The sequence below is a fragment of the Odontesthes bonariensis genome, chromosome 2 (genome assembly GCF_027942865.1).
Source record: "Odontesthes bonariensis isolate fOdoBon6 chromosome 2, fOdoBon6.hap1, whole genome shotgun sequence".
Classification (NCBI taxonomy): Eukaryota; Metazoa; Chordata; class Actinopteri; order Atheriniformes; family Atherinopsidae; genus Odontesthes; species Odontesthes bonariensis.
Window position 1 is genome coordinate 44,790,169 of NC_134507.1, and position 144,179 is coordinate 44,934,347.

The 144,179-nt window shown below is 43.2% G+C and overlaps 3 protein-coding genes across 5 annotated transcripts in view; all 3 read right to left on the minus strand.

The window, feature by feature from the left end:
- The window catches only part of cdk1 (cyclin dependent kinase 1), a 15,021-nt gene extending 3,913 nt beyond the window's left edge, over positions 1 to 11,108 (minus strand). Inside the window, exons 1-6 of the mRNA XM_075485974.1 lie at positions 11,025 to 11,108; positions 10,469 to 10,511; positions 8,650 to 8,806; positions 1,928 to 2,051; positions 1,489 to 1,659; positions 1,232 to 1,395 (exon numbers count right to left, since the gene is read on the minus strand). Coding sequence (XP_075342089.1) covers positions 1,232 to 1,395; positions 1,489 to 1,659; positions 1,928 to 2,051; positions 8,650 to 8,806; positions 10,469 to 10,508 — 656 coding nt within the window. The 5' untranslated portion in view covers positions 10,509 to 10,511; positions 11,025 to 11,108. The remainder of the gene's footprint in view (positions 1 to 1,231; positions 1,396 to 1,488; positions 1,660 to 1,927; positions 2,052 to 8,649; positions 8,807 to 10,468; positions 10,512 to 11,024) is intronic.
- Positions 11,109 to 20,573: 9,465 nt separating this feature from the next.
- On the minus strand, positions 20,574 to 104,769 carry LOC142398289 (heterogeneous nuclear ribonucleoprotein L-like). The gene is made up of 14 exons (XM_075482252.1): positions 104,221 to 104,769; positions 89,465 to 89,583; positions 71,512 to 71,612; positions 63,283 to 63,410; positions 57,024 to 57,109; positions 56,416 to 56,512; positions 47,736 to 47,808; positions 44,637 to 44,708; positions 31,822 to 32,033; positions 31,062 to 31,183; positions 30,200 to 30,401; positions 22,473 to 22,530; positions 22,255 to 22,353; positions 20,574 to 21,142 (listed from the first exon to the last, which is right to left on the minus strand). Exons 1-14 carry the CDS (start codon positions 104,440 to 104,442, stop codon positions 21,087 to 21,089), a joined length of 1,647 nt encoding a protein of 548 aa, XP_075338367.1. The 5' UTR covers positions 104,443 to 104,769; the 3' UTR covers positions 20,574 to 21,086.
- Positions 104,770 to 123,543: 18,774 nt separating this feature from the next.
- galm (galactose mutarotase) lies at positions 123,544 to 141,091 on the minus strand. Of its 3 annotated transcripts, none has more exons than XM_075482277.1 (10): positions 141,006 to 141,091; positions 139,548 to 139,741; positions 134,785 to 134,939; positions 133,110 to 133,223; positions 132,654 to 132,746; positions 131,940 to 132,021; positions 130,830 to 130,980; positions 130,530 to 130,704; positions 124,426 to 124,543; positions 123,544 to 124,309 (listed from the first exon to the last, which is right to left on the minus strand). In XM_075482277.1, exons 2-9 carry the CDS (start codon positions 139,732 to 139,734, stop codon positions 124,466 to 124,468), a joined length of 1,035 nt encoding a protein of 344 aa, XP_075338392.1. In that variant the 5' UTR covers positions 139,735 to 139,741; positions 141,006 to 141,091; the 3' UTR covers positions 123,544 to 124,309; positions 124,426 to 124,465. The 3 variants fall into 3 exon arrangements, with proteins under 3 accessions (XP_075338392.1, XP_075338377.1, XP_075338385.1); XM_075482262.1 differs by having other exon boundaries at positions 123,544 to 124,312; XM_075482270.1 differs by lacking the exon at positions 141,006 to 141,091 and adding an exon at positions 139,877 to 139,937 and having other exon boundaries at positions 123,544 to 124,312.
- Between the last annotated feature and the right edge of the window lie 3,088 nt (positions 141,092 to 144,179).

Consider the following 144,179-nt stretch of genomic DNA (forward strand, 5'->3'; position numbering starts at 1 on the left):
TGCAGCCAGAGTTTTGATGAGAACTAACAGCAGAGATCATATTTCTCCAGTTTTAGCTTCTCTTCATTGGCTCCCTGTTAAATTCAGAATAGAATTTAAGATTCTTCTCCTTACATATAAAGCTCTTAATGACCGAGCTCCATCATATCTTAAAGATCTCATTGTAAGATATTTTCCTAACAGAGCACTTCGTTCCCAAACTGCAGGTTTACTTGAGGTTCCCAGAGTTTCTAAAAGTAGAATGGGAGGCAGAGCCTTCAGTTATCAGGCCCCTCTCTGTGGAACCAGCTGCCAGTTTGGGAGGCAGAGCCTTCAGTTATCAGGCCCCTCTCTACCTTTAAGACCAGGCTTAAAACTTTCCTTTCTGATAAAGCTTATAGTTAGGGATGGCTCAGCTGATCCTGAAACATCCCATAGTTAAGCTGCTATAGGCCCAGACTGCTGGGGGAGCTCCCATGATGCACCTCTCCTCCCTCGGCTCTCTTTACTCTCCATGTACATGTGACATTATTGTGGTCATTAACTCGTGTTTCCCTGTTCCAACAGGTATCCTTTGAATGGTGTTACAGTGTTTGTTGTCCCCTCTTTTCTGTCCTCTCAGCCCCCAGCTGGTGGAGGCGGATGGCCACCCTTCCTGGTTCTGCCAGAGGTTTCTTCCTGTTCAAAGAGAGTCGTTTCTCTCCACAGATTGGAGATCTGGACTGAAGACAAGTTTCGGTGCAATCTGTTGGTTTCCTTAGCTAGGAAATTGTTTTTGAATTGGCTCTGTATGAACGAATTGGATTAAATTAATTGGATTATGATTAAAATGAATTAAACTCCAACTGGCTTGAATTGGTCTGTATCACTGAAGTGCCTTGAGACGACATTTGTTGTAATTTGGTACTTTATAAATAAACTGAATTGAACATTTCATATGCAACAAAGCAGACCCAGGACCAGGACTGCTGAGCATCTAGAATCCTCTATCAGATGGGAACGGGACAACATTCCTCTCCCAAAGGTCCAGCAGCTGGTCTCGGTTCCAGATGTTTAAAAAAAAAGAAAAAGAAAAAAGGAGGGGATGCTACTCAGTGGGGAAACATGGACCAGTCCCATTTTTTTTAATGATATGTTGCCGTCATCAAATCTATGAAATTTGCTAATCATGGCATCTTATTTTAAAGTTGCAGTTTTTGGAGTCCCAGCCTTTTTGGCAGGGATATACAGTAGGTCTTTCTGGTGTCTCTACCTGAAAATCCTGAAGAGCTGGTCTATCTCAGAGTCTCCGTGGAATAGTGGCTTCTTCGTGGCGAGCTCAGCAAAGATTGTTCCAGTGCTCCAAACATCTACCGGGGTTGAATATCTGGGTGAACCCAGGAGCACTTCAGGAGCCCGATACCACAGAGTTACAACCTGAGAACACATGAGCAAGCATTTCAAAAGGCTGGTCATTATGCATCAAGTGCAAATCAATGCAGCATAAGTTTTGTGTGGAAAGAGCGCCACCTCATGAGTGTAGACCCTGACAGGAACGCCAAAAGCTCGAGCCAAGCCGAAGTCCGCCAGCTTGATTACTCCTTTGTTGTCAATGAGGAGGTTCTGGGGTTTCAAGTCGCGGTGGAGGACTCGACGACAGTGACAGAAATAGATTCCTTCCAAGATCTGGTAAAGGTAGCTCTACAATGTGGTTCAGGACGAAGGAGGGAGAATAAAATGGATGGGGTTTGATTAAAAAGGCAAAACAAGAGCAAAAAGGCACCGAGGTCTGAGGAACCAGGCGTCCCGAACCTTTTTACATCACAACACCATCTATATGACAAATGTATAGCTTACAAATCAACAACTAAAGTTCATGAGCAGAGTTAAACTGCAATCCCAAAAACCAACAATGGTCCGTCAAACAAACATGCACAGCAGCTCCAATACGAGCCGCTAACAGAATTACCTTGACGAGCATGGGGTCCATGTACTGTCCGGAGGGGATGGAGTCCAGGTACTTCTTCAGGTCCATGGACAGGAACTCAAAGATGAGGTAGAGACGAGACTCCTGCATCAGGACATCCAGGAGTCTGGCACATGAACACAGCAACAGGGGAAGTTCACAAACCATTTACCTACTCAGCGGCTTGGAATTAATATAAGCTCCAACACAAAGGCATCCCTGGGCCTGAGACAGTCCCCACCAAACTGTAGAATCCCAATGATCTGCCATCGTGACAATGCAGACTCTACATGCAGCCAGTTAACGCTCTGATGCAGTCGATTCCCTCTTAAATATCATCTGGTTGCACTGCTGTAGGCATGCCATATCGCCCACGTTCAATATTTTTGGGATAGAAAGCCCAAACAGAAATGAGAAAACCCTGCGTTTACATTTTTAAGATCTCCAAATATTTTTAGGCTTAAAAGTGGATGTGGCGTGATTATTTCCAGTCATTTACTTCTTCATTTTGAGTACCTTGAGATTAGTTTTGCACACTTTGTAACTCCAAATAGTTTGTACTCATTTTAGAACCGGGGGGGGGGGGGGGGGGGCTTTCTCTTTTCAAGAAACACCATGTTTTTGAGCATGACAACTCCTCAAATCCAGCCCCAACAAAGATTACATTCAGACTAGAGCTGTCCCAAACGATTATTTTTCAAACGATTAATCTAGAGATAATTTTTTCGATTAGTCGACTAATCTAACGACTAATTTTAACGATTGAGCAAATAGATAACACAGAAGAAACATGTCGGGACTGGTAGCGCTAACAGCTTTAAACTAGGCAAACACGGGACCTGTTCTAGTCGTAATTAAAAGACGTAAATTTTACGCCGGGTATATAACTAGACAACTCAACAGTCTAACATAGCGTTTATTCAGAGAGGATCTTTGGTTTAGCTAACTGCAACTACTGCTAGATAAATTAACATCTGACTGAGGTGTTTGGTGGTCGGTAGCTCCGCCCCTTGTCCTCAGCTGAAATGTTTCCTCAAAACACAGACACAACCGGCGGGTGTTTAATAAGTTAAACTTACACGTTGTCTCCTTGGTCTGCAACGCTCTGCTCTCCTTTCTTCCTTCATGAAATGAAAAAGTATCTCCTGACTCTCTCTGTGAGCTCTTCCAGCCTCCATGTTAGACGCCTGATGTGATCGTCCATGATTAATATCACCATCATGCAGACCATGAACACGGTGGCCTCCCCGCTCTCCATATTAGCTTCTTTGTGGTGTTTTTTCTTCTCTCCTTACTTTTACCGTTTTGTTTTGTTTTGTTGTTGAATGTGGCGCTAAACGGCTAACGTAACACGTCACTGAAGCAGACGGCTGGGCGCGGCACATCAGTCCCGACTCATGAGATTTCATCTAGTAGGTCGTTTTGGAACGGGGACTTCAACCAAAAAAAAAATAAATAAATAAATAAATAAATAATAATTTGCGACGCGAATTATTCATGTCGACGAATTTATGATGTCGAATACGTCGACTATTTGACCCAGCTCTAATTCAGACATACGCTCATTCCCTGCCACATTATGGGATGTCTTCTTACCATAAACCCATGTTAGTAGGTGCAGGTGTGGTCAAATGTTACCCGAGGCAGAAAGCATCTGCTCCAACAACCAGGACAGGGAACAATGCTAACACACAGTTTTTACCCATGGCTAGGCTGCTAACTGCTGTGCACAAAATCTTCTGATGTCAAAATGTGTGGATAACGTGCACAGTCTAGCTGGCGTGCACTTCCTGGTTAAAAAAAAAAAAAAAAAAAACATTCGAGACTACTGAATAAAACAAGATCCTTCTGCATAAAAATACTAAAACATGCACTTTTTTTTTTTTTTAAAGCTTCAGTTGATGTCTGAGGTGATGAGCCAAAAACACATTACTGACCCTTTAAGGCATTCTGCATCAAAGAGCCCAAACAAGTCAACAAGAACTCGGCTGCATGAAGCAACACCCGTTCAATCTTTCCTGAAGACATCCCAGATAGCAAATATGACTGAACCTAAAGTTTAAAACTCAGACAAAAGTATTAAATTCATGCCGATGCCCAACAGTGATTCTCCACGTGAAGAATCTTTACTGATACACCTGCTGTCAAGCAGCCATCTTTAAAAGGGCAATCAATCCCATCCCCACCAACCAGAACAGAGTCCACTGACCATTTACTCCTTAAAAGGGGCGCTAGGTAGCAATTTCACCTAAAATTATAGCCTTCAGGAGTTTACCAAAGGTTAAACAAGTCAATGGTAAGCGAATGAAGCCTGTCTCGCTCCTAACAGGGGTCTGTATGCTGAGAATCCCATATGTAACTTCGGCAGGAGCGACCCGCTTCTGAAGTGTCGTGATGCGTGAGAAGAGTCGTTTGTGTTTACGGCACTTAGCTAGGTACTGTATGCTAGTTGTAGTTTTTTTTGGATGGAAGATCGTGATTTAAAAAAAAAAAAAAAAAAAAAAAAAATCGAAATCGTGATTTTATGCAAAAAAATCGTGATAGAACATTTTTTCCATATCGCCCACCCCTAGTTGTAGTTGTAGGCTATGTGTTCGCTTGCGTTGAAGAGCCAACACCAAGCGTTTCATATTCTGCCTTTCATAGACTGAATATGAAACGTTCGATGTTGGCACTTCCCATCTTTGTGAAATTTCTCCAAGAGTGATCTTGTTTATCTACCATAGTGATCTGCGTTTTAGATCGTGAAGAGACAGGTTAGCCTGGCCCTTCTGATGACGGTGCTCTAATTCCTCCTGAGTTCAAGACGTAGCCTAGCTTCAGAAATACACGGACTGACCTGATTAGAATAAGAATAGCGTTTTGATCCGAACAAGAATTGTTATCTACACATGAAAATGGATTCATTTGTTCGGATTATGATTGTAATCGGAATAGTGTAGAGCTAGTCTGCGTTTATTGCGGCGTGTATGTTGGTAGTGCCTGCGCTCATCTGTCTAAGATGTAACTTTTGTAAGTGTCTGCTAATACAAAGGAATCACTCCACGAATACACCATGATGAGGGAAGAATCCCATTCAAGATCAGCAACAGTCCATCCATACATCCATTATCTTCCGCTTGTCCGGGGATCGGGTCGCGGGGGCAGCAGCCTGAGCAGAGAAACCCAGACGTCCCTGTCCCCGGCCACTTCCTCCAGCAACAGTATTATAGCATTTTATCTTGAGTTCCCTCTTCAGAAAATCTCTGATTACAGTATCTTACGTGGGCAGTCTACACTTGTGAATCAGATGACCTAACTGCACTGACTAAATAACACAACGGCAGCATTCGCCACGATGTTTAGTTAGTGGAAGTGTATAATACAAAGGTGGGCATTTTTACAACGGTGTAGAATTTCAGGTTGACCAATAGAGATCGCTATACTGCTGCTAAACTACCTTGTATCCCTTTAAATGCAGAGCTGCTGGTACATGGCTCAATAAACCCCCGGGTGTTATTTTAAGCTTTAAGAGGCCAACATAAATACCCGTTTTATTAGGATTATTCCAAAGTTAATTAAGAAAAACCTAACAGCAGAAAAACCTGACAAGGGCAAGAACTGGAGAAGCAATGACGAGTAGAGACCGACCGATCAGCCAGCCGATTTTTGCTATTTTTTTTTAAATCAATCGGCATCGGCCGATTTTCTTATTTGGCCGCGCCCATTTTAAGTCAGGCACATCTGCGGGCAGCTACTTGGAACGCAGCGCGAGGTTTCAAGAGTGAGCAAGACTGTCAACAGGTAAGGCATCAATGTTTACATTCTAAACTATAGTAACAATAATCTAAGTGGAAATATAACAAAAAAGAGGACACTAATCTAACATGTGAATGCTTTATAACATTGTCATCCCATGTCCATTTGTTTTCAACTGCATTGGAGTTGAAGAAGAAATGAAAGTTGCTTAGCGTTTTGGTTACGAGTGCGTTGGGAATGCGCCGACTATGCAAGCCCCCTCAACGCTGGCTCTAAATTAACACCAGCCAACCGGCCAAGTGCTGGTGAAAATTCAGTTTGGCTGGTAGAAAATAAAACTTACTAGCCACTTCGACCCATTAGTGAGTGCGTGTTTGGCTAGAAAGATTAATATCCACTAGCCATTTTGGCTAGAAGTGTAAAGAAAAAAAGTTAATTTAGAGCCCTGCTGGGGACTGCTATGTTACGATCTAAACTGAAGTAACGGACAATCTAAGTGAAATTTTAACAAAAAGAGCACGCACAAAGAACAAGTGAACGTTTTAAAACATTGTCATCCCATGTCAATTTGTTTTTCGCGATGTATATCGCTTGATTTGATTGTGAATTTGAGAGCGATCAAACGGATGTTCTCTAGTTCCTATTTCCGGTTTCCTGCACAGCATGCTGGGAGACGTTGTTTTAAATTGTTGAAACATAGGAAAGTGTATGTGCAAACATAGGAACGTTTAAGGCATGGAAGTTCCACAGTGAAACTGTATAACCTGCCGTTTTGAAGTAACTATCTGAAGTTGTCACATCATGGAAGTCTTCTTGCACTCTGTTAAACACATTAAAATGGATAATTAAAGGGGAACTCCGAGGCATTTGAAGCGCATTTCCATTGCTAGAGGTTGTCAAATAGTGATAGTAGGACACAGAGAGGTGCAAATCTGCGCTCCCTGTGTGGAGATCGCGCTGTTCGCACAGCCTGTCATGCGAGGCTAATACGTGGTGGCTAAGGGGCAAGCGCTAACCCTTCCACGTAAAACAACAACTTGCACACTGCAGAAACGTCACACCACTTTATAAACCATCCGACAATAAAGTCACAAGCCTTACCATCAAAACCATATGCATGGTTCTCACATTACTGGCATGGGGACGTTACAAAACAACTTTATAAACAGCATGTAACTCACCGGTTAGTTGTACGCTCGCGCATGTGAAAGCCCAAAAGAGTCGATGGACGATAATCACATATACAAAACAATTATTTTCTCTAGAAAAACTGCGTTCAAGTATTTAAAACATTACAACAATACATGCCCAGTAATAACTATATTATTATAGTTGGTATTTATTTATTTTATATTTAATTCATGTTGTTTTTTCAACAATAGTTGTTCAATTTTCAATAAATCGTGTGAAGTTTACAAGTGTTGTGCCTCCTCTTACTAGTTTGTTTTTTTGCATGCCAATTAAGGATAATACGATAGCATATCGGCCCTAAAAATCAGCCCCAACACACAAAAAAAAAATAAATAAATAAAATAAAAAAAAAAAATAAAAATCGGTAGGTCACATCGGCTAACTGACCGCTAAATATCGGTATCGGCTTTAGAAAAACTCATATCGGTCGGTCTCTAATGACGAGGACTGAAAAACTAAGGAGCTTAAATGCTGCGGGGATCTGATCTGTCAGTGACTGCAGCGGTGAGAGAGGGTGGAGGAAGGACCAGAAACACAAGAAACCAGAAGTACAACTAAAACCGTAGACGAATCAAGACCAGAGAAATAGAAAATCATTATTAAACCTGATGATTAATGAGAAACAAGAAAACAGAGTAGAAACTAAACCTAGAAGACCAAAGCCGCCTTCGGACAGAGCCGTTCTAAGAATGGTCCTCCTGGAATTTCGTTCTGATAACTGCCCTTCCCCAGCGGAACTGTTTCAGTCTGCATTCCCACATGAGTCGGACCAGGTCGGGACTGATGCACTGCAACCGTCTGCGACAGCGACGTGTTACTTTAGCGCCACATTCAACAACAAAACTAAAATGGTTCCAGGAACTGAGGGCGGTGGTCCCGAGTTCCTGTATGTCCGAATGCGGGAGAAAACGGGCCCGTTCCTGAAAAGGTTATAGGAACTGCCAAAGGTTCCTACAAAACAAATCCAAAGTCCAAAAGTCCACAGACCCTAACATGTTTCAGCAGTCTGTTGCTGTGCTGTGGTTGGCTGGGGCGCAGGCATCTTACAGAGGAATGCCAACAGACTGAAGAAGGTCCTTCAGAAGTCCGAGTCTGTCGTTAGCATGAAGCTAGCTACTCTGGAAAAACTGCCGGAAATCATTTTACTTCATTCTTTTTTATCTCCAATTATCTTAGATTTTTAATTTCATCCATCTTGATACTCCATCACTGTTGCTGCTGTGGATAAAATCTGATATGTTTGTACAAATATCTGTTGTTTTATTCAAACTTTTGAAAGTTCACCGGACTGTTTAAGAGACAGAAAATTCAAAGTCTCGAAATATTTCCTCTTCTAAAAGTCTCATTAGAGAGTTCTTCCACATCGTGTCACTACGCACGGCTGCAGTTATTTACAGCACCCAAAATGACTGTACAGAAGGGCATGTTGATGCGTATCATACCGAGTGATATCATCTGTTTCATGGTGATAGAAACCCGGGCACACGGATTACTAAACTGTGCTCTTGGTTCCGTAGTTATGTGATGATGTGATATGAGAGAAAAGTAAGAGCAACATTAATGATGAGAAAAAAACTCCAACGAATCAATGAAGGTTATGAACACGTTGGCGTTTCTGTAGTGAGTAATATCTAGTAAAGTCTTCTCTGGACCAACCTCTGTGGAGCATCACCAGCAACGTTTGACTTTCTGTGGCGTTACTTAGTTATTCTGCAGGCGTCTGCATCATGTTAATTAAAATCAAACCCTGGAACATCTGCAGCATCTGGAAACACCCTTCTGGCTCTTTAGCTTACCGTACAACATTGGGATGCTTTAACTCCTGCAGCAGAGAGACCTCCCTGACCGCAGTGCTGGGGACCCCCTCCTCCTCACTCTCCAGGCGGATCTTCTTCATGGCCACCACCTGCCCTGTGGCCTTGTGCCTGCCCTTATACACCACCCCATAGGTACCTGTGGACACAGAAAACACTACTCAGACACACAAGCCTACATTCAGACTGTTTGACTGTACTATCAGCGGGCAGAAACGGGACTGGCACCATTGTTCATGTCACAGTTGTGCGTGAAAGTCCTGATCTAGTTCCTTTTTCTTTCCGAGCAGCCAGACTTTCTTTAATCTTTTAAAGTGCTCTTGAGCAATAGTTCTCCAGGCTCCTGAGATTTGGAACAAACTGTTTTTTCTTTCTGTATTGTACATTTATGCTGGCACATTTGGATACGTTGCAGCGGGACCCATTTTCCTAGAAATATAAAAAGAAATGGGACTGGATCAAGACTTTTGTACAGTGCTGTAGAACATACATAATGCTTTTAAAATAAAATATATTCTAGAGACCTTGTGAAAATGTTTCTCTGCATAGCTCAGCTTGTTAGAAGGCCAGAGACGGAGTGTAGGATCAGCCAGGTTATAGATAAATCAGGACCAGTCCAGCCTGTCACTACCATAAATTATGCAGCTGACAATCATACATTTGATTCATAAGTGGGGATTGTTATCATGGGGCTGCAATGTGAGCCTCTCCTTGGCTGAAACTCTCTCCATCATGTTAGAAATGGACAAACTGAGGGAGTAAACTTTGGGAAGGAAATCCCACTGCGTCAGCCCTGAACTCAGCCGCATGCAGTCCCATTAGAAGCCCACCAAAGTACGGCTTCATCTGGAATAGCATCCTTTAAGAAGTATTCGACCGATCCCACACGACTCCGTTTCTCCCTGACCACTGACAGATGCAGCACCCGAGTTTGCTCACAGTGCCCGATCCAAACCAAGAGGGAAATCTGTTGTGCACCATGCGCTGGTGGGTTTAAAGTCATGCTGCAGCCTCTGTTCTGTGCGCCGCATACAGCAGGCGGCACCCATGTGTTCACTGAGCACTTTTATAGGCAGCAAAATATATCATTCAGTTAAAGAATGGACTGCCGGTATGAACAGAGGGATCGAGAGATCGAAATACCTGATATTTTCTGACGTGCTATACTTTAATATGCAGTCTGTTGAATAAAGATACCCGGGAGAGTTTACTCCCGTCTGTTAATTATGCCTGTTGTCATGGATCAAATCATTTACTTTATTGGGTTATTGATGAAAACTTGTTTACAGCCCATTGCGCAGGCCAATCAGACAGCTAGTTGAATCCTCAGTGAGGCAGGAGACATCAGCCGGAGACAAAGGTGTGCCGTGAAGTGTGTTCACATCAATTTATGGCTCTACAAGTTTCACATTTTTTGGGAAAGAGTACAGTTCCTTTTATTGTTCTCTTATTTTCTGGATGGTGATCAGTCACTGTGGGTAAAAATGTGGCAGTCGTATTAATATGAAGAAAAAAAAAGCCCACCTCTAAAGTGCCCGGGGCTCAGATGGTTAACCTCAAAAAGACCCATGTGTGACCCACATACCTCAGGGAAGACATCTCGTGTCCAACAGGTGCTCAAGTAAGTAAGTAACTAAGCAAGTAAGTAAGATGCTGGGTCCGGCAAGGCAGTGATATTACTGCAGAGGTACTTCTAAAGTTAATATTACACAATAGCAGGATGCTAATAGCCCCACTCTGGTAGCAGCACACTTGCAGGATGCATCTTACTCATCTAAATTAAGAACAGATTAGCACAAACCTTCTCCGATTTTCTCTATTTTCACGTAATCTTCCATCATTGCCTGAAAGAAAGGGGGACAGGGGTGAGACAAACAGGTCAGTCACTTCAGCTTTCACCAACAGGCGCTACTTTCTGTGGCTTCACCCCATATTTACCTTTTAACTCACTTCAACACAAAAACCAGCTGATCGTCAGAACAGGTTAAAGTACACCATTACCGGCGGAAGTGGGAAATGATCCATTCACACGCTCATTTAGGGCTGAACGACGTGATATTTCAGCTGCTAACTAGCTCTGTTACATAATGCTGCAACATGAAGTGACACAACCACTTTTACATCTACGATAGTGACATAAAAATAACTTTTACTTGTTAATCACCTGTCAAAGCTGCCATTTTCTTTAAGTTAACAAAGAACTTCGAACCACCAACGCCAGCTTACACAACGTTAAACCGTCGCAATAACAGGAATTTATCTTTTTCGAACATTCTAACCAGAATGAATCATATACATCTTCAGACAGCCAGATAAATGAATAAAGTGCATTTCAAAGTGTACAGGGAAAGAAATACCTTTCTTCGCTTCGCTTCTCAGCCTGTGTATTCTCCGTGGGCAGTCTGCTGTTAGAACGCTGACAATTTCTTTTGAATTGACCGCAGTACAGCTACAGTTCAAAATACACCAATGACCGAACTCGATCTTGTTCAAAAAAACCAATCAGGGAGAGGAAGGTTGGCATGTGAGCTGAGCGGGAGACAACGCGCCGACGTGTAGCGATTTGAACTCTCTGCTGTGTTCACTGGCAGTGAGACATTCGAACGTTTTCCACGTGTAAGAGCCCGTTTTGACTTTATTCATCCTGAGTACGCTTTTTATTAAAACGATTCCCGAAAGATAAACTCTATTAGAACACCAAATAAGCACACATTTACTGCACTAAATCGGTGGTGTTTGGAAAACGACACATTTGTAAGAGTAGAGCTGGAAATAGACATGCTTTTAATGACACTGCGGCGTATTTATCGTGGTTACTCGAATAGTCTGCTTTGTTTGGAGGGTTTTTGGTTTAGTTTTTTTTTTTTTGTTTGTTTCTGGTTTATTTTTTCATTATATTGAAGTGAGATAAAAAAAAAAGTATTGGGAAAAAAAACTCCCGTAAACTATACAATTCAACAGGAAAGACATCGCGAGAAAACATGAGAACTACAAAATCTTACACAGTGGCTTGTTGTTGAATGCGTGAAGAGAGAAGCTAAAGGGTCTAAACAGGACTGATAGTCATTTATTTCAACATGCATTATGGGTGCTGTTGTGTAAAACATATCCAGTTTCAACACTGGACTTCTACACAAACAGTTATCATAATGCCTCATTACAGTAATACTGGGAGCAAAAACAGAGTTCCTTTAAAGTTTGTTTCACTGGAGAGAGCGGGAGATCCAAAGCAATAGAGTTTATTCAGAAAAGGGAATAAACTCCAGTATTACCCAGAACAATATTCATTTTACAGTTGCTTCATACAGCTTTTATAATCTCAATTTCTGGTTCAGTATTGCTTCTCCTTATAAAAAAAAAAATCTGTTCTGCCCTGAAACAATTCCATCACACTCAAGACATTTTTCCTATTGTTTTGGCCAACATCTTAAAGAGATTCAAAATTCAAGATCTTTCTTGTCATTCAGCACGTCTCACATGAGGGAATAAAATTCCCCGTTAAATCCACTGCATCTGAAGTCAGGCGCAGATGGTTAAAGAACAAACTCCTCGTCCCCTCCCTGCTCCTCCCGCTGGGGGGTGCATCTGGGTTCCCAGAACTACTTTGCCTTGGAAAAAAAGACAAACTACGATGAGAACTTTGGCACTGTGGGCTTTGGCTTCGCTGATGCCTGTGTCTCTGAGTACAGCAAAATAAAATAAAAAGGGGGGATTGTGGTGGTTGTGTATTCGGACTGATCGGGCCTGTTGGTCAGAGTCCAGCACTCGGCTGCAGATGAATGGGCTCAGACCCAGTGTGAGCAGCTTGTTGATGAGAGTCTGTGGAATCATCGTGTTTAATGCTGCAGAGAAATCCGAAAAAGCAGCCTGACATATGAGGCTCTGTCCTCAGAGGGACTGAACAACACAGGCAGCAGTCCGCTGTAGGTGTACTGCTGAGGGTCTGCAGGGAAGTCAGTCATGTCCGATGTCCAAAGACTATCCGAGTGAGAGCCACGGGCCAGTTACTCATTCCTGGAACCGCTGAGGACTCTGGGATTATGGTGGCTGTCTTGAAGCCCTCTCCCACCTTGGCTTGGGAGAGGGATGTGTTAAAGAGGCGATTCACACCAATTTCACGACTTTTTAATATTCTTAACTACTTCACATTCTTGTGGGCCTACCTAAGTGTTCTATGTGAAAAAATTACATTACAAAATATTTCAGTTTGTAAATATTTTACTGTGAGTACTTTATTTTCAGTACATTTGGAACTGGACTGAAAAATGCAAAATGATGGAAAAAACTAAAAAAATATTTTAAAAAAATCAAAGTAGGCCTAATTGTCTTCTTCAGAGTGTTGGTGAGCCATGCCACATGAATCAGCTTCTGAAAACATTCCCATATATTGGCTGTCTAGTTGATACACTATAAATATTTTAACACGTGATAATGTAAATATTACAGGGAGTGAGAGGGCTCATATGAATACTTTTAGGGTGTCAGGAAAACGCGTGCTTACTTTACAAAGCATGCTCACATTTAAATCACAAGCTTACGGTCCTGTAGCCCACTAAAGCGGACATAGCAAGCGCGGGCAGGAGATGGAAACAAACGGAACGCAAGCTCCAGAAAGGCACCAACAGAAAGACCAAAATATATGGGATATTTGCAGACGTTTTGAAAACTGATTACCATAGGCTACTGGATGGCTTTCCCATTAGTAAAATTTAGTACCATTATTTCCAAATATTTTTTGTTAGGGTCTGAATAGGGGTGGATTTGAAAGCGTCAGTCGATGCAATTGGAAGCTGGCGCACGCCGGAGATCCTTTGACTATTTTAAGCAAGCCAAGCTGTTATCTTCATCGGAGCTGGTCAAAAATGACGTATTGTAAGCTTAGATAAGTTTTCTTCTTAAAAGGCGAGCGTTACTGCATTTTTTGTATTTTTTTGGTGTTTTTTTTTTTTTTTTTTAATTCAGCATAATAAACCCTCATCAAATCTTACCGGTGCGCCGCACCGCCCCGAAATCTTTTACAGGAACGCAGCACCGCCTCGCACCGGCTTACTTTCAAGGCTGACTTCTGGCCACACACTGATTGTCTTCTGCTGGCTTGATGGTTGTCATATGGCGCTTTTCCACTAGCTCTGCACGGCTCGGCATGGCTCGGTTTGGTTGTGTTTCCATTACACTTCGTGCCTCCTCGACGTGGGCGGGGTCGTCGTAACACGTGACGTTATTTACACGGCGCCGAGCAACGTACAAATCCGGAAGACCAGAACAACAGACCAGGGGGGTATTCCTAGAAAGTAGCTAAAGTAAGCCAGGCTATAGCCGGTAAGCGTCGCTTGAACTAGCGCCATCTCCAAATTAAGCCTCAAGTCGTTTCTCGAAGCCATTCCAGCTGCATCTCTGTGAGGCTAATCCAAGCGAGGCTTACATAGCCTAGCTTAGTGCGAGTGTACGAGGAACGTAAGAAGCCCTGACGAGTGGATGGTGGAAAAACGGAGATCTGTGTGAAAATGAGAGCGAGAAGCGCTGTTATTTTTTCGGCAGCTGAACAAATAATGCTGATGGAGCTGTATGAGGATTTTAAAAGTGTCATCACCAGAAATGGTAATACAGCTGCGATCAATAAAGCAAAGAAACGGCATGGCTAACAACTGCAGACAGACTAAACGCGTAAGTTATGAAAGTTTCATACCATTGTCAATTGTTAGACATTTATTTTACTGTCCTCATGTATTTATGCTCTCCTCTTTGTGTTATAATGTGTTTACATAAAGCATGCTGAATTCAATTCAATTCAATTAATTTTTATTTATATAGCGCCAAATACAACAAATGTCATCTCAAGGCACTTAGATAGTAAGTCCAATTCAAGCCAATTGGAATTCAATTAATTAATAATAATCATAATTCATAAAATAATCCAATTCGTTCATATAGAGCCAATTCAAAAGGGGGGAGGGCCGCAGCGGCGGCGGCACTGTAACACCATTCAAAGGATATCTGTTGGAACAGGGAAACACGAATTAATGACCACAATAATATCACATATTCAGAATCAGAATCAGAATCGCTTTTTATTGCCAGGTATGTGGACACACACGAGGAATTTGACTCCGGTTACACCTCACTCTCTTTAGTGCAACAATTACAAAAAAATAGACAAAAAAATAGACATAGAACATATTGTCTCTGTATGAGATGTACACCACAAATATACTGGCCCTGCTCAGTTTATTAATAACCCAATAATCGACACGCATCATCATACTGTAGTGACTATATTATCCTGTGTGTGACCCACATATTAATTTTTCACTGTTACATCTCAACAGGAGCAATCTTAACAGCCAAAAGCGTACCTGGCAGCAAGTGAAGGTAAAGTACAGGAACATATTTCAGTGTGGTAAGTAGCCTTTGAAGAAATGTGTTTGTCCAATAAAGAGAGCAGCAAATTAGATATGGAATACAAGAAACTGAAAATAAAAAAGATCAAGCTGGAGATTATGAAACTGGAGAGGGATGTTAGTATAAATTCAGATAAAGGAGAATTACGTGTTGTGAACTGTATTTAATTCTGTTTTCTCTCCACAGCTTGAGAAACATGTAATAATAATTAAACAATTCAACACAACTTGAACTCAAACCTGTCATTATTGTACGGTTCATGCAACGTGTTAGAAATGTGTTTTTTACATTTATATTCACAGTGGGGTGCCATGACCTAACGTGTGGAAAGTTATAAATCATCTCTGTCCATTTAGCGAGCATTAAAGAGAAACAAATAAAATCATTTAAATTAATTTAAAAACAAGCAACAGTCCAGATAAATTAAAAGATAGCGTGCAGATTTCATGCATAGACACATGAGAACAGAAATGTTTTTAACCTGGATTTAAAAATGTCTCCATTTGGTGAAAGTTTAATCTCCACTGGCAGGTTGTTCCACTTGTTTGCAGCATAACAGCTAAATGCTGCTTCTCCATGTTTAGTCTGGACTCTGGACTGGACCAGCTGACCTGAGTCCTTGGATCTCAGAGCTCTGCTGGCTTTATATTCTCTGAACATATCACAGATTGTAAACCATCAGCAGGCTTTTAAAATCTATTCTGTGACTGACTGGAAGCCAGAGTAAAGATTTTAAAGCTGCTGTGATGTGTTCAGATCTCTTAGTCCGGGTTAAAACTCCAGCAGCAGCGTTCTGGATGAGCTGCAGATGTTTAATGCTCTTTTTGGGGGACTCAACGAAGAAAAGACTTCAGCCTGAAAAGTTGTCCACAAGACAAAATGTATAAAATATGAAGTACACTATTAATTTAAGATGGCTCTGTCAGAAGTCAGCCATGGTGCCTGAGAACTTTAAGCAATGAACCTGTATTAAATTTGGCCAAAGGTCATTTCTATCCGTGCTCTCGTTGTAGCATGTGCATGGTGGAACGCCCTCTCCGCCCTTGTTCCTGGATCAGGATATGGCATGAGGAGGTACGGCCAGCATGCATAGCCTCTGTCCCCAAGCAGGACACCATTGAACTCTCCTGCAGAATAAGAGAAATGTTGGATGGATATACATGTGTTAAAACTTGGCAATTTGATGCAATATGTGCCTTATTTGGCTATCTATAATAAAGTATGACGAGCACTTTAAATTCCTTAAGATGACCTCAACACCTGACCTCTCCTTCAGGTAAGTAAAATTCTTGTGCCTTGTGCAAACCTCTGTGCCAGTGAGGATGCTCGGAAGATCCAAGAATCATGAACTGATCCCGGCCATTTAACCTCAATGTTGGAAATGAAATGAGCTCCATCACAGATCATCTGTATGCACGGAGGATAGGAGTCAGTGATGAGGTTTCACAGGGCATTAATGTAACATTGCTCAGCATTACTCAAAGGGGTTGATGTGGTATTTTTCAAAATGAGAAATCCAGTTCAGAGTCTATGGACAATTATCCCCAAGTGTACCTGAACATTTAGGATATGGAAAAATTTTCGGTTTACATAGTCAGCCTCCACGGGTCCAGCAGGGGCCTGGACAATGTGACAATGTTTAAATCCAGACTGAAAACAGTTCTATTTAGATGTGCATATGACTCCTGAAAGTATTTTATCTGCACTCTTCACTTTTAAATTAAATAATTAATGATTTTTTTGTTTTTTGGAATGATTTTATTGCCTTCTTGTGATTTTATGTAGCTGTAAAGCACTTTGAATTGCCTTGTCTACGAATTGTGCTCTACAAATTGCCTTGCCTTGGATGCGTACATGGGTACAGTAGCCCCCCACCCCCCCCCCCCGACATTCGCAATAATGACACTCTCCCTCTGTTCAAGTCTAAACTCAAAACCCATCCGTTTAACTTTGCTTACCTACAGTGATTGCTCCGTTCTGTGTATTTTTAATATGGTAAGATGTTTTAATTCCTGCGTTTTATCTAATATCTTGTTTGTACAGTGTCCTTGACTGTTTTGAAAGGAGCTTTCAATAATTTGTATCATTAACATTATTACCTGTCCCCCATTTTTCTGAGTCTGGTCCTACGTGGGTGTAGATCGGATGTTTGTTAGGTATTGATTAGTTTTAATGAATACCATGTTCTCTCTCATTTAATTTCATGTTCAATACGTGTGTATAGTTGCGTTTCTTTAGTTGCACTGGCACCGACTGATTGATTTTTTGAGACAGTGAAAGTGGTGATATGATACCCACATTTTTTGCTTCGTTTTTTAGACAAGACATGAGTTGCGGGAGCGCAGAATTCTAGGTGAACATTTCTTTCCGGAGTCCGTTTCAGCCGGTCGGACATTTTTTGAGTTGCAGCTAAGCTAAGCTTCAACTTTAGCCTGCCCGCGACCAGGCTAGTTCAGCAGCATAAGTTACCATAGTTACTCAGCGGGCGTTCAAATAAGCCACCTTTATGGAACGGAACTCTCGCTAACTTTAGCCAGAAGTAGCGAAATAAGCCAGGCTTTCCGCTAAGCCAGCTTCTAGTAATACCCCCCAGGAGTGGATTTCCTCTGCGAAGTCTTGTCTTGAGTCTTGTATTTATTTACATTCTAGTCGGTCGTTGCGCGGTTATGACGCTTTCAGTGACGACACTCATCGGCCAATCAGTGGAAGGCAGTCGGCTGACGTCACATTTTAGTAATGCTTCGGCCCGCTTAGAACCAGGACTGAGGTGATACCAAAAGTCTATCCGGTTGCAGGTACTGCGTGCTAGTGGAAACACGCAATAGCGCGCCGAGCCGAGCCGAAGCGAGCTGGTGGAAAAGGGCCAATAGTGGTGTAACGGTATTTTGTATATGATGATGTCAGAGACGGGTGAATGCTGCCGGCTGTAACGTGCCATCTGTACTGCATACAGGAAACGTTCAGAGACTGCAATATTGTGTGGTTATTTTGGAACAAAGAACTGACACGCAGACAACACAACATGCAGTAATATATAGTATTAGGGTATACCTTATACCCTAATACTATAAGGGTTGGGACGCAGAACCCACTGAAGCCATGTTAAGTGTCACTACAGGGACACGTTCCCAAATGTTTTTCCCATTTGGGAACGTGTCCGTGCTATCCAGATGGAAGAGTGACATAGGTGTTGGATTCTTTCCATTTTTTCCAACAGGTTGCTTCCCTACTGAATGGAAATGCAGTTATTTTGAAGTTGCACTCGACCTAAAGAAGAGAGACACTAAAGAAGAGAGACACTGACATTACAGAAAGAACGACTAAGAATACCAATTTTTTTCTTATTTTTTAGAAGACTGTTAAGCTGAAAATGAAGAAAATAGACAGTTGTGTGCATTACAGCCCTAATTATTTATTTATTCAATTTGAACATGTACAGTAGATGTTACAACCAAAATTTCTCAAATAAAGGAAACAAAGAGTATGTAGGACATAAGAAAATGTATTTGGACATAATAATATATATATATAACATACTAAAACTCTGGCCACCTGTTCGTTATCAGACCTTAAAAATTATGTAAATACGACCTCAGACTAAAAACAGAAAATACTATACCATATATTTATTGAACAAAAACTTAGCCAAAATACTGGAACAGTGTGTGAACAGCAGCAGTGAGCTGAAGTAACGGTTTCCTGTGGGACGATATCAGTCTCTCATGGTGGTGGAGGAATCTTGGCCCACTCTTCTTTACGTCTCTCCAGATTATTTAGTCTTGTAGGTAGTTATTTAGCCCTGTTTCCACTCTGCAGTCCGGTACGGGTCGGGTCAGAACGGTTCTCTTATTTCAGTGTTGCCACTCCCACCAAAGCGTACCGGTCCCATGGTACCCGTTCCCATGGAACCCGTTCCCATGGAACCCGTTCCCATGGAACCCGTTCCCATGTCTGTAACCCTTCTGCTTGGGGTACCTGGCACACAGGACTGGTTCCAGGCTCTGCTCTCCGGTGTTGGTGAGGAGGCTGTGCAGCGGGAGCTCGATGGCGCTGTGCCAAACCAAAAAGTTTGACCCCAAAGAGACCCGACCCGTACTGATACGAAGTGACCCGAGCCGTACTGACAGTGGAAACCAGGCTTTAGTTTGTTTTACTGTTCATCCCCATAGGTCTGGCCTCCAGGAAGCCCAGGATGTCCAATCAACTAATGGTGCTTTAAAAACTACTGTGTTGTTTGAGGTGTTTTACATCAGCAGTGAATACAAGTGTTCGTGTTTACCACTTGTCAATAGCGTCCTCATTTTTGAAGCTATGATGAAGATGGAACTGATCCAGTCTATTCTGATCCAATCCATTATGTAAGGTGACTGTTCGAATTCAAATCCAACCAAGGGGGCAGTTTCTTGGCTCTACTTGGACACACTGGTCTTATGGGGGCTACATTTAAAAGCAGAAGTATCTGTAACAGGTAAAGACCAGCTGAGGTCACACGGAAACTTTATACTGCTTTCACCTCTTTTAGAATTCGAAAAATGTCCACCACAATATCTCAACTGTAGTGACGTAAATGAAAGAAAATACCAGAAATTCTTTGACAGTCACATTCTTATTGAATTAGGATTAAGTCAGTTAGAGATGAATAGTCCCTCCTACACTCAGCATAGGACCACATGGTCCACGGAGGAAGTAATGTGCAAACAGGAGGCAGCTGACGAGGATCCTAAATAAAAAAAAAAAGTACCTCTATCATTGCAAATGTAATGTGAAAACTGCTGCTTAATCTGTTTTCAAAGAAATGATTCAGTCAGTTGATGCTGAAGCCTTGCAAGCAGCTCCTTAAGATAGTAAATTCATACATACACAAGCTGAAAAAATGGGCTGAAAACTCAAAGTTCTAATCAACTGGCCCCAACATACAAAGGTTGTGAAAACACCAAACATCTCCTTATTAATATAGATATCATAAAAAACATGTGGGACTAACATAAGTTAAATGAGAACTTGTGTTCAAGTCGTATCCACTTCCACTGAAGTCCTTCTAATGACACTTCAGAGCAACACAATGCATTCTTCTACCTTCTTAACAGTAAATCCTTACTTTAGGAACCAGATGCTTTGTGCATTGATATGTCGAAGTAGATTGTCAGTCATCCAGGACATGGTAAGAAGATTTACTTCTCTGATTCTGAAGACATTTCACCTCACAGCTGATTCTGTTTCAGGCTTAGAAGCTGTTGTTGAGTCATTGAGGTTGCATTTGTGTCACTTGCCCACACTGGGTGAAAGCCCCAGCATGAAATGTCCTCAAGAACCAAGAAGGAAGTCCAATTGTCTTCTATTCATGCACCGAGGATTAGGTGCACTGATAACTATAAAAGATTCTCACTGAGGCCAATTCTAGTGTGTTTAGTAGATTCTTAAAGCTGTTTTCACCCCTGAACACTGGCGATGTTCAGGAAAAGTTCCAGAAAAGTACATCCCATCAGGATGGGGGGGGGGGGGGGGGGGGGGGGGGGGGCAGAATAACAGGTGATGCAACAATGACTCGGTGGTAACGACAGTTTTCTTCAGAACTTGTTGAGAACAGCAGCTGAGGCTGAAGAAGTGCAGGCTCCACACCAGGGTCTCCTCTGCTGATGTTCCAGATGTTCCAGACTTTAGGGCTTGGTGAAACGTCTCTGCAAGAAGTCCCACTTGATGTTGTGTTTGTTGGTGTTCTCCCATGCCACCACTCCGGATCATCTCTGCAGCATTCCAGGACTCCACGGCCTGTGGAATCAGGACAAACCGGGACAAACGCCTCCTCCAGGTGGCCCACATGACAACACAAAAACCCCGGAAGTTTGTCTGTGTTCTGAGCTGGGACTGGATGGTGGGATCATGGCTGTACATTTTACGTTGGGTTTGAAGATTAAATGCGCTGCTCTCTGTGTTTCTAATGGGTCCTCCTCTTCTTTTAGGTCATAGGCCAGTCATCACCAGACTCAGAAGCCTCTTCCTGTTGGCTTGCTTTCTCTTTTTTACACATGAGATGAGGTGGAGAAACACAGTTTCAGGGTGTATGGGTTGGATCCATCTGAAATTGCACAAGCACACTTATTGGCTGACTGAAACACAAGATGTGCCCAGGCTGTTACAGAAATAAAGGTTCAGAAAATGCACATATTCATTTAGTGTAATAGAACACTGTGCCCGGAAGCAGAATGAGTAAAATGTTTTTATGCGCAGTAGTTTTCCCCGCAGTAAACATCACAAAGCTGTAAAGCTGAAAAGGGAAAATACACAGAACAGGAAACACTACTTGTCTTACTCCAACTTGCTTCCTGAAACATGGTTTTGAGTTTTGAACACCAAATAGCAGTTATTTCCACAGTAACACTCATCTGCCAATTGATTTTGAAAAAAGCAGAGCCATAGCAAATATTTTCAAAATGACAAAATGAAACAGCAACAATGTAACAGAACTACACCGTTTACAGTCTTGAAGCCTTGATTTCTTTGACATAAAAAGCTGATTCTTTGTTACTTTGCATAGATGCTAACTTTTCTGACAGTTAATGATCATCATCATCATCAGCATCCAACGACAGGCAGACCACCATGTGCCCACCACAGTGACTGACATGTACAATGGGAGTGTGACTTTCCTTCGCTGCTTAGAGTAGTAAAATTAAATTTACTTTCAACGGAAGCACAGCGAGTTAACATGAACTTGGATTCCCACTGCACATGGTGAAGCTCTGGAAGTGCACTCTAAGTTAGGACTTTAAGACTTTACGTTATGGCCAGCTGTAGCCACTCAAACATGTATTCCATGTCAGTCAAAAACATTCACTTTGGTTTAAATGCCAGCCATCAATGGTGATTCATTACTTTGCGTGACAACATTAATGTTGTTTCATTTGATTTTGCTATTCAGGACATCACAGGAAGTCTTGATAACTTTCAATCAGGCTTCCGACGTCATCACAGCACTGATTCATTTATGATTTACTGATTCACTAATGCTTCTTCCACTCCCTGCTGCAATGCTTTTATTTTCTGTGACGCACTTTGAATTGTTTTGTACATTAAATGTGCTATATAAATAAATTTGACTTTGACTTTGACAAAGAAACTGACATCCTGTTAGAAAGGAAAGGTGGATAGTGGCTGATAAGTTCTGCAGACTTTAGTGTATAAACTTACTGGGTATCCTAATCTGGTAGTGGTTGAGAACAGTAAGAACCTCCACCGCCTCCGTCTTACTGTTAAACTCCAACAAGCCAGAGATGGTCTTAGAGCAGGCTGAGAGGAAGATGATGGATAATTATCAAATTCATCAGTTAACTCAGAAAGTTAAAGACACTAACAAAGAAAACATTTACTTTAAAAATCAGAAAGGTATATGTGGCATTTCTACTTACGTTTGGCATCAAACATCTTGAATTTGACAAAGCCCGGCACGTCATGCTCTGTACACAACTACAAACACACACAGTCCCAGATGTATAAGAAGCGACAGCAACATCCATCTTCGTCTCTCTTAAGCAAGCAAGTACACATTAAAACTGAGTATTAGCTCTGTAGCTAATATTGGCTCGAAACTACAGTATATATAACTTAATATGGCAGATAATAATGTGTACGTTATAATAATTATTAAGGCATGAATCATTTTCAGATACACAAAACACATGTAGTATAAAAAGAGATAAGAAATATGCCAGTTCCTTACAGCACTGTATCACTAAGTGATTACCACTGTTACCTAACAATAAAATATTGCCTACTTTGAATTCTTATTCATTTTTAGAGCATTTCATTGCTTTTTTCAGGAACTATATTTTGCGCAGTATAAGACTATTGAGCACCCAGCGGTGGCTACATACTTGTTGCAGGAGGCTATGTACATTCCGAGCACCGCTTCTGATCTTATCAATGAGAAGCACGCACTGGTAACTGTGCGGCTGGCGGGGGCAAATGAGAAGGCTACCCACTCTAGCTGGGCAGTATTTCTGCCATCCAACGCTGCGATTCATTGGATCATCTTTGGTATGGTGGTTGCCTGCCTCTCAAAGCAATTGCTCAGCCTATCGTAACTTATAGCCAGCCGAGGCAGTGTCTATTAAAGCGGGTCACCCATTAAAGCATGCTAGTAGTCAGCCTCCTCAGTACTAATTCACATCCAGGACAGCACAGAAATACCACCCAGGTAGAGTGGGTACTTGCTATGTACATATGGCATTATTGTTGTCATTAACTTGTGAGCCTCTTTCTCAGCAGGTAAACCAAGTCCATCACCTGGATTGTTTCTGGTAATCACTGTGAATCACAGTTCCTTCTGCTCCCCGTCTCCAGCGTTCCTTTAATCCTTGGTTTTCCCTGGCTCACACTACATAACCCACAATCCTCTGGTCTGACCCCCGGATTGAGAGTTGGAGTCTCTTCTGTCTCTCAAACTGCTTCAAATCAACTCCCCAGTCTTCCTCTTCACTATTATCAGATACCTCAGTTTCCCCGGCTCCCTGGACCCTCCCTTTGGCTCCCAACACCACCTACCTGTGAAGAAACTTTGCCTTAAAGGGGAACTCCGAGGCATTTGAAGCACATTTCCATTGCTAGAGGTTGTCAAATACTGACAGTAGGACACAGACAGGTGCAAATCTGCGCTCCCTGTGTGGAGATCGCGCTGTTCGCACAGCGTGTCATGCGGGGCTAATACGTGGTGGCTAGGGGCAACTGCTAACCCTTCCACGTAAAACAACAACTTGCACACAGCAGAAACGTCACACCACTTTATAAACCATCCGACAATAAAGTCACAAGCCTTACCATCAAAACCATATGCATGGTTCTCACATTACTGGCATGGGGACGTTACAAAGCAACTTTATAAACAGCATGTCACTTACCGGTTAGTTGTACGCTCGCGCATGTGAAAGCCTAAAAGAGTCGATGGACGATAATCACATATACAAAACAATTATCTTCTCTAGAAAAACTGCGTTCAAGTATTTAAAACATTACAACAATATTACTGGGCATGTATTGTTGTAATGTTTTAAATACTTGAACGCAGTTTTTGCAAGAGAAGATAATTGTTTTGTATATGGGATTATCGTCCATCGACTCTTTTGGGCTTTCACATGCGCGAGCCTACAACTAACCGGTGAGTTACATGCTGTTTATAAAGTTGTTTTGTAACGTCCCCATGCCAGTAATGTAAGAACCATGCATATGGTTTTGATGGTAAGGCTTGTGACTTTATTGTCGGATGGTTTATAAAGTGGTGTGACGTTTCTGCAGTGTGCAAGTTGTTGTTTTACGTGGAAGGTTTAGCTCTTGCCCCTTAGCCACCACGTATTTGGTTAGCATGACAGGCTGCGCAAACAGCGCAATCGCCGCACAGGGAGCGCCGATTTGCACCAGTCTGTGTCCTACTGTCAGTATTTGACAACCTCTAGCAATGGAAATGCGCTTCAAATGCCCCGGAGTTCCCCTTTAACTCTCGCTCCCATGGTCTGTCTGCTCTTGGCTCCTTTTGTGAATTGGTTAGGCCCTAGCCATGACATAAACTACAGACTCCAGATAATATATATACATGAACGAAACCTACAAATAATGGTGCTTCGATATTGACCCATAATACTCTAATAAGACATTGCAATGAGCGACAATAGCCAATAAGCTCCATTTATTTAGCTGTGCACGTTTCCCTGATGGCCCCGCAGTTCTCAGCACAACACCGCCAGGACCTGAACGCTGCTCATTTCCGTCACGACTTCTGTGGCGCGTTGACCTTTCTGGGCCACCGTAGATACAACCTCCTGCGACAAGTATGTAGCCGCCGCCAGTTAGTGGCTCAATAGCCCTTATACGTACAGCACCATAACTAGTGGCCTTTATTCAAGAGCAGCTGGAGAGAGAAAGGGGAAATAAGAGCTGTAAAGTGTCAAGTGTGGGTGTAGAAGGGGAGGACACGGATGCGGACTTACGAAGAAAAGGGTGATTTATTAACAAAAAAACAAAGTACAAAACAAAAGGCGCGGCAAAGCCGGATTCAAAATACTTGACTTAAATAAATACTTGGAAAAACAAAACAAAACACTTAACATGGCATAGATAATAAATACTTAACTTTGATGGAAACGTGGCGTGGAAACATGACGTGGAAACTAACAGCAACAGTAACACTGACATCAACATCAACAACAACAAAGATCCGGCAAACTGAAAGGGGAGGCAGGAAACTAAATAGGGATTGAGTGATTAAGTGAGTGGGTGCAGCTGGTGGGGAATGAACAGGTGAGGGGAATGAACTAATGGCCTGAGTGAGGGAAGTGAAGGGAAAACTAAACATGGACTGAAAAGAAACATAACCTAAACATGAAAACTAAAAACATGAGTCTCTGGGCGTGACAGAGCCCCCCCCTCAAGGGGTGGATCCCAGACATCCCAAAAAAGTCCAAGGGTGGGAGGGAGGGGCTCGAAGCCGGTCGGGGAACCAGAAACGGGCGTGGTACCGGCTTTGGGCAGCAGGAGGCAGTGGTCTGGCGGACGCCCAGACCGCAGACGGCGTAGCCGGAGCAGGCGGTGGTCTGGCGGACGCCCAGACCGCAGACGGCGTAGCCGGAGCAGGCGGTGGTCTGGCGGACGCCCAGACCGCAGACGGCGTAGCCGGAGCAGGCGGTGGTCTGGCGGACGCCCAGACCGCAGACGGCGTAGCCGGAGCAGGCGGTGGTCTGGCGGACGCCCAGACCGCAGACGGCGTAGCCGGAGCAGGCGGTGGTCTGGCGGACGCCCAGACCGCAGACGGCGTAGCCGGAACAGGCGGTGGTCTGGCGGACGCCCAGACCGCAGACGGCGTAGCCGGAACAGGCGGTGGTCTGGCGGACGCCCAGACCGCAGACGGCGTAGCCGGAACAGGCGGTGGTCTGGCGGACGCCCAGACCGCAGACGGCGTAGCCGGAACAGGCGGTGGTCTGGCGGACGCCCAGACCGCAGACGGCGTAGCCGGAACAGGCGGTGGTCTGGCGGACGCCCAGACCGCAGACGGCGTAGCCGGAACAGGCGGTGGTCTGGCGGACGCCCAGACCGCAGACGGCGTAGCAGGAGACGGCGGTGGTCTGGCGGACGCCCAGACTTCCGTCGGCGTGGCGGCAGGAGACGGCGGTGGTCTGGCGGACGCCCAGACTTCCGTCGGCGTGGCGGCAGGAGACGGCGGTGGTCTGGCGGACGCCCAGACTTCCGTCGGCGTGGCAGCAGGAAGCGGTGGTCTGGCGGGCGGCCAGACATCCCGTGGCGTGGCAGCAGGAAGCGGTGGTCTGGCGGGCGGCCAGACATCCCGTGGCGTGGCAGCAGGAAGCGGTGGTCTGGCGGGCGGCCAGACATCCCGTGGCGTGGCAGCAGGAGGCGGTGGTCTGGCGGGCGGCCAGACATCCCGTGGCGTGGCAGCAGGAGGCGGTGGTCTGGCGGGCGGCCAGACATCCCGTGGCGTGGCAGCAGGAGGTGGTGGTCTGGCGGGCGGCCAGACATCCCGTGGCGTGGCAGCAGGAGGCGAAGACCGTCCCCCGGTCGGACGGACCTCCGACGGGGGGGGAGCCCCCCCTTTAAGGGATGGATCCCAGACATCCCCAAAGTCTGGGGGTGGGAGGGAGGGGCTCGAACCGGTGAGTCCATGTCGGGCTCTGCCGCCTTATGGTCAGGCCCGGAGGCCTCTTGGTCGTGGTCAGGCCCTGTGGCCTCTTGGTCAGGCCCTGTGGCCTCTTGGTCAGGCCCTGTGGCCTCTTGGTCAGGCCCTGTGGCCTCTTGGTCAGGCCCTGTGGCCTCTTGGTCGTGGTCAGGCCCTAAAGCCTCTTGGTCGTGGTCAGGCCCTAAAGCCTCTTGGTCAGGCCCTGCGGCCTCTTGGTCAGGCCCTGCGGCCTCGTGGTCAGGCCCTGCGGCCTCGTGGTCAGGCCCTGCGGCCTCGTGGTCAGGCCCTGCGGCCTCGTGGTCAGGCCCTGCGGCCTCGTGGTCAGGCCCTGCGGCCTCGTGGTCGTGGTCAGGCTCTAAAGCCTCTTGGTCAGGCTCTAAAGCCTCGTGGTCAGGCTCTAAAGCCTCTTGGTCAGGCTCTAAAGCCTCGTGGTCAGGCTCTAAAGCCTCGTGGTCAGGCTCTAAAGCCTCGTGGTCAGGCCCTGTGGCCTCTTGGTCTTGGTCAGGCTCTAAAGCCTCGTGGTCAGGCTCTAAAGCCTCGTGGTCAGGCTCTAAAGCCTCGTGGTCAGGCCCTATGGCCTCGTGGTCAGGCCCTATGGCCTCTTGGTCGAGTTCGGAGTCAGGCCCGGAGGCCTCTATAGCTGGGGCCAGCTCAGGAACGGCTGGGGCCAGCTCAGGAACGGCTGGGGCCAGCTCAGGAACGGCTGGGGCCAGCTCAGGAACGGCTGGGGCCAGCTCAGGAACGGCTGGGGCCAGCTCAGGAACGGCTGGGGCCAGCTCAGGAACGGCTGGGGCCAGCTCAGGAACGGCTGGGGCCAGCTCAGGGACGGCTGGGGCCAGCTCAGGAACGGCTGGGGCCAGCTCAGGGACGGCTGGGGCCAGCTCAGGGACGGCTGGGGCCAGCTCTGGGACGGCTGAGTCTCTGGTGACTGTGGCTGAGGAGAAGCTGTACAGCATGGTTACCTCGTGTGGCTCCAAGCCAAAAATGTCCTGGGTAGCTGAGCGCTGCACGCTCATGACCTCCGCCCAGATGTCTGCCACAGCCGGCAAGTGCTGGAGGACCTGCTTCCTCAAAAAGAAGTCCACCAGGTCATCAGCCACGTTCAGCTGCTGCCAGGCGGAGTCGTCCCGTGCCAAGCAGGCCCAGAACCTCCCGACCAGCTTCCAAAAGGTGTCTTCGTCCGCCGCGTCCATTTCTGGCCGGATCTTTCTGTCAGGTTTTGGTGTGGAGTGGAGGACACGGATGCGGACTTACGAAGAAAAGGGTGATTTATTAACAAAAAAACAAAGTATCAACATAATACGCGGCAGAGCCGGAGAAAAACGAAGCTATAACCAAAACAAAAGAACAAGGACATGGCATGGAATAAATACTTAGCTTTGCCGAATATGGCGTGGAAACATGGCGTGGAAACAAACATCAACCTCAACAACAACAAAGATCCGGCAAAACTGAAAGGTGAGGCAGGAAACTAAATAGGGAGTGAGGGTGATTGGGGAGTGAGTGCAGCTGAGGGAAAAAACACAGGTGAAGTGAGTGAACTAATGACCTGAGTGAGGGGGAAAAACAATGACAAAACTGAAAAGCAAAGCCTGGACATGATACGAACATCAAAACTTAACCTAAAATAAAACTCAAGTCCATGGCATGACATAAAGGGTCATGGGCCAGGACTTAAACAGAGCCCACAGCCGCTGCAGAGCCAGCTCAACCAGTTAAGCTACTTAGCGCCCAAACTATGGGGGATTTCATGGATGGAGCATTGTTACGAAAGTTTCCATTTCCATTTGGGATTTTAAAAAATATATTTCTAATTAATCAAGATTTGTTTGAAATTCGAGAAGAATTCCTGATTAATGTTACAATACAGTATTATTATACAGTAGTATGGAGTACTGAAACTGCCATGATCTGAAATAAATAGAAAATTATATGAATTACTAAATAAATAAGCTTGTATGTTATCAAATGCCACTGAAATAAGAATGTATTTTTTGCCAAAATAGTTGAACAGAATGTGAAAAAGATATGTCCTTAAAATGATTTATTTCTTTATCTTATTTTGACTTGATATATGTATTCACTTATCTGTTATTTCCCAGTGCATTTTCTTCCCATATTTATTTCCCCAGCAGCATCTATTTCCATGTTTTTTCTTTTTACATTTCTGCCTCATTATGCAAATGAGGGGGCGGTCTTTCCAAGTCTGTCACGAGCTCAGCTGCTAAGCTATTGGATGATTACTGGGACTGTTCCTTAAACCGGAAGTGCCAAAATGCTACTTACAGTACCGAAGCAATCTTTGGTGTGGTGTGCTGGGGACGTAGCGTCAGAAAGATGGACACGAACACACAAACAGATTGGACAGACTGATCAGACGTGGCTGGGATGGAGCTGGAGGGGGGCACTCCGACACTACAGGTGTACGTGTCACGTTACTTCACTTTAGTTTTTATTGTTGAATGCTACTTTTTGCTTTTATTGATGCAAATGCTGTCCACAAATTCCCTTTAGGATCAGTAAAGTATTTATCTTTCTATCTAATCAATCTAATTAACACAAGCTTAAATGAATGCAGTTTAAAATTAAAGCACAAAAATACATCTATTTAACATTCTATTAAATCATTTTAGCATACATTTTGGTTCCTTGTTTCAGTAGCGTTTATCATTCTATAAACTTAGCTATTTAGCAATTTATATATCTATTTCAGACCATGACAGTTTCAGCTCTCCATACTCCAAAAGTCTGAGACAACAAGGGATGATGGGTCTTTTTCAGCATTTATTTCATCTCATAAAAGCTATTTCAAGATATTTCAACAAGAAATGATCTCTGAGTAAAAATGTACATAAATTAGGAATATTTAAGTATTTGGTATGCCTCCATTCATCCACAGATTTGTGCAACACCTCCCAAACAATGACACTGCAGCATGATCTGACAATGTTCCAAACAGGTTGTTGTGATGACAGGAATGCTCGGCTTTCCTCATCTTTAGGTGTCCCTGAATCAGCAGACCAGCGATCAGATAGCTGTAGAAGGATGTCAATGAGGCTCAGCAATCCTTGGCCTTCTTTGGTTCCTTTCAGACTATGAGATGGGTTTCAGCTCATTATCATGCCACAGTATGGAACTGTCTGGTCAATGTTGCAAACAAAAGGAGGGATGTTCATCCAGAATGAAGTGGCTTCCTACTATAGTCAGAGATAAGTGACTTTGATGCAGGGGTTGCATCTAGAGTCGGTAAATGCCACCAGACTTGATGTTCAACTTCCCAGAAACGATGATTTTAAAAAATGATTATATATAATATATTTGAGAGAGATAGAGGTTGACATGAGTATTAACTATGAAATTCATGACTATATATATTCCATGTCCAAGGTACTTTCATTGCATTATAGAATAACACTTTACAGCAAAAAGCCAAATAATTATCCAACAGAAATCCCCCACCTTAAGTAAGTGATCCTGAGATATGCAGGGAGGAACGTTGTAGTAGTGCAGCACTGCAGATGGAGGCTGGATGATGTTTTTGGAGGCTTGTCCAGCACTGCTAAAACGGTTGTTCCTGGTCATGGCAAAGTCCTTATAGCTGCTGCTCCCGTCTTCTAACTCAAACACCTGACTGGGGATCACTGCCCGCTGCTTAGACACACTGCACACAACAGAACATCCGAGTTTCTGTCTCATTACATTTATACAAGGCAAACATGCTCAACAGAAAGAGTTTAAAACATAAATGGCTTTGGTTGCAGTGACACTTTAATTATAAAGTCAATCTGGCCAAGATTAAACGTAGTCTATGGTCATGGTCCTCAGTTGGAAAATGGTAGATAGTCTATATTGGGTTGGGAATGAAAAACTGCCTCAAGTGTAGGAGTTTCAATATTTTGGCGTCCTGTTCATGAGTGGGGGTAGAAAGAGGAGGGATATTAACAGGTGGATTCAGGCAGTGTCTGCAGTGATTAAGAGACTGTGATGGTCTTTCAATGTGATGAGAGCTGAACTAAAAGGTGAAGTCTCTTGATCAACACTCATCTATGAGCTGTGGGTAGTGACAGAAAGAATTAGATCACAAATACAGGTGGGCAAAAGTAGCTTTCTGAAGAGTGGCTGGGCTCACTGCTTAGCACCGCCTTAGCACTGTCACAAAATATCATCTTGCATTCTGAAACTTGTGAGCTACTGTATACCTTTCTCACATTTTAAATAAAAAAAATTTAAGAAATTGAAATACCTAGAATAATAAAATTCCTCTGAACAACATCACTTTGTCTGAGATTTAACCGCTGTGCGTATAGGGGTTTGCACTTACCAGACATTGAGCCTTTTGCCAAACAACTTGATGCTGTTGAGGTGTGTGATTGCTCTGTCCACAGCATACTCATCTCCCATTTCAACCAGCGCTGTACCAGGTACACTTTTCATAAACTTTACCTACACACACACAAAAACATAACAGCTGTCTTATCAAAGGGATGCACACTTTAAAAGTGTAAATGTATTCATTTGAATGAATTTGATTTAATTGGATTAAACCATTTCTTCTTTATTTCGGTTAAGAACTGACACGGAATTAACAGCACTCATCATTTCTTTCCATTTCTTTGCTTAAGCAGGTCCTGTAATTCCACTGCTGACACTGCTAAAAATGACAGATTTCAATCTCTAAAGTTGTTCTTTTTTAGCGCCTTCATTCCATTCTCATGACTGAACCTTTCCTGGCACAGGAGCCTTTTATGGTATTATTTTGGGCGTGGTTTGCAAATTTACTATCCTCGTGCAATACGCACGGGTGGCATTCATCATTCACGCAGGTCGTTTACACACTTTTCCGAAGTTAAGAGCGTTTGTTGAATCGTGTGAGACCTTCGTACGAAAAAAGTGAGAGAAATTTAGTATAAAAATACAAAAATATTCTTGCATGAGTCCCAATGATTATTATCACAAAGTTTGTTTAAATTTCAATCAAGCAGCAACAAAAACATTCACAATAGTAACGTTTCACTTTATAAACAGAATGAACAGCAAAAATATTTCAGACTCAATTTAAGTATGAATATATATACACCTACCTTCTCAATGTTGCCATAGAGGCAGAAGAGGTTGAATATACGGGTGCAGTTCATCTTGGATGGGTGGAGACCACCAACCATGGCTACAGAACTAGGGGCATAGCCAGAATATGAAGAGGATGACTGGGGTAGAGGGTAGGACACCATGTCTGGAACATCCACGAGGCTGAGCTTGTACCTGCTATTGCTGGGCAGAGGCAGCAGGGGGCAGGCTAGACAGCATGACACACAGCAGGAGACTCAATTAACTCAAGTTGACTGAATTCAGTACCTCAGAAGAAAAGATGTCCAAGTGTTCTTATTGTTTGAAATGAGGGGGGTGAACCCCTCCCTATTAGGACATATTATAACCGTTATTATACATGCATTGTAAATGGTTTTAATAACTCAAACAGAATCTGAACCCGTCTGCTTGGTAGAGTGGTGGTTAGCCCTGTCGCCTCACACCAAGAGGGTTCCTAGTTTGAATAAGGGGGGGCATATTATGTTCTACTAGAATTAAAAAAAGAACAACAAAGAAATGAATAATTTGGAGGGAATAAATGGATCAGGAGAGAAACCCAGACACCCCCCTTCCCAGTAACGCTGGCATCCTAACCAGATGCCCCCTCCCCAGATTCCCCCCCTGCCCAGTAACGCCCTGCCCAGTAACGCTGGCATCCTAACCAGATGCCCCCTCCCCAGATTCCCCCCCTGCCCAGTAACGCCCTGCCCAGTAACGCCCTGCCCAGTAACGCTGTCATCCTAACCAGATGCCCCCCCCCGCACAGTAACGCTGTCATCCTAACCAGATGCCCCCCCCGCCCAGTAACGCTGTCATCCTAACCAGATGCCCCCCCCCTGCACAGTAACGCTGGTATCCTAACCAGATGCCCCCCCTGTCGTTTCTCTCCACAGTGTCAGGGTTTGGCAAATTGAGACGAAGGAGGAGGACCAAGATGGAGCCAGAAGGAAACTTAAAGGGGTTTATTATAAATATAAATGAAAATCACAGCAACAGCTGGAGAACCACAAAACTAAACTAGAAAAACAGCAACACCTAAAGAAGAAACAAAAACCAGACAGTACATTATGCAGAAGCAGGACCAAGACTGACGGGGAAAAACCAAAGACTGAGGCTACGTGCCCACGACAACGCTCTGAAGCATCAACGCAGATGTCCGTTTTTTTCCTCCACAATTTATCTGCGTTCTCACGAGCGTCTTGGGGTGGATATCTGTCTACCCATGGGAACAGGGAAAACGTATAAAACTCATAGTTTGCCGATGTAGTATGCACGCCCCGGACGTAGGTGGCAGTAGCAACAATACCTTTGGTATTGTTATATGAGTTATATTGTTATATATTAATAAATATGAGAAATGCCTGTTTTGTGGCTACTTCCTCCGCGTCAGTTGGAAGAAAATGGCGAAGCGCGGCGGCAACAACAGTACGCCTTCAAACTTTGTTTGGACAGATGATGAGGTCCAGTTGCTCCAACACGACACTGAACTACAAAGCCAGGAAGGCAGTGGATAATGTGGATTGGGAGAGTGTCCAAAATAAATATAGTGAGATATATGAGTCGTTCATGGAGAACTACCCACTTAACGTGTGCAAAAAACGCACTTCTGCGTTTTGAACTGTTCCTACGGCGACGAGAGGTTGGATCGTTTTCAAGATCTCCACTCTGGAGGGCGTTTGCGTTTTCTCCGTTTTGAACTCCTAAAAACGCCGTCGCCGTGTGCAAGATAGGCACATCTGTCGAAATGTTCTGCGTTTATCTGTCGTTACCGTTGTCGTGGGCACGTAGCCTGAAAGGAACTGGGAGACTAAATACTGTGGGGAGAGTGATCAGTGAATGGGTACAGCTGAGGATGGTTGATACAGGTGAAGGGAGTGGAGCTGACGACCGGCAGGAGGGAACTGAGGACAGGTGAGGAAATGGGAAGGCTGGACTAATAGGAAAACTAAACAGACAAAGCAGAAAAACACACAAAAATAACACGGATCATGACACACAGAGGCCTTGTGCACGCGCAGGATGGTGATTGGACCAAAGAGGAATTTCAAAGCAATCTTTTGGTTTCCTTAGCTGGGCTACTTTTTTTAAATTGGCTCTGTATGAATTGGACTAATTTGGATTTTAATTCATTGGATTTGATTGGATTACAGTGGACTGGTTTCTAATTGGCTTGGATTGTATTTAAGATGACATTTGTTGCAATTTAGTTCTATATAAATAAAGCTGAATTGAATTGAACTGAAAAAAGACATGGGGGGTATTCCTAGAAAGTAGCTAAAGTAAGCCAGGCTATAGCCGGTAAGCGTCGCTTGAACTAGCGCCATCTCCAAATTAAGCCTCAAGTCGTTCCCCGAAGCCATTCCAGCTGCATCTCTGTGAGGCTAATCCAAGCGAGGCTTACATAGCCTAGCTCAGTGCGAGTGCACGAGCAACGTAAGAAGCCCTGACGAGTGGATGGTGGAAAAACCGAGATCTGTGTGAAAATGAGAGCGAGAAGCGCTGTTATTTTTTCGGCAGCTGAACAAATAATGCTGATGGAGCTGTATGAGGATTTTAAAAGTGTCATCACCAGAAATGGTAATACAGCTGCGATCAAAAAAGCAAAGAAACGGCATGGCTAACAACTGCAGACAGACTAAACGCGTAAGTTATGAAAGTTTCATACCATTGTCAATTGTTAGACATTTATTTTACTGTCCTCATGTATTTATGCTCTCCTCTTTGTGTTATAATGTGTTTACATAAAGCATGCTGAATTGTCTCTGTATGAGATGTACACCACAAATATACTGACCCTGCTCACTTTATTAATAACCCAATAATCGACACGCATCATCATACTGTAGTGACTATATTATCCTGTGTGTGACCCACATATTAATTTTTCACTGTTACATCTCAACAGGAGCAATCTTAACAGCCAAAAGCGTACCTGGCAGCAGGTGAAGGTAAAGTACAGGAACATATTTCCGAGTGGTAAGTAGCCTTTGAAGAAATGTGTTTGTCCAATAAAGAGAGCACCAAACTAGACATGGAATACAAGAAACTGAAAATAAAAAAGATCAAGCTGGAGATTATGAAACTGGAGAGGGATGTTAGTATAAATTCAGATAAAGGAGAATTTTGTGTTGTGAACTGTATTTAATTCTGTTTTCTCTCCACAGCTTGAGAAACATGTAATAATAATTAAACAATTCAACACAACTTGAACTCAAACCTGTCATTATTGTACGGTTCATGCAACGTGTTAGAAATGTGTTTTTTACATTTATATTCACAGTGGGGTGCCATGACCTAACGTGTGGAAAGTTATAAATCATCTCTGTCCATTTAGCGAGCATTAAAGAGAAACAAATAAAATCATTTAAATTAATTTAAAAACAAGCAACAGTCCAGATAAATTAAAAGATAGCGTGCAGATTTCATGCATAGACACATGAGAACAGAAATGTTTTTAACCTGGATTTAAAAATGTCTACATTTGGTGAAAGTTTAATCTCCACTGGCAGTTTGTTCCACTTGTTTGCAGCATAACAGCTAAATGCTGCTTCTCCATGTTTAGTCTGGACTCTGGACTGGACCAGCTGAGTCCTTGGATCTCAGAGCTCTGCTGGCTGATTTTTCTGAATTATTGTCTGTTATTTCGACTGATTTTAACCATTTTATCTTGACCGGGGATTTTAACATTCACATGGATAATATGACGGATGGTACTGCCAAAGAATTTTCTTCTGTGCTGGACATGTTTGGTTTGTGGCAACCTGTAACAGAACCAACCCACCTTCGAGGTCACATTCTGGACCTGCTCATTTCTAAAGGTGTTGATATTTCTTCTGTTGTTGTTACTGATTTGGCCTTGTCTGACCATTTTTGTATTTTATTTGATTTACATATTACTCAGAATGTTCAAACAACCAGCTTCTCAGTTAAGAAGAGGTATATCAATGAGAAAACAAGTGCTCAGTTTAGGGAGGCCATAGTTATGTTACCAACAATCAGCGCAGAGTCGGTTGAAGGAATGCTGGATCATTTTAACTTGAACATTTTTAATGTAATGGAAGCTGTTGCAACGATAAGAATCAAGAGCACCTTGATCAAACAGAAAACCCCATGGAGAAACACCACTACGGTCAAAAACCTGAAAAGAGAATGCAGGAAAGCTGAACGTAAATGGAGGAAAAAAAAGCTTCAGATTCACTATGAGCTGTATAAAGAAAGCCTGCGTAGTTATAACAATGTGCTGTGCAAGGCCAGACAGCTGCATTTATCTGAAATGATTAATAAGAATGTCAACAATTCTCGAACTCTGTTTGCTATGGTTGAAAAACTCACAAATCCTCCTAAACAGTCAAACCCAGACCTCCTCTCCACTGAGAAATGCAACGAATTTGCCCACTTTTTTAGCCAAAAAATCAAAACAATTAGACAAAATATTAACGCAACACAGAAAAACAAGAAAACTAATCTGTGTCTAAAACCTAGAAATAACTCTGACGTTATGTCACAATTTAATATTGTTGATTTAAAAATCCTAGAGGAAACAGTTCGGCAGCTGAAATCAACAACTTGTTCTCTGGACATAATACCATCCGACTTTTTAAAAACTGTTTTTACCTCAGTAGAAAGTGATCTCCTACGAATAGTTAACAGCTCACTGGCATCAGGCATTTTTCCCAAGTCACTGAAGACAGCTGCCATTAAGCCACTCCTAAAGAAGAGAACTCTAGACGCCTCTATGATGAACAACTACAGACCTGTGTCTAATCTCTCTTTTATATCCAAGATTATTGAGAAAGTTGTATTTAACCAGCTCAACGACTTTCTGAATGAAAGTGGAAGTCTTGATAAGTTTCAATCAGGCTTCAGACGTCATCACAGCACTGAAACAGCTCTGGTCAAAGTGTTAAACGACATCAGGTTGAATACTGATTCTGCTAATGTTTCAGTCCTGGTTCTGTTGGACCTCAGCGCTGCGTTTGATACTGTAGATCACAGAATCCTGTTGCACAGGCTGGAAAACTGGGTTGGACTTTCTGGAGCGGTCCTTAACTGGTTCAGGTCCTACTTAGAAGGCCGGAGTTATTTTGTTACTATTGGCAGCTATGAATCTGAGCGAGTGGCCATGACTTGTGGAGTCCCCCAGGGGTCAATTCTTGGACCTCTTCTGTTTAACTTGTATATGCTCCCTTTGGGTCAGATATTGCAGAATTTTAACATCAATTATCACAGTTATGCAGACGATACACAACTTTATGTGTCTCTGTCACCGGACGACTGCAGCCCAGCAGACGTTCTGTGTCAGTGTCTGGAGGAAGTAAACACCTGGATGAGAGAGAATTTTCTACAATTAAATGAAGACAAAACTGAGATCATTCTGTTTGGTAGCAAAGAGAAGAGGGTCAGCGTTGGTACATATCTTGAGACTCGGGACCTTATAATCACTGACCAAGTTCGTAACCTCGGAGTGTTGATAGACTCAGATCTGACTTTCAGCAGCCACATCAAAGCTGCCACCAAGGCAGCTTTTTACCACCTCAGAAACATCAACAGAATTAAAGGTTTCCTCTCCCAAAAAGACCAGGAGAAACTCCTCCATGCATTCATCTCCAGTAGACTCGATTACTGTAATGCTCTTTTAACTGGACTTCCCAAAAAGAGCATTAACCATCTGCAGCTCATCCAGAACGCTGCTGCTAGAGTTTTAACCCGGACTAAGAGATCTGAACACATCACAGCAGCTTTAAAATCTTTACTCCGGCTTCCAGTCAGTCACAGAATAGATTTTAAAAGCCTGCTGATGGTTTACAAATCCCAGAATGGTTTAGGCCCAAAATACATCTGTGATATGTTCAGAGAATATAAAGCCAGCAGAGTTCTTAGATCCAAGGACTCAGGTCAGCTGGTCCAGTCCAGAGTCCAGACTAAACATGGAGAAGCAGCATTTAGCTGTTATGCTGCAAACAAGTGGAACAAACTGCCACTGGAGATTAAACTTTCACCAAATGTAGACATTTTCAAATCCAGGTTAAAGACATTTCTTTTCTCATGTGTCTATGCATGAAATATCTTTTAACTTATCTAGACTGTTGCCTGATTTTAAATTAATTTAAATGATTTTATTTGTTTCTCTTTATATTATTTTATGTATTTTTAATGCTTCTTCCACTCCCTGCTGCAATGCTTTAATTTTATGTAAAGCACTTTGAACTGTTTGTACATGAAATGTGCTATACAAATAAATTTGATTTTTGATTTGATTTATATTCTCTGAACATATCACAGATTGTAAACCATCAGCAGGCTTTTAAAATCTATTCTGTGACTGACTGGAAGCCAGAGTAAAGATTTTAAAGCTGCTGTGATGTGTTCAGATCTCTTAGTCCGGGTTAAAACTCCAGCAGCAGCGTTCTGGATGAGCTGCAGATGTTTAATGCTCTTTTTGGGGGACTCAACGAAGAAAAGACTTCAGCCTGAAAAGTTGTCCACAAGACAAAATGTATAAAATATGAAGTATACTATTAATTTAAGATGGCTCTGTCAGAAGTCAGCCATGGTGCCTGACAACTTTAAGCAATGAACCTGTATTTAATTTGGCCAAAGGTCATTTCTATCCGTGCCCTCGTTGTAGCATGTGCATGGTGGAACGCCCTCTCCGCCCTTGTTCCTGGATCAGGATATGGCGTGAGGAGATACGGCCAGTGTTGCCAATTTAGCGACTTTGTCGCTAGATTTAGCAACTTTTGGCCATCTCTGGCGACAAAAAAAAATAATCTAGCGACTTAGCGACTTTCGGGCTCAATCTGGCTGAATCTAGCGACAATTTAACTTGTTTTGTGAGTGACAAATCAGTTGCCCCGCGACACCATACAAGCCGAGACAGAAGCACTGCAGGAAGGCGGCAACCCGGCATACCGTCATTTCCTGTCTGTGAGGGATGTATTTTCCCCTCACTAACATGTGTATGTTTGTATTTTTTTTATATTCTGATTTAATGTGGGTTTTTCTGTGTCCATACGGTTTAAACTTGGTGATGTGTTAACTTAATGTTTAAGATTTGTGTTGATTCTTTTTTCCTTCTTTTTGAGGTCACCTGGTCCTGTGTTGCCATGGAAGCGCGCCCATGAGCAGTGCTGATTAGGACCTGGTGTTCTCAATCAGCCTCATTGGGGGAATCCACACTGGTTGAGAGGGAGGGGAGATATTTAGGAATATTGTTTGAGTTTAGACTGTTTGTGTTTAGTGTTGAGGGTTTTTCACCCCTTTGGAATTAGAGGTGGTATAGGCTGATCATTTAAAAGGGGTGTAATTCAGAATGTTGGGGATTTTGTTTTGTTTTTGCTGTCTCTTGGGGGTTGAGGAATAAGAAAATGGCATCCTGTGGCTATGTAAAGTAAGACCTGTTTTGTTCCCTATGAAGAGAAATATATAAAAGAATCAGAGCTCTGCAAACTTTTGGATCATGTTTGTTTTTTCTCTTTTTGGTGTGCATTCTTTGGACCACCGTGGACATTTTTAAGCCTGGAAGGTTTGACTTACCTTTGCAGTCTTACACTGTCAAAACGGCAGTTTCAAGCTAGCTACAACGAGGGTAGGTTCACTTCCTGTTTTCAAAACAAAAGCACCTTTTTTTTTTTATCGTAATGGCTTTCCCTATGATAAAAGGCAACGGGTATTTTATTTTGTCAAAATAACCGGAAGTGCGTTGCTCACTGCGGCTACCTTTAGTAGCGCCGAATTCGTCGGAACAAAATTGTAAATAGCCGGTATTTTGGCAGGTTTTTAACACGTTGGGGATCTAAACGACTACTTTCTGGCCTGAAAAGTTTCAAATGTTGCTAAAGTTTACAGAGTTTAGAGCTGAAATCAGCTTCAGGCCGGCTGATTTCGGCTCGGGCAGGAGCGAAAATATATAATATGGGCGTGGTTACGTCACTTATGACGTCATGACGCAATCTAGCGACTTCTAGCGACTTTTCAGAGAGCCAATAGCGACTTCTTGTGATTTTTTTTTTTGGCAACACTGGGTACGGCCAGCATGCATAGCCTCTGTCCCCAAGCAGGACACCATTGAACTCTCCTGCAGAATAAGAGAAATGTTGGATGGATATACATGTGTTAAGACTTGGCAATTTGATGCAATATGTGCCTTATATGGCTATCTATAATAAAGTATGACGAGCACTTTAAATTCCTTAAGATGACCTCTACACCTGACCTCTCATTACATCACCAAAATTTTGCCTATGCTACACCTTACTTCAAAAGTACACTCCTTCAGGTAAGTAAAATTCTCGCGCCTTGTGCAAACCTCTGTGCCAGTGAGGATGCTCGGAAGATCCAAGAATCATGAACTGATCCCGGCCGTTTAGCCTCAATGTTGGGTTTTTCAAATGAGAAATCCAGTTCAGAGTCTATGGACAATTATCCCCAAGTGTACCTGTACATTTAGGATATGGAAAAATGTTCGGTTTACATAGTCAGCCTCCACGGGTCCAGCAGGGGCCTGGACAATGTGACAATGTTTAAATCCAGACTGAAAACAGTTCTATTTAGAAGTGCATATGACACCTGAAAGTATTTTATCTGCACTCTCCACTTTTAAATGAATTAATTAATGATTTTTTTTGTTTTTTGGAATGATTTTAATGCCTTCTTGTGATTTTATGTAGCTGTAAAGCACTTTGAATTGCCTCCGACATTCGCAATAATGACACTCTCCCTCTGTTCAAGTCTAAACTCAAAACCCATCCGTTTAACTTTGCTTACCTACAGTGATTGCTCCGTTCTGTGTATTTTTAATATGGTAAGATGTTTTAATTCCTGCGTTTTATCTAATATCTTGTTTGTACAGTGTCCTTGACTGTTTTGAAAGGAGCTTTCAATAATTTGTATCATTAACATTATTACCTGTCCCCCATTTTTCTGAGTCTGGTCCTACGTGGGTGTAGATCGGATGTTTGTTAGGTATTGATTAGTTTTAATGAATACCATGTTCTCTCTCATTTAATTTCATGTTCAATACGTGTGTATAGTTGCGTTTCTTTAGTTGCACTGGCACCGACTGATTGATTTTTTTGAGACAGTGAAAGTGGTGATATGATAACCACAGTTTTTGTTTCGTTTTTTAGACAAGACATGAGTTGCGGGAGCGCAGAATTCTAGGTGAACATTTCTTTCCGGAGTCTGTTTCAGCCGGTCGGACATTTTTTGAGTTGCAGCTAAGCTAAGCTTCAACTTTAGCCTGCCCGCGACCAGGCTAGTTCAGCAGCATAAACTACCATGGTTACTCAGTGGGAGTTCAAAAAAGCCACCTTTATGGAACGGAACTCTCGCTAACTTTAGCCAGAAGTAGCGAAATAAGCCAGGCTTTCTGCTAAGCCAGCTTCTAGTAATACACCCATGGTAGAAAGTATCAATTGACATCATAGAAATAGAGAGTAGAATGGCCAATGAACGCAACGGCCTTTGGAACGGTGGCGTCAACAGACCGCCATCTTGGAACATGTCTAGCGCCGCTGAGCGCTGCATTGAAATGAATGAACATAGACCGGAACTAAGCAGACATACGGAATTAAATCGGCGTAAATTGACATATTTGACAGCCGGTGTTTTTTTTATCCTCGTTCATTACAAATGTTAAGCATTTACATGGGTAAAATGATAAATAAGCCAATGTTGGTCAACATAGCCTATATTTCTGCTCATAACGTTGGCCTGATTACCTTTTCTTTAATTCATACGAACTCCTAAAATGACAGATCAGCTTGGTTAAGCCTAAAATGTTACTGTACAGTCTTTTGGAAGATACCGCACACTCTTGTCCAATGCTGAATTTATTTAAACAACGTTTCGTACACTGGCCGAAACGTTACCCTTCTAGTGCAAAACTCAGCTTACAGAATAGCTCCGCGGGTATTTATTCACAAACTACGGTGTGTAAAAAAAAAAACATATACGTAAGTCAGCTGTTCTGTCACAAATCGGGCACTTCGCTCAAACAAGATCCTTACCACTTAAATGCTTTCTTGGAGGGCCCGTTATCGTGTTTTAAGTCACGTGAACTCTTACCTGAAGGGCCCGTTCAACAATAAACAAACACACCAACATGATATACCACATGAAAATCATTTTTAATGGGAGATGTTTAAGTAAATTGAACAACAACGGAGGTGTACGGAATGTTGACGTGGTGCAACAAGCACTGTTGCAAATAGCATGCCTATGCTAACTTTAAAGTTATTCTTACCGTGTTTTAGCCACTTAAACTATTTCCTGAAGGGCCAGTTCAACAATAAACAAACACGCCAACATTATATACCACATGAAACCCACTTTTAATGCGAGATGTTAACGTAAATTGTACAACAGCCGAGGTGTGCGGAATGCTGTTATTGACGATTGACTAGCATGCTAGGATTGGAACCATGTACCAAGATGGCGACGGTTCTGACGCATGCCCAGAGGCTCATTGGCCATTCTACTCTCTATTTCTATGAATTGACATTACCAAATAATTTTTTTAAAAATTTTTTCCCCCCCTTTTTCCTGAAGCCACATTCTTTTCGATTTCAGCCTCTCCTCTTGATGTTTTCTACCCAGACTCCGCCCTCGCAGTGACGCAACACCTTCGGCTCTGCTACACTTACTCAGGCAAACTGCTCATTCAGGTGGATTCGAGTTCCCGAAAAAATGGGAACTCCACCCACTTTGTCGGGAAGCAATCAACTTTGAGCAGCGCCAACGGCCCAGGGTAGAGGCGTGTTCAAGGTAGTGACGTGGTTGAACTGCCACTCAACCCATGGATTGTACACGGAAGCGCTTCATTCAATATCAACATGGAGCAGCGTCAAGCTTTTGACACTGCTGTAGATGCTGTAATGAAAGTGTTCGACGGGAGATTCTCGTTAAAAATCGAGCAAAGAACAGCCCTTGAATCATTTCTTGACAGGAAAGACGTTTTCGCCTTGCTCCCTACTGGCTTTGGTAAGAGTTTAATCTACCAGTTAGCCCCGCTGGTAGCTAAATCATACGTCGGAGGAAAGAGTGGTGTGATTGGCTTAAGCTTAGGCACAGCCTTTTCTGGCCACAACCAGTAGCAACCCGAGGGAGGCGGGTTGACCAGGCCATTTCGAATCGTATTCGTTATGGTCTTGGTCAGACCAGAATCTCGAAGAGATTTGAAAGTCTATGTTAATCAGGCTAGATGTTTTCACCCCTTACTCCCTAAGGCTTTGTTTAAAAGAGAATTCTAAAACATGAGGCTTTTCTTGATAACTTTGAACTGGCCACTAAAACTTTCATGTCTTTGCCTCTTACGAAACATGAAAATAAGAACCAACTGAAATATTAAACCTTCTGCATTTTTTGTAAATTGACCTTTACCCTTTATGTACACTGCATCAAGCAGACAAAACAGGAAAGATGAATGTTGAATTCGGTTAAGAACTGTCTAACACATCACTAAGCCCTGGAAGGACAGCGGTGGACCAACATCTTTGAGACGGAAAAAACTTGATTGGTAATGATCAGAGGTCACTTAAACCTCTGAATAAGTCAAATAAAACAGTAGAAGTCACTGCAATGATTAATAGTCAGTGTAAGAGTGTTTCCACATGCTCACTGCAAAGACAATTCAATGTATTGAGACAAAGCAGAAAATGACTCGCCAGTGAAGCTTCAAAACGAAAGGCTAAAGCATGGACACAGGACTCTGGAGCAATGGAAAAGGTCATGTACTGTTTCATATGTTGGCAGCATCGGGGCATGTAGGGTGGAGGAGGAAGTGCTGTACTCATCAGGCCCTGCGCCTCGTGTCACTGTGGGCGCTGCGTTAAGATCTGGGATTTGATCAGTTCTTCATATGTACAGTATATGTAATGAAAATGATTCAAAATTAGACTTGAAAGATAAAATCATGCATCCCGGATGCGTGGTGGCTAGGAGTGGCTACAGCCACCATCAGATCACTCGCTGCCACCCCGTTAGCCACCACAAGGGAGCACATTGGATTTGTGTGGATTAGGGCATTTTAAACCACAACAGTTAATAATGTGAAAATGGTGCTATCACAAGAGCAACGACAACAACAATAATAATAATAATATCTAATTTAATTAGGATTTTCAAGGCAAAGACCAGTAAATTAATGTAGGTACTAATTGCACTAATAAATCTTAAACTGCTAGAACACTGTGCCCAAGGTTTTTGTGCAATGGCGCCATTTTGTGGTGATATAGGGTACCTCCCATACCCTACCGCTGGCCTGTTAGTCTGCAGGAAGCAATTACAGTCTTGTCAAATTTGTGTCAGTCATTGTATTCTGTCATGTTGAATAACCTAAATATATTAAGTTAATATTATTAAAGTGTGACAGCAATAATAAGAAATCAGTGTTTTAATATATGAATATACTGTAAATTCAGTAAATCAATAAATAGGTGATTTTTTTGGGGGGTTTTTTTTGGTCGGGTATGCCACCCCAAGATTTTGCCTTACCCCCACCCGCCACCCTTAGGATTTATTTCTGCTGGCGCCACTGTGCATCTGTTGCATCAGGTCACTAAAAGAGAGCCGATATTTTTACAATGACAGACGGCTTTCATAAGCCACCCATCTGTTTGGAGCCTTTTAAACACCTACTGTCTGTTGCATGTATACCCACTGCTCCACCTTTGATCACTGCATATGATTGGTGATCTCCACCTCTGGCGAATGTGTGTATGTCTTTGAGTGTAGTTTGACTGGTGACGACATGAAATGAAGAAGCAACATTGTATAAAAGTCTATTTCTGAATAGGTGTCTTCATCTTACCATAGCCATTGTCACTGAAGGATGATGGGTGTTCTCCCAAAATCGCCTGTCTTTGTCTTCCCTTTCCATGTTCTGAAACAAACAAACAAATTCCAAGTAATACAGACACACATTATTAGATTCCAAGCATGATTCTCTCTTATTTACTGAAAACAATGAAAATTTAAATGGAGTGGAAATCCATTTTCGAGGGGAGGGGAGCAGAGGTGAAGCACACAGCCCATGAAACTACAAGGAAAACACATACAAGACCAAAATGACCAAAGATCCCGTCAAGGATTTGACACTCAACTGAGAAAGCCCAGAAGAATAAAGACAGGGAGTGGCTGCAGGTGAGTTAATGAGGAACACAATCTGAGGCGAGGCAGATGACAAACCGTGCAAATAAAACAAGCCTAACCATGGAAACCATGACGGAAAAATCCTGTGTGGTGCTGAAGCCAAAAGCATGACAGTGACATCATACATCCTAAATGTATGATGGAGGGTTATGGCAGTTCAGACTGTACAACCAGCACTGCTTCCAAACGACTGCATAAACTTAAAAGACTTTAAATCACAAAATCATTTTTCTATCAATCTGTAGTGAAATTGAAAAATACTTAATTCATCCCGAAATCAGAAATGATTTTGGAGTATAAACCATTAAGAATCAATAAGAGTTACTAATCATTAGTCATTGTAAAAAAAAAAAGCATGGTGTAGTTATTGTTGTGGGCAGGAATGGCTTCCTGAAAACAGAAGAAGACATTCTTAACTGAACCTCTGACTGAACACACCCCACACAGACCATTAATGTTCCGAAGGGACACCCAGGGGTGCGTCACCACCCATCCTCTTTGATTTTTGATCAAAATATGCAGAAGTAAGGGACAGGGAGTCTCAGATGATTGTCCACAGCATGGAACTATTCTGGCCCCATTTCTTTCTTCTGCAGACTTGATGGGCATCATAGAGAGAGGACCATCTCCAGAACAATGAAGGACCTACACAAAGTTTGGAAGTTCTGTCTGGCCACGAGGCAAACTAATGATTTAGCCCTTGCTGTGTTTTATGGGTTGAATTATTTTTTCAATCTTGAGTATCAGGAAGCAGCTTGACCACACTGTAGATGATGCAGAAGTAAGCACCAGAGATCATTTAAAAATGAAAGATTTTGAATAAAAGGTAATTCTCTACACATGAATGAGCCGATGTTGGAGCTGCATCATCATAGAGAGGGCCATGGGGTAAAAACTGTGAGCAGTCAGTGAAGACTGATGGCACAGTTAATGTTCAAGTTGTGATTACTGATTTTGCTGTATTTTGACTAGTAAGAGAAATAGTTTATGTTGAGATTATGTGATGTAGGTTTTAATATCAGTATGTGAGAGGAGGGACCGGTGATGCAGCTGAGCTCGGAGGACATATGCTCCGGAGCTCTAAAGGAAAACTAGGTTTTTTCTCTGTGTATTGTGCTATATGCCCAGCTAGTGTTCTTTCAGATGTGAATGGAACATTTTCCCCCAGTTGCTCAGTGCTTATAAGATCTTCTCAGTATCTTTAAATGCAGTGTTTCCCAGTGCTGGTCTTTTGGGGCCCACTCCTGCCCATGTCCCTGCTTCAACACACCCGGCTCTAATTGATGGGTCAACAACAGGGTCCTGCAAAACTTGACGAGTTAATAAAAGTGATTCATTTATATGAATCAGGCATGTTGGAGCAGGAAAACATCTAAAAACAAACAAGGTAGCAAGATTTCGACAATGAATTTCCAAGTGTATTAAGCTTGTTTTCTGCATAATTAATGGTCAACATAACAGTATTTATTATTCCTATATTACGAATTATTCTGTAGCCTTTAAATTAATCTCAACGCAGTCACAGCAGACTTAGTTTGATTACTAATCATTTGTGTCTGAAACCCTGGCCACTTTGGTAACTAAGGTGTGCTTTGACAGAGCTAATTACACTACAGACTACAAATGCTTTTAGCTCATTTGACATGATATGGATACTTAATATCTAATTCCCACATGCTTCCAACATTTTTTGTAGTGTCAGATTTTTTTAGTGTTTAATTATTGTGCAATCTTTTTCACGACTTAGAGATATCAGATTTACACTGATGATATGCAAGCAGGTGTCTGTTATGAATGAAATGGTTAATATACAGAATTTTCCACAGCTGTTCTATGGTTCTGTTTTTGAATATACAGCCATTTGCCAGCTTATAGTATACACACAAATGACAATGGCAATTACCAATGAAAATAATAATGTAAATTCAAATAATGTAATAATGTACATTTCTAAATTCATGAACTTTATACAAATGGTTGTTTGTTTCGTTTGCGACCCATCCAGGGTGTACCCTGCCTCTCAGCTGGGATAGGCTCCGCCCCCCTGCGACCCTGAGTTGGACTATGCGGGTATATAAAAAATGGATGGATGAACTTAAAAATACAGTAACAACAAATAATTGCGTTATTGTGCTCTAATTAACCAAAACCTTTAGTATCAGTTTACTGGGAAACATGCTTACAGTAACATCATGTTACTGTGAGACATACAGCTACAGTATCGCTACTACATAACAGGCTGAACAGTGCTGCCTGTAAATGATCAGAAAAATAAGATAAAAGTTAATAGTTTGGAACCATGTTATTGTTACTGAACAGCAAAGCTGCAATGTGGGGTATACTCCGTGTTAAGTTAACCTGGGCTTCCCCCTGCAGTCTGGTTTAAGTAAGATAAGATAAACCTTAGTGATCCCACAGTGGGGAAAGTTCACCGTTACAGCAGCTCAAATAGACAGGGGTATAAGGGCAGTTTAAAGTTAAATTATATTTACAATCTAATTATAAAAATGGATGAATAAATCTAATAATTAAAATTTTTCGTCTACGAAGGGCAATGTCAGCTCAAATACATAGCAATAAGTAGAAAGAAACACAAGGTAAGAGAAAAACATGCATTTCTTTGAATACTCCTAATGCCATGACCACTAAAATGTTGTTTAAAAAAAAAAAAGGTCAGTTTCTTGATAAATTAATAATATAAATCCAGGAAGGCTCCAGAAAACACAGATTGATTAATGAGCGACAGCTTGTGTCTTACCTCCTCTGACCAAGTGTGGTTTTGTGTAGTCCCAGCTCTCATTATCATTCTTTATCACATTCAGACGTGTTGGCTGTTGACACAAAGATGAAAAAATGACCAAGTTAAATGTACTGCATACTGTACACAGACAAAAATATAATCTCTGCGGTTACATATTGTCAAGCATTATTCTATACAGAGGATGCATTTTTAAAATTCCTTCGGTGACATTACTATCTGTAGTGTCCACGGTATCCTTTTGTTTGATTCCTTTGTTGTGAATCACTCCCTGGCTGACTGTACTTTAGTGTTCGTTGAAAAAAGATGGAATGTCCAGAGGATGCGGTTCAAAATAAAGAATGGAGTTTTATTTGTGATTGATTTACAACTGATCAAAGAAAATACTGTAAACAAACAATATCAAGGTTTAAACTAAGACTGCCTGCCCGGTCTAAAGACTGCGTGCTTCAGTCAGCCACACCACTAGACGGCAGCACCGTGCTCTTTAGCCCTCTCACCTGCAGGGATCCGTCATTAATAAACACACACACCTCTAAACATTGCCAAACTATATTCCATCAAACAAATCTAAATGGAAACTAAGAAATTGGCTCCTTCACTATCAATCTATATCTATCCTATATATGTATTGTGACGACCCCTCCGCTCCACTAGTTGTCCCTGTTCTCTTTAGTGCTTCTTTCCTTCTGCAGAGAGTAAAGGCGGTAGCATGGTTGCCGCGTCTGTCACGGCGGTGTCGCACCGTGACGTCAAAATGACGTTTCAGGCCTGGCGCTTCCCTTGAAAAGACAGCGCAGCGCGTTGTCGTGCACCAGTCGATTTTTGTAACTTGGCGGCGCCGAGCACAACGAACCGGATGGACCAATGTGAGACCGGCTCAGTCAGGAGGTGCGTTTGTACAGGCAGCTGTACGACACTGCAGTGAAACAGCACAGGGAGCACGTAAACTCCCAAAACTGGTGGGCAGAGATGGGCAGAACTTTGGGGAAAGAGGGAGAGTTCTGTAAGAATCTGTGGAAGAAGCTACGGGACAGATACGTGAAGGCAAAGAAGAGGGCAGAGACTCTGTTGATGCCGCGGGCTTCAAACCTTCACCTCTTTTAACTGAATTAAAAAATTTAAATGATCTGAAAACTGCAGCAGTATCATTAATTACAGTATTCTTGCTCTTGACAGCGGCATTGTTTTCTTCTCCACTTTCGTGGTTGTAGAGTAGCGGTAACCTTCACCTGGCAGCGCCACCTCTGTGACGGACAAAATTGCAACTACTGGCGCAACGACTTGCGCCACTATATAGGGTCCTATGGCGGGCACGAACTCGTGACGTCATCAACACCGCTCGCGCGAGCAGACGCGGCAACCATGCTAGAGCCTTAAGGCGGAGTGCTCGTCAGACTGATTGAGCCACACCTGGGGCTTGTGCTTCAAAAGCTCCTCTCTTGCCAGTTTCGATCCCTCCTGACTTGCCTTTGACTTGCAGGGCGGCTGCTGTTTTGTTGTTTTTGATCGCTTACACATTCACACACTCAGGCATGCATACACGACTGACTTCCACGTTTCCTTAGTTTAGATTGTTTTGTAAATAAAAGTTGTTTTGAAATTTGGAAGCTTTCATCTGTCTCCTATTTTTGTTGCAGCCTTAGAGCCGGGCTGTGACAAATGGGGGCTCGTCTGATCGTCCGCTAATTCGGTGACATAAAGAGATCAGCTGTAGCTATAGTTGCGAATAGAGGTGGGTTTTTTTGTTGGGAGAAGTTGATGAAAGTGATGTTTGTTGGTTGTTTTGGTCAGTGAGCCAGCTGCTGTAAGTCTGCTTGGAGATTGTGTGTTTTGTTTGGCACTGAGTTGTCTGGTCCCGTACGCGGCCGTGGTGAATCACGGTGGTTCTGTCCCTGTTAGGCTTTACAGCGAGTTCCCTTTTGGAGTTCGTTGGGGGGTGTTTTTTTTAGAGCGTTGTGAACGTGGTCAGAGCAGTTGTCTCGGGAGCACATCCGGAGCTGCAGGTGAGTCGCCATTATTTTTTGGTTGCTTTACCGGGCTCGCGGGCGTTAGTGCATAAGAACCCACCACAAGTAACATCCGAAGACCAGGGGGGAGCTTAGCTAGATGTTGGTGAGGCAGCTGGAGGGGCGGCTCTACTGTGGGGGGGCTCAACTCAGGTAAGTGGGCTATTGTAATTTGGTTCAGGTGCATTGGTTGGCGTAATCTGTGTGTATTGGACAGGTAATTGTGTGTTAGTTGGCATGGCTAGTGTGGAGGACTTTTTGAGTGATCCGTCCGAGGAGGGGCTGGAGCGCTGCACACGCGACCAGTGGGGATTGCTGATCATTTTGAATTGGAGATCAGTGATAGACGGTCTAAGGAAAGTATCAGAGCTATTATCAAAGCTAATCTGACTGAGTCGGAGGTTATCAAACCTGGCAAATTGCAGGCTGCCGGTACAGTTTCAGAAGCTGTTGTGTCTGGTGATCCTGGTTTAACTTCTGAACAGAAGTGTGAGTTGCTTCAGCTACAGGCTGAGGTGGAACTTAAAGGGATATGCCACCCCCAGGCCAAATTAAGTGTATCCCCGCATTCCCGAGACATAAATAAGTGTGTGGGAGCGTTTTCCTGGCGACCCAGGCATTGTCCGAATCCCACAGCACTGACCACTGCTTGGTTGCGCGTAATACATACATGCTAGCGTCGCCAGCGTCGCCACTCGAAATATTTCGCCCAACGTGAATTAATTTACTTGATTTACCTTCTCATTACTGTGTGAGTGGTGTACTTTCACATCGAGTGCAAATGACTGTGTAAATCTACACGGAAGGTTTGGTTTGCTCATGTCGGTTTGGGACTAGTTTCCAGTGCGGAAAACACAGCCGTTGGAAGGTAAATCAAGTAAATTAATTCACGTTGGGTGAAATATTTCGATTGGCGACGCTAGCATGGAGGTATTACGGAAACCAAGCAGTGGTCAGTGCTGTGAGATTCGGACAATGCCTGGGTCACCAGGAAAACGCTCCCACACACTTATTTATGTCTCGGGAATGCGGGGATACACTTAATTTGGCCTGGGGGTGGCATATCCCTTTAAAAGGCTGGAGGTGAACAGGCTGGAAGTGGAGGAGCATAGGCTGAGTTTAGGGGGTGCAGGCCATACTTCTGGTAGGTCAAATTCTGGTTCGTTTGATGTTGCCAGTAACCTGCGCTTGGTTCCTCAGTTTGGTGAGCGAGATCCGGACACAATTTTCTCCCTGTTTGAGCGCGTGGCTGACAGTAGGGGGTAGACAGATTCAGACCGAACACTGTTGCTACAGTGTGTGTTAACAGGTAAAGCGCAGGAAGCGTACTCTGCTCTCACAGTAGCTGAAAGTAAAGTTTACATCACTGTGAAGGATGCTGTTTTAACCGCTTATGAGTTGGTGCCGGAGGCTTACCGACAAAGGTTTAGGAGCTGGGAGAAGTCTGGGAAGCAGACTCATGTTGAGTTTGCCAGGGAGCTGGAGACTCATTTCAGTCGGTGGTGTGCTTCCTTGGAGGTCAGCACTTTTGGTGACCTTTGTAATTTGGTTGTTCTAGAGCAGTTTAAGAACTCTATTCCCGGTCATATTGCTGTGTACATTAGTGAACATAAAGTGAAGACTGCTGCCAAGGCCGCTAAGCTGGCAGATGAGTATGTGCTTACACACAGGGGTGGCCGTGAGTACCACTCTCGGGATGATTTTGGTTACCGGGGAGGTGGTAACAGCAGACCAGAACGGGTTGCATATGGTCAAGTACAGTTTGAATCAACCAACACATGCCATTATTGCAAAGGCAGGGGGCATTGGAAGGGTGATTGTCCTAACCGGAGGAATAGTGGTCCCCAGGTTAAATCTGCTGCTCTTGCTGCCTCTGACAAACGTGTTAGTCCTGTCACTTCCTCCTCCCAGCAGGTGGAAGCTGGAGGTAGGTGCACTTTGGATAAGGCTGATTTCTCAGCTTTTGTCTCAGATGGCTATGTGTCACTGGTTGGGAGTGATGCCACTGTGCCGGTAAAAATTCTGAGAGATACAGGGGCTTTTGACTCGTATATTGTAAGTTCTGCGTTGCCTTTTCTGAGGAAACCAATACTGGAGACTCTATTTTGATGCAGGGAATGGGGCTAACGATGTTGCCAGTTCCGCTGCATAAACTGACGCTGCACTGTGGATTGGTTCAGGGGGAGGTTACCATGGGGGTGCGTCCTGCACTTCCCCTTAAGGGGGTGGATATTATTCTTGGTAATGATCTTGCTGGGAGACATGTGTGGGCTGATGGTCTGCCACCTCCACCCATAGTAACATCTTCACCTGTTGTTACAGGAAAGCCAGATGAGAGTGCTCAGTGTTTTCCTGGAGTTTTCACGGCCTGTGCGGTGACATGAGCTATGTGCCGTGTTGACTCTGAGTCTAATACTGACCGTGAGGATGAGAGAGCAGGAGAAAGTGAGGTTTTCTCTGTAGACATCCCTGAGTCTCTTTTGTCTGTTTCTCGCAGTGACCTGCTGGCGGAGCAGAGAGCAGATCCCTCTCTGAGTCAGTTGTTTGATCAGGTTCTCACTGTTGAGAAGGCAGAGAGTGTTGCAAGTGGGTACGTGTTGAAGGATGGGCTGTTGGTGCGGAAATGGCTGCTGCATGGGGAAAACTTTGTTGGTGACCCGGTCTGGCAGATTGTTGTTCCTTCCAAGTTTCGCAGTGAGGTGCTGAAGGCTTCCCATGATCAGTCTGGGCATCTGGGTGTCCATAAGACTTAATAATTACATTCTGCTGAGATGGCTAGAGAGAAGTTGACCTCTTCCCAGGAGAAAATGAAGCGTCTGTATGACCGTAAAGCTGAGCAGCGGCAGTTTAGCCCTGGTGATCGGGTGCTTGCATTGTTGCCAGTTGTCAGCTCCCCTTTCCAGGATAAGTTTACAGGCCCGTATAATGCTACGCCAGCTGTCAGACCAGAATTATTTGCTGTCAACACCGGGCCGTAGGAAGTCCACACAACTTTGTCATGTCAATTTATTGAAAACTTATTATACTCGGCAGGTCGACACATCCAAAGGTGAGGTACAGACAAGGACTGGTAAGGCTGTGGCTGCTGCAGTAGGAGGTTTGAGGTTTTTGTCTGTACCAGAGGTTGACGGGGTTATCCAACCTGATGAAAGTTTGTTACGTGGGAGGTTAAACAATTCTGAAACTCTGAAAAATATGAAACTTCTGTTTGGACATTTGTCTGAGGTAGGGAGCTCTGAGCTGTTTGCTCTGATAAATGAGTATCTGTGTTTGTTTGGTGACGTACCAAGTCGAACTCACCTAATTGAACATGATATTGATGTAGGTGAAACGCAGCCAATCCGCCAACATTTCTACCGGGTGTCGGAAGAGAAGCGCAAGGTCAAGGACAGGGAAATACAGTACATGCTTGTTAATGGTATTGCTGAACCCTCTGCATCTAGCTGGGCATCACCTTGTTTGTTGGTAGATAAGTCTGACAAGAGTCCCAGGTTTTGCACGGACTACCGGAAGGTAAATGGGGTCACAAAACCAGATGCTTATCCCCTACCGCGAATGGAAGACTGCGTAGATCAGGTTGGCTCAGCTCAGTTTGTGAGCAAGTTCGATTTATTAAAGGGTTATTAGCAAGTTCCACTGTCCAAGAGAGCCAGGGAGGTCTCTGCTTTTATAACTCCCTCTGGTCTTTTCTCTTACTCAGTTATGAGTTTCGGGTTGCGGAACGCACCAGCGACGTTCCAGCGCCTTATGAATATGGTTGTGTCTGGATTGGAGGGTTGTGCCGTCTATCTCGACGATGTGGTGATTTACAGTAATACGTGGGAGGAACATCTGGTCCGTATTAAAAAACTGTTTGATAGTCTAGCTGACGCACGCTTAACCATTAACCTGGCAAAGTGTGAGTTTGCCAAAGCCACCGTCACATACCTGGGTAAGGTAGTGGGGCAGGGGAACGTGCGGCCTGTGCAGGCCAAGGTGACTGCAATCGTGCAGTATCCAGTACCAGCAACGAAAAAAGAACTCCAACGGTTTCTGGGTCTTGTGGGGTACTACCGCAGTTTTTGTAAAAACTTTTCCACTGTGGTAGCTCCCCTAACAGATTTGTTAAAGGGTAAAGCAAAGTACATCTGGTCACCTTCTTGTCAGCAAGCTTTTGACAATGTGAAATCTGTCCTCTGTTCTCCTCCTGTGCTTGCAGCTCCACGCATGGACCGACCTTTCCAACTGCATGTGGATGCGAGTGATGCAGGTGCGGTGTTATTTCAGTGTGATGATTGTGGTGTTGATCGACCTGTGAGTTTTTACTCCAAAAAGTTTAATCAGTTTCAATTACTACTCTGTTATCGAAAAAGAGACACTTGCGCTCATCTGGGCTTTGCAGCACTCTGAAGTGTACCTAGATTCTGGCAGTGTTCCTCTGGTGGTCTTTACTGACCATAATCCCATAACTTTCCTGCATTCATTACAGTGTCCAAACCGCAGATTGATGCGATGGGTGTTATTTTTGCAGTCTTATTGTTTGGATATACGCCACATTAAAGGCTCGGATAACATTGTGGCTGACGCTTAATCCAGAGCACCTTGCGTTTAAGTTTGTACTGTGCCATTATTGTTTACTTTGGTTTTTCAGGTTTCCTCATCACTGTGTCTCGCTTCTTCAGGCGCCGGAGTTGCAGAGAGGGAGGGTTGTTGGCTGACTGGGCTTTTTTTTATGGGGGGGGGTGTGTGACGACCCCTCCGCTCCACTAGTTGTCCCTGTTCTCTTTAGTGCTTCTTTCCTTCTGCAGAGAGTAAGGCGGAGTGCTCGTCAGACTGATTGAGCCACACCTGGGGCTTGTGCTTCAAAAGCTCCTCTCTTGCCAGTTTCGATCCCTCCTGACTTGCCTTTGACTTGCAGGGCGGCTGCTGTTTTGTTGTTTTTGATCGCTTACACATTCACACACTCAGGCATGCATACATGACTGACTTCCACGTTTCCTTAGTTTAGATTGTTTTGTAAATAAAAGTTGTTTTGGAATTTGGAAGCTTTCATCTGTCTCCCATTTTTGTTACAGCCGGGCTGTGACAGTATGTATATGTATATTCAAGTCCAGTGTGATGTAGTAACAATGGCAAACTTCTCCACTTCCAAACCTGTAGAACAGACTAAAGTGAAAAACTGCTCTTAAGTTTCCATGAGCATTGCATGGTCTGACCTTGGTGAGCTTGCTGGGACGTCCACTCCTGGGAAGCTTAGCAGCTGAATGCTTCAGAGCAGTGGACAGACAAAATGTCTGCTTTTATAGAAGTGCTCACACTTGCTGTTTACCAATTAATGAACCTCTTCCTATTCCAGGAGAATATGCTGAAATGCCAATACATAGCAAACCCATAGTAAACACAGAGTTGTTCCAGAACCCCATGAAGTGAGTAGTTTATTTTGATCCCATTTCAAAGCAAACACACTGTCAGAATCACTCTAAGTATTACAAGGACTGAATTACTATTTAAACACACTGAAAATATATGGATATTCATCCTCTCACATCCCTCACAGACAGACTGGTAGTGCCAGCTGTACAGAGGGTTCAGTAGGCACCGGACCAGACTATTCTCTGCAACTGCTTGATGTATTGGCAGAAAACTTGGTGCATGTTTGATGGTTTTCTCTACAAACAGAAATATTACAGAAGATTGGATCTCTGGCCTCAGCAGAGGTCTCTGTTCTCTTTCTGACCTCCACGTCAAAAGTTTTCTTCATTCAGTAAAATTACAAAACAAAATTCAACCGCTATAGGCCCAGACTGCTGGGGGGCCTCATCTGTCCCACCTTTCATCACTTTACTCTCTTTTTCCCCCGTTTAATTTCTCAAATGATATTATGTACATGTGACATTATTGTGGTCATTAACTCGTGTTTCCCTGTTCCAACAGGTATCCTTTGAATGGTGTTACAGTGTTTGTTGTCCCCTCTTTTCTGTCTTCTCAAACCCCAGCTGGTGGAGGCGGATGGCCACCCTTCCTGGTTCTGGTCCTGCCAGAGGTTTCTTCCTGTTCAAAGGGAGTCGTTTCTCTCCACAGTCGCCTCAGGCACGCTCAGGACGGGAGATTGGACTGAAGACAAGTTTCAGTGCAATCTGTTGGTTTCCTTAGCTAGGAAATTGTTTTTGAATTCGCTCTGTATGAATGAATGGGATTATTTTTTAAATTAATTATGATTACAGTGAATTGAACTCCAATTGGCTTGAATTGGACTATACTATTTAAGTGCCTTGAGATGACATTTGTTATAATTTGGCGCTATATAAATAAAACTGAATTGAATTGAATTTCCAGTGTATAACCATCCATACTGCTGAATCCGTCGATCGGGTCGCGGGTGGGCTGGAGCCTATCCCAGCAGTCAATGGGCGAGAGGCGGGGTACACTCTGGACAGGCCGCCAGTCCATCACAGGGCCACATAGAGACAAACGAGACAAACAACCATGCACGCTCACTCCTAAGGACAATTTAGAGATGCCAATCAACCTAACATGCATGATTTTTTGGACAGTGGGAGGAAGCCGGAGTACCTGGGGAGAACATGCTAACTCCACACAGAAAGGCCCCAGCTGGGTGTTGAACCTGGAACCTTCTTGCTGTGAGGCGACGGTGCTAACCACCACACCACCGTGCAGCGTGTATAACCTACCCTTGCATATTCAATCTTCAGTGTACAGCAACCAGCATAAATGTCGGCTCCATTCAGTGCTGCTTTGGCCTTCTGAGCACACTGCACCGACTCAAACCTGGAGAAAACAGGTTAAGGAGATGACACAGCACAGATACACACAGTATGTAAATCACATTAGCTTGCAGTCATTTGTTAGATGGTTTTGCTAAATGCAGCGTAAAAGCCACCCATTTAATATAGAGGACTCCAACCATGCTTTGTGCTACTGTACAAGGGCTGAAAGATCTTTATTTGTCTGCTCTAACCCTAACCCCATAAAAGAGTAAGTTCAGGTATGAGTCATTCAAATGTATGAAAAGCTAGGTTTTCAATAGCAGATGATGGAAAATGGGCTCCTGCTGAAATGGGCATAGATTTGACCTAGATACAGGAAGCAACAGGGAGCCGGTGTAGAAAGAGTGAGGAGGTGGCAGAGTGGGAAAACTCTGATCACCAGCAACATTCTGGATGAGCTGCAGAAATGTGAAACCATTCACCTTCACCTGTCAGCAAGGTAAGCAGCACGACTCCGTCATATGGGGTGAAAGACAAGACTGCAAACACACTATGCTCTTCAGTAAGGATACTCCACCATTGCCTGGATTCCATTTCGTTTAAAGATGACAATCCTCAACACACTACCTATGGGGTTGCAAACGGTGTACAGAACATCCTGGGCAAAAATGGAAAAGAGAAAAGAACATGGAAAAGTTCCAAATATTAAGACCACTGTGCATTTTATCAATACTATAGATGACGTCTTAACAGTTGTATATACTATAAACAGAAGATGGACAGGGGGCTTGCAAGTGAGGGTTGGCTTGATCTACTACTGTAGACAACAAAGTATATGCTATATTCTACATGTTTTTTTATGAATTTTTTATGTTGTAGAGTTGTGAAATTATTTTATCAATGGAGAAATTGAGCAGCCTTGCTTTGTTGTCTACAGTAGTAGATCAACCCTCATCTTACATTGAAGCTACCTGAAGTGACGTTGACGCAGCTTTAGCTGCAGAAAAGCTATTAGGCTTGTGTTGATAATAATAAACTCCTGGACTATTTTCAAACTTCCAAATGCATCGTTTGGTGAGTACAGACCATATTTGTACTACTGTAGAAGTTTGGTGTCATGGCATGTGATTTTAGTGTGGTAATTTTGGAGATACGGACCAGGATCCATTAACCCTTGTACGAAGCTATTCGGGATAACTCAGTAACTCAGCTGATGTTCAGCCAATATCGAAAAAACTGCGGATGGGCTACTTGGCTGGATAACACGGTTCAAATGACCCCAGGTTGAATCTACTCCGGAGTATCACTTTAAGCTTTCTTCTTCCTTACGAATTCACCCCACTTTCCATGTCTCCCAGATTAAGCCAGTTTCATCCAGTCCACTGACACAGTAAGCCTTCGCTGAGCGACAGATTTCTTAATTTGAATTCACCTTGGACCAAACTAACTTGGATATCACTGGACTGGATTCTCTGTGGACCTACCTTGCACTTTTACTACTAATAAACCAGTTTCTCTTTCCATATTTCCCCGTGTTAGTCTGCTTTCGGGTCCAACCTGTGTGTATTGGCTATTTCATAGCCGTGACACACCTCCCTTTTGCCCAGCATTGTAGAGGTTCTGCTGCTCAGCACCCTGGCTTCTAACACCCCTGCTCCTGTTCTTTAATCAGTCAAAGGGGTAAACCAAAAAGACATTTCAATCCCAATCACTTGACAATATTGCCTATTTCCAAGCCTACTCTTTGTAAGATCAACACTTTGCTCTTCCCAAGTTTGCTCCAAAAAAGGATCAACACTCCTGCATCTTCCAAGACTGCTTATCGATAGACAACACTAGAACTGTGACTCCTATGACTCTGTTCAACCAGCTATCATCCTTACCAATATGGCCTCTCCGGGCACTAGGACAGCTGGTGACATCTCTGCTGCAGTCTCTGATGGTGTTGACACCAAGCCCACACTGCCATCCAGGCCTGCTGTCTTCACCATTCCCTGTCATAGCCTAAGCTACAACATGCACATAGTTTGCTTGATAATTTACCAGTCTTTGTCAAAGTCTGTGAAAGTCTTGCGTCAGCCTTCCCAGGTCTTTAAAAGTGTTCAAACTGTTTCTCCTCCAGCACTGGTGCCACCACCACAGAGAGTTTCTAGTCCTTGTACCGGTGCAAAAGAGTCCTAAATACTCACTCTAGCAACAAATGAACTAAGAGGTGAGGATTGTGTTCTTTGATTTCTTCAGTGCTTTTAATACAATTCAGCCTGCACTGTTATGTAAGAAGCAGCAGAAAATCCAGGTGGATGCCTCCACAACCACCTGGATTATCAACTACCTGCCAAACAGCACAGTTTGAGAGACTGAATGGTTGTGTCTGAGAGCACCACAGGGGACTCTACTCTCACTGTTTCTCTTCACTCTGCACACCTCAGACTTCATCCCCAGAAATACTCTGACTCTGCAGTTGATGACTGATACATCCATTTTTTCCATAAGTCTGTGGTATAGAGTACAATCTGCTTTGCAGCATCTTCTGGAGCAGCAGAATCAGAGCCAGAGACTCAAAGAAACTGAACAAACTGATTAAAAGGCTGTCTCTGTGCTGGGGACTGCTCTGGAGTCCCTGGAGCTGATTGTACAAAAAAATACTAAGATAGTGATCAAACAAGGACATGTGTTCACTCAGAGGCTTCTTTAACTCAACTGCAACAAAGAACAGTACAAGAAATCATTCCTGTCAGCAGCAACAACTGCCTCTGGCAAATAATTCTGAATAAATTACTTATGAAAAAATAATCTGTACTGCAGCATTTAAGTGTTTCTTTAGTATTAATGAAGTTTTTTTTATTTAATTGAATCACAATTCATATCCTCCCCCTTGAGCTGTCACCTTATCGTGGTGGGGGGGTTTGCGTGCCCCAATGAGTCTGGGAGCTATGTTGTCTGGGGCTTTAAGCCCCTGGTAGGGTCACCCATGGCAAACAGATCCTAGATGAGGGACCAGACAAAGAACAGCTCACAAGACCCCTATGATGAATAATATTTATGGACACCGTGTTCCCTTGCCCGGACGCGGGTCACCGGGGCCTCCCCCTGGAGCCAGGCCCAGGGGTGGGGCCCGCCGGCGAGCGCCTGGTGGCCGGGTCTGTGCCCGTGGGGCTCGGTCGGGCACAGCCCGAAGAAACGACACGGGTCCCCCTTCCTACGGGCTCACCACCCGTGGGAGGGGCCATGGGGGTCGGGTGCAATGTGAGCTGGGCGGCAGCCGAAGGCGGGGACCTTGGCGGTCTGATCCTCGGCTACTGAAGCTGGCTCTTGGGACGTGGAACGTCACCTCTCTGCTGGGGAAGGAGCCTGAGCTGGTGCGCGAGGCTGAGCGGTTCCGGCTAGATATAGTCGGACTCACCTCGACGCATGGCTTGGGCTCCGGAACCAGCCTCCTCGAGAGGGGTTGGACTCTCTTCCACTCTGGAGTTGCCCGCGGTGAGAGGCGTAAAGCAGGTGTGGGCATACTTATCGCCCCCCAGCTGTGCGCCTGTACATTGGGGTTTACCCCGGTAGACGAGAGGGTAGCCTCCCTCCGCCTTAGGGTGGGGGGACGGGTCCTGACTGTTGTTTGTGCTTATGCACCGAACGGCAGTTCAGAGTACCCACCCTTTTTGGAGTCCCTGGAGGAGGCACTAGAGAGTGCTCCTCCGGGAGACTCCCTCGTCCTGCTGGGGGACTTCAATGCTCACGTGGGCAATGACAGTGAGACCTGGAGGGGCGTGATTGGGAGGAACGGCCCCCCCGATCTGAATCAGAGTGGTGTTTTGTTGTTGGACTTCTGTGCTCGTCACGGATTGTCCATAACGAACACCATGTTCAGGCATAAGGGTGTCCATATGTGCACTTGGCACCAGGACACCCTAGGCCGCAGCTCGATGATCGACTTTGTAGTCGTATCATCGGACTTGCGGCCGTATGTCCTGGACACTCGGGTGAAGAGAGGGGCGGAGCTGTCAACTGATCACCACCTGGTGGTGAGTTGGCTCCGCTGGTGGGGGAGGAAGCCGGTCAGACCTGGCAGGCCCAAACGTATTGTGAGGGTCTGCTGGGAACGGCTGGCGGAATCCCCTGTAAGGAGGAGTTTCAACTCCCACCTCCGGCAGAGCTTCAACCATGTCCCGGGGGAGGTGGGGGACATTGAGCCCGAATGGGCCATGTTCCGTGCCTCCATTGTTGAGGCGGCCGACCGGAGCTGTGGCCACAAGGTGGTCGGTGCCTGTCGTGGCGGCAATCCCCGAACCCGCTGGTGGACCCCAGTGGTGAGGGAGGCCGTCAAGCTGAAGAAGGAGTCCTATCGGGCCTTTTTGGCCAGTGGGACTCTGGAAGCAGCTGATGGGTACCGACAGGCCAAGCGGAACGCAGCCTCGGCGGTTGCTGAGGCAAAAACTCGGGCTTGGGAGGAGTTCGGGGAGGCCATGGAGAACGATTTCCGGACGGCCTCGAGGAGATTCTGGTCCACCATCCGGCGGCTCAGGGGGGGGAAGCGGTGCATCGTCAACACCGTGTATGGTGAGGGCGGGGCTCTGCTGACTTCAACTAGGGACGTCGTGAGTCGGTGGGGGGAGTACTTCGAGGGCCTCCTCAATCCTACCGACACGCCTTCCGATGAGGAAGCAGAGTTGGGGAGCTCGGACGTGGGACCTCCCATTTCTGGGGCTGAGGTTGCCGAGGTGGTCAAAAAACTCCTCGGTGGCAAGGCCCCGGGGGTGGATGAGGTCCGTCCTGAGTTCCTCAAGGCTCTGGATGTTGTGGGGCTGTCTTGGTTGACACGCCTCTGCAGCATCGCGTGGACATCGGGGGCAGTGCCTCTGGACTGGCAGATCGGGGTGGTGGTCCCCCTCTTTAAAAAGGGGGACCGGAGGGTGTGTTCCAACTATAGGGGGATCACACTCCTCAGCCTCCCTGGTAAGGTCTTTTCGGGGGTACTGGAGAGGAGGATCCGCCGGATAGTCGAATCTCGGATTCAGGAGGTGCAGTGTGGTTTTCGTCCTGGCCGTGGAACAGTGGACCAGCTCTATACCCTCCGCAGGATCCTGGAGGGTGCATGGGAGTTCGCCCAACCGGTCTACATGTGTTTTGTGGACTTGGAGAAGGCGTTCGACCGTGTCCCTCGGGGACTCTTGTGGGGGGTGCTCCGGGAGTATGGAGTGCCGGACTCCTTGATATGGGCTGTTCGGTCTCTGTATGACCGGTGTCAGAGTTTGGTCCGCATTGCCGGCAGTAAGTCGGACATGTTTCCTGTGAGGGTTGGACTCCGTCAGGGCTGCCCTTTGTCACCGATTCTGTTCATAATTTTTATGGACAGAATTTCTAGGCGCAGCCAGGGCGTTGAGGGGGTCCGGTTTGGCGACCTCAGAATCGGGTCTCTGCTTTTTGCGGACGATTTGGTTCTGTTGGCGTCGTCAGGCCGTGACCTTCAGCTCTCACTGGAGCGGTTCGCAGCCGAGTGTGAAGCGGCTGGGATGACCATCAGCACCTCCAAATCTGAGACCATGGTCTTCAGCCGGAAAAGGGTGGAATGCTCTCTTCGGGTCGGGAATGAGATCCTTCCCCAAGTGGAGGAGTTCAAGTATCTCGGGGTCTTGTTCACGAGTGAGGGACGAATGGAACAGGAGATTGACAGACGGATTGGTGCGGCGTCTGCAGTGATGCGGGCTCTGCACCGGCCCGTCGTGGTGAAGAAGGAGCTGAGCCAGAAGGCCAAGCTCTCGATTTACCGGTCAATCTATGTTCCTACCCTCACCTATGGTCACGAGCTGTGGGTAGTGACCGAAAGAACGAGATCGCGAATACAAGCGGCCGAAATGAGTTTCCTCCGCAGGGTGTCTGGGCTCTCCCTTAGAGATAGGGTGAGAAGCTCGGTCATCCGGGAGGGGCTCGGAGTAGAACCGCTGCTCCTCCGCATCGAGAGGAGTCAGATGAGGTGGCTCGGGCATCTGGTGAGAATGCCTCCTGGACGCCTCCCCGGTGAGGTGTTCCGGGCCCGTCCCACTGGGAGGAGGCCCCGGGGAAGACCAGGACACGTTGGAGAGACTATGTCTCTCGGCTGGCCTGGGAACGCCTCGGGGTCCCCCCAGAAGAGCTGGAGGAAGTGGCCGGGGACAGGGACGTCTGGGTCTCTTTGCTCAAGCTGCTGCCCCCGCGACCCGATCCCCGGACCAGCGGAAGATAATGGATGGATGGATGGACAATTCATATCGATGGACTTCCTTTTCTTTATATTCAAGTACAATAATACAAATTTCGGAAATGAATATCATAACTATGATACTATATCTATTCCTATCCTTCCATCCTGAAGTTTATTTCTCAATTCATTTGGAATTTGAAAAAAAAAACAAAAAAACAAGAATGAAGTCTCCAACACTTTAGCTGCCTATCCTAGCAGCACCTTGGTGAGTCAGAAGAAACAAAAAAAGAAACTGATCAATCTCTTCTCTATTTGTTCAAGAGTTATTACTATCAGTTCAGAGCCTCAATGTGAGATGTAACGGACAAAAAAAAAAGGTATCAGATTGTCTTGTTTCTTTTACCAAGCTTCGGCAGTCCTTTTCTGGATTCTTTGAATTATCAAAAACAATTTAAATAAGTTCTAATCTGTATAGTCAATATTCAGTCATATCCCCACCCTCGCAACTTTCAAAAATTTGATTCCAACTATTGGTTGAAAGTTGGAATTACTGTCACATGTTCACATGCACATAAATCACACAAGAGTATGTAGATTTGGTCTCATCCACCTTTGTGTCCCATTCCACCCCCAACAGTGTGTGTGAGTGTGTTTACCGTGGTTATGGGGTAGAGAGGGTTCTGTATGGAAAGCAGGAGGACCTTGTTGCCACTGTTAGGGTTGTCAGCATTTGTTGGTCTGGTGATTCTCTTCGATGTGGAATAATTAAAGTAAGCCTGTTGGCCTGGTTAACAGAGATAAAAAATATCAACAAAAACGGAACAATTGGACTGAAACGTTTGTGAACCCTTTAGAATTTTCCATGTGTCTCATATCCTGAAACATGATCAGACTTCTACACGTTGGTCCACAAATAATTAGTTTCATCTTTTTTGAGTTAAACTGTACTACATTTATTTTGGCAGCCTGGCACTTCCCCAAATTAGGTGTACTACAAGTTTAAAGTGGGACTTGATTCGCGAGTGGGACAGGTTCTGGTAAGCTTACATGAAAATGTGGCAGATATCGGGTGGGATGGGTCAAGAAGTAACACATTTGGACACAAAACCAGTCCTCTTGGTCATCAATTAGAGAAAAATGAAGAGAGGTCTTCAAATCTTTTCAGTTAGATATGTTGTGAATATTCTTTAGACCCGTCCAATTACATTAGCGGATCACGCCTGACAGAGTGACAAGGATTGGAAGTTTTCGATCTTCGACACAGCGGTGGCGGCGTCAATGCTTTTCTAGTGCATGGTATAGTCCTGACAGTGAACAGGAATTTCTGAGGTCTTCACCTGGTGACAGAAGGGTCTTGAAAGCCATGCAGTATTCATCAGAGCTGCACTCAGCAGAGTTTGATCTTGAACTGTGTGGTTTTAGGTTAGAACACTGTTCTTCACTATTGTCACTGAGCAGATGTAGCACTGCTCTCTCTGGTTCACGCTCCTGCCTTGATGATAGGCTGACTCATCCTTCATTTAAAAGATGTGAAGAGTTTTTCGTTGACCCTCAGGCTCTGTTTACATTAATTAATTTCACCATTTCTTCGTGTCGGCGTCTTGCAAACTATTTACATTTACACACAAAGTTGCTGTCCTCTCAATAAAAGCCTAACTATTTACTCTGAAACGGGGATCGGCTGATTCGCTAGTCACATGACTAAACAGCGTTACTGCAGTGGCTGGGTTCTCATCATAAAAGCTTGTTGAATCTGGCGCCTCCTTGCCACGTATTGTTGTACACAGCGTACTACCAGCAGTAGGACATGGAGCAGGCTCCCATGCTGATCGTGGTTGTCCATGATTTCCATATTCTTCTCGATGACACGAATAGAAAGGTAACTGAAGTGAAGCACGCCTGTTTGTTTTTAGTTTCCCAGCACTCAAGTCACATGACCAACGATACCAGCCTAGCGAATCAGGGAGTAGTACGTCATAGTGATGTTGTCCAACCAGGACGAGTAGCTAGAGCTCAGCACTGCGGATCCCCGTTTCTCACCGTTTACATCTGCTAAAATCAGCATCGTATGCGAATGCTTACGTGGGCTCCGGCGTCTTCGAATCCTTCCACCTATGAAGTCGTATTCCAGTATTTTAATGTAAATGGACAGTGCATCCGCGATAGAAACGATATAGAAACAGATTAGTATAAATGGCACCTCAGTCTCTTGGAACAGACTCAGCACCTCAACTTCCACAGAGACAGATGTAACCAGTGAGGGACTCCTCATTTTTGTGAATCAGTCTGAGGAAGTTTTCTGTTTCGAGGACCCTCTGCCGTGCTTCAACTCATTCACTGACACATAAAGCATTCTTCTGTTCAGCTTAGTCTCGCTTCTCCAGGGAGGATCTCATAGCACCTCCACTTTGAAGAGCTTGAGTTCATAGCTAACGACCCTGACCACTTGGATCCAGTCCTGCATAACAATTATTTCAGGAAAAAAGATGAACATTTATTTTATCTTTATTCTATAGAACCTGATCTCCCATGGTCTCTGTTAAGATTACTTCCTGTTCTTGTTCTACACTTGGATTCATTTCACTAATCACCATCACCACCTGCCTTCTGTTGGCCATTTGCTCCCTCAGTATAAATACTCCCAGGTTTCCTTTGGACATCGCCTCATACTTGTCATTATTGTCTTTATTGTACCTCTTCCTGTTGGTCGGTTCTGTTTTTCCCTGGGTTTGGTTTCTTCTTGAATTTTGAGCTTGGTTCCTTGCTGTCCCTGCTGTGGCAGCACCTTTTATTTACTACATCAACAAAGACTCTGTTTCTCCAGTCTCTAAGTCCTCTGTTTAGGTTGTTTTCCCATCTTGCTCTAACCAAGAATCATGACAACCAGTTTATCCAGTCTCAACCTCCCTTTGTCAGAAATGACTGAAGATCACAGCAGTGGTTGCACCTCTCCAAGTGAAACACTCCTATTGTGAGCAAACCAAAGAATATTACAAATGTTCCAGAGATACAGGTGTCTTGGGGAAGAATGCTCCAGGCTTAGATCATTACCCATTGTATCTTTATTCTTCCACAATCTGCAACCATGTGAATATTCACATGTTATGTTAAAGACAAAAAAGGTAGGACTGGCCGACCTTATCACCTCCAAGGTGATTGGAAAAACAAGTGAGCTTGCCATCCCAAGCATTAGAGTGTTACACAGACCTGTGTGCTTAAAACACAGCTCTCATATCAGATCAAAATGGGGAGTTAAACTGTTACAAACAGTTAAAATACAGATAAATACAGATAAAATACATAAAGCTTCAGGCCATATGCAGAAATTGTGACCAAGAACTATGAAGTCCCCATTAAAAGGGACATATTCGCAAAAATCACTCTTTTTGTGGTTGAGAGCATGTGGGTGTCTGAGGTGACAACCAAATCAGAAAAGCCACCTAAGCCTTAGAATGTGGAGACCATCCTCCTCCCCAAAAAATGCCCATGTGGCTTTTGTTTACGCAAGCAGATATAGTCAATAATCATTCTCAAAGAATATCTGACCTCAAGTGGTTGTTGTAGCATCTGCCTAGCAGGAAAACTGAGGGTAAACATGATGGTATGATCGGATGATTAGGATTTTCTTCTAACAAGTAGTAGTAGAATATATTAGTATATTCCAAAGCCAACCAGATTGTGACAAAGTTTTGTCGTAATGTGATTAGGGACCGCTGTAGAACAGTTGCCTAACAATCAGAGGATCGGTGGTTCGACTCCCGGCTTCATGTTGAAGCGTCCTTGGACAAGACACCGAACCCCAGATTGCCTGGCGATGCGTCTCTGGTGGCGTAGAAGAAGCCCTGTACAGCCTCTATGCAGACTAAGATGTGCTGTATGAGTGTGTGAGTGAATGTGGCATGTGATGTAAAAGCGCATTGGGTGCTCAACTGGACTAGAAAAGTGCTATAAAAGTACAGTCTAGTACATTTACTGCTTTCTAACCCTAACCAAGCAATGCTATTGTCTAAATCCAACCAGGAAGTGACAAAAGTGTTTTAGTAAGGCTTTGTTGTGGTATTGACTGAACAAATGCTCGTCTCGAACTTTCATCACTGTGGTTACTTGTAAAATAAAAGAACCACGAAACACAGATTGCCGAGTTTTCACCTTTTATCTGAATTGTAAGTAGTTAAACATACAGCACGGTTTCTGAGAGAACTGTAACACAACTTGCCAACGCAACATCCGGTCTGCTTCTTCTTCTACACTGGCTGCCTAATAATAATACACATCCATCCATTATAGTGGTCATCGGGCACCACCTATTGGTAATAATTAATATTGCCCATATTTACATCATTACAACAATCACACAAAGGCCTGAGATTAAAAGCACACTGGTAAGTTGCTCCATCCACCTTTCTCCTTTGGGAGGACTTTGTGGCTTCTTAAACAAAAAACTAAGAATGACATCCAAGTCGTATTTTGCTTCTACAGGGTTCTGTATTTGACCGTTTCATTCGTACAACTGTCATCTAATAAGCTGTTTGGATTTGCACAGTACTGTTACGTCACAGTGCCAACTTAACCCATTGGCGCCTAAAGCACCTGCAAAAAAAGCTGCTCAATGCCTAAGCCAGTTTTTAGAAAAGGTCCCCAATGCCTGAGGTTTTTTTTAACTAAAAACAATTAATTGAAAACACTTAAGAACAATTCAATAGTCTCAGCCTCTGAAACACATAAAGACATGAAATAAGTTGCATTTTAAAGGTTAAATTCTCTGCTTTTATTCCGTCATGTTCATTCAGCATTAACACCAACACATTTTCATTAAAAAAAAATGAAAAAGATGAGTCAATACACACACAAACACACACACAGACACACACATGATTCAGGATAATACCCAATGCTGCTATTTATTATACTACTATTACTATACTATAACTAATCATCATTACTATTATTATCATCATTATTATTATTAGTATTAGTAGTAAATGTAGGCACCACTTCAGCTACATTTCTGGCCATGATAGAGACGTCATTGCAAAATTATAATATCAGCAATAATAATGAATGATAAAAAGAAACTGCAATATATCTTGCATTGTGCAGTTATACTGTATACTTCAGTGACACGACTTCTAAAACATCATAGTTATACTGCAGTAATTCGCACCGGGCTCTCTCTTTTTTTTTTACATAAGGGCAACGCCACTCAAATAAGAATGAGAAGTCGTCAGAATGAAGCGCAAGAATAAATAATTACCTCCAGATCATGTCAAAACGATCTCGTGCCATCACTCGGGCGACATTTGTCTGATACAGCCACTTGCTCTGCCTCCAGTAATCCCGGCGAGTTAGTAGTTTGATTATTCCAAAAGTTAGGCAGAGACCGATGAAAGATTTCATCTCCTGCTTTGACACGGGGCTCCACTTCGAGTTGGGTGGTGTGTGGCCGCGCGCCTGATCCGCATATAAGTTTGTCTGTGTCACCAACATATCCCAAACTTCATCAGTGAAAATATGCGAGAACACATCTAAAGGACTTGCATCTTCAGATATTGGCACCTTCAGCCCCGGTGTACGAGTAAACTTTTGTTGACGTCGGGGGCGAAATCCAGCGGACTGCCAGTCTACTTGAAAGCCAAAAAATTCCTCGTCCTCGTCCTCATCCTCTCCAAACAAATACCAATCATTGTGCATTACATGCGCCTTGAAAATAATGATAAATGAACAATGTTGCGCTACGCAACAACCGGCGTTAGGGACCATGTTGCGCAACGCAACAACCGGCGTTAGGCACAATGTTGCGCTACGCAACATCCGGCGTCAATGGGTTAAGAGTAGAATTGTCCGGCTTCTCCATCTCCACCCTCAGTTTTAAATAATGTAGCATTTACTGAATCTCACATGAGGGAAGTCGGAACTCTCAAACTCTCACCTGCACTTCTATAGTTCAGTTAAGAAAGATAGAACTAATAATGCTCTCCCAGAACTTTGTTCAAAGTTTTGTTACATCATGCTACAACGAGGCTTCTGAACATGCTGCACTATGTTGACAGTGAGTCGCAGCCATTCCAAATATATTTTGTGTATTTGGAATTTTTGAGATTTCCCCATGGAACTGTGTTCAGAACATTGGGCCTCATGCAAGAACCGTTCGTAGGCACAGATTTGTTCTTAAATCGTGCGTACGAGTGATTTAAGAGAATTTGCGTATTCACCAATCTTTTCGTATTTTACGTTTTCTTTCAGGTACGAACAGAATTTACAGTGATCCAGAGCTGTCGTAGGAGTTTCCTAAAATAGTCCGCTGTTATTCCAATCAAGTTTGCTTGATTAATGGATTGTATATTTAATTACTTTGAAGCAAACATAAATAAATATACATTATACCCCATAATTAAGCTGACATTATTCTGTTTGACTTAAATTGTGCACTAATTGAAGGTTCATTTGAATCTGTAACGGGAAGCTCAGCGTCTTGCTACTTTCGGATGTCTTAGCACGTCAGGCTCTCTTGGAAGAGAGCGTGTGGAGACAGACGAATGGCTGACATCGTGATTAAGATTCCCAAGGACTATGCTGCTGTAAATATGCAGCTTACTGGAGCCACGACTCCAGAGAGAAACACGCCGATCAAACCCAATTCCACCACACGTCCAGGTCCTCACCACCCTTGGATTTTTGGCCACGGAACCTTTCAGAGCGAGATTGGAGACAGATCGGGGGTGTCCCAGTCCTTTGTGAGTCGTGCGCTCCCCTTGGTCATCAAAGCTCTCATCAGTTTATCACCCATGGTACATCAGATTCCCATACACCACTGTCCAACAAGTACAAATTAAGAGGGACTTTCATCCCGTGGCTGGACTGCCAATCATAGTCGGAGCACGAGACACATATACGCATCAAAACACCCGTGCTGTCGTGGAGCGCACCGAGCTGAAGGCCAGGTGGGTGTGCAATATTGCCATGAACGAGGGTCTCCACCTGAACCTGCCCAGGCAGACCAGAAGCTGTGGTGCCAGAAGACCCCCCTCATGGACCACCCCATCAAAGTGCCATCATGATGAGGCAACAACTGATTGCACGGCTTTAGTTGCAGTCATCGAGCGCCTGGCCAGGGCGAGACGTTTTTTTTTTAAGCTATTTTCATATCAAACCATTTCTTTTTTATTTCGTGACGTTACGAACTACAGGTGACATGGTATTAACAGCACTCGTAATAACTTCCCATTTCTTGGCTTTAGCAGGTGCCGTAATTCCACTGCTGACACTGCTAAATGACAGATTTTCCTTTCTGGATCTCTGAAAGCAGAACTTCAGTCTCAGAGCCCCTAAAGTTGTTCTTTTTGCGCCTTGATGCCATTCTCATGACTCAACACTCAACACTTCCTGGCACAGGAGAGAGGAAGCTCAGCCTTATATGGTATTATTTTGGGCGTGGAGTATGCAAATTTACTATCCTCGTGCACGTGCACTTAAATATGCACACGTCTGATTCATCATTTACGCAGGTCGTTTACACACTTTTTCCAAAGTTAAGAGCGTTTGTTGAATCTGACGTGGCGTGTTCGTACGAAACCTTCGTACAAAAAAAGTGAGAGAAATGTAGAATAAAAATACGAAAATGTTCTTGCATGAGGCCCATTGTTCTAAGGAAGAATTTCTTTTTCTGATTGAGACTACATTTGTTGTGATTTGACACTATATAAATAAAACTGATTGAATTTAATTTGTCAGCTGCTCACCAGAGAAAATGAAGCATTGGATTTATTCTGTGCAAATGTAAGAGATGCTTACAGCTCTTCTGCCCATCCATAAAGAAAAGCAGACCATAATTTGGTACTCCTAGCCTCCAACTATACACCCATTCTTCAGCGAAAAGCTGTGATCAAAAACAGTTCGAATGAATGGTTTCAGAAAGCTGAGCAAACTCTGCAGGAAGACTTTAAAGCTGCAGGCTGGAATGAACTCTGTATGCCACATGAAGAGGACATAAATGCAGGGACTGAGAGTTTGACAGGCTCTGTAAACAGTGTGGAGAGTATTATCCCATCAAAATGAAAGCATCATCAAAATGCTGATGAAAATGCTCCCCCAATAATAAGCCCTGGATCCCATGTGACCTGAAAAAGCTGTTGAACATGACGAGGAAAGCCCTCAGTCAGAGAGGGTCTCTCTAAAGTTTTACTGAGAGTACAGAAATAGCTGAAAAAGAAGATAATAAAGAGCAAGGCGGTGTACATTTCAGAAAAAGAAGCTTATCCCATCTGTAAAACATGGTAATGACAATTTTACAGTTAGAGCCTGTATGCGGGCCAAGACGGCTTCTCATTAATGATGGAACAAAGACTCAAAAGAAAAGAAAACGACAAGAAGTCTGTCTTAGCTGAATCTGAAGAAATAGCAGGCCATACAGTTAGGTACACAAACAACTTGTTCTACTATCGGAACTTTAAAAAGAAAAAGTTCATGTTTTGTTAACGCTAAGTGAAAGTCCTGATCGTACTCCAACAGAAAAGCTGTAGCTGTAGGCAGTTAAAGTGAAGAAAGTCACGAACATCCAAGAGTTAAAGAGTTAAAGCCACTCTGTACAGAGAAACAGGCTACAGTTTCCATAAGCCAAAGAATTTACTAACTCTTACCAGAAACTTCTGCTTGCATGAGAGGGGCACGCCAGGTACTGAAAAATGACCCTCATATGTCTGCCCTTCATAGATTTGTAAAATTGGACTAATTTCCTCAACAGATAGATTTTTGGACAAATTAATACATGAACATGGAAAATTGTTAAGGGTTAACAATTGTTTAGATAAAACTGTATGTTAAATACAAGCATGTGTTACCATTGAATCTCCTCAGAATCTTCAGAGTAAGAAAGATGTGAGACCAACCTGCGATGTACACAGCTCCACAGGACACGCAGCGGTCAGCGCTCTCTGCTGCAGAGAACTCCACCAAGGCCTGGCGCTTGAATGGCATCATCATCACGTAACTAAAAGTAAAGACAGAATTATGTGATTAAAACATACACACGCTGTTCTCTTAGATCTGTTACACCCCATAGGCTTTCACTGCATGCATGTAACACGTTCATTCATAGAAAACACTGAATAACGTTTTCTCCATGATACAAGGGGAGTGGGGTTCATGTGGGGATCTAAAAATTGTGTGATTAAAGTTATGAAATGTTTTAATGTTTCATGGATGATTATATGGTGTATATTTGTGTGATGTCACACACTCATATACACTATGTCATGAGCGTAGAGATAGCGGATCCAAGTGCAGAGAAAAGTGTGATACAGGTTTATCTAAACCAAAGACCACGGAGGAACACAGATGGCAACGACATGGGGGTGGAACAATGATCGGCCAGAGAATAACTAAAACCAAAGGGTAAATATACTGAGGGGATTTAATACAGGTGAGTGTCAATCCCATATGAAAAACAGTTGTGACACAGGAAAGGAAGTAAAACTTAACATATTTAACATCTCTGCAAAATAAACCGGAAATAACAAGGAAAAAATATAAACCTAAAACACAAGGATCATGGCAGTACCCCGCCTAAATGGGACGGCTCCCAGAACCAAAAGACAGGCGGGTGGAAGGGAGTTAGGATGAGGGAACACCCCAAACAGAGCTAAACAGGTCTGTGGAACTGATTCAAATCACATTCATCTCGATCAGGGCCGGTTTTAGCTATGGGCAATGTGGGCAACCGCCCAGGGCGCACTCTATGTGGGGAAAAAAAAGAAGAAGAAAAAAAAAGAAGAAGAAAAGTAATTTCCATGTCAAGTTAGTGGAGTGGGCGCTGGGGCACCCCCATTGTCACGTCAACTTGCTGCTGAGAATCATACAGTTTGGTTGTGTGTGTCATAGGGGTGGGACGATATGCTTTGGTCACGATTTGATTGTATCACGATTCTTGATAATTGCAATTCTCCAAGTATTGCGATTCAATATAATCAGTAATTGCAATTTTCTTCCTCCTTAAAAAAACAAACAAGTTGAATCATACACTTCTAGAATGAATGTCGTTCCCATAAACAACGCACATCAGTCTGTGTCAGTCATTCCAGCAGCTGACATTTATTTCAACTCAGACGAAAAGAGGCATTTTTTAAAGTTTACAGTTACAAAATGAATTCAAATGTCCACACAGCACAAATGTGGGCTAGTTTTAACATAACTTAATGTGATGAATTGATGAAGTTTATCTGGACACGGATATGATGTAATCCATCCATCCATCCATCCATCCATCATCTTCCGCTGGTCCGGGGATCGGGTCGCGGGGGCAGCAGCTTGAGCAAAGAGACCCAGACGTCCCTGTCCCCGGCCACTTCCTCCAGCTCTTCTGGGGGGACTCCGAGGCGTTCCCAGGCCAGCCGAGAAACATAGTCTCTTCAACGTGTCCTGGTCTTCCCCGGGGCCTCCTCCCAGTGGGACGGGCCCGGAACACCTCACCAGGGAGGCGTCCAGGAGGCATTCTCACCAGATGCCCGAGCCACCTCATCTGACTCCTCTGGATGCGGAGGAGCAGCGGTTCTACTCCGAGCCCCTCACGGATGACCGAGCTTCTCACTCTATCTCTAAGGGAGAGCCCAGACACCCTGCGGAGGAAACTCATTTCGGCCGCTTGTATTCGCGATCTCGTTCTTTCGGTCACTACCCACAGCTCGTGACCATAGGTGAGGGTAGGAACATAGATTGACCGGTAAATCGAGAGCTTGGCCTTCTGGCTCAGCTCCTTCTTCACCACGACGGGCCGGTGCAGAGCCCGCATCACTGCAGACGCCGCACCAATACGCCTGTCAATCTCCTGCTCCATTCGTCCCTCACAAGACCCCGAGATACTTGAACTCCTCCACTTGGGGAAGGATCTCATTCCCGACCTAGAGAGAGAATTCCACCCTTTTCCGGCTGAGGACCATGGTCTTGGATTTGGAGGTGCTGATTCTCATCCCAGCCGCTTCACACTCGGCTGCGAACCGCTCCAGTGAGAGCTGGAGGCCTGAGGACGCCAACAGAACCACATCGTCCGCAAAGAGCAGAGACCCGATTCTGAGGTCGCCAAACCGGACCCTCTCAACGCCCTGGCTGCGCCTAGAAATTCTGTCCATAAAAATTATGAACAGAATCGGTGACAAAGGGCAGCCCTGACGGAGTCCAACCCTCACAGGAAACATGTCCGACTTACTGCCGGCAATGCGGACCAAACTCTGACACCGGTCATACAGAGACCGAACAGCCCATATCAAGGAGTCCGGCACTCCATACTCCCGGAGCACCCCCCACAAGAGTCCCCGAAGGACACGGTCGAACGCCTTCTCCAAGTCCACAAAACACATGTAGTATCAAAGCTAGACCGGTTGGGCGAACTCCCATGCACCCTCCAGGATCCTGCTGAGGGTATAGAGCTGGTCCACTGTTCCATGTCCAGGACGAAAACCACACTGCACCTCCTGAATCCGAGATTCGACTATCCGGCGGATCCTCCTCTCCAGTACCCCCGAAAAGACCTTACCAGGGAGGCTGAGGAGTGTGATCCCCCTATAGTTGGAACACACCCTCTGGTCCCCCTTTTTAAAGAGGGGGACCACCACCCCGGTCTGCCAGTCCAGAGGCACTGCCCCCGATGTCCACGCGATGCTGCAGAGGCGTGTCAACCAAGACAGCCCCACAACATCCAGAGCCTTGAGGAACTCAGGACGGACCTCATCCACCCCTGGGGCCTTGCCACCGAGGAGTTTTTCTCCACACCATACCATTAGCTAGCACAGACATTATACATTTTGAGATTTAAAAAACAGCGCACCTACCTCTCTCAGCTTCAGTCATGTGACACGTCATGACATCACGGCAAAAATGGGTGTTGAAACGAGTCAGCTGTTCGATAGGAAACAATAACAAACATGGCAATGTGTAGTTCGGTTCCTGAGGGTCATTTTTGGTGGAAAAAAAGACAATTTTGGAATACTATAGTGTATGACTTCGGTGATTAATTTGTGCGCACGCCTGTGGAACACGGAAGCTGAGAGAGGTAGGTGCGCTGTCTGTGCTAGCTAATGGTATGGTTAGCCCCTGGGTTGAATTTTATTGCTACTGACACCACGGCAAATTCGGTAAAAAGTATTTTGATACAGGTTAAGAGCCTCAGGGAAGGTTAAAAGCTTGCCCGATAGAGCCGGCTTTCATGGAAATCAGCGCAATTGGACAACTTTGCACAGCGGGCATAGCCTGGCTGACGCGTCCACAATCTCGATGAGATGGTGGTCTGGGAACTAGGTGTGCATTTTCTCGTATTTGAGGCGTGGTTTACGAATGCCTAGAGCCGTTTATTGGGCGCTACGAATGTCTATCAAATGACGTCAGGTTCTTCCCATGCTGCTTTGCGCGCGATTCATAGCCAATTGTATCACTTATACCAGATGACGACAGAAATTCGACGAGGAAGAAGAAAAAAATGGAAAATAAAAGTAAACTTGCGCTCTAAGCTACTTAAATTGACAACAAAGTAGGCCTATATGCTATATTCTACATGAATTTTTATGTTGTAGAGTTGTGAATTTATTTTAATAATGGAGAAATTGAGCAGCCTTGCTTTGTTATCTACAGTAGTAGATCAACCCTCATCTTACTTTGAAGCTCCCAGCTCCCTGAAGTGACGTCGACGCAGCTTTAGCAGCAGAGAAGCTATCAGGCTTGTGTTGATAATAATAAACTCCTGGACTATGTACAAACTTCCAAATGCATCGTTTTGTGAGTACAGACCATATTTGTACTACTGTAGAAGTTTGGTGTCATGACATGTGATTCTAGTGTGGTAATTTTGGAGATACTGCCAGGGTCCGTTAGCGCTTGTACTAAGCTATTTGGGATAACTCGGTAACTCAGCTGATGTTCAGCCAATATCGAAAAAACTTCGGGTGGGCTACTTGGCTGGATGTCACGGTTCAAATGACCCCAGGGTGAATCTACTCCGAAACACTTTCTAAGGCTGCATTGAACGGTAACGTTGTGTCCGCTGTCATGTTTGATTAACACTCTACAAGCTTCGGTGTAGCGCATAGACATCGTCATCGTCTTGCTGCCTGTGATTGGTTCCCAAACTCTGGCAAAAATAAGGGCGGTGGTTTCCAGGCTGACTTTGCAGTGAAAATGAAATCGAGCGCAAAGCAGCATGGGAATTCCCAGGCTACAGCGGGCATGAAAATGTCTCGCGTTTTTCCCTTTGGCCAACTTTCCTGGGTCTCCAACAGATGGGATACGTTTGTAAAATAGACGGAATTCTCCTTTAACTTAACATTTGGCTTTGCCAAAAGGCCTTTCTGAAATTGATTTCTATCCAACACAACAAAATATACAGGTTGCATGTACCGCATGTTCAGAATCTTCAGAACCTTTCGGTCCTCTATCCATCCATTTTCTATACCTGCTTAATCCAACTGGTCAGTTCCTCTCATTCCGAGGGTCAATTTAGAGTCACCAAACTGACATGTATTTGATATGCACATTTCAACCAGGACACTCTTGCACACCACCATGCAGCCATCCATTTTCTATACCCGCTTAATCCAACTCAGGGTTGCAGGGGGACTGGATCCTTTCCCAGCTGTCATAGGGTCAAAGGCAGAGTACACCTGGACAGGTCATACAACACATACACAGGGAGAACATTCAAACTGCACCCAGAAAGGCCCCAGCTGGGATTCAAACCAGGAACCCTCTTGCTGTTTAGGCAGCAGTGCTAACCACTGTGCAGCCCTTCATAACAATTGTAAAAATCCTATTTAGACTTTATGCCAGGGTGGATGGTGGAAAGAGGAGAAGGACCCAAATGCAGACCCGGAAAAGGCAGGAGGTTGGAGAAGAGCTTAAGCTCATTTATTTTAAATTGTAACAAAAAGCACTGCCAAGCTGGAAACAAAAAGATAAATAAGGTCTTGACAAGAATAAATCGTAATAAAACCCATGGCTTAATAACAAACAAGAAAACAGAATAAAAAGGAAACCCAGAAAAGCCCCGGTGTTTTAAAGAGGTCTTTTGTTTTCATCTCTTTGCTTCACTCATTTCTACATGTAGCTTAGGACATTGAAGACTGAAATAACCAATCTCTAAAACATACATTATCTATGTGAATATGGGAGTATAAAAAATCTTAATGAACGAGCAAAAAAAAGACAAAGACTGCAGGCTCTCCATTAGTTAATCACAGCTATGAATTTGGTCTGACTAACAGACATCACCTCGCCATGGTTTAAGTTACCCTGACATTGTGTTGCAACCACTAATATCCTGAAGAAGACAGAGGGATTTCAAGCTTAGCTTGCTGTAAAGTTTTGAACTTGAGCTCAGCATCCAGCTTAATTTAACAAAGAATGCAGGAAACCTGCCTCACATTCCATTTCAGTTTCACAATCATTTTGTAAAGTATGAACATCATTTCAGAGGAATATCAGTCACTTTCATCCTGTTATAACAACTTGTGTTTCTGTCTGTCGTGTCTGACTGAAGGGACTGTGGTCACAGAATTGTTCAGTAAAATGAGATTATGTGGACAAGTGCAAAGTTTTGGGTGTATTTTCATGAGCTTCCGAAAATAACCACTATGAATCAACTGAGATAATAGTTGATTAAACTAATTTACATCTTCGTTCTGTGACTCGATTTGTGCAGCTCGCACTGGGAATTCTGATGACAAAGTCTGAGGATTACAAGTTATCTGCAGGCTCAAGTCCCAGCTAAGTTTTAAAGGAACCATGGCATGAAATTTTCACTTTTTAAGGTTGTTTAACATTAATATGAGTTCCTCTAGCCTGCCTGCGGTCCCCCAGTGGCTAAAAATGACGATAGACCTAAACCATGCATTGGAAATTATTCTCCGCCTTTGGTAATGTGACCATGCAGGTGGCCTGATCGGGAAAGCCGCCGCTTATGACGTGGAGGTTGTTTCCCCCCAGAGCCCGTATATGGCTATGCCAAAACTGCCTTTCCCCACCCACAGCTCTTTGGCCAGCTCATTGCTCTGTACATGGATGTAAAAAATCTGTTTAGAGCTCCTGCATCAGAACCTCTAAAGAGCCAGTGGACACATTTTGTTTTTTCTGGGAAAGTGACGACAGAACCGAAGAGATTTGTGTATGTGTGCGCCAAAAATTTCACCGACCAATGTTTCCAGAACTAAGAAGGTTCCAGGTTCAACTCCCGGCTGGGGCCTTTCTGTGTGGAGTTTGCATGTTCTCCCCGTGTATGCGTGGGTTCTCCCCGGGTACTCCGGCTTCCTCCCACTGTCCAAAAAAACATGCATGTTAGGTTCATTGGTGACTCTAAATTGTCCTTAGGAGTGAGTGTGAGTGTGTGTGGTTGTTTGTCTCATTTGTCTCTATGTGGCCCTGCGATGGACTGGCAGCCTGTCCAGGGTGTACCCCGCCTCTCGCCCATTGACTGCTGGGATAGGCTCCAGCCCCCCCGCGACCCGACCGACGGATTCAGCGGTATAGAAAATGGATGGATGGATGTTTCCAGAACTTGGGCTAATACCGAGCTGGCCTTGCCGAACATCTGAAAATGAACCCTGGATCAGTACCAACTCTCTTTGGCCCAACTACAGACCTCGGACAAGTAAGTAATTTAACGCTTTATAATTGTGTTGCTTTCCTGTATCTACAGTATAGTTACATAGCTTATTACCACAAGAAAGTGTCTGTATCGTTAGCTATGCTGCTAATAGCATCAGGTATGCGTGTGTCATGTTAGCAAGCTCTTATCTGTGCCAACTGGGCTGTTGGAGGTGTTTGCATGCCCATGAGATGGTTAGCTCGCTCATTTTAGACCAAAACTTCAAGCTTCCTGAAGAACAATGAATCCGCAAATTCAGTGCATTTCATCAGGATAATGATTCATTCATGGTTCCAGAGTCAAAACGGTCAGTCTGTCTGTGTCGTTAGCTCTGCAGCTAATAGCTCGGTCACTGTCGCTAATGTAACGGTAAATAGAATGAGGTATGCGAGTGGACACCTCATTTACTGTAACGCGAGTGTTGTGTACTTATTTGTTGTTTTGATAGCCGTCCTGCTGTTGGTGTTATGGCGCGCACGATATCTGCCTTTCCCCTGATTGAAATGACTCGCGCTACGTGCATCTTTGCAAACCAGAGCAATCAGATGAGAATGTCAAAATCCTCACTCCTGCTTTCCCCTTCACGCACGCCTTTTTTGTCGTCTTGCTGTGTCTTGTGTAGCACTTGCTTGATGTTTGACTGTGTTAGGAGAGTTGTTCAGTAACTAGTTCGTCATATTGTCAAAGTAAGCTCATTTCAACTGGTTTCGCTAGTTTTAGTCGCTAGCATCTTTGCCCCGCCTTTCTCCTCCTAATTTGCATTTAAAGCTGCAGGCCTTTTTGGGACTGGCTGTAATTCTGCACCAAGGCAGAATTTTGGGGAAAAAAACTCAGATACAGTATTAGGGGACCACTAAAGCCTATAAAAATATATAAAAGCCTCCATTTATTTTCATGCCATGGCACCTTTAACAGAGTTGTTTTCTGTATCTCATGAATTTCGCTGAAAGACAAGAGTGGATTTTAGGAGACCAGCAGCTGGTCCTGGGCATTTGCAGCCTGTTCCATCTCTGAGCTAAGCTAAAGCTGAATAAATTACCCTTGCTTCTGAAGAGTGCAGACGTGTCTCTGCTTCCTCCTGCTTCCTCCTGCTGCTTATTGCTTTATTCGCTTTTAAATCATTCTACTTCTTTCCACAAGTCTTGGATATAATTTTATTCTTTTATTCTTTTTCTTTTAATTGTATATTTGTAAACGGAATTAGCCCTCCTGTTTACAAAGAGAATCGGACAGAAAAAATGTCTCCTAACCCTGCAGTATCAGTGAGCTGCACACAGTGTGAGCTACTCTTTGCGAAGGTAGCACAGCTCAAGAAGAGGATTGAAACGCTGCAAGACATTCGTAACGACGAGGAATTTATTGACTCTATTATAGTTCCTGCGCAGGCTGTGGAGCCTTCATGTGCCAAAGGACTAACTCAGATCTTTCTACACGGGATCACAGCTGATGTGGAATCTCACACTGCAGCCCTGGCTGACACACTTCCCTGGATCTGTCCAAATGACACTGGAATATCTGGTGAAGCTTCCAAACCGGACGGTCCGACTGACATCTCACACTGGAACAGTGTTGGTGCCAAACCCAAATCATCAACCCCAGCCAGGATCTGGTCTCATGTTGTCCGTCGCAGAGGTAAATCCAGCACCAAACCTAAACCTCCAGCACTCACTCCGCCACCTGAAGTTCTATTGCACAATAGATACGATCCATTGACTCAAAATAGAGTGTGTGATGATGAATGTAACCCAAACATGAAGACAAACAAAATAAATGGCCCCAAACCTCAGCCTAGGGCTAACCAGATCATCAGGAGAAGCCCAAATCCCACAACCAAGGTGAGGACTACGGAAGTGATCGACACCTCCACACAAAAAGCAATAGACACCATTCTAATCGGGGACTCTATAACACAGCATGTCAGAATGGCAAAGACGGAAAATATAACTTTTTCTGATACATCAGTCGGGGAACTGATAGATATTTTGCCGACCATTCTGTCTACTCATCCAGATGGCACGAGGATCATTGTCCACACAGGGTCTTTTGATATTCTGAGAAGGAGGACTGGCTCTGAGATCTTGAAGAAGGATTTTTCTCTGCTGTTTGAGAGACTGTGTCACTATGGAGCACATAGGGTCTCCATTTCTGGCCCCATTCCTACTGTGGGTAAAGGAATTGAACTTTTCAGCAGACTTCTTGGCCTGAACACATGGTTGTCAAATGCATGCATCGCCCATGGGATTAAGTTCATTGATAACTTTAATATCTTTTGGAACTGTAAGGAGCGTTTCAGAGCTGATGGCGTGCATCCCAATCGAACTGGATGCAGATTACTTGGTGCACACTTACGTCATGCTGTTGGGACGGCAAACCCAAACATGACTGTACAGATTAGACTGAAGGACACAGCAGCGAGGCAAACAACCCCCAGCCCTCCCCCTCACCAGACCCTTTACTCCACATCACCCAAGGTCTCCAAAGGATGTCTCTATCCCAGCCAGGACTCCAGCGACCACCATCTACCAAGAAACGCAGGGCACCCCCCCCCTCCTCCTCTCACTTCATCTGTCCTGGCAGAGCAGGGCACAGGGGGATGTGCAGGGTGTTCAAGGAGCAGCACAACACCCAGAGTTCAAAACAAAGATAGCACTGTTCAAACCAAAGATACCATGCCATGATGTGTTCAGGGTCCCTGCTATAGAAGTCCGACTTCTGACAGCTGTTCTGAGAACAAGCTGGGGCCCAATAGGATTCCTGTATTAGTTAGTAAAAGAAGGAATCGAAAACAGTCAACCTGCTGGGTGAATCTATCTAATCTGTTAACGGTACCACGTACAACTCAGAATACAACAGAGACCAGTGTAAACTCCATAAAGCTAGCCTTACTTAATATTAGATCTCTGTCTAATAAGTCACTGTTAGTTAATGACTTCATAATTTCACACAATTTAGATTTTCTTTTTCTGACAGAAACATGGTTAACAGAGAGCACAAGTGCTACTGTTCTTAATGAAGCAGCCCCCCCAAACTTTAGTTTTATGGATAAATGCCGAAATGGGAGGAAAGGTGGGGGGGAGGCTGCCTTATTTAAAGACACATTCCAGTGTAAAGAGATCTCATTTGGTGATTTCACTTCTTTTGAATATCTGAGTTTTATTTTAAAGGGTGTTCCTAAAATCCTGTTCTTAATCATTTACAGATCTCCAGGATACTGTGCAAGTTTTATTGATGATTTTTCTGAATTATTGTCTGTTATTTCGACTGATTTTAACCATTTTATCTTGACCGGGAATTTTAACATTCACATGGATAATATGACGGATGGTACTGCCAAAGAATTTTCTTCTGTGCTGGACATGTTTGGTTTGTGGCAGCATGTAACAGAACCTACCCACCTTCCAGGTCACATTCTGGACCTGCTCATTTCTAAAGGTGTTGATATTTCTTCTGTTGTTGTTACTGATTTGGCCTTGTCTGACCATTTTTGTATTTTATTTGATTTACATATTACTCAGAATGTTCAAACAACCAGCTTCTCAGTTAAGAAGAGGTATATCAATGAGAAAACAAGTGCTCAGTTTAGGGAGGCCATAGTTATGTTACCAACAATCAGCGCAGAGTCGGTTGAAGGAATGCTGGATCATTTTAACTTGAAAATTTTTAATGTAATGGAAGCTGTTGCAACGATAAGAATCAAGAGCACCTTGATCAAACAGAAAACCCCATGGAGAAACATCACTACGGTCAAAAATCTGAAAAGAGAATGCAGGAAAGCTGAACGTAAATGGAGGAAAAAAAAGCTTCAGATTCACTATGAGCTGTATAAAGAAAGCCTGCGTAGTTATAACAATGAGCTGTGCAAGGCCAGACAGCTGCATTTATCTGAAATGATTAATAAGAATGTCAACAATTCTCAAACTCTGTTTGCTATGGTTGAAAAACTCACAAATCCTCCTAAACAGTCAAACCCAGACCTCCTCTCCACTGAGAAATCCAACGAATTTGCCCACTTTTTTAGCCAAAAAATCAAAACAATTAGACAAAACATTCATGCAACACAGACAAACAAGAAAACTAATCTGTGTCTAAAACCTAGAAATAACTCTGACGTTATGTCACAATTTAATATTGTTGATTTAAAAATCCTAGAGGAAACAGTTCGGCAGCTGAAATCAACAACTTGTTCTCTGGACATAATACCATCCGACTTTTTAAAAACTGTTTTTACCTCAGTAGAAAGTGATCTCCTACGAATAGTTAACAGCTCACTGGCATCAGGCATTTTTCCCAAGTCACTGAAGACAGCTGCCATTAAGCCACTCCTAAAGAAGAGAACTCTAGACACCTCTATGATGAACAACTACAGACCTGTCTCTAATCTCTCTTTTATATCTAAGATTATTGAGAAAGTTGTATTTAACCAGCTCAACGACTTTCTGAATGAAAGTGGAAGTCTTGATAAGTTTCAATCAGGCTTCAGACGTCAGCACAGCACTGAAACAGCTCTGGTCAAAGTGTTAAACGACATCAGGTTGGATAGTGATTCTGCTAATGTTTCAGTCCTGGTTCTGTTGGACCTCAGCGCTGCGTTTGATACTGTAGATCACAGAATCCTGTTGCACAGGCTGGAAAACTGGGTTGGACTTTCTGGAGCGGTCCTTAACTGGTTCAGGTCCTACTTAGAAGGCCGGAGTTATTTTGTTACTATTGGCAGCTATGAATCTGAGCGAGTGGCCATGACTTGTGGAGTCCCCCAGGGGTCAATTCTTGGACCTCTTCTGTTTAACTTGTATATGCTCCCTTTGGGTCAGATATTGCAGAATTTTAACATCAATTATCACAGTTATGCAGACGATACACAACTTTATGTGTCTCTGTCACCGGACGACTGCAGCCCAGCTGATGTTCTGTGTCAGTGTCTGGAGGAAGTAAACACCTGGATGAGAGAGAATTTTCTACAATTAAATGAAGACAAAACTGAGATCATTCTGTTTGGTAGCAAAGAGAAGAGGGTCAGCGTTGGTAAATATCTTGAGACTCGGGACCTTATAATCACTGACCAAGTTGGTAACCTCGGAGTGTTGACAGACTCAGATCTGACTTTCAGCAGCCACATCAAAGCTGTCACCAAGGCAGCTTTTTACCACCTCAGAAACATCAACAGAATTAAAGGTTTCCTCTCCCAAAAAGACCAGGAGAAACTCATCCATGCATTCATCTCCAGTAGACTCGATTACTGTAATGCTCTTTTAACTGGACTTCCCAAAAAGAGCATTAAACATCTGCAGCTCATCCAGAACGCTGCTGCTGGAGTTTTAACCCGGACTAAGAGATCTGAACACATCACACCAGTTTTAAAATCTTTACTCTGGCTTCCAGTCAGTCATAGAATAGATTTTAAAAGCCTGCTGATGGTTTACAATCTGTGATCTGTTCAGAGAATATAAAGCCAGCAGAGCTCTGAGATCCAAGGACTCAGGTCAGCTGGTCCAGTCCAGAGTCCAGACTAAACATGGAGAAGCAGCATTTAGCTGTTATGCTGCAAACAAGTGGAACTACTTTCTTATTTCCTTTTCCTTGGTTTCAAAAGTTAAAAAAGCTATGATAGAAGATAAAATAAGATCAGATCATCAATTAATTTCTTTGCATTTAGATATGGCAGACCATCCAAGAGGTAGATCCTATTGGAAATTTAATCAGAAACTCCTGGAAGATCCTGTCTTTATAGACAAAACTAAAATATGTATTGAGAACTTTTTCTTAGATAATGTAGGATCAGCAGATCCACAAATTGTATGGGATGCCTTTAAATGTGTTCTTAGAGGACACACAATAAAACTGGCATCATTTAGGAAAAAACAAAATAAATTAAAAGAACAGAACATTAAAAAAGAGATTGACACTTTAACAGCACTTGTAAACAAAGCCAATGCTTCACAAAATGTGTTGGATAGACTGGAACAGAAACAACAAGAATATGAAGAATTAATGCAAGAGAATACAAATAATACATATTATAAAAATAGAGCTGAATGGATGGAGAAAGGAGAAAAATGTAATAAATTATTTTTGAACATACAGCGAAACAATATTTCCAAGAAGAATATCCATCGATTAATAGATAATAAAAATACTATGAAAACTACAACAGAAGAAATCATGGAAGAAATTGAGAGTTACTTTGCTGGAATATTTACACCAGATCATCCAGATGAATGTGATGACACTTTTTTTCAAAAACAAGTTCAAATTGATGAAGAATCAAAACAATCATGTGTAGCATGCTCTCAGGAAAGACAGAGAACGGAGATGTTTACATTAAACCTTCCCCCCTTTTTCAAATGTCTTGACATCGAAAACATTCCGCTGTTTATGACCCTTTCAACGGATTACCCAAAGGAGATAAGGACCCAGATGTGAATTCTAACCTACTGGAGTTCCTTTGTGAGATTCTCTCCTCCAACGCCAGCCACGCATAATAAATTATGCAAACTGACACCCTCTGACAGAGAAACAAACCAGGCTTGTTTTTCTGTCCTGGTCTGCTACAAGGAATGTTCAAATCTCCACTTTTCTTTAGAAGAATAGAATCAACCCTAATCGTCACTTTTCTTGACATAAACTGTTGAAATCGGAACTGCATAAATCTACAGATCATTTTGAAACATTCGCCATTCTTTTACATGAAGTATTTACCAAGTTATGGGATATTGGATTTAATAGAATCCCTTTCGTGGAGCCACAGCGCCCCCCAAAGGACATGGATAACGGACACTTTTCACTATGTCAATCTGATGGACATGGACAATTTCACCTATGGATGTTTAATGTTCTCATTATGTGCAATGCATAACCTAATAGTGTTTAATTCCACAGGCATTGAGTCCAAACAGCTGCAGATCATTCTAATTAACAGTAACCAAAAGTTGTCATACTATTTCTATCATGATAATATGAAGTATTGTATGCTGATAACTGTTCCATGCTCATATGTGTGTTTATGCCTGCTCGTATGCAACATTATTGTCTGTTAGAAACATTATATTATCTAAAATCAATGTCATATGAGTTAAATACGGTATAAGAAAGAAGCAGGAATTCTCCCCTTTTTGTCTCATGAGTTCAGCTTGGTCAACCCCCCTTTTTTTTCCTTTGGGTCAAAAGCAAGCTGAACTCTGATTGGACGAAAGCCGACATGTGATCTCCAGCTTAAAAAGAGAGGCGCGCATGAAATCGCCCTCTCTCAGCCCCTCTCACTCTCTCAGCCCCTCTCAGCCTCTCATCAAACTCTCTCATCATTTTTCTCTGTTATCCCTCACGCAACTCTTTTGTCCTCTCTCTCTGTAACTATTAATTACCATTTTTTTTGGACTTCCCCTTTCTTTTGTATAAAAGTCTGGTCCAATACACGCGAGTGTGTGCCAACTCAGCCCAGCCAAGCCGCCACTCTTCATCCAAGGATGAAGAATAAAGAAGAAGTCGATTCTACGTCATCCCGCTGGTTACCACGGGAACACCGCTTCGACACCAACTCATCAGAAGGAAAGAACCACGGGACCCCTTACGCTATTACGACAAAGTAAGGTGCTGGTTTGAGATCTTTCGAAGCCGTGGATAAAATGAAAACTTTCTCTGAAAGCGACGAATGAGCAGACCTCCGCGGGCAGAAGACCGTTGGCACAATATCCGTGTTACGAACCAGATTTAGTCACATTTTTGATAGGTAACCCTGTTAGTGGCCTGCTTCTTTCTTCCCTTATATGCCCTTTTTGAGTGTCACCAATAATTCTAATTTCTGTCTCTTTATCAATTGTTTATACACCTATATACCTGTGCAATGTTGAATAAATGTTTGTATTACTCCATTTAAGAGCGTCACGGACAGTTACTAAAGCCGACTATCACTTCAAACAGAACTACGAATCAGAATGAGACTGATTATTAATGAATTAATGGGATTGAGTATTAATTAATTAATGAGATCGAGTATTAATTAATTAATAATTTAATATACCAGGATCGTAAGATTGTAACAGTTTCCTACCTGACTGTAACGTAAATTAAGATTGTAGGTAGGTGGTGCCCCTGCTATTTTCGAGGTAAATATTAATTAATAACGTGCCAACGCTACACATGTGAAGGTCCCATCACTGAGGATGAACTTAAAGAGGCCATATTTTCATTTAAAAAGGGAAAAACACCAGGACTAGATGGTATCCCCATTGAAGTTTATCAGCTTTTTTATGAATCGATAAAAAATCACCTACTCGAGTGTTTTAACTTTTCTTACGAAAAAGGTACACTCTCTGATTCACAAAAACAAAGTGTAGTCTCTTTGTTGCTCAAACAAGACTCAAATGGAAAATATAAAGACCCAACACGACTCAAAAACTGGAGACCACTGACCTTACAGGGGTATGACTCAAAAATACTGGCAAAATGCATTGCAACAAGAATAAAAAAAGTACTCTCACCCATAATACATAATGATCAAACAGGTTTCATACAAGGACGGAATATATCAAATAGCATCAGACAAATATTAGAAATAGTTGAACACTATGATCATAAAAATAAGGCTGGACTAATATTCATAGCTGACTTTGAGAAAGCTTTCGACAAAATCAGTTGGGGCTTTATTAACAGATGTTTAAACCACTTCAACTTTGGAGACTCCTTAATAGAGTGGATCAAAGTGATGTATGAAGGCTCTGTCTGTAAAGTTCTAAATAATGGACATTTATCCAAGTCAATAGCAATAAGAAGGGGAGTCAAACAAGGCTGTCCTCTGTCCCCCTATCTTTTTATCATTGCAATTGAAATCTTGGCAATGAAAATAAGATCTAATAGAGAGATAAAGGGTTTAGAATTAAATGGTATTAATAATAAAGTCTGTATGTATGCAGATGATTCTAGTTTTATGCTAGAACCAGACAATGCATCGCTCCATAATCTGATTAGTGATCTGAATACATTTTCAAAAATATCAGGGCTTAAACCCAATTATGAGAAATGTCGCATATTGAGACTTGGCAATTTGAAGAATAGTGATTTCCATCTTCCCTGTGATCTTCCAGTGGAATGGGTAGGTGGAGCTGTTAATATTCTTGGTATCCACATACCCCAGAACATCGGAGACATTTCTTTAATTAATTATAAAAACAAGTTGAGTAGGATATGTTCTATTTTACAGCCATGGCAAGGCAAAAATCTAACTATTTATGGTAAGGTAACACTTATAAATTCTTTAGTTGTGTCTCAATTTACTTATTTAATGTTAGCACTTCCTTCACCACCTGAAGTTTTCTTTAAAGAGTATGAAAAACAAATATTTAAGTTTATTTGGAATGGCAAAAAAGATAAAATCAGACGAGCATATCTTTACAATGATTATGAGGTAGGTGGTATGCAACTGTTGAACCTGAGGTCAATGAACAAATCATTAAAAGCATCTCTCATACAAAAATTTTATTTTAACCCAGACTGGTTCTCAAGCAAGTTACTTGAAAACATTCATCCAATGTTTGAGAAAAAACTGTACCCATTTTTACAGATTAGCCCAACACACTTTGATAAGATGGTAAGTATTAGTTATAAAGCTTCTACCTTCTTAACGGAAGCACTACAAAGCTGGCTACATTTCCAGAATTACCCTCCTGAAAAAGCAGAAGAAATATTACAACAAATGTTATGGTTTAATTCAAATATATTAAGTGGAGGACAAGTAATCTTTTTTAAGCACATGTTTAGTAAAGGAATTATTTTTGTTAAAGACATTTTGAATGAAAAATGTGAGATCCTTCCATATAGTCAAGTAAGAATTATGTATGGGGAGGTATGTACTATTCAACAGTATAATCAATTAATTGCGTCTCTGCCTTTAAGTTGGAGACAAAAAATTAAAACTAGCTGTGACAATAATTTAGTGTGCAGACCAAATATAAAGCAGTACAAATGGCTAAACCGAACAAAAATTAACAAGGAAATATACACATTTTATTTACAAACGGATAAATTGGTAAAGTAATGTAATGTAAAGTTTTTGATAGCTGGGAAAAAATGATAGATTGTCCTCTTCCATGGAAAGAAATATTCAATAATTTTTACGAAGCATCACTGGATATAAAAATACGTTTTTTTCAATACAAGTTAATTTTTAAATACTTAAACACAAAGAAAATGCTGCATATTTGGGGTATAGAGGCAAATCCATTCTGTCGATTTTGTTTAGAAGAAGAGACCACAGAACATTTATTTTGGTACTGTCCTTCAGTTGTTATATTCTGGCTCGAATTACAAAGTTGGCTGTTAAAATATGATATCAACTTGCGTTTAGATCTCCCTACAGTACTCCTGGGCGATTTGGCAAATGAAAGCCAGGCAATACATAATATCATTCTTTTGTTGGGAAAAGTTTAGTTAGTTAATATATGGTTTTGAAATGTTGGGGGACACATACTGTTTTTTTTTTGTATTTTTTTTTTTTTCTCTTTCTTTTTTTTCTTTATCCAATTATTGTCCTCTAATATATGTTATAATTTGCCTTATTTCTGTGCCTTGAGGATTGTATGAAGAAAGAGAAAAGGAACGAAGGAAAATATGGAAGAAATTATTAAAGAGTGAGAAGAAAGAAAGAAAACATAGGTCCCCCATAAGGGGGGGTGGTGGTTGGGTTTAGAAAAAAAAAACAAAAAAAAAAAACAAGTGGAACAAACTGCCACTGGAGATTAAACTTTCACCAAATGGAGACATTTTTAAATCCAGGTTAAAGACATTTCTTTTCTCATGTGTCTATGCATGAAATATCTTTTAACTTATCTATACTGTTGCCTGATTTTAAATTCATTTAAATGATTTTATTTGTTTCTCTTTATATTATTTTATGTATTTTTAATGCTTCTTCCACTCCCTGCTGCAATGCTTTTATTTTATGTAAAGCACTTTGAACTGTTTGTACATGAAATGTGCTATACAAATAAATTTGATTTGATTTGATTTGATAATATAATGTAGAAAAGCTGGACACTCGCACATTAGTCTACTTACCTTTACGAATAAAATCATACAATTCACATCAAACTTTACATTTATCCATTCAGTGTATACCATTTGGTAGTGTTAGTTGAACTTGAAATTTGCTATATTGTTGATGTAAAGAGGATCTTTACTGGAACTGGCTTTTTCACACACACATATACCAACAGTGGGCGCCATCTCACCATATGGTTCCAAATTTCTCCAGGGAATCTATAAGGTCAGCTTCCACCACAGCCTCACAAAGACCCCGAACATGGACCACAGGACTGGGAGATATGAGATGGGCGTCTTCACCGTTGTCCTGTAACACACAGTCAACAACAATTTCACACTATGGCCATGTTCACATCAAGGTGACCTGCAACCTTCTGCCTTTGCACCTTAAATCTAATAGAAATAGTCAGGCAGAAAAGTTGAGCCTGTCACAAAAATAACAATGTCAGCAAGGCTCAAACATATCACATATGTATGTGCAAATATGCATAAGGAAAATGCAGTGCAATGAACTTAAATCATTTATTTGTAACATTTATTCATACTATATCTATTTTTCCACCTGATATTGTTAAGTTAATTATTTACACTGTACTGGTATTTATAATCCAACATCTGCTGATATATATGACAAAAGCTATGAGACAAACTGTATAATCATCATTCTTTGATGAAAAAAAAATTCCAATTTCAACTAGGTTGATTTCAGATTTGTTTTCGTTCATCCAGAAAAAGTCAGACCTCACAATCTCTTGGCCCTATTTTCTCTCCCTCCGTATGTGGGAGAGAAGTGTCATGACATGGCCTAATTACACCGTGTGCCTTGTTGATTGGTTCATATGAATATTGTTGATAGTTAGAATGAGCTTGTTTATGATAATGGCAAGAGGCCGGCGCCTCCAAGAAGATTGGGGCCTGGCCATTGCGTATAAAAGGTTGTCGCAAAATGAGGTCGTTGGAGATTGGTGAACATTCTGTACGCACATTTGCTGTGACGGCTGTTCAAATAAACTTCCCCAATGAAAGGCTGACCGACGCATATTCGACTCCTTTTCTCCACAACACGTATCACTGCTGCTGCCAGCCAACTAGCCGGACTACCTTCATCAACGCCAAAACGAGGCTGGAACTCTGCTCACAGGACGCAGCAGGGGGTAAGAAGATGTTCAGAAATAATATTGCTAATATGGGATGTCATACAGCTTCATGTCAAAAGAGGCGAACTATCCCTTTAATGCAGAAAAGTTCACTGAGATGTTACAGCAACATATGCTGCCTTCAAGACCACATCTTTTCCAGGGACGTCCGTGCATTGTTCAACAAGAGTCAGTACGGTTACATGCACATTGGATTTGAGATATGGATCCAGTTTGACTGTAGCCTGACTACGTCATACTCACGATTCTAGTCAGAATGTGAGTCTGATACCGCTGGTTAGAGTTTTGAGTATGGGGCGTGTTTCAACCGAACCAGGAGAAAAAATGCGTCTTCGCTCAATTGGATAGACCTACAACCAATCAGAGCAACGTAGTATGTGACGTAGATTAAGCGACACGCACTTGTTGTCATCTTTTCTATCGATAAAAGCCTTTATTGCGTTCCTCTGTTCGTCTTTCAAAATGAATGCAATGTGTAGATCCTGTAGAACAGGACTCAATGGCAGAATCTACACACCCTAGCTCTCCAGCGGCAGCCATGTTTGTTTCAAACGAATTCAAACCAAGCGCTCTTTAGTGACGTAGTCGATAATGTCCCTGTTGATCATCTGTCCATCATCGTATAAAGCCCGCCCTGGCAATCTGATTAGGTCGACTGTCGAGCATAGAGATTTCCCCAACTGAGCAGAGCCAGACCGAACTTCCCGACCAAAAATTTTATGGGCGGGGCTAAGTTCGGCTGGCACCCAGGCTAGTTTGACTGTGCCACTTAATTCGGAATCAGGCAAATCCCGTTATTGGTAGATTAAAGATTGAGACATTCTGCTACTTCTATGGCCAGAAATATACTTGCGTTTTAATCACAACTTCTTGCATAAGCTTCTTTCTCTGTCGTGGGTGTAATTGTTCACTTACTTGCCTGTGTACTGCTTGTTACTGGAGGATTCCTGAGGACATGCCCATGTCTCTGACATTTTCTTCCATTAAGGGATCATTGCAGAATGGAACTGATCTCTTGCCAGCTATTTTGAGAGGCATAGATTTCATTCTACCGTGGTAAAAACAAATTGTATAGATGTGGGTAACTATGGACTTTCACAAGCTTGTCTTCAAAACTTTCAAAAAGCCACTGCTGACCCTATGAGCCTATATCTGGTCAAATTTCCCCTACACTGTCCCTTTAGGTGGGTCACAGGTAGCAGGTGGTGAGGAAGGAGGACCCAGGTGCAGACACTGAAAACCAGAGGTAGACGGAATTTAGACTGATTTATTCAAACTAAACAGACAATGCAGCCGAAATGGAACACTATGAAAAACTAAACTGAAAAAACAAAAGCACCGGCAACTCAGGAGGACCTGAAACCAGGAGTTTAAATACAGAGGAGGGTGATTGGTGAGTGAAGACAGCTGAGGGGAATAACACAGGTGATGGGAGTGGAGCTGAAGACCGAACTGAAGAAAGACTGAGGAAGTGAGCAGAGACGACACAGAATAAACAAAAAAAGACAGATTATGACTGTGATCGAAACCGCTTACTACATACTTGCATACGGCATTCTCATCGATCAGACAGTATGCTGAACGTTTACACACAGTGCACTTTGCTCCTGCCCGAGCCGAAATCCGCCGGCCTGAAGCTGATTTCGATTAAGCTATAAACTCTATAAATATATAACTTTAGCAACATTTGAAACATTTTCAGGCAAGAAAGTAGTCGTTTAGACCCCCAACGTGTCGAAAATCTGACAAAATACCGGCTATTTACAATTTTCTTCCCACGAATTCGGCGCTACTAAAGCTAGCCGCAGTGAGTAACGCACTTCCGGTTATTTTCACAAAATAAAATACCCGTTGCCTTTTATCACAGGGAAAGCCATTACGATACAATTGATGCTTTTGTTTTGAAAACAGGAAGTGAACCTAACCTCGTTGTAGCTAGCTTGAAACTGCCGTTTTGACAGGAAATGACGATCGGCGACGTCACGTTACGTTGCATCTTGAGTAGTTTGAGCATGAGTAGTAACCTCATGATGCATACTCAACATTTCAGCGAATCTAGTATATATCCGGGAACTTAAAAAAGTTAAAGTTAGTATGAGTAGTAGGAGTAGTAGAAGAAGTATGCGGTTTCGAACACAGCCCATGACTCGGTATGGGCCGGCTACCGGTTTGAAGGTATACCACGGTATGAAAAAGTCAAGGTTTCAAACCACTGAAACACTGACACCCTGACACCCTGCGGTGTGAGCATTTTTTTATTTATTTTTAATTAATTTATTTTTTTTGTGGCATCTCGTCAAAGAGAAAGTGGAGGTCCCTAGGCCGTGTGCAGCTGCAGCGTAGTGCGTAGAATGTCATACCGGCCCATGCCTAGTCATGACAAGGTGTCAGTCACTGAGGAACAAACACAGGATAAGCAACGCAGCCATGATAAACACGTGGATCTGTAAGCAAAAGCAAGTATACCTCTGGCCTGACCCATCACCGTACATGTAAATATGTCTGAATTCACTACGAAGACATTGTTTTGAAGTCCCTTGAATGGTGCTTTTGTCAGATGATGGTTCAGATAGAGTCCAACAGTCTGAACGTGCTTTAAATGACCACAAGTTGACATGTTCTGATTTTCTGTCACATTTTCTGAGGCGTTCAGCCATCTGACAAAAGAGAAATATTTGAGTGAGAGCATCTTTATTGGGAAATCAGATGTACTGATATACACTTATACTTTACTGTTTTACAAAAGAAAAAGCCAAAAGGTGGAACTTTGGAAATTGTACAAAGCACCAAGACCCATTTGAGTCTAGATGAGTGTATCCATGCAGGAGTGCCTTTAGCCTCGATCTGGGCATTATTATCTGGGTGTGTTGGATCAGGTTTGTGATATTCAATTTTCGGTGATTGTGGTTGGAATAACAAATTTTACATGCACTTTTATGAATCTGGTTTTGGTCAGACTAACATTTGAATCAGTTTTATTCTAGTAATGTAAGCATGTCCAGTGTAAAACAACATAGCGCACACATTACAAAGGCATGGCTGAGAAACAAGGGTAGTGTTTGGCCTGGCTGCAGGTCTGCTCTGTAATCTGCTCTGACTGTGTCCTGCTGACATGCCACCCTGAGACTGTTGTTGGTAGAAAGGATGGAACACAAAAACACCCGGAACTCACTGGCATCCCCAAAGCCAGAAGGTCTTCAGTGTTGTGAGAAGCAATGACAAAAGAGGGGCACTTTTTGCTTTTTTGTGTTGCATGTTTGAAATGTACACATTTATGTTTTTTAACAAATGAAATAGAGATGAAGAGATAAATTGGAAATATGTTCAGTTTATACTAGAGATGCACTGTTTTTGAAAATGTACTTATAGAGATATTACAAATGTATATTAAATGTTATTAAAAGATAATAAATGTCCCGTTTAGGGCTGTCGCGATAACCGCAAAATGCAATCACCGCGGTGCTGAGAGGACCTCCGCGGTGCGTGTCCAGGCCACCGCCACCACCGCCCACCGCACGCAAGCTTGCACGCGCAGAACAACTCGAGAAACTGAACGAGTTTTTAAGACTGCACAGTAAATACAAAGCGACTGACAGAACTGATACTTTTTAAAGCCAGCACAGTAATAATGATACATTGTATATTCCCCTCAAGGCAGGAGAAACACATTAACACAGCTAGGTGCCGTGTTTCTGTCGTCATCTTTGCATATAGGCACAGCACACGCACACACGTCTGCATGCTACTCGTTGTGGTCTCATTCTCCCTCGGCAGCTGATATTACAAGAATATGCCTACTCAGTGTCGTAGCAATAGAAGTTAAAATAAAATGCAGTGGCCTACCTTTATCTCGGCTTTACTCCTCTGCCTAGTCCGGACACTTTATGGCTTTGAATCTTCCCTTATTATCCATGTTTAACGTTGTAAATGCCACCGTCTAATATCAACAATAAACTAGCTTCCACAGAACCACAGCTTGGTGTGCACATTTGCTGTTGGGAAATACCTGATCATTTCAACAAAACTGTGTAGGTGAAACTATTAAAAAAAAAAAAAAAAAGTTTAAAAAATGTGCCGGGGTTGGTTGGTCGGCGGCAGTCTGTTTAAAGAAAACTGTATCCCGGACACGTGAGCTCAACTGCTGCGCTGATCTGCTTCGTTTTTCTCCGTCATTACTAAACGAAACGTGCGCAGGTCTGCAACAATGTTGCAGAACTGGGGTATGCGCTGCTTGATCTCCGCTATGTTGGTCTGTGAGCGAGTAAATGACAGGCAAAGCAAAGTGAAATGTCAGAATCGCTGGGAAAAAAGCCGGATTATGCGCTCGATTTTCATCTAACATTGCATGTCGTGGAAAGTAGCCTAATGAACAAAAATGCAATATCACCGCATACCGCGCTGTTTAGCGGCTATGAGTCACCGCGGTGGGAATTCCCTCACCGCGACAGCCCTAGTCCCGTTAATGCCAAGGAACAACTGAATAAAAATAGTAACTAAATAGTTTTTAAGAGATTTCTGCCTTTCATGACACTATTTTTGAATGAAGTTATTTCATACAAATGTACCAAAACATTCAAATTAAAAGCTCTTTTGTGTAAAAATAATAACAACTAATACTATATTAATAACTAACTAATAATAAAAAACGTATAGCCTCCATTAACAACTCAATGACTTTTCAGTGCTTACGTGGCACAACTCATTTTTTGTGCCCTGCAGAATTACACATAAACATATCCAGTGTTTGTACATTACAAAGTAACAAGATTACATAACGATATTACTTTTTTTGGTAACGAAGTAAAGTAAGGCGTTCCATCCATCCATCCATCCATCCATTATCTTCCGCTGGTCCGGGGATCGGGTCGCGGGGGCAGCAGCTTGAGCAAAGAGACCCAGACGTCCCCGGCCACTTCGTCCAGCTCTTCTGGGGGGACCCCGAGGCGTTCCCAGGCCAGCCGAGAGACATAGTCTCTCCAACGTGTCCTGGTCTTCCCCGGGGCCTCCTCCCAGTGGGACGGGCCCGGAACACCTCACCAGGGAGGCGTCCAGGAGGCATTCTCACCAGATGCCCGAGCCACCTCATCTGACTCCTCTCGATGCGGAGGAGCAGCGGTTCTACTACGAGCCCCTCCCGGGTGACCGAGCTTCTCACCCTATCTCTAAGGGAGAGCCCAGACACCCTGCGGAGGAAACTCATTTCGGCCGCTTGTATTCGCGATCTCGTTTTTTCGGTCACTACCCACAGCTCGTGACCATAGGTGTGGATAGGAACATAGATTGACCGGTAAATCGAGAGCTTCGCCTTCTGGCTCAGCTCCTTCACCACGACGGGCCGATGCAGAGCCCGCATCACCGCAGACACCACACCGATCCGCCTGTCAATCTCCTGCTCCATTCGTCCCTCACTCGTGAACAAGACCCCGAGATACTTGAACTCCTCCACTTGGGGAAGGATCTCGTTCCCGACCCGGAGAGAGCATTCCACCCTTTTCCGGCCGAAGACCATGGTCTCAGATTTGGAGGTGCTGATGGTCATCCCAGCCGCTTCACACTCGGCTGCGAACCGCTCCAGTGAGAGCTGAAGGTCACGGCCTGACGACGCCAACAGAACCAAATCGTCCGCAAAAAGCAGAGACCCGATTCTGAGGTCGCCAAACCGGACCCCCTCAACGCCCTGGCTGCGCCTGGAAATTCTGTCCATAAAAATTATGAACAGAATCGGTGACAAAGGGCAGCCCTGACGGAGTCCAACCCTCACAGGAAACATGTCCGACTTACTGCCAGCAATGCGGACCAAACTCTGACACCGGTCATACAGAGACTGAACAGCCCATATCAAGGGGTCCGGCACTCCATACTCCCGGAGCACCCCCCACAAGAGTCCCCGAGGGACACGGTCGAACGCCTTCTCCAAGTCCACAAAACACATGTAGACCGGTTGGGCGAACTCCCATGCTCCCTCCAGGATCCTGCGGAGGGTATAGAGCTGGTCCACTGTTCCACGGCCAGGACGAAAACCACACTGCACCTCCTGAATCCGAGATTCGACTATCCGGCGGATCCTCCTCTCCAGTACCCCCGAAAAGACCTTACCAGGGAGGCTGAGGAGTGTGATCCCCCTATAGTTGGAACACACCCTCTGGTCCCCCTTTTTAAAGAGGGGGACCACCACCCCGATCTGCCAGTCCAGAGGCACTGCCCCCGTAAGGCGGTAAGGCGTTACATTAAAAAAAATAAAAATAAAAAATCGGTAACTACACTACTTTACTAGACTACAGTAACACGATTTCCTGCGTTCCCCAGGCTGCTTTTGCCACTATGAAATGCCCTGATCTGCTTTGTGTTGCCTGTATGCGAACAGCACTGAGTGGTTTTTTTGTCTTTCTTTTTTTTTATGATGCCTGTGTGTGTGAGATGTGCTGGTTGCCATAGCGACGTGGCTGCTGGGGGCGGCGGCGACCGTCAACAACTGAGAGAGGGAAAATTTAAAAAAAAACAACAGAGAGGAAATAAATAAAAGTGAGAGGGAAAATGGACACGGAGACAGAGACGGAGATAGGGGGCTTTGGCCAGTGGTGATATTGTCACTACTTTGAATTAATTTGTCGTAAGGACAAAAACATTAGAGTCAAGGGGAAGCGCTGACCCTGTACTTGCCTACCACCTCTACTGCACTTTATCTTTCTGTACTTCCCTCTATGTCTGCACTCTACCTCTACACTGTCCCCTCTGACAGAGTCTGACTGGTGGTTTCCTTCTACGTAGCTTATTGTTAGCTGTAATGTTATGTTATGTTCAAGAGTTTCTTGAGGATAGACATGGACCCTTTCTGGATTGTCTTGAGCGTGGTGTAGGTAATGCTAGATGACAATCCTTTGACAACCAGAGTAACCGAGTCAAATTGTCTAACTGACCAGAACACTGCAGAAGAGCAAATAGCACACTCAATGGTGTTACTATTTGCTGACAGAAACAGAGATGTGCCAAGCCCACCACGAGGGAGAAATGCCCAATTTTCAGTTTGTCTGAAATGTTGTTGAATTTGTTGAGTTTTCCACTCTTCTTGGCTCACTGGATATCATTCTATTTTTTCTCATAGTGTCATATTTCAGTCTGTAAACTCTATCACAGGCTGTGTTCGAAACCGCATACTTTTCCTACTGACCCTTTTCCCGAATGCATACTAGATTCGCCGAAATGTTGGGTATGCACAAAGATTCTATAATAGTACAGATTCGCCACTCACGGTGCATTTCCGGTTTCCAACGAGGCGATTTTGGTTGCAGTTCCACCCTTTTTCCATGTGGGGCGCTCAATTTTGGAGACCAGAATGAATGGAGTCCTATGGAGCTATACGCCCTATCGTGCCCTTATCTCAAGATATAATTTTTTCTCTAGTAATTCCAATGTTGTTTTCGAAAGAGGATGTTTAGAAAATACCCATGGCTGAGTTTTAGATTTTTAGAGCCACTCATTTGCTTAAAAAAAGGATTTGAAGTGTATATGACGTCATACATAGCTTACGACCGGAGATGCCGCTTTACGGCAACAATCCTGCTTGTTGTTGGTCTCAAAGGCAGCAGCGTTTTCAAGGAAGAGCTGTAGTAAGAGAGAATCTGTGGTAACATCACAGATTCTTAGGCTGTGGTAACATAAGCAGAAAAAGTCCATCTTAATTCTGTTGTCGCTTGGTATGGAGCCAGCCGTCAAGCGGTGCCTCTGGTCGTAATTCTGGTCGAGCGCTGTCATTAGCACAATGCTAGCGCGTGGTGGACAACAAGAAGCCAACCTGTAAGAAATCAAAGGGATATATGCACTCGTTCAGTAGATTTTTGACTTGAAACCCATGTTGAGCTCTCAGAAACTACATTCAAATCTGAGCGCTCTTGAGGAGACTTAGGTGAAACTGACCATTTGTAGCATCTAGCTCCATTGGGCCCCATTCATTCTGGTCTCCACCGACGCCCCCAGTGGAATTCTGGTGGAACTGCAGCCAAAAAGCCGGTACAATGGGGCTTAATAGTAAGTGGCAAGGCTGTTAGTTATAATGGCTGTGGTATGCATCATGAGGTTACTACTCATACTCAAACTACCCAAGATGCAACGTAACGTAACGTCGCCGATCGTCATTTCCTGTCAAAACGGCAGTTTCAAGCTAGCTACAACGAGGTTAGGTTCACTTCCTGTTTTCAAAACAAAAGCCCCAATTGTATCGAAATGGCTTTCCATATGATAAAAGGCAACGGGTATTTTATTTTGTGAAAATAACCGGAAGTGCGTTGCTCACTGCGGCTAGCTTTAGTAGTGCCAAATTCGTGGGAAGAAAACTGTAAATAGCCGGTATTTTGTCAGATTTTCAACACGTTGGGGATCTAAACGACTACTTTCTCGACTGAAAATGTTTCAATTGTTGCTAAAGTTTACAGAGTTTAGAGCTTAAGCGAAATCAGCTTCAGGCTGGCTGATTTCGGGTCAGGTAGGAGCGAAATGCATTGTGGGTAAACGCTCTGCATACTGTCTGATCGATGAGTATGCCGTATGCAAGTATGTAGTATGCAGTATGTAGTATGCGGTTTCGAACACAGCCACTGTCTTGTTTTGCTCCAGCATCCGTTTCCAAGGATCTTTTGATGTTTCAACACTTCTGTACCTTTTCTATTGGTGCATCTAATGCTTTGCCAGGCTCAGACATTAAAAGATAGCATTGATAACATTGAATTGCGACACCTACTAGTTGTTAATGTAAATAGTTAATAATGTAAATAAAAAAGTGTTGCAGCTCTTAAACAGCTTCGTTATTGCTCTAACAGCCCCCGTCCCATTCCAAGTACCATGGAATGTTTTATCACACTATCATTGAGAGTGCACTGTTCTATGCTGCTGTCTGCTGGGGGAGTTGCACTACAGACAGAAACTGTAGGCGCCTGGACAAACTGGTGAAAAAGGCTGGTTCTGTTGTAGGCAGAAGGCTGGACCCTCTCAGTGCTGTGGTGGAGAAACGGATGAGGAGGAAGTTAGATTCTGTGATGGAGAACATTACACATGCTCTCCACAGCATCCTGCAGGACAGAGGAGCAGCTGCAGTGAGAGGCTGCAGGACTGAGAGCTTCAGGAGGTCCTTTGTTCCCACAGCCAGAAGGCTTTATAACAGTGACTGCTGGGTTCTTCTCAAATTGATTGATTGATTTTTTTATCTATTTGTTTATTTAGTCATTTATTACTATTATTTAGTAGTAGTATTTTTACTAGAATTGGTATTATTATTGTTGTTGTTAATATTCAATCATTTTAAATATTTATAATTTTTATTGAGCTACTTGACTAATTTGAATTTCCCCCATTGGGGGATGAATAAAGTATTATTTTATTCTATTTTCTATTCTATGTTAGCTGTGCCTCAGCAGACCTGGGTGACCTGGGTAAAGTCAAGCCCGTGGTTCACCATCAACCTGTCCATTTCAAACTGATTTCCCCCACTCAGCGACACACAGGATAAAACCCTCAGAAACGTGGCATTAGAAACACCAGCGACCATAGTCCACCACATAACAGGAAATACTAAGTTGTTATAGTTTCCCATTTGTTTTGAGAATAAATATATAGATAGGCTATATATCCGATCCCTGATCGGGATGAAACGTCCAATTCCGAACGAGTCTGAAACCACGTGATCGGCCCCGATTTCCGATCACGTGATCGGAGGATCCCTAATAATTTACCTGTTGTTTGGAAACATGCATGGGCTACATGTGGACTATCCAAAATCTGCAGCAAACTCTCTGAAATTCATCCAAATGATCATACTGGGTCTGTGTTGTAAAAGAACTGTATACACGTAAGAAGAGTCTGATAGTAAATTAAAACTGTTGTGGTAAGTCGGTCACACCACTCATAGCTGTATATTTCTCTGTAAAAGTGCACAAATATTTTTTAAGCAAAAAGTCAAATGTTTTCATTAAATGTTGAGCGGAGTCAGATGAGGATAAATCTTAACCTGAAATATTCAAATCATGTTAAAATGTAGTTATTTTTCTCTTACTTTATCTTCTCAGTACTTGAGAAGTTCATCATAAATTAAAAAAAACTATTTTCAGTCACTCAAACTTTATGATGTTTAAAAATAAAAAAATAAAAGATCTTTCATTGTGCCTTGTTTAAAAATGCAATATTGAAAGTGAGAATTTGAAAAGATTCTTCTGAAAACAGTTTGCATGTGTGATATGGAGCTGCTATTGGATATGTTTTATTTACAAATGTGTGTGTAGATCTGTTTGACTGTAGCTTTAATGTCTATATTAACTTTTGTTCAGAATTACAGATTGTGAACACACTAATGCAATTAAAATGGCTACCATGTTAACTCCATATCTATGCCTCACAAAGGTACAGAGAATGTTGGATGATGAAAATCGAACAGAAATCTGACTGTTGGCTCTTTACAACGTCGTGTTTGACGGTAAATCTGGAGCAGGATGGCCTCCCACCAGACATTACAAAATGAAAATGAGGGCAGCTGGAGATGTCTAACATGTCACTTCTCTGTTCTTGTTTTTGAATGAGAAACTTGTGTAACTAAAGCCAAACACTGTAAGATACTGATATCTATGCCTGCTAAACTACTATTGATCCTGACGTTAAGTGTTGGAACTGGATGTTGTGTCTTTTCTAAAATAAATGTCAGGTAGGTGGAATAACTTTTTTAAAGGCCATTCATTTCAATTCTTATTCATAGTGTGAATTTACAGGTAAATGAAGTGGGAATGAAGTGATCTAAGCTGATTAAAGGGATAGTTCGCCTCTTTTGACATGAAGCTGTATGACATCCCATATTAGCAATATCATTTATGAACATTAACTTACCCCCTGCTGCGTCCTGTGAGCAGAGTTCCAGCTGAGTTTTGGGGTCCATGAAGGTAGTCCGGCTAGTTGGCTGAGGGCACAAAAATAAAGCGTTTTGCTTCTCAAAAAAATATCCGTTCAAAAGAGTAATACATTTACATCACAAAATCGTTGTCCAGGAAAAAGTCAGACCTCACTTCGCTTGGCGCTATTTTTGCCTCCCTTGATATCAATGCGTCCAGCCACCTGCCGACAGCTGCGCCTGTTACGGTGTTTGCTGCTCGGAAGCAGGGGACTGCTCGCTCTGCTCTTCGGTCTGCACAGTTTACATTGGACGCATTGATATCAAGGGAGGCAAAAATAGCGCGAAGCAAAGTGAGGTCTGACTTTTTCCTGGACAAAGATTTTGTGATGTAAATGTATTACTCTTTTGAACGGATATTTTTTTGAGAAGCAAGACGCTTTATTTTTGTGGACCCCAGAACTCAGCTGGAACTCTGCTCACAGGATGCAGCAGGGGGTGAGTTAATGTTCATAAATGATATTGCTAATATGGGATGTCATACAGCTTCATGTCAAGAGGCGAACTATCCCTTTAAATGTACAGGCTTGCGGGGGCTCGTGGCCCAGGTCCCCACGGCAGAGAGCCCCTGAGGCTCAGAGAAAATGAATTGTCTGACTTTGTGTTGTAACCCACTTTCAACTGTTGTGTGTGCTTCCAATGGATGGAGGGGGTGGAGGAATCAGGTGAAAAACAGCTGGAAATGGTGCCAGACATTTCCAGCTGTTTTTTCAGATGGATTGTTGTTCAGTGAATAAGTTTCTGATCCTCAAACCAGAGCTCAAGCCGATATTTGTCACAGTTCTTTTTGCAGAAATACTGAGAAAGAAATCTGATAGTCAAGCAAAAAAAAAGGGCAAAAACCTAAGTGTGCGTGATATTTGAAAGCTTCTGGGATAGATCTCAGGGGGGAACTGCCGACAGAGTTAGAAAAAGTTAAACAGGACGCTTGGTTAGCACTTGAAAAGGCCGTAGGCAGATAGTTACCAAACTAGCTTATAAATAAAGAATAAAGATGAGTCTCAAACCATCGTGCCTAATCCCTGATATGGAGTTGGGTTTGCTGTAGTAACACTATAAAAATGGTCCATCAACTGTACAGGGGACTCATTTTGATAGATCCCATTACTGAATGCAGGGTGTTTCATGAACTCCATTTACACAGGAGCAGTCTGTCTGACTAGATGCAGTCTGTCTGACTGGATGCAGTCTGTCTGACTGGATGCAGACTGTCTGACTGGATGCAGACTGTCTGACTGGATGCAGTCTGTCTGACTGGATGCAGACTGTCTGACTGGATGCAGTCTGTCTGACTGGATGCAGACTGTCTGACTGGATGCAGTCTGTCTGACTGGATGCAGTCTGTCTGACTGGATGCAGACTGTCCAGTCTGACTGGATGCAGACTGTCCAGTCTGACTGGATGCAGTCTGTCTGACTGGATGCAGACTGTCTGACTGGATGCAGTCTGTCCAGTCTGACTGGATGCAGACTGTCTGACTAGATGCAGACTGTCTGACTGGATGCAGACTGTCTGACTGGATGCAGTCTGTCCAGTCTGACTGGATGCAGACTGTCTGACTGGATGCAGTCTGTCTGACTGGATGCAGACTGTCTGACTGGATGCAGACTGTCTGACTGGATGCAGTCTGTCTGACTGGATGCAGACTGTCCAGTCTGACTGGATGCAGACTGTCTGACTGGATGCAGTCTGTCTGACTGGATGCAGACTGTCTGACTGGATGCAGTCTGTCTGACTGGATGCAGACTGTCTGACTAGATGCAGACTGTCTGACTGGATGCAGTCTGTCTGACTGGATGCAGACTGTCTGACTGGATGCAGACTGTCTGACTGGATGCAGTCTGTCCAGTCTGACTGGATGCAGACTGTCTGACTGGATGCAGTCTGTCCAGTCTGACTGGATGCAGACTGTCTGACTGGATGCAGTCTGTCTGACTGGATGCAGACTGTCTGACTGGATGCAGTCTGTCTGACTGGATGCAGTCTGTCTGACTGGATGCAGACTGTCTGACTGGATGCAGACTGTCTGACTGGATGCAGACTGTCCAGTCTGACTGGATGCAGACTGTCTGACTGGATGCAGTCTGTCCAGTCTGACTGGATGCAGTCTGTCTGATTGGATGCAGTCTGTCTGACTGGATGCAGACTGTCTGATTGGATGCAGTCTGTCTGACTGGATGCAGTCTGTCCAGTCTGACTGGATGCAGTCTGTCTGATTGGATGCAGTCTGTCTGACTGGATGCAGTCTGTCCACACACCAAGTAAATGAAGTGTTGGAGCAGATGATGCAGTGGTCCGACTCCCCATCATCGACAGAGAAAGGGACAGAATCCTGAGCTCCGGGTGGAAATGACACTTCCTGAAACAGTGAGGAATCAAGTGAAGCTGAAGATGCTCCAACATGACAGGAGTTCTGCTCAAAGTGTCGCACAAACACCCATCTTACACTGACATCTCTATTCTGATTCTGACACTTTATGAGATTTGAAGCAGTTGTAAAAAAAATAAAAAATAAAAAAACATCAATTTGAACTCTTCTCAATTCAAGACTGCTAAGTGTGTGTGCGTATCCAATCATTCTGAGCGAGACAAATCGCCATTGGCCGACACTGAGCGTGACTTCGGCCGTTAATGGCCCCTCTTCGGCCGGACTTCCGCGGGACTCCTGTCCGGAGAGCGGTCTGCCGTTAGCTGACGCAGGTCAAGTGCAGCACTGACTGTGTGAGCGGGGGTTGATGGGGGCCGTGCCGCCTTAGTGCGACCTTATGCACGAGATGCTCTCGCGCACTCGATGACGGAGCTACAGCAGCGGGTGTTACCGCGGTGCCTTTGGGGGCCGTTAGTGAACATCGCCTCCGCTTACCCTTTGTTCTGCTCCGGGTTGGCCGACACTCCATCGGGCCAGGCTGTCGGTCACTGACTCGTCATTCGCGGGCAGCGATCCATTATCGGAATCCTCCCCCTCCTCCAGCTCCTCTCCCCTCCTCACTTTCTCCTCTGGACCCATCTTCTCCATTTGTAACCGCTTGGCCGCCCTTCTGTGCCCCCCTTCCTCGCACCGACCGGCTGCTTCGGCCGTCGACATGTCCGTGGCTGCGATGGAGCTTTCGGGGGAGCGGGGCCGTGTCCGTCGGTCTCACACGTCCATGCCGACAGTTGTCCGGACGTGTCCCTTCATACTGTCCACCTGTCCCACGTCACGCGCCTGCCAGTCAGACGGTTGTTCCAAAACACTGATTTAATTTCTATGTGTGGAGGTGAGAGTGGATTGGACACACCCGCCTCGTGCGCACTGAAAATATTGCGTGGGATTGGTGGATGTTGATGCGACAGTTTCTGAACGCTCTGCGGAGGTGATGGGGTAAGGCTACCCCAGGGCTAACCACCCCAGGGCTAACCCCCCCAGGCTGCATCACAGGGATTCCTCTGTCACCCCCCCAGCTTCATGCTTTACAGGATGCAGGGGGTCTTTAACAGAGGAGCACGTGCTGCTGCCAGCTTCTACAACTGCTATTTATGAACATGAATGATTCAATTCAACACAATACAGCTTTTCATTTCGCATGTATTTTAATTTCATTACAGTTCAGTCAATACACAGATGTGTAATATGGTGTATTATAGGGGCGTGGCTACCGGGGGGGCTGGGGGGGGCACTGCCCCCCTGAGAAATGCCCTGTCCATCCAAAGAACACTGGCCAGAAAAAAGGCCACAATTTATTATCTCTGTTTGTGTCTTGTATTGATAGAATAAATGCAGGTGGTGATTTTAAAAAAGCATATATCTGCAAAGTTTATAGCTTTATTTATTTTTTTGTTATCGTGTTTCCCCCCCTCCGTAACCTTAACCCCGTGCTGCTGACAAAAAAAGGCGATTTTCACATTTCGGATGTTTTTGTTGTATATAATGATCTGAAATGTAAACTTAATGAAGGTAATAAAAAGCTGGAGTTGGCTGGATGTCTTGCTCCAAGTATCTACTTGAATTTAAACCCTCAATGGAGAATGTGGAGCATGTTAAACAAAAGCTATTGCATCCTAAAGTCCTGCTCTAAAAACCTCTCCAAAATAGGACATATTTGCAACATGGCGAAGGGGTTAAGGGGCAGAACAATAGTCAAAACTGCTTTCCAGTTGGTCCGTTTGAATAGGGGGCGGGTCTGTCAGTCCTCCTCCATTCAAATAGCACAACACGGTGTGGGAGTTTACTTTAGGCCCATACAGTGCATTATTTTTATTATTATTATTATTATTATTATTATTATTATTATTATTATTATTATTATGCTTGAAGTTGTAGTAGTGGTTTTCCACCGATTTTTTTCAGGTTTTGTTTTCTGCCCACCCACACATGCCATTCTGGTCACAGCTCTGGTGTATTATATAGAGCTGTTTTCAGTATGTTGAATTTATCATTAAAAAAACCCGAGATATTCTAACCTCAAAATTCAACTCATCAACAATTTCTCATGAGATGATTTTTCCGTGGTGAATCATTCAAACTGCACTTTCCTAGTTTGTGACTGTTGAAATATTCAAGTCAGTTTCGCAAAGTAACAAAAGCAGAAGTGTTCACTTCTCACTTGTGGTATGTCCTTGCAGATAGTTGGATTTTTATTTGTTCAGGTTTATTCTTACTTAAATATCTGTCTAATACTCTCCATGTGTAGCTCCCAAGACTGAAACTCTGACTAAAAACATCACAAATCAATTCAGTTGAATTTGAGAAAAGGATTATGGAATTAAAGGCGGGGTAGGGGATCTTTTTCTGGAACATTTTTTTACATATTACTTGAAATACTCTTCACACCCCCATTGCAACCAATTCATTAAAAGTTTTGGCACAAATATGAAAAGTTTTAGTGGCCTCTAGAACGTACAATCTAGGAAAAACAGTATCCAATCATTGTGAACGGACCGTTCACAATGATTGGATACTGATGCCGTCTATCAAACTGCAATCTGCTCCTCCCTCCCCCTCCCTCCCCCTCCTTCCCCCTCCTTCCCCCTGTGCGCGTACCCTGCTCCGTGAACGAAGCTTGGCAGGAAGCTAAACTAGAGCCAGCTTGGCTAGCACCTAGCATTATTAAACGTATAGTTAGCATAAACTAAATACTAAATACTAAATACGGCAACGATCGATGCTTGCTGTCAGAACAGCGCTCATGCACCTTCGTGCTCGTGCGCGTTCATGTACTCTAGAGGCGTGCCTTCGGGGGAAAGTGAAGAAAAGGGTTGGGACTTTTTACCTGTGTATTTTCAAAATGCAGCTTCGCTGGACTCAAAATCCAGGATCTCCTACCCTACCTTTAACTCTTACAGCATCCTCTGATAGACACCTTCTATATGTAAATTTCTTCTCAGAAACTGTATAGTCAGGTAATGTAAACTCAAAGGTTATCAGAAAATGGTCAGATAAGACAGGGTTATGAGGGAACACTGTTAACTGTTCACTCTCAATGCCATAAGTCAGCACAAGATCAAGGGTGTGATTAAGGCAGTGAGTCGGTCTGTGAACACTCTGAGAAAATCCAATAGAGTCTAATATAGAATTAAAGTTCATATTCAGGCTGTCATTTTCAACATCTACATGAATATTAAAGTCACCCACTACAATGACTTTATCTGTACTCAGCACTAACTGGGATAAAAACTCTGAGAATTCAGACAGAAACTCAGAATAAGGGCCAGGTGGACGATACACAACAACAAACACAAGAGGTTTCTGTGATTTCCACTTTCAATCCAATCCAATCCACTTTGTTTATAAAGCACAGTTTAAATAAACACAAAGGTTTCCAAAGTGCTGTACAATAAAATAAATACAATAAAACATAATAAATAAATAGACTGTCATCCCCACCCCAAATAAAATATCTGTGAATGTAAAATCAACAGCCTACGTAGTATTAAAAGCCAAGGAAAAGAGGTGCGTTTTAAGAAGAGTTTTAAAATTAGACAGTGAGGAGGCCTGTCTCATGTGCAGGGGCAGTTCATTCCACAATTTGGGAGCTGCAACCGAGAACGCTCGGTCCCCCCTGAGCTTCAGCCTGGTTTTGGGAACCCTCAGGAGCAGCTGGTCAGCTGACCTGAGGGATGGGCTGGGTGTGTAGGGGTGCAGGAGTTCAGAGAGGTACACTGGGGCAAGACCATTTAGGGATTTAAAAGCAAATAAAAGAATTTTAAAATAAATTCTAAAATGGACAGGTAGCCAGTGGAGTGAGGCTAAAATCTGTCAAATGTGCTCAAACTTTCTTGTGCCAGTTAAAAGACATGCAGCTGCGTTTTGTACAAGTTGGAGACGCGCGATGGAGGACCCACTAACCCCCATATATAGTGCGTTGCAGTAATCCAGCCGTGTGGTCACAAAGGCATGAATCACTGCTTCAAGGTGCTGTCTCTGGAGAAAAGGTTTTATTTTTGCCAACTGCCTTAACTGGAAAAAACTTGCTTTCACCACAGCTTTAATCTGGCTGTCGAACTTCAGATCCGAGCAGTGTTCGAATTATCCACCGGGCTTCGGGGGGGTCGGACTTTTTGCGGATCAATTGATGACGTAAACCCCCCCCCTCCCTTCAAAATATCATGATAATATCATGATATGCAAAAACAACAATACGTTATCATTTGCAAACTCCCTGCTAGAGCCTCATATGAATCAAGTGACCACGTTCGCGGGAAGATCACATCAAAGCACTCGTCTCCGTAAACTCCGTGTTGCCAGATTGGACTGTTTTGGATGACCGTCTGCGGGTAAAAATGGGTAGGCCTATTGGGCGAGTTTTTCTGTATCTGTATATGGCTCTATGGCCATAGAAATAAATAGAATTCAGTTTAGACTGGTTTAGTTTAGATTTAGTGCCTCCAGGCGGGGTTTGAGCATGTTTGGAAATCATCTGGCAACCCTGCAAAATCCGCGCTGCGCAGGTGAATTCAGCTCAACTCGGCACGCAGCACTGTCAAGTTCAACCACCTAGCCAAAGTTTGTCTCACACACGTTGCTGCAGCAGGACGTTGCTAACTTTCCCGTTAGCAACAAGCACAGCAGCAGAACCAACACATGCAGAATAATACCTAAATATTAAACCTAGCAACGACCCAACTTCAAACAGCTGTATGGCTTACCAAAAGCCCACTAGCAAACTAGCAACTAGCCTACATTATGTAGTGCCCATGAGACGCAATCAAGAAATGTCAATCAGCAAAGTGAACCCAATGACGCATACAGAATCAAGCTGTAAATTATCAGACTACAACCACAGCCCTTTTACAGACATCCGTTCCGCTTCCTATTCGCCCCATTATAAAAAATTTGGCTGCAGTTCAGTTGATTTTGTCTGGGGGCGCTGGCGAGCGAGTGCAGAATGATCATTGGCCATAGGGCTGGCGCTAATAACTCAAAAAATGTCCCCGCTAGCGGCTGAAACCTGAAAATATTACTCTGATTTCTGACAGAGGGATGTGAATTTATATCGACAGTACAATAACCTGGGAGTTATAGCTTTCTGTTTTCTTACAGGTCTGGCATTTGCAAGTCAGTCTCCGCTAGCATCTAGCTAACGGAATCTGAAGAACGCACGGCTGATTACGACCGGCTGCTTTACGGCACTCGTCCACTGTGCCAGAGTGCTAACCTGGTGCTGCTAACAACAACCAAAGCTAAACCAGAGGCTAGTCAGAGAGTATGTAAAAGGGCTGTGCTGAAATCTGTAACTATTTGAGCTAACCCCTCTCTGCTAGCTCAGCGCTAGGACTGACCATTCCGTAAAGTGATGCCACATAGGTGACGTCACTCGGGATGCAATACTGACAATAAATGTGTATTTTAAACAAATCTAGAGAGTCTAAAAAATCAAACCAAGTGCCGTTTGAAAGGATAATTTATCCTGCCTTTAGGAAAATTAAAATGAAAAAATATAAAAAATTCTATCCAAAGCAATGGCTGCATCTAAGGTGGATCTCATAGTATCACCAGAGAGTTCTGCCTGCTCTGCACTGCTTCGTTCAATTCAATTCAATTCAATTCATTTTTATTTATATAGCGCCAAATACAACAAATGTCATCTCAAGGCACTTAGATAGTAAGTCCAATTCAAGCCAATTGGAATTCAATTAATTAATAATAATCATAATTCATAAAATAATCCAATTCGTTCATATAGAGCCAATTCAAAAACAATTTCCTAGCTAAGAAAACCAACAGATTGCACTGAAAACTTTTTGTTTTTTCGGTCCAATCTCCCGGCCTGAGCGGCGTGCCTGAGGCGACTGTGGAGAGAAACGACTCCCTTTTAACAGGAAGAAACCTCTGGCAGAACCAGACTCAGGAAGGGTGGCCATCCGCCTCGACCAGCTGGGGTTTGAGAAGACAGAAAGGGGGGGGGGGGGGGGGGCCGCAGCGGCAGCGGCACTGTAACACCATTCAGAGGATATCTGTTGGAACAGGGAAACACGAGTTAATGACCACAATAATATCACATATACATAAAGAGAGTAAAGTGAGGAAAGGTGTGACAGATGAGACCCCCCAGCAGTCTAGGCCTATAGCAGCTTAACTATGGGATGTTTCAGGATCACCTGAGCCATCCCTATTCAAGGTAAACACAAGAAACTTGTGCTAACGAAAATAAATAAATAAATAAAGGACCAGACTCAGTGAGTAATTCCCTATACTCCCTATATAGATCCATATATAGAACCATCTTTTACAGCCACAAGCTACCTCAGCCTCTAACCAACTGCACACCAGTCAGAGCGGGGTGGGGATGCAAACCCTGGTTCGGGTAGGGGGAGCAATAAAAGAGGTAAGATAAGCGGGAATGGGATTCAAACCCTGGTTCGGGTAGGGGGTAATGAAAGTATAGAAGGTGCCAGAGGTGGAGGCAGGACAAGACACACTAGCAGATTCAGCAGACAAACTCACCTAAACAGTCCTATAATCACTAAAAATACCAGCAAAAACAAAGCCATACAACTCACTCTCACCAACTGCACACCAGTCACAGCGGGGTGGGGATGCAAACCCTGGTTCGGGTAGGGGGAGAAATAAAAGAGGTAAGATAGGCGGGAATGGGATTCAAACCCTGGTTCGGGTAGGGGGTAATGAAAGTATAGAGGGTGCCAGAGGTGGAGGCAGGACAAGACACACTAGCAGACACACTATCAGATTCAACAGACCTAACTATAAGCTTTATAAAAAAGGAAAGTTTTAAGCCTGGTCTTAAAAGTGGAAAGGGTGTCTGTAGAACTAGAAGCCAAGGAAATACCATCTAGAGTAACTATATAGCTAGACAATTTCTCCCTGAAACGCTCAGGTCCAAAGATAACGACTTCAGTTTTGTCTGAATTTAGAAGCAGACAGTTCTGAGTCATCCAGGTCTTTATGTCTTTAAGACATGCTTGTAGTCTGACCAACCTATTGGGTTCATCTGGTTTTATAGATAAGTACAGCTGAGTATCATCAGCATAGCAATGGAAATTTATGCCATGCTGTCTAATAATGTTACCTAATGGAAGCATGTATAAAGTGAAAAGAATCGGTCCAAGCACAGAACCCTGAGGAACTCCATGACTTACTCTGGTGTGTGAGGAAGATTCTTCATTTACAAGAACAAACTGAAATCTATCAGATAAATATGACTTAAACCAGCCTAATGCAGTTCCTTTAATCACAATAACATGTTCAAGTCTGTGTAATAAGATACTGTGATCGACCGTATCAAATGCAGCACTGAGATCCAACAGGACAAGCACAGACACAAGTCCGCTATCAGAGGCTAAGAGGAGATCATTGGTAACTTTCAGCAGTGCTGTTTCTGTGCTATGATGCACTCTGAATCCTGACTGAAACTCTTCAAACAGATTATTTCTGTGTAAATGATCACAAAGCTGAGCTGCAACTATTTTTTCAAGAACTTTAGACATAAAAGGGAGATTGGATATAGGTCTATAATGAGCCAACACTTCTGAATCAAGAGTAGGTTTTTTAAGTAAAGGTTTAATTACAGCAACCTTAAAAGTCTGAGGTACATATCCTGTCAACAAAGAAAAATTGATCAAATCCAATATGGAAGTGTCAATTAATGGGAAAACCTCCTTGAACAGTCTGGTTGGGATTGGGTCTAAAACACAAGTTGATGGTTTAGAAGAGACTATTGCTGTTGTTAGTTCAGAGAGATCAATTGGGCAGAAGCCGTCTAAATACAAATCAGGTTCTAAAGATACTTCTAAAGCTGTTGTACTTGATGACACATCAGTGATAATAGTGGGAAGGACTCCATCAATCTTCTCTCTGATAGAAACAATTTTATTAATAAAGAAGCTCATGAAATCATCACTGCTGAGAGTTAAAGGAATAACTGGCTCAGCAGAGCTCGGACTCTTAGTCAGACTGGCTACAGTGCTGAAAAGAAACCTGGGATTATTCTTATTCTCTTCTATCAATGATTAATAATAAGCAGTTCTAGCTTTACGAAGGGCTTTCTTATACGTTATTAAACTATCTTTCCAGACTAACTGAGACTCTTCTAAATTAGAGGAACGCCACTGTCTCTCCAGCTTTCTTGCAGTCTGCTTTAAAGCACGCAGCTGTGAATTATACCAAGGAGCCAACCTCTTCTGACTGACTTCGTTGGCGCCCCTAGAGTGCAGTACCACCCGAAAAAAGCCGCCAGCTTTCCCTCTCCTCATAATAGAGACTCTCTGCTACAACTGCCAAATTCAACATAGCTTGTAATGTCCGCTGTAAACAGTGTGCGCTTTTCTTGAGATTGAAAAGTGCTATCAGACAGCCCCGTGGTGCTAGTAGTCATGGTATACTGCTAGCTGCTACATGAAATGGCTTCAAACACAGTCAAATTATGATTAATCCTATATTTGTCACGGCGGACATATGGTAAGGAATCTCATTTTTCCTACCTCTTTGTGGGCATGCTATCCTTTTTGCCTCCTTGCTAGACACAGCTATCCTTGCTTCTTGCTTGGTGGAGTCACACTATCCATTTGCCTTCTTCTAACTTAGTTAAATGATATTATTCCAATTGTGCTTTAAACACATGATAAGCCTTGTATTTTATTTTATGACATCAAGTATGTTGGTTGGTGTATTCTGGATTAGAGCAGTCCGCCTCTGTCTTTGAACTGGGACTACTTGTGCATGTTTACTCGATGGAATTCCTCTGATGTAGTCCTAGGCTAACTTTTTTCTCATGGGAGAAAGGGAAGGGCGGTCACCTGTCTTGAGTGTTTGTAAGTTCAGTGCTTTAAAGTTGAAATAATATTAGTCTGATTTGTTAGTTTCATTTAACAAATCACGGGAAAACTCCACCTTGACAGCTTAATTCCACGCGCTCGCATCTCAAACATCATTTTAACGGGCATCAAAACCCTGCATCTCAGTGCTGCCGATGTTTTGGACTATCACGAGCTGCCTGCGAACATGCGAAACGCCCGCTGGTGGTACAGTCCATTGAAGGGGTGTTCCAAAATGCATTTTATTTGGTTATTCATAGTACAAGTTGAAAAATACTAAGTAACAAGACATTTTCAACACCTGATTTTAATAATAGATCAATTTTTTCAGTACCCCCCAAAAGTGTAATTTAGTCCCATTTGGGAGGTATCAAGTCTCAATCAGTGGGGTCAGACCCCCCCGGTACCCCCCGTAATTCGAACACTGGATCCGAGTATACTTTTACCCCCAGATCATTGAGTATGGGTTTGGCATACTGTGCTAAGAAACCCAAATGGACTGAGGGGGTCACAGAGGTGCCTCCAAAAACCATTATTTCAGCCTTTTTTTCATTCAAATTTAAAAAGTTTAGAGCCATCCAGGCCTTGACATCCTCTAAACAGTTTAACAGAGTCTTGGGGGAGAAAGAATCAGCCTTTTTAAGCGGTACTTAAATCTGGCTGTCATCAGCATAACAGTGGAATAAAATGCCGTGCTTCCTGAGAATGGAACCCAGTGGGAGAAGATACAAAGAAAATAAAAGAGGGCCTAGCACTGAACCATGTGGAACCCCACATGGGAGAGGAGCAGTGGAAGATACGGAGTCACCAAGGCTGACACAGAATGTCCGATGCGACAAATAGGACCTGAACCATTCCAGCGTCGAGCCCCTGATGCCCACCCACTGCTCCAAGCGATTAATCAGGATGTCATGGTCCACTGTATCAAATGCAGCAGTTAGGTCTAAAAGCACAAGGATTACACAGTGACCAGAATCAGTAGCTAAAAAGACGTCGTTAAAAACTCTTAAAAGCGCTGATTCTGTGCTGTGAAATGTTTTAAAATCAGATTGGAAAGTTTCAAGAACATTTTGTTTATTTAAAAAGTCCATGAGCTGAGAGTAGACAATCTTCTCTAAGATTTTAGAAAGGAAGGACAGTTTAGAAATGGGCCTAAAGTTATCCATAGCAGTAGGGTCCAGTCCAGGTTTTTTTTTTTTTTTTTTTTTTAAATCAGTGGCTGCACAACTGCATGCTTAAAATGTACAGGAACTACTCCTGAGGACAGACTGCTGTTAATGATGCAGAGTAAATATGGCCCAACAGTGGGGAAAACCTCCTTAAAAAGTTGAGGAGGAACAGGGTCGTTGGGCGAGCCTGATGGCTTTAAATGTCCCATAATCTCCTGCACAAAGGACATGGTCACTGGGTCAAATGAGTCAAAAACAGCAGAACAGGGGACGAAAACTGAGGGGTCGTAAGCAGGAAGTGAAATAAGTGCTCTGATAGAAGAGACTTTTGCATTGAAGAATTGCAGAAAGTTTTCACACACAGAAGGGGAGGGCTCACTTCCCACAGTCTGTGGTGCATTCAGAGCAGAGTTTATCACCTTAAACAACACACTAGGTTTGTGACAGTTTAAAACAATAATATCCCAGAAATATTTTCCTTTAGCTTCTTTCACAGAGGACTGGTAACGGCGCCAACAATCCCTGAACATTTGAAAAGGCACTTCCAGTTGATCCTTTTTCCATTTGCGCTCAGCTCTACGACACTCCTGTCTGGCGCTGCGGGTTGTTTCATTCAACCAAGGCTCTGATTTAACTTTACGCTGCCTGATCTTTAATGGGCAGCACAGTCAATGGCAATTTGACAAGTGTCAAGAAACTGAGAGCTAAGAGCCTCTGTATCATCGCACACAGAATCGGGAGTGACGCAGTTCTGACTGAAGGCAGCTGAGAAGCGGGCTGCAGTGAAAGGGTTAATAACCCGGCATCTGCCAGCAGCAGCGCGAGGTTTAAAGTGATAGTTCGGAGTAGATTCAACCTGGGGTCATTTGAACCGTGATATCCAGCCAAGTAGCCCACCCGAAGTTTTTTCGATATTGGCTGAACATCAGCTGAGTTACTGAGTTATCCCGAATAGCTTCGTACAAGCGCTAATGGAACCTGGCAGTATCTCCAAAATTACCACACTAAAATCACATGCCATGACACCAAACTTCTACAGTAGTACAAATATGGTCTGTACTCACAAAACGATGCATTTGGAAGTTTGTACATAGTCCAGGAGTTTATTATTATCAACACAAGCCTGATAGCTTCTCTGCTGCTAAAGCTGCGTCGACGTCACTTCCTTGATCTGGGAGCTTCAAAATAAGATGAGTGTTGATCTACTACTGTAGACAACAAAGTATATGCTATATTCTACATGATTTTTTTATGAATTTTTATGTTGTAGAGTTGTGAATTTATTTTATCAATGGAGAAATTGAGCAGCCATACGGAAACATACGGAAGCCCAGAGGTGATTGAATATGCTCTCCTGGAAAAACTAGATACTTTCCCAGCTATCTCAAACAAAGACACACACAAGCTCAGGGAATTAGGTGACTTGTTAAAAGAGCTGGAAGCCGCAAAGGCTGAAGGATTCTTGCCTGGACTCATGTTTCTAGATACGGCAAGAGGTGTGAACCCAATAGTCGAAAAGCTTCCTTATCACCATGCGGGAACGCTGGATCACACAGGGATCCAAGTATAAGAAAGATTATCAAGTCCCTTTCCTGCCATTCAGCTTTTTTGTCAGCTTTGTATGTTCCCAGGCTAAAACCTGCAACGACCCCAGTTTTGCATTTAACATCTCCTCTACTCCCAGCCAATACAAGTTAGGAAAAGTACCAAAATACTTTCCAAAATCAACTGTGACAGTAAGGAAAACTGAAGTCGCTGCAGCAATCAGTGTGCCGCAGGTTAACACAGCCATCAGGAAAGAAGAACCGGACAAGCAATGTCCTATACATAATAAACCTCACCCGCTGTCAAAATGCCGTGGGTTCCGAGGAAAGCATCTTGATGAGAGGAAGACCTACTTAAAGGAGAATTGAATCTGTTTTCGATGTTGTGCCAGCACCCAGCATATGGCTAAAGATTGCAGGACCACGCTTAAATGCATAGAGTGTGAAAGTGAAAAACATATCTCAGCGTTGCATCCTGGTCCAGCTCCATGGTCGTTTGGTGGGCAGGCTGAACACTCACCTGAGGACAAGCAAAGCGGGGAGAATGAAGACCTTGTACCTCCTATGGTCACCTCCAAATGCACCAAGATATGTGGCGGCGCCCCCAAGCCAAGATCCTGTTCAAAAATCTGCTCGGTTAAGGTTTCCCACTCTGACCATCCAAGTAAGTCTCACAGAGTGTACGCAGTACTAGATGACCAAAGCAACCGGTCTTTAGTAAAAGCAGAGTTCTTCAGTCTATTGGACATTAACAGCAGTGCATGCCCCTACACTCTGAAGACATGCTCCGGCACAGTGGAGACTGCAGGGAGGAAAGCGAGTAACATCGTAGTGGAGTCACTTGACGGGAAAACCAAGGTGACACTTCCCACCTTGTTGGAGTGTAACTACCTGCCTGATGACAGATCAGAGATCCCAACTCCTGAGTGCACCCAATATTTTCCTCACCTCAGACCAGTGGCTGATAAAATCCCTCCACTTGACACTAGTGCTCCCATCCTGCTGCTGCTAGGCAGGGATATTTTGAGCTTGCACAAGGTACGTGAACAGCGTAATGGGCCTCACAACTCACCATATGCCCAGCGTCTTGACCTTGGCTGGGTCATAGTTGGGGAGTTATGCTTAGGTGGAGCTCACAAGACAGAGGTAGTCAACGTAGGGCTGTCGCGGTGAGGGAATTCCCACCGCGGTGACTCATAGCCGCTCAACAGCGCGGTATGCGGTGATATCGCATTTTTGTTCATTGGACTACTTTCCACGACACGCAATGTTAGATGAAAATCGAGCGCATAATCCGTCTTTTTTTCCCAGCGATTCTGACATTTCACTTTGCTTTGCCTGTCATTTACTCGCTCACAGACCAACATAGCGGAGATCAAGCAGCGCATACCCCAGTTCTGCAACATTGTTGCAGACCTGCGCACGTTTCGTTTAGTAATGACGGAGAAAAACGAAGCGGATCAGTGCAGCAGTTGAGCTCACGTGTCCGGGATACAGTTTTTTTAAACAGACTGCCGCCGACCAACCAACCCAAGCTGAACTTTAACTGTTTCCGCGAAGTTGTTAGAGCTTATTTCTGGCACGGCACATTTTTTAAATGTTTTTTTTTTTTTTTTTATATAAATAGTTTCACCTACACAGTTTTGTTGAAATGATCAGGTATTTCCCAACAGCAAATGTGCACACCAAGCTGTGGTTCTGTGGAAGCTAGTTTATTGTTGATATTAGACGGTCGCATTTACAACGTTAAACATTCAATTCATTTTTATTTATATAGCGCCAAATACAACAAATGTCATCTCAAGGCACTTAGATAGTAAGTCCAATTCAAGCCAATTGGAATTCAGTTCATTAATAATAATCATAATTCATAAAATAATCCAATTCGTTCATATAGAGCCAATTCAAAAACAATTTCCTAGCTAAGGAAACCAACAGATTGCACTGAAAACTTTTTGTTTTTCGGTCCAATCTCCCGGCCTGAGCGTGCCTGAGGCGACTGTGGAGAGAAACGACTCCCTTTTAACAGGAAGAAACCTCTGGCAGAACCAGACTCAGGAAGGGTGGCCATCCGCCTCGACCAGCTGGGGTTTGAGAAGACAGAAAGGGGGGGGGGCACTGTAACACCATTCAAAGGATATCTGTTGGAACAGGGAAACACGAGTTAATGACCACAATAATATCACATATACATAAAGAGAGTAAAGTGAGGAAAGGTGTGACAGATGAGGCCCCCCAGCACTCTAGGCCTATAGCAGCTTAACTATGGGATGTTTCAAGAGATCATTCTCTTGGATCCACAAGATTTGAACGCTTCTCTACTTGGAAGAGTCTAGTAAGAGGTGTGGCATTTCGCATTCATGTAGTCAAGTCATTCTCAAGAGAGGCTAAGACTGAAAGTTGTAAGGGATGGCATCAATGCAATCAGCTGCTCACCACAGAGCGTTCTCAAGTGAAGATGGATATCTTCAAGGCTGTGCAGGAGGATGTGTATAAAGAGGAGCTGAAAAGCTTAACTCAAGGTACCAAAGTGCGCTGCCAAAGTCCCCTTGCGAAGCTGGATCCCTTCATTGACAAGAGCGGATTGATTAGAGTTGGAGGTCGGATACACAGGGCAGATTTGGAAGACCAAGAGAAACATCCACTCATCCTACCAGCTCGCCATCATGTAGCCACTCTCGCGGTCCGACACTATCATGATAAAGTAGCCCACCAAGGTCGCCACTTCACAGAGGGTGCATTGCGCACCGCTGGTGTCTGAACAGTAGGAGGGAGGAGACTTGTCTCTGGCATCATATTCAAATGTGTCATCTGTAAGAAGTTAAGAGACAAGAGAGAAGTTCAAAAGATGTCTGATCTGCCGGCTGACAGGCTGGCAATGGACCCACCTTTTACTCATGTCGGGCTAGACGTTTTTGGCCCATGGAGTGTCAACACTCGACGGACACGAGGTGGAGCTGCTGAGAGCAAGAGGTGGGCGGTCATTTTTGCTTGTTTAAGTACAAGACCTGTGCTCCTTGTAGTTATTGAAACCATGTCAACCTCGAGTTTCATCAATGCCTTGAGGCGCTTTCTATCCATACGTGGACCTGTCAAACACCTAAGGTCAGACAGAGGAACAAATTTCATCGGTGCTTGCAGAGAACTTAAAGTTAACACAGACCAAGAACTACCTGCAAGAGCAGGGATGTCCATGGACCTTTAATGCTCCCCATTCCTCACACATGGGAGGAGCTTGGGAGAGACTTATAGGAGTGGCAAGACGCATCCTGGATGGACTGCTAGTAAAGGATGGTGTTACCAGATTGTCTCATGAAGTGCTATCAACCTTGATGGCCGAGGTTATAGCCATCATGAATGCTCGACCACTGGTTCCAGTCTCATACGATGCCGAGATACCTGAAATGCTCTCACCTGCCACCCTGCTCACCCAGAAGGCGAGTGTTACTCCTGCACCTCTAGGAGACTTTGAATTGGACCATCTGTGCAAGGTACAATGGCAGCATTCATTACCGGCTGCTTCCAGTGTTCATGCATAAGCTACAAGTGCTCCACCACAGAGAGTTGGTTGTCTGAGCCTTGGAGTGGAACCAACAGTGAGTATTGATGCACTTGGTGTATTTTAGTTGTTTCATGACACTGTGTTGTTCAAGGTTATGTTTAGGCATATATTTAAGTTATGAAAACCGTGCTAACTATGCTAATGCTAATCGCGAAGCATTTCGTTAGCAAGAAGCTAGTTAAGCTGTTATGGCTAATTTAGTTGAGTGTATTTCATATTATGATTACTTTCCTGTGTGTGCATTCATGTGATAATAGTATGTTAGACATATTTCATTTATCTATACTGTAACATGTTGTGTATTTCTTGTGTTGCAGTTTTACAAATAAAAATATAACAGAAGATTCAGTAAAGCAACCTCAGTTAAACTACTGGTCTCTCATTTTGTTTTCTATCTGTCAGCCAGGACAGAATACCCTGTACATGTGTCGGGCCCAATACAGACTGCACAAGATTAAAAGAGTCGATGATATTTAAAAACTCCCTCGCCAGGGGTTTTTCTGGACAACACACATGGACATTACAATCACCGGCAATCAAGACCCGGTCATCTCACACTTTGGGAAAAACTGAGAATCACAGATTCAAAAGAGCTCAAACTAATCTTGGGTCTGGGACTGATGAGTAACCCTGATCTGAAGATAGCTGCCACTCCTCCTCCTCTGCCTGTGGTTCGAGGAACGTGAACATTTAAACAGTCAGAGGGAGTTGCTTCATTAATGCTAACGTGATGCTAACATGATGCTAACATGATCCTCCTGCTGCAGCCAGGTTTCTGTAAGACTAAATATATCAATATGATGATCACACATCAACTCATTCACAAACAGAGACTTCGAAAGGAGAGATCTGATATTCAGCAGACCACATTTAATAGTTTGATGTTTTTGTTCAGTTAAAGTTTTTGTCTTGTTCTTTTTTGAGGTTTTCTGGATTTTCTCCTTTTGTGTTTATTGATTTATTTAATTTGGGTGGTGTGGGAGCAGACACAGTCATTATAAGGATTGGGGGGGTAGCAGCAGGTGGGAAGCTGCAGAGAAGTGTGTAAGACTACAACTCTGCATCCTGGTCTGAGCCCTGGGTTGTCATGTTTTAGGGTGACAAATAAATTCATCCATATTTCTAGAAATGAGAGCTGCTCCTTCCAAAGTGGGATGGATGCCGTCTCTCCTCATCAGACCAGGTTTTCTCCAGAAAGATTGCCAATTATCTCTGTAGCCCACGTTGTTTGCTGGACACCATCTAGACAGCCAGCGATAGTAGGACGACATGCGGCTAAACATGTCATCACTGGTCAGATTTGGCAGGGGTCCAGAGAAAACTACGGAGTCCCACATTGTTTTGGCAAAATTACACACCGATGTGTTGTCCTGTGGTTTAAGGTCATCTGTATCTACAGTTGTGTTATATGAGATGGAGGGAGAGAACCGGTAGCCATGCTACGCTAGAGAACCAGACACCGCTAAAAAGTGAAAACATGTCAAAACACCACAGAATATGGGTCTACATCAATGGGTGCTAGAATAAAACAAATGGTGTGAAAGGGTTCACGATGCAAACATCTGTCACTTCTAAGAAGAAATTCAGTGGTATTACAATCATCACAGAAAAGGCAAGAACTGTTCCACAGAACAGAAACAAGGTTACAGGAAGTGAAAGTCTTCCCGTGAAACATCAGGACGTGGCCATGGCAGCCTTCAACAAGATGAGGCCAAACACAAGAAGTCAGTCAGCAAATCAAACTAATCCGGCAGAAAGCAGACAAATAAGGAGAATCCAGGAACAATCCAAAAACACTCCAGGCAGAGATAAAACTAGTTATTACAAACTGGGAACAGACAGAGAGCAAAAGACATGACGAGCAGAGACAGGAAACAAAATGGATGAAAAGCAACACAAAGAAGACCATCTGCCGACTGTCTGGTGGAACAAAGGGAATATAAACCCACAGCAAGCTGAACACAAACGCAGAGGAATCATCTGACTTAAAACAGTTGTAATACAACAGGAGGGGACGCAAAAGTTAACATATAGAAAGAGAAAGTGCACATAAAGCTGACTGAAATGCAATCCAAAGGTTTCTGACAAAATAAATCAGAAATATGACAGAATGGAGTCGGGACAACTTTTAAACTGTTCAGCTTATTTCACACTTATTTCATGAATGTAAATAATTATTGTGGAAGTTACAAAATGTAATCAAATACATCTGAGGCGGTGTGACAAGATGTGGTTTCATGTGAAATCTGAAATGGTATTATAGGGGCAGTTTGGACCATTTCTTTATCTTGTAATCAAGTACTAGTTTAATAGTGTGATTCAAATGACTTAACCAAAAATAAACAACTTATAAAATCAGTATCTGGTTCAACAGCTACCAAATGTTCCAACCTTTGCATCTGCTCCCCATATCATTAGTCTGTGGATGGATGGTGTGTGAACAGACACTAAGAGATATATATCTGCAGAGCTGTAGATGTTTCCATTGGATTTGTTGCTACTGAAATGTATGTGTCAAAGCAGTATAGACCATAGTATTTTGGAGGGCACACCATGATCCAGTAACAACTTATCTCTTTAGAAATAGGTTATGGTATTACTTTGTAGTATAATAAATGCATAGTTTCATTCCCAGTACTATGTTTACTTTTCCAAGCGGTTGTAAGAAGCTTTGTATGAACTGTTAGTAAAAGAGTATTACTTAATACTTTTCATCAAAACACCCCACATAGTCTTAAACGATGCAGGGTTCCACTTCCCTCTGGGTGCATGTGGTCATTTCGCTGTTTCCTGACAACGAATACCTCACACACAGATGTCATCAGAAGGGTCACATGTTCTCTCAGGACCATTTTACACTTCCCTAAAAAGCTTTCTCCAATGAGAAGACCTAAGTCACATGATGTTGCAGTTCTACTGGGACTTGAGTAAGAGCAGAGTAGGAGGGGGGCTCATCCCAAGGCAGCACTCTCTCAGTTACAGGTCTATTTTGAATGCACTGTGTTTTATTTTTTTCATTTTATTCATTTATTTGACAGTGACATCCATCCATTTTCTATACCTGCTTAAACCAATTTAGGGTTGTGGGGGGCTGGAGCCTATCCCAGCTGTCATTGGGTGAGAGGCGGGGTAACCATGGATGGGTCGCCAGTCCATCACAGTTGACAAGGACAGTGCACATTATTAACCACAACTGCAAATGCATTAGCCAAAAGGCTGTTTTTTAACTGTGCTCCCAGGACCCATGTTAGAGATCACTCTAAAAGCACCATATAAGATTGTAACAGCATTATATAATGTACATTACAATAAGTCAAAGTCAAATTTTTTTGTATTGCACATTTCATGTACAAACAATTCAAAGTGCTTTACATAAAATAAAAGCATTGCAGCAGGGAGTGGAAGAAGCATTAAAAATACATAAAAGAATATAAAGAGAAACAAATAAAATAATAAAAATGAATTTAAAAACAAGCAACAGTCCGGATAAGTTCAAAGATAGCGTGCAGATTTCATGCATAGACACATGAGAACAGAAATGTTTTTAACCTGGATTTAAAAATGTCTCCATTTGGTGAAAGTTTAATCTCCACTGGCAGTTTGTTCCACTTGTTTGCAGCATAACAGCTAAATGCTGCTTCTCCATGTTTAGTCTGGACTCTGGACTGGACCAGCTGACCTGAGTCCTTGGATCTCAGAGCTCTGCTGGCTTTATATTCTCTGAACAGATCACAGATTGTAAACCATCAGCAGGCTTTTAAAATCTATTCTGTGACTGACTGGAAGCCAGAGTAAAGATTTTAAAGCTGCTGTGATGTGTTCAGATCTCTTAGTCCGGGTTAAAACTCCAGCAGCAGCGTTCTGGATGTGCTGCCGATGTTTAATGCTCTTTTTGGGAAGTCCAGTTAAAAGAGCGTTACAGTGATGGAGTCTGCTGGAGATGAATGCATGGATGAGTTTCTCCTGGAAACCTTTAATTCTGCTGATGTTTCTGAGATGGTAAAAAGCTGCTGGCTTAATGGGGCTCAATACACAAAATACAGAATGAAAAATAAAGTTGAACTCATAAAGATACAGATAAGAGAATTAAAAAGACAAACCATTTATTACCATTTATTCAAATGAGCCTTAGATGAATTGTAAGTATCTAGTTGTCTTGTGGTTGCTAGGACTGAGTTCCGATCTTGCGCAGCTTTTACAGAGAATGCAGAATGGCCCAGTGAACTTTTCCTCAGAGGCATGACACAATCTACTCTCACTGAACCTCTTGTAAACTGACATGAAGCTGTTCTTAAATAGGAAAACTGTCAGAGCAGAGGAGAAGTAAGGCCAGCTGAAATACTATAAATAAGACAAACATTTATACTGTATATTTAATCATGATTTCCCTATGCAGCAGTTTGTGTGGGATGTATTTGAATATGAAGACCTGTCAACACACATACACTGTTCTATCTTACATCAAGTTCTGTGTTGAGAGGGTCAGAGTGGCTAAAAGCATACGGGTTTTCCCCAATGAGCAACCCTGGATGACTGACCGCACACTGCTCAGGGCAAGAGACACAGCATTTGGATCAGGAGATCGAGCTCTGTAAAGCACGGCCCAAGCTGACCTGAAGAGAGGGATATGGAATGCTACAGTAGACAACAAGACAAAGATGGAGAATCATCTCTTTGATTTAATTCAGTTTTCTTTATATAGTGCCAAATCACAACAATGTCATCTCAAGGCACTTGATACAGTCCAGTTGAAGCCAATTAGAGTCCAATTTGTTGTAATACAATCACAATCCAATCAAATCATATTAATTCAATTCAAAATTAGTCCAATACATACAGAGCCAATTAAAAAAAGTTTTCTAGGTAAGGAAACTAACAGATTGCATTGAAACTTCTCTTCGATCCAATCTCTCATCCTGAAAAAACTCCCTTTTCACAGGAAGAAACCTCCACCAGAAGCAGGAAGGGCGGCCATCTGCTTCAACCAGCTGACTTACTGAAGTTATTCTTCAACTTCTCTTATTGTCACCTCTGTAATACGTTGTAGTAGGTGGGTTAACCCATCAAGGTTAATATCAACTATGTTCAGAAATGACAGAACTGACTTTGTTATGGTTACACAATACAACTGATGGTAACATCCTGGAAAAAAACAAAAAAAAACATCCTGGACTCAAGTAAATAGTGGCCAAACCCAATTTCAAGGATGAAGAAATGCACAATGAAAGCATCAGCCCACTTTTATTTAGTGAACAACATAAAACAGAAACCAACCAGATTTATAGAAAATACTGCAGCTACATTGGACTAGATGAAAGGGGTGTCTTTGTGTTGTTGGGTTGGATTGGTGTGCGAGGAGTTCAGATGCAGATTTCTGTCCTGTTTACTGAGCAGAGCCGAAGCAGCAACAGTGGAGGGTTACGCTGTCTGCTGAGGTTTGAAACAATGATCAGACAGGTGAGACCAGTCTGTGGTACAACCATGTGCACATTACATTATGATACCGTCTCAAATGAATGAATCAAAGTTCAACTTAATAATACCCAGACTCTTCAAATCTGTTCCACTGTGGTGAAGGCAGAATCAGACTGTGGTGAATGTCAAGCGAGTGACATGTTGGTAGTCCTCACCAGGATGCAGAAGACAGTCGGGAAATGAAGCCTAAAGACACACACACACACACACACACACACACGCACACACACACACGCACGCACGCGCACGCACGCACGCACGCACGCACACATACCAAAAATAGAGCTTTTAGATGGTTTCTGAAACTCCCCAACATATACAAGAATTACAGAACTCTACATTACATATATACTTACACACAGAATAAATATATACACCGATCGGCCATAACATTATGATCACCTGCCTAATACAGAGTGTATATATATATATATATATATATATATCCCAAGCTGGGGAAATTACAGCTGAAGCTGTCTGAAGGTGTCCTGGAGTGTCTTCTACCAGGACCTTAGCAAAGGATCCTGTGGGCCCTGTGGGTTGTGAGGAAGTTCTTGGGCTTGAGGTATTGGGTTTGCAGATTGGTCTGCAGAAATGTTTAGGTCCATGTGAGTCCCAGGATGCAGGTTTTCCCAGCAGAGCAGTGCACTGGATCAAGATGATTTCAGTGCTTTAGTTTTGAGTGTGTACAAGTTTTAACCAGTTTTTTATGTCAAGGCATAAGGCACAACCAGGAAACACCAGATAAATATCAACCATTGCCATCTTTTCATGTTGTCCTATTTGGCAATAGGCCAATAGCAGCCCATCTAGATTTTGACATGAAGGTTGAGAAACAATTTTTTTATAATTAATGTTTTTATCATGGTTGTTCACCTGTGTTATTCTGGTAGCAGTTTATATAATACCTGCAGACACTTTCTGTGACGTCATCAGCTCAGTCACTTACAGGCAACACACACAAAAACTCAACACATTGATAACTTTAGTTAGTCTAACCACATCTCCCTTTCAGTCTGCAACTGCTCAACAGAGAAGATAATAATTTGGATTTATTTTTATAAATTTATTGCAAATATAGAAAATGCATGCAGCTCCTCTATCTGTCCTCCATCATGAAAATGGAGACAACTTCAATGGCAACTATGAGCTAACAAAGAAATCTAATCGCAGGTTGAAAGCCAGATGGCCAGAGCTGGTGGAACGAGTCCACAGGTGGGTGCTCGGACAGCGTACTGCCGGGAGAGGCTCGTCAACGGGCAGTTAGGTCTCCACGCCCTGCTACTTACCAAGGAGATGAATAGAAATGACATGGCAGGCGGGCCTTCTTGGTGTTACCGCTTTATGCAACCCAATCTCTATCAGAGCACAGACAACGTGTGTCAGGATTGGTCTTGGATTTTGTGAAATTAAATTCTAAATAAATGCGACTTATAGTCCGGAAAATACGGTACATCCTCCCTGCCACACCTCCATTATGTCTTCCGTCACCTCAGTCATGGATTTTTACACAGCTTCCAACATCTCCCCCCACATCAGGACACACTGAGATCTCCTCTGTCTCCCCTCCAGCCTGTCTGTCTCCAGCTGGAGAGACTGAACCAGAAGGCTACAGGTCCACAGTCCTGGAGGCCCGTGCAGAGTAGGTATGTGTGATTGTACAACTCTGAGACAATCAGATTCCTTGTCGACCATTTTGTGGCATGGTGTGAAAACAACTCATATCACTTCAACAATACTTGAATTAATTCCTTAAATATATAGCTGCTGCGCTTAACGGTGGAGTGGTGGTTGGCACCCTCGTCTCACAGCAAGAGGGTTCCTGGTCGGAATCCCTGTGTGAGTTTGCACGTTCTCCCCGTGTATGTGTGGATTCTCTCTGGGTATTCCGGCTTCCTCCCACTGTTTGATTGGTGAGTGTGGTTGTGTGTCTCTGTGTGGGCCTGTGATGGACTGGTGACCTGTCCAGGGTGTACCCTGCCTCTCTGGGACAGCTGGGATAGGCTCCAGCCTCGCCCCCCGCAACTCTAAATTGGATTAAGCGGGTATAGAAAATGAATGAATGAATACATATTTCTGCAGTATAAATTATTATCAAAGATATTCTACTGTTACCGATAGATAACAAAATAAAATATAAACCAGCTGACAAACGTGTAGAAAGTTGAAGTGTAGCAGAGAGGTAGGTGTGGTGGAAATCTTCAGAGGTCTCCATCAGTGGATTGGGGTGTTGTTTTTGTAGCTTGGCAACAACTTAAGCCTGATTTATAGTCAGTAACGCAAGACGTAACGCAAGACGCAACGCAAGACGCAACGCAAGCCCTTGCGCGGTTGCAAGCCCCCCCTTGCGTGCTTGCGTGTGTCACCTAAATTTTCTAAACTTCACGCAAGACGCCAGACCCGAGCAGAGCTATAGAGTAGCCACTCTGGACGCGAGCATAAGCCACTATCTAGTCCAGCCGGCTAGCTGCTAGCATGGCCCTATTCCAGCCACGTGATTGGTTCAGCGCAGTGCAACTCTCGTTCTCATTGGCTGTTTGTGTTGTCTGTCAAAAGATGGACGAATGGAATTTATGGAAAAGTATATCGACCATGTTTCATATCTCTATCGAGGAAAAGTTATTCATCGATAGCTATCGTTATTGTTTTATCTCCGAGTCCTATCTGCACATGTACAGATATACAGTTATTCATTCTATGAAAATACTATCTGTAATAAACGTTCAATTAAAAAAAACAAAACAAAAAAAACAAGCCACTATCTACATCACATCCGGCGGCGTGTTGATCTTCCGGTTTAATCCCCTAATAAAAGACCGCTGTTTTCAAACGCCAAGGTAGAAAGCGAAGAAGAAGAAGAAGAAGAAGAAGAAGAAGAAGAAGAAGAAGAAGCATGAATCCCATAGACATAATATATTATATATATTATGTCTATGATGAATCCACTCGAAGAGAGACTTGCCGAAGAGGTCCTGGCGGTGAATTTCCTTTCATTGTAGTAGGTTTGTCATTGAAAAAACCCGCTACTCCACCTACTGTCCTGGCGGTGAATCGCCACGCAGCACACGCAAGCGCCGGCAAAGCTAAATGAAGCATAAACGTCTCGAGCCAGTAACACAAGCGCAAGACCCAAGCGCAAGGGCAGTTAAAAGAAGTATAGTTTAGCCTTTAGCTGATGACGCTGACACAGCGTTAGCAGCGCACACAGCCAACGGGTCAACATCTGGGCTGCAGAGACGCTCCTTCTCAGTGACATGTCCAGTATTACAGCATCTGTTGTTAACCAGCTCTGTGATCCTCCTCCTTTCCTGTTACTGCTCTGTCTGCAGTCTCTGTCTGCCGGGATAGTCTTAAAGCTGAGCAGAGAGCTGTTCCTGCAGCCAGGTCCAGGATTACAGCATCTGTTGTTAACCAGCTCTGTGATCCTCCTCCTTTCCTGTTACCGCTCTGTCTGCAGTCTCTGTCTGCCCATAAACACTGAATAGATAGGTGTTAGAGTTGTTCCTGCAGCCATGTCACTGGGAAAAAATTAATATTGCCTTTCCACAGTAGCGAACCGTGAGCACTACGGCTGGGCCTTCACCTCAGCCCTCGTTGCTGAAGAAAAAAAATAATTGCGGGAAAAAAGGCTATCAAGCTAGCCACAACATTGGTCTCGTCTTCCAACAAAATTTAATTTCCTTCGGGATTAATAAAGTATCTCCAATCTAATTAAATAAATAAAAAAACGAGCACAAACCGCTCATACAGTCAATGGCACGCACCCATAGAAAAAATACACACTCACACACACATCACACAACCTGACTATCGACTGCTAACAACCATGATCAGTAACCTACACAAACCCAGACACATAATGGCTCGGCGGCCAGCAATCGAATAAACCAATGAAGTGCATCAATCCTGTGAAAGAATGAAAACAAGTGAATGAAACCTGCACTCACCCATTATGAAGTTAACTCTGCCAGCCCCTCCATAATCTTGCCCCTGCTCAGCCAACTCCTTGACGTCGGGTATGGTTGGTAACGTACTGCGGCTAGCATTAGCAACGAGGCTGCTAGGCTTGCTAAATCGGTAAGCATTAGGCTACTGAAGAAAGCTAGTCTTTTTAGCTACGTTATATTATCATCTTTCTTCTAGGCTATAAGTTAACCACTGGCCCTAACCTGACGCGCTAGCTGTCAAATCACCGGAAGTTTTCACCGGAAGTACTGGCGCACACACAAAAGTTTGAACGTCAACGGTCGCCATATTGTGCTCTGTCTCTCAACCGCTCCACTCTGCACCCTTTTCGGACTTCACGAAGGCCTACGGTCTTTTTTTTTTTGTCCCGCCCACTTCAAATCAAACCGTGATTGGTCAATTTTCCCATCACTCTCCAAACCAAAACACATAGCTTGGCCTTCCACGAGATGCGTGAAGTCCTAACCAATTAATGAGCCGGTTAATCTTGCTTCGATAGAGATGGACGATTCTGATTGGATAGTAAGTTTCAGGACAGTAACCCTTTCATTGCCGATGTGAATTTGACAGTAAACTTAACTTTGGAACATAGATTAGCAAGAATGTAGTATTAAATGTATTGTATTAAATTAAATGAGAATGATTGAGTTTTTTTTATGTATACATATATTATTATTTAATACTAATATGTTTTTGTTCTGAATTTTTTAAGGCCTTCTCTGAAGGCGTAGAAGGCCCTGAGGGTTCCCCTCTGCCTTTCCAATATTCCTACAGTGTCCCCATTTTATCCACAAGTGAGCTCACATTCCCATCAAGGGACGAAATAATTTGAACTTCTCCCTCCTTTTCTCCATTTAGTTCCCACTCTGCATCCTCGATGTCCCCTCTTCAACACATCTGGATTTGGGGTCTTAGTCCAGGTATTACTTGGGCTTTTGAGAGCTCAATTAGCTGCTCCCACATGCAAACAACTTTCTCACTGCTATGGTCATGTAAAATAACAGATTTCCCATGGCCCTCCCTACTGCTTGCTGCTGTACCCACCTGTGGGCGTATCTTGTCTTTCGGGGAGCTTGGCCGGGGGCATTGGGGCATTGGGGCATTGGGGCATGCACTGACCTGCTTTGGTTGGCTGTCTGGGGTGCCTGGTCCTCCCAGGTGTCGGTCGGGGCCTCTGCTGGGGATTTGGGTGCTGTTAGACCCAGGGCCCCGCGCTTGACTCATGCCTGGGAGGCCAGGGTCTGGTGGGGCCAGTGGGCTGTCGCCCCTGGTTCCTGGGGGACTCTGCCCTATGGCCGTGGGGGCTCTGTCCAGGGCCTTCCTATGCTGTCTGGATTTGTGGTTATGCCTGCGGTGGGCTGCCTGAGTACTATGCTCTATGGCTCCCTTGCTGCCTGGGTCTTGGGGCCCCCTCTGCCTGCTTCTGATTCCTGGGGGGGGTTCCACAAGCTGGAGTCAAATGCTTTATCATACAGCTGCCATGTCGTCCTGCGGTTTCAAACCATCAGTATCCACAATTATGTTATGTACTTGCTGCTGGTGTTGTTGCTGTTTTTTTTCTCCATTTGTCTTCTGCAGGCGCTCCAGATGATTCTCCGCCTGGTTTCCCCACAGAGGATGTTTTCTGTTTAATCTCTCTACAGACGTAGCAGTTGTCCGGTTCCATCTTTTTCTCCATCATTTTTCATCGTCTTCTCATATAATTTCTTTCCATCTCTGTCTCGTTTCCCTTTCTTTTTCTTTGCTCTCCCTCTTCCCTTGTCCCCCCGTCAGTTTAAGCATAAATATGTATAAAGTATTCAAACAAATATAAATAGATAAGCAGTACTTGGGCATTAAGAGGAGGTATATATTGATAAAGCCTCCCTTGGCAAAGCAAATGTGTTTGGCATAACAGAGTATTCAGATTCCAATTCTGCTTGCCATGATGCTGGACAGGACAAGGGGGAAAGAAAAGAACAAGAAATACCAGCAGAAATCATTAAAGGAGCACAATTCAAACCAGCATAGAAACATGTCTGTTGGAGCAGCAGCATCAGAACCAGACACTCAAAGAAACTGAACAAACTGATGAAGAAGGCTGGCTCTGTGCTGTGGACTCCTCTGGAGTCCCCCTTTTTACAGTTGCTAATAGTAAATAAATGTTTAACTGTATTATTCAACTTTCTCAGCATTACAGGAAAAAAAAAACACCCATAAAACTTACCTGATTGACAGCATCAGGCCAGTTCTGAGTCTCTAGACAGAAAGCGCTGTGCTTCCCATACTTAAGCCCACCCTTTCCTGATATAGAACCATCCAGGAAGTTAGCGGTGTAGAACTGGACTCCTGGTTGGCTTGTAGAAACTTCCAGGACACGCCCACTGGCTGAGTGACAGACTCTGAAATGAGGAAAGAAGATCTCCTGAGCCCTAAATATTTTCAGTCTTTTTCTTTTCTTGTGTGTGTGTGTGAGAAGCCTCTAATGTGTTAATATGTGGGTAAGGAAATGTAATCTGCAGCAAACCTGGCAGCATGTCTTTCTGTCCAGGGATCTTTGGGCAATGACAGACAGTAGTTGTGGTCAAACCCTGGACCAGGAACTTCCTTCAGTTGAGTGCCAATCAGAACTTGCTTTCTGAGGTCAAAAGGTGTACCTTCCACAGCTCTGATCTCTCCTGTGGCAATTTTAGGTACAAGAAGAGAAATTGCATCACAATCAGGGTGTATTACTTCATTAATTACACCTCTCCCTGATCTCCGAGCAGATGACAAACTCTAAAATACGACTAATGGACTGACAGCTGGAGGGGTGGCAGTCCACCTCCTTGCCATGGCTGAGGTGCCCTTGAGCAAGGCACCCTGACCCCCATGCTTCCCGGGCCACCAGTCCACCAGCCAATCAGAAGAAAAAGCTGCACGAAGGCTCATCAACAAATAAAAACTAAAAATTGGATGCTCAGTTTGTTTTGTTGCTAAGAAAAGAAACAAGAAATCAAGCTGAATCTTTGTTTGTTTTTTCTTTTGCTATTAGAAAATGAAAAAAAAAGATAACATTTTCAGATTCAGTTTGATGCCTTAAGTCCAAAGAAGAAAAAGCCTTAGAATCCTTATGATATCTTATAATCACAGAGCATAAATGTATCTTGGTTGTATTCATACAAAATTCTGATATTTATTTATTCATTTTTGATTTGACAATGATCAGGTATATCCCGACACCTGTTCATAAAAGATTTAATAAATACACTCAAAAAGTGCATTTCTGCAGCCAATGTCAATTCCTATTTCACAATTTCAAAGAAAACAACACATATTTGCATAAAAATGTAGTTACACAGATGATACTCATCATCACTGCATCTTACCATGTTCATATGTTGTACATACTATTTTACATCTTGTACACACCTTGCATTTATTTATTCTGTGTATATTCCTTCATCACAGAGCTCTGTAACGTGAAATTTTCTTACTTGTGGGATAATAAAGGTTATTCCATTTTACTCAATTCTATGAGCAGGTCTTGTGCCCCCCAGTTGACAAACGGCCCTGAGTATCTCTGCCTGGGCTCTGTTTATAGAGGAATTATCCAACTGTCTGTTTTTGTTGTGGGAGAATGATGCACGTGTTTTACCTGTAGGAATAGAAGTGTCATCAACCGGTAAGAAGTTCTGCGCACTGATAGATACTTGATGATCGTAGATATCTTCTGCACCCTTGACCCAAACAGGCAAACACACACACACAAATCTGATCTTTCAGTTCTGTTAATAAGTTCATTCCTACATCCATCAACAATGTGTTTTGAGCAACAAAAAGCTTGTCTACAACACTGCCTTGATAAGAAAAAAAGCTGGTTTTCTTCTGATTTCATCCATAATTATGCTGATATCTTCCTCGCCTCTCTGTCCCAGGGAGATGACTAAAAAAGTTCAACTAAAGCTTTTAGTTTTTCTTTGTTTAGTTGAAAAATAAATGTACTTTTGTTGTCTTCGGTGTAGAAATGTATTAAATTTAAAAATAACACTGTCTTATCTCTCAGTTATGTCAGTGATGATTCATTTACGCAGGCTTGCTATTTCAGCAGGCCAGATCCATCAAACGATGACAACTGGAAAGTACAGCAGCTTAACTGATTTAGGACAGACTGTGAAATATACCTCACTGTGTTGTGTATTTGAATCATTTTAATTTCTGTGATGAGTGCAAGTAGTTGAATATTTCGTCGATTTTTTTTGTCATCTTGTGTATTGCCTTTCTTTCCTTCTAATTTTTTTAAACTTAATTTTCTTAAACGTAGACAGCTCAGAAATACTAGATGATCATTTGACTGATCATGGGCCCTTACCTGTCCAGCTAGGTTGAAGTAGGAGTGGTTGGTGAGGTTTATGGGGGTGGTTTTGGTAGACCGGGCCTGATATTCAGCAGTTAGTGTTTCCTCCTGACCAAAAGCTCAGATTTACATCAATTCACAATTGCAAACCATTGTATTTATATGCCAAATCCTATGTGCCAAATCAATTAATGCTCAACTGATTAATGACAACAATCTCAGAACAGAATTTTTAAACACAATAGACCACTTCTGCAGTGAGAACTTTTTGTCAATAAATTAAGACATTGGACATTTTCCATCCTGGCTTCTTGAATTTCATCCAAAGCTGTTTGCTTTCAGTTAGAAGTTGACTAAATTAAGGTTATAGGACTTCTTTAATCAGACGATTAAAAAAAGCAAAGCTAAGGGTATAAAGATAAATAAAGTTAGGGATGCAGAGCTCTAAAGTTAGGACATTGGTGTGTTTACCTGTAGGGTGTAGGTGACAGAGACCTCCACCTCACCAGGATAACCCTGGTCTCCATCTGGACTGGTAAGAGTCAGCTTCACACCACCTTCCACCCCTGTAGCAAGCCAGACAGCCTGGAGAGACAAACACAAAAACACTGAATGTATAAAGTGAAAATTATTCTTAACCAGTCTGATTTGGACAAATAAATTAGAGATCTTTCTTAGTTTAATATTTTTTAGATCTGATGTTTGCAGTGATCAAGAAAGTTTTAATACATAGTACACCTCCAAACTACTTTTTTTTTTTTTTTTTTACCAGAGCAAGAGGCATGGGCATTTCCATCAGGCACGGAAATCTTATCTTTTTTAACATTTTTGCAATGGATGAGTCAACCAAGAGAACCAAAAGACTTCCTGAACTTGAGATTCTGTCAATGAAAATCACAAAAAGGATCTGTGACAAGGGGCAGCCCTGGGGGACTTCAACACACATAGTAAGCGAGTTACACGACCAGATAGCCGGTGAAAGCAACTCTATACTCCTGTAGCAACACCCACAGAATCCCTTGGGGGAGACGATCACCTAGACTGCATGATCAAACTTCCATGACCCCCTTGGTTACTCTGCGAGAGTGAAGATCTGGGAAGTTCAGCGACCTGGGGGTTTGCCAATCAGTCCAAGCCTTCTCTCCAACACCCTGGAGTAAACTTTCCTGGGGAGGCTGAGTAGTGTGATCTTCCTATATTTGGAACACACTTTCCAGGCTCCCCTTCTTAAAAATGGGAAGCACCACCCTAGTTTGCCACTCCACAGGCTTGGTCCCAGACCTCCATGCGACACTGAAGAGGCATGTTAGCCAAGACAGTCCCACAATGTCTAGAGCCTTCAGCATCTTGGGGAATTAAGGAGATCCTCAAAGTTTTTTCTTCCACCGCCTGACGATATCCTCATTTCAGGTCAGCAGTTCTTCACACAAGCCAAGCTCAACCTGGGACGGGCCCTGCTATCCCTTTCTGAGTTGCCGAATGGTTTTGCAAGGGAGTACTTGAGGCTAACTGGAAGTCCTTCTTCACGTTCTTACCGAAGTCCTGAGACATTCAAGTCCGAAAGGCGTATGTCTTCTGCTTGACGACTTCCCTCACTCCCAGCGTCCAATAGTGAGTTCTCTAGGTGATGCCATGACAGGAAACGACGACCTTCTGACCACAGCTCCCGAAAATCGCATTGGCAACAAAGATCCTGAACATGGCCCATTTGGATTCCATGACCCCAACCTACTGGCAGGTGAGAAACTCTCCCGGAGGTGTTGAAGATGTCACACACAGGAGCCTCCACAAGACCCAGTTCACCATAACTAACCGCTTGGGCTCACATTTCACTCTAGAATTCTTTAATATAATGAGGTGTTCATGGTCAACTTAGTGACTGTAAGACGTCCAGGTCGCGCGGTTGCAAGACAAGCCCAAATCATCAGCCATCAGCAAAAAAAAAAAAACTTGAGTTCCAGGGATCAGTTTAACAAATTTTAAGATAGACCCGTGCCTCATTTTTGGACAAATCTTGGTTGACCTGTAACTCGGTGGCATATCAAATACAAAGACAGAAAACAAAAGGTATTTTCCCATGCAGGTTCTATGACTTATTGCTATGTGGTCTATACTGAATTACATACTTGAGTTTATTTAGTCTTACCTTATTGAAGCCCCATAGGCCTCCATGAATAGCATTGGGTCCATTGTTGATATCTAGTTGGTACTCTTTTCCTTCCACTACAAAGCGTCCCTGTGCAATCCTGTTGGCCACGCGACCCACCACAGCACCCAGATACCGTTTATCTGACACATAACCTGACAACACAACACAAATTATGCTCATAAAACTTCACCAAAGTAATGCCTGTCTTATGTCACTTCACTTCTACTCCCTCAGCTGTTTTTTTTCCCTTCTGGCTATACCCATAGGCACATGCATTAGCAAAGCCAAAGCCCACAAAAAAAAAAAGAGTAGGAGTGAGGAGAAAGGAGAAAGGAGAAAGAAAAATAGAGAACTTGAAAAGATAGACACTGTAGCAGTCACAGTGTGTGGATTAAGAGTTCTTCAATCTCTGACGATACCAGCATTCCTATCGGGGGATGTTTACGTATGTGGATAAAAACCAGATCTTCAATTCTCCTCCACCAAGGAAAAAGAGACAGAAACTGCCTAATTTACAACAACCTTTGGCCCTTTGAAAGCTTTTTGGGAGTCGAAATAGCAACAGACACTCGCCATAAAATTGGAATAAGCTCAAACTAACAACGAACCCTTCTTTTGGAAAGTGGGAGGCTTGCCGATTTTATCTGGACCATAAATCGGAGTTGACACTTTAACTCCCCATTCACCAGAGAAGAGACCAGATGTCTGAGAAGACTGAAAATACTTTACCAAGACTCACTTTTAGTCGAATCTTAAACTGTATTAAATGTGTTTGATAACTTCATACAAGTTCTTTCAGGTTTCCAGCTTGATCACAAGACGCATATAGAAACAATTTGTACGATTCTGGCTTAAATACTGACGGAGAACTGATCTTGGTGGAAAATGCCCAACTCGCCGATGGAACAACATTGCCCCCTAGTGGTCTGTAGTGTTGAACATTTAAATCCCCGAGGACCCAGTAAAATGGACAAGATATATGCAACAATTTAACTTTTAACGATGTCCCGTCGGTATCTATTTGTTATTGTTTGGTATCTCCATTGTTAACACAGAAAATTAACATTGTGTGGTTCGCTATTCATATGTCATGACTTTACAGATATCCATCTGAATTTTGAGACTCATAATCGTCTGTATCATGTTGTGTTATTTTGATGTCTTTATATTGCAAGTCTATGTTATACCTTTAATCTGCATATCTTAACAAGATGTGGTGTTTTCAGAATCACCGAGACAAATGTTCTATGAGACGGAGTAATGGAGAAATAAGAGTTTCTTTGTTTCATCCAGAAATCCCCACATAAAAGCTGAGTAGATCGTCTTACACAGAGACACACAGGCAGACGTTCACCACAGTTCAGGCATATCATTGGCTGAAAGAGTAGTGTAAGCTTACGTCATGCCCCGCCTCCGAGAGTCAAACCACGGACCCCGCGAATCCAAAACGCAGAGCAGAGAACAGGACGCAGATCACAGTTGCTCAGAGAGATTTGGAGATGACTTGAGAGGAAGAGGAGAGCTCACCAGAGTTTGGGAGTTTCCCGAGTCTCAGGAGAGAGCGGAAAGACGAGAGGATGAGCGGTGCAGAGGACGACAGGAGGAAGCCCTCCAGAACCAAGTGAGACCCCGGAGACGAGAAAGAAAGACCCGAACAAAGATAAGAACAGAATGAAGCTTTCCTACCCAGAAAGCCAACTCAAGCAAACTTTTATTAATCTTCTGTGAACTTAAGTTCACTTCATCAGACGGAATCAGCAACGGACCCACTGACATCCGGACGAGTTTAATCATACTGCACAGTGAAGCCAACACCAGCGTTCCCGTCCAGGCAGCTGCTGAGAAGTCCGCTAGAGTCAGCCACCACAACCAGGAAGGCCCTGAGAGCGGAACCGAGAGAAATCCCCTCGGACCCCGCGTGGCCACCACCTGCCTTGTTCCGAGCTGACTCAACAGAACTTCAGTACAGTAAGACCGACCCGTTTTTCATCTTAAAGTGGGTTTGATGGATGTCTCGAGGCTTTCACAGAATGATAAATTAATCCAAAATGTCAGTATTTAGCGTCAAATAGTCAGCCAACCTGAACTAGTTAAATAAATCCAGTATCCCTCCATTCCCATAATTTTTATTTTCCATTCACTAAGTGTTTTATATAATCACCCATATTCCATGCATCTCCTGTTTGTTTAAGGTTCATGTCTTTGGTCATATCATTGTAATAAATAGTTCATATATCTATATATATATGTTATAATCACAGATTGTGTCGTATGCTTTCTTTACGTAATGTCTGTCCAACCAAACGAGAACTGTCACGAAAGTAGCGAGATATGAGACTGATTATTAATTGATTATTAATTTAACATACCAGGATCGTAAGATTTTAACAGTTGTCCTCCCTGGACTGTAACTTAAAACAAGTTAAAACAACAGGAAGGTGGTGCCCTATATTCGAGGTTTAAGGTTTATTGAGACTGTGAGAACATCTTATAAATCCTTATATTTAATACATATATAAATGCCCAATAACGCTACAACACCAACAGCCAAAAACCAAGTAACCAACTGCTGCATCTGTGGAGAGAAAAAAAAGCAAACCGTGGCCATACACAGGGTCATCAAGAGCAGATGTAGAAACATAAATGGAGAGGACCACACAACAAACAAACAGCAACAACATCACCAGCAGCAAGTATATAAGCAGGAAAGTCACTGTAGTTACTGATTATTATTATTAAAGCAACAAAGTCACGCTGTAACAGTGGAGTAGAGGTGGGTGCAGTTCATCGATGTGGCGTTGCATCGCAATGCTTCACGTGACGGATTAATTAACGTCTATGCTTAAAAAATAAATTAATTAATTAAAGTCGATGCTTTGCCGCAAGACCGGAACAAAAAACACGTAACCAGAACCTTAACGCACACGCCGCCCGGACTGTTTAGTGAGTGTGACCATATCAAACAGAGCACGTAAGTTTCTTTGTAAAATGGCAACAGCTTCAGCAGCCTCCAAAGAGCGTCCGAATCTCTCGCCACCGGGGTTGACTGCATCCGTGTGGAAGTACTTTGGATTTTATGAGAGAGCAAACAACACGACTGACAAGACCTACGCGATTTGCAAGAAATGCAAATGATACGAAGGGAGAGAAAATAGCGCCAAGCGATTGTGAGGTCTGACTTTATCCTGGAGAACGATTTTGTGAAGTCACAAATTTTGACTGGAGCATGACTACATGGCAACCAAAAAACAGACGGGGGGGAAAGTTCGGGGGGCTCGCCTCCTTCAGCCATCATACAGCCTGCAGAGCTGCCTGCTGGTCACTCACAGCAAGCGGAGGTGGGGGGGGGGGGGGGGGGGGGGCACTACGCTGCAGCTGCACATGGCGTGAGGGACCTCCACTCTTTATGACGAGACACCACAAAAAATAAATAAATTAAAAAATGCTCACACCGAAGGGACGGTATGACAGAAAATTTTTGTGTTTTGTAACCTTGACTTTTTCACACCGTGGTATACCTTCTTCAAACCGGTAACCGGCCCATGCCTACTCCTGACAACATCCCCTGTGAGTCCAGCCCTGTGATCTCCAGACCACTAGTTTCTCCTCCCCCACCTCAGCAGGGGGCCCTGGCACTTCCACAACTGGCGACATCAGAATCCCCTCCTATGCCCCCATTAATGGAACAGCTCTCTCTATCCTGGAGAAAGATGTGAACAGGCTTTTTAAAAAGCAGAAGCCCCACAAAGCAGCAGGACCTGACCTGACTTTTCCTGAAGAACTGTGCAGACCAGCTGTCCCCGGTATTCGCAGACATTTTAAGCATCTCATTGGAGACATGCCATGTGCCTGCCTGCTTCAAATCCTCAACCATCATCCTTTTTCCCAAAAATCCAATGCTCACAGGACTTAATAACTACAGACCTGTTGCCCTGACCTCTGTGGTAATTAAGTCATTTGACCGCCTTGTGCTGTCCCACCTCAAATCCATCACTGATCCCCTGCAGTTTGCTTACAGAGCCAACAGGTCTGTAGGCAACACCTTCAACGTGGCTCTCCACCTCATCCTCCTGCATCTGGACTTTTTCTTTTACTTTACTTATTCATACCTTTATTTTAGTTTTAAATCTTCAATTTGATTTATTCTTCCTTGTATGTGAAAACCAACTTGGCAGTAAACCTGATTCTGATTCCAGAGGGACAGATGTTGGCCAACACACCACCTGTGCTTTGGTGTAAAGGACCCTGTTTGCTGTGCAGTGCTGTGCAGAGCTCTGTGTGGAGGGTTATTATTCCTCTGTATTTATGGTTTCATTTCTATGTGTTGATAAATGTGGGTTCTGTACTGCTCTTTGTGTACTTTTTTACTGACTTTCACGTAAAGGGTTATCTATGAAGAGGCACTGCAAATAAACAGAAAATAAATACTGCATCGCTGTTGCTGGACAGATATCCCAACACAACTAAATATAAAATGACATTGAAATTTCTGAAAAATAGTCCACAACCAACCAAAACATCTGATCTCACATTCAGCTTTAATTTTGATGTAAACAGTTCTATTTGTATTCTTTAAACAAATACAACAAACATGTCAGTTTGCCTTTCTTAAAAAAAACTTATCTTATCTTTTGGAATATGGTGCCATAAAAAGCATAATGTTCACTGACAGGTTCTGAAGTCTAGCCATTTCATTCGGCTGTATTCTTCTTTCACACATTCTATCTACAGATGAACAGACCTGCTTACGTCTGCCTTACCTTCCAGGTCATCGTAGCCGAGGACAACATCCTCCATCTGACCATCCTTCCCTCTGCAGCACACAGACCTGATGATCGCACCCAGGGTCAAGATCTCCACCTTCAGCTGGGAGGACTGAAGGACCCAGATGTCCACGCTCCCCAGGCCCGACACCTTTCCCCACTGCTGACGGCTTACCTGAGTCATCTTGGACCTTAAAGGCACCACAACAGGGCAGAATAGAACAAAGGCCACCTTAACATAACAGTTCAAATGCTCTCTTTCAAAAACTTCGGATTTTGACAAAGCATATATTTCAACAATGTTTCAACTTCAGAGTGAGTCCAACCTGAGGCAGTTTGCAGATGGGTGAACTATAAAGCTCTCTGAAGAAAGTCAGGCTGGCTTTTATTGCCTGGTTCAAAGAAACCTTAAATGTCCGGCAGTGATGAGAAGTAATCAGATTTACACAGGTTATCTTCTACAGAAAAAGCCATGTTTGGCATGTTATTTGGCTCCTGTGCTGCTCCTGTTCACGCAGTGAGGAACAGGTCGCAAAGAGCTGTTAGAAATATCAAAGTGCATCATAGCCAAAGGCAACACTGCTTCAGCAAATGAGGGAGGAGACCCAGTGTTATGCCGAAAAGTGCATGCCTGCCGACAAATGCATCCCCTGCTTAAGAGAGAATGGAATGATATAACTACATTATCATTTGTTTACCTGGTTGAATTAACAGATGCAAATTTCAATAAGTTCAAAATTGTCTTTAAGATTAAAATACTCAAATTTCATAGTTTTAGGTTCATTTTTAGGTTATTTCATCTTGGCTACGCGGAGTAAAGATTGATATCCATAGAAAATGTCTCCAGCCGTCTTTCGGGCTTACTATAAAAGTGTTTGTCACGGCCCTTACTTTGGAATATTTGCACAGTAATATAATAATAGTTGAAAGAGATGCTATAAAATGTGCAATTGTTGGATTGGATAAGTGTATTATTAATCCACATGAAAAAAATAGAAAAAAAGATGAAGGAATGAAACACCATTGTCAGCTCAATATTATCACTGTAACTTTATCGGATAAATGTAATAATCCACACCTGATGCACTTCTCGGCAGGCATGTACTTCACTTCTCTATTCTGAGGATATAGCAGCTTATGATAGTAAATTAGTTTATGACTGACGTTAGGACTAAAATCGACAAACGGATCCTTATGTGGTCAAACAGTGCTGGTTAAATCTTTACATCCATATTTATTTGCTGTGACACCTCACTCTAAAGAGACTCCATGTAACAACCACACAGCGCCACACTGACATGTTCTAACAGGTTTCCCAACAGCTGGAGCACCGACGCTTTTAGCTGCAAGTCGTCAGCTCTTTCAGCTAAAACGGTCTCCGTTGTCCATAAAATCAATTTGTTTTAAACCCCAAATAAACGTTGAAACCCCGGTTACTGCTCGTCCATCGCTTACCCTGAAACTCGTCATCAAATGAGGAAACTTTGGTCCTTCTCGTGTTTACATTCTACTTCCTACGTGACGTGCTCAGAGTAGAGACACTCCCATTGACTCCCGTTGTAAAAAAAACAAAACGGACGACACTTCCGGGTTATGGAGAGCCGAATAGTTCCAAACAAGGGACGGACCTCCATTGATCTCAATTGCTCGTCAAGAGCAATTACTGGTAAGTTAATGAAATAAGAGCTATTTAAACGTTTTTTTAAAAAAAACATTTTTAAGCATTAGATATCAGAAGTATACTCTTAGACATCTGAATTTTTACATTTGGTTCGCATGAAATGTTGATGTTGTTGTTAAAAATGGAATGGATTTAGAGACCTAACTTTCACTAACTTTTATTGTCAGGTGACATTATGTAAACTTATTTTGATTGTTAGGTTTTAAAACATTACCAAAATACTATATATAGTAATACATTTAGTACTTTTTTGGTATTTCTCAAGTATTTTCAGAAATTTTGAATTTACAAAATGGCATTTTGAGGCATGACTGGTACTGGAACTAATTAAGTAAGTTAAAGCTGCAGTCGGCAGGTTTTCAAAATTCCGAGTCTAAAGTCGGAAAATTCGAACTGATACAACTTTCAGGTCCCTCCCCCAGCCTCTACCAAGCTCCGAATGGCCCCTCAAACCCCTCCCCCTCTGTGGACAAGGTTGTGCACGTGAGTTCACACCAGCGTGAGCGCACACCAGCTGGGGCAGACTCACGCTCAGCAGCGTGTGCACAAGCTGTGATTGACAGGTAGGATTCCTCCACCCTAAAGTGATTGGTTAAAAACAGCCGGGAGCGCTCGGTTTTTGCAAGCATGATTACAGGCTTCAGAGGGAGCTACAGATTTCGTTATTTTTCCTAAACAGCCTATTTAATATTCTACTTCCAGAATCCCATGACAGTTCAAGCTAATATGACTAAAAAAAAGTTGCCGACCGCAGCTTTAAGTTTTAGTTAAAGGGGAACTCCGGGGCATTTGAAGCGCATTTCCATTGCTAGAGGTTGTCAAATACTGACGGTAGGACACAGACAGGTGCAAATCTGCGCTCCCTGTGTGGAGATCGCGCTGTTCGCTCAGCCTGTCATGCGAGGCTAATACGTGGTGGCTAGGGGCAAGCGCTAACCCTTCCACGTAAAACAACAACTTGCACACAGCAGAAACGTCACACCACTTTATAAACCATCCGACAATAAAGTCACAAGCCTTACCATCAAAACCATATGCATGGTTCTCACATTACTGGCATGGGGACGTTACAAAACAACTTTATAAACAGCATGTAACTCACCGGTTAGTTGTAGGCTCGCGCATGTGAAAGCTCAAAAGAGTCGATGGACGATAATCACATATACAAAACAATTATCTTCTCTAGAAAAACTGCGTTCAAGTATTTAAAACATTACAACAATATTACTGGGCATGTATTGTTGTAATGTTTTAAATACTTGAACGCAGTTTTTCTAGAGAAGATAATTGTTTTGTATATGGGATTATCGTCCATTGACTGTTTTGGGCTTTCACATGCGCGCGCCTACCGACAAGAGGTAAGTGACATGCTGTTTATAAAGTTGTTTTGTAACGTCCCCATGCCAGTAATGTGAGAACCATGCATATGGTTTTGATGGTAAGGCTTGTGACTTTATTGTCGGATGGTTTATAAAGTGGTGTGACGTTTCTGCAGTGTGCAAGTTGTTGTTTTACGTGGAAGGGTTAGCTCTTGCCCCTTAGCCACCACGTATTTGGTTAGCATGACAGGCTGCGCAAACAGCGCGATCTCCACACAGGGAGCGCAGATTTGCACCTGTCTGTGTCCTACTGTCAGTATTTGACAACCTCTAGCAATGGAAATGCGCTTCAAATGCCCCGGAGTTCCCCTTTAATTAATTGTGTTAACTAGCTAGTTGTAGTTTAACTGCAGCTGGCTAATGCGAGCAACACAGGTCTAAATGGGTTTCAACTTTTTAAAATATTCAGCCAATTTTGACATATCATAGTTTAGAATTGAGAATGATAAGTATGGTTAATAATTTGGTGAATGATATTAGTTTTATTTCATTCCTTCATTTAGCCTAGAGTTTCATCATGCAGTCAACTTGAAATTAAGATCTCTATTAGAGTACAGAGCAGGAAATTAAGAATTATTTACAATAAGAATAAATAACTGTATAACATTCATACAAATAAATAAACTATTATAAAACTATTCATTTCAGCCTGAATGTAAAACCTTGTAATAATTTTATATAATTTTGTTCTGATTACACAAGTTAATTCCTTCAAAGCAACACATAGTGCCACTTTTTTCAGCATGACTTTGCTGCTGTGATGAGGAATTGTTTATCTGTTGTTGTTGTCAGGGAGGTCAGCAGGTGTGGTGCTCGCTGCTGTCATGGATCAACCCTCATCAGGACTTCAGCACATTTCTACAACATTCAAACCCTTTAATTTTATCAAATTCAGTTGATTGTTACAAATTAATCTACCCAACAGTATAAATAGCAGTAAAAGAAGCTGTATGAAGCTGTATGACATCCCATATTAGCAACATCATTTATTAAATTTGAGTTACCCCCCCGCTGCGTCCTGTGAGCCGAGTTCCGGCCTCGTTTTGGCGTTGATGAAGGTAGTCCGGCTAGTTGGCTGGGGCCAGAGATGGGGACTCAAGTCGACTCGAGTCGCTGTTTTGATGATTTGTGACTTGACTTGATAAAAAATAAAAGACTTGAGACTCGACTCGGACTTGGAAGTTAAAGACTCGGGACTTGACTTGACTTTAGACACAATGACTTGAATGACTTGAGTGTTAAGCATCTAGCATAATTTTGAACTTTGTTCGTCATTTGAAGATCCATTCTGACCAGTAAGTGCTTGTCAAATTAGCTAATATTATCTTGTTAGCCTAGTCGGTAGTTAGCTAACGTTAGCTTGATATGATACGGGGTGGACAGGTTGGACACATTGGCCAATGATGTTTACTGACAGTTACTTATATCTTGTCTTTTCACTTTATTAAGATCAGATTCTGCAGGTAAAATTGCAATAATAAGGTGACTTGTCTTTGACTTGACTTGACTTGCCCAAGAAAAAATTACATGGGACTTACTTGAGACTTAATTTTCAAATTCAAATTAAAA

Excerpts from the sequence above, each read along its gene's own strand:
- LOC142398289 (XM_075482252.1), bottom strand. The coding sequence starts at position 104,442 with ATGTCGACGGCCGAAGCAGCCGGTCGGTGCGAGGAAGGGGGGCACAGA. Across the intron at positions 47,809-56,415 it reads TGAAGATTGAATATGCAAGG|CCAACACGTCTGAATGTGAT; the intron begins GTAGGTTATACA and ends TTGTGTCAACAG. Across the intron at positions 31,184-31,821 it reads TCTATGGCAACATTGAGAAG|GTAAAGTTTATGAAAAGTGT; the intron begins GTAGGTGTATAT and ends GTGTGTGTGTAG.
- galm (XM_075482277.1), bottom strand. The coding sequence starts at position 139,734 with ATGACTCAGGTAAGCCGTCAGCAGTGGGGAAAGGTGTCGGGCCTGGGG. Across the intron at positions 134,940-139,547 it reads CGGCTACGATGACCTGGAAG|GTTATGTGTCAGATAAACGG; the intron begins GTAAGGCAGACG and ends TTGTGTTGTCAG. Across the intron at positions 132,022-132,653 it reads ACTTCAACCTAGCTGGACAG|GGTGCAGAAGATATCTACGA; the intron begins GTAAGGGCCCAT and ends GTTTGGGTCAAG.